The sequence below is a fragment of the Prunus dulcis genome, chromosome 5 (assembly GCF_902201215.1).
Source record: "Prunus dulcis chromosome 5, ALMONDv2, whole genome shotgun sequence".
NCBI lineage: Eukaryota > Viridiplantae > Streptophyta > Magnoliopsida > Rosales > Rosaceae > Prunus > Prunus dulcis.
In genome coordinates, this window is record NC_047654.1 from 12,940,101 (window position 1) to 13,075,848 (window position 135,748).

The 135,748-nt window shown below is 37.0% G+C and overlaps 24 protein-coding genes and 2 non-coding genes across 35 annotated transcripts in view; 15 read left to right on the forward strand and 11 right to left on the reverse strand.

The window, feature by feature from the left end:
* Positions 1 to 5,542: 5,542 nt before the first annotated feature.
* Positions 5,543 to 7,485, forward strand: LOC117627690 (UDP-arabinopyranose mutase 1-like). Its single transcript, XM_034359891.1, has 4 exons — positions 5,543 to 5,863; positions 6,014 to 6,264; positions 6,396 to 6,564; positions 6,818 to 7,485. Exons 1-4 carry the CDS (start codon positions 5,555 to 5,557, stop codon positions 7,169 to 7,171), a joined length of 1,083 nt encoding a protein of 360 aa, XP_034215782.1. The 5' UTR covers positions 5,543 to 5,554; the 3' UTR covers positions 7,172 to 7,485.
* An 80-nt stretch (positions 7,486 to 7,565) lies between these two features.
* On the forward strand, positions 7,566 to 9,267 carry LOC117627689 (probable WRKY transcription factor 43). Its single transcript, XM_034359890.1, has 2 exons — positions 7,566 to 8,025; positions 8,799 to 9,267. The coding sequence occupies exons 1-2, from the start codon at positions 7,691 to 7,693 to the stop codon at positions 8,974 to 8,976; spliced, it is 513 nt and encodes a 170-aa protein (XP_034215781.1). The 5' UTR covers positions 7,566 to 7,690; the 3' UTR covers positions 8,977 to 9,267.
* Positions 9,052 to 10,555, reverse strand: LOC117627688. Its single transcript, XM_034359889.1, has one exon. The coding sequence runs from the start codon at positions 10,276 to 10,278 to the stop codon at positions 9,484 to 9,486; it is 795 nt and encodes a 264-aa protein (XP_034215780.1). The 5' UTR covers positions 10,279 to 10,555; the 3' UTR covers positions 9,052 to 9,483.
* Positions 10,556 to 11,155: 600 nt separating this feature from the next.
* LOC117629195 (SUMO-activating enzyme subunit 1B-1-like) lies at positions 11,156 to 14,591 on the reverse strand. Of its 2 annotated transcripts, none has more exons than XM_034361704.1 (11): positions 14,474 to 14,591; positions 14,293 to 14,388; positions 14,098 to 14,149; positions 13,795 to 13,990; positions 13,488 to 13,567; positions 13,277 to 13,393; positions 12,955 to 13,005; positions 12,505 to 12,571; positions 11,913 to 12,016; positions 11,708 to 11,812; positions 11,156 to 11,579 (listed from the first exon to the last, which is right to left on the reverse strand). In XM_034361704.1, exons 2-11 carry the CDS (start codon positions 14,373 to 14,375, stop codon positions 11,472 to 11,474), a joined length of 963 nt encoding a protein of 320 aa, XP_034217595.1. In that variant the 5' UTR covers positions 14,376 to 14,388; positions 14,474 to 14,591; the 3' UTR covers positions 11,156 to 11,471. The 2 variants fall into 2 exon arrangements, with proteins under 2 accessions (XP_034217595.1, XP_034217594.1); XM_034361703.1 differs by having other exon boundaries at positions 14,293 to 14,395.
* A 4,310-nt stretch (positions 14,592 to 18,901) lies between these two features.
* On the forward strand, positions 18,902 to 22,495 carry LOC117628455 (squamosa promoter-binding-like protein 13A). The gene is made up of 4 exons (XM_034360913.1): positions 18,902 to 19,244; positions 19,792 to 20,315; positions 20,967 to 21,100; positions 21,659 to 22,495. The coding sequence occupies exons 2-4, from the start codon at positions 19,897 to 19,899 to the stop codon at positions 22,321 to 22,323; spliced, it is 1,218 nt and encodes a 405-aa protein (XP_034216804.1). The 5' UTR covers positions 18,902 to 19,244; positions 19,792 to 19,896; the 3' UTR covers positions 22,324 to 22,495.
* A 1,940-nt stretch (positions 22,496 to 24,435) lies between these two features.
* LOC117628523 (F-box/LRR-repeat protein At5g63520-like) lies at positions 24,436 to 27,387 on the forward strand. Its single transcript, XM_034361002.1, has 10 exons — positions 24,436 to 24,705; positions 24,781 to 24,888; positions 24,985 to 25,077; positions 25,153 to 25,281; positions 25,397 to 25,498; positions 25,607 to 25,646; positions 25,781 to 25,933; positions 26,131 to 26,312; positions 26,470 to 26,576; positions 26,698 to 27,387. Exons 1-10 carry the CDS (start codon positions 24,481 to 24,483, stop codon positions 27,131 to 27,133), a joined length of 1,575 nt encoding a protein of 524 aa, XP_034216893.1. The 5' UTR covers positions 24,436 to 24,480; the 3' UTR covers positions 27,134 to 27,387.
* A 718-nt stretch (positions 27,388 to 28,105) lies between these two features.
* Positions 28,106 to 32,196, forward strand: LOC117628390 (F-box/LRR-repeat protein At5g63520). Its single transcript, XM_034360823.1, has 10 exons — positions 28,106 to 28,495; positions 28,609 to 28,716; positions 28,826 to 28,918; positions 29,022 to 29,165; positions 29,352 to 29,453; positions 29,580 to 29,619; positions 29,938 to 30,093; positions 30,861 to 31,042; positions 31,266 to 31,384; positions 31,581 to 32,196. The coding sequence occupies exons 1-10, from the start codon at positions 28,250 to 28,252 to the stop codon at positions 32,008 to 32,010; spliced, it is 1,620 nt and encodes a 539-aa protein (XP_034216714.1). The 5' UTR covers positions 28,106 to 28,249; the 3' UTR covers positions 32,011 to 32,196.
* Positions 32,197 to 35,641: 3,445 nt separating this feature from the next.
* On the reverse strand, positions 35,642 to 39,067 carry LOC117627318 (gamma carbonic anhydrase-like 2, mitochondrial). Its single transcript, XM_034359345.1, has 2 exons — positions 38,610 to 39,067; positions 35,642 to 36,289 (listed from the first exon to the last, which is right to left on the reverse strand). The coding sequence occupies exons 1-2, from the start codon at positions 38,980 to 38,982 to the stop codon at positions 35,913 to 35,915; spliced, it is 750 nt and encodes a 249-aa protein (XP_034215236.1). The 5' UTR covers positions 38,983 to 39,067; the 3' UTR covers positions 35,642 to 35,912.
* Positions 39,068 to 39,892: 825 nt separating this feature from the next.
* On the reverse strand, positions 39,893 to 41,584 carry LOC117627319 (agamous-like MADS-box protein AGL19). The gene is made up of 8 exons (XM_034359346.1): positions 41,319 to 41,584; positions 41,113 to 41,200; positions 40,731 to 40,795; positions 40,521 to 40,620; positions 40,344 to 40,385; positions 40,206 to 40,247; positions 40,023 to 40,102; positions 39,893 to 39,912 (listed from the first exon to the last, which is right to left on the reverse strand). The coding sequence occupies exons 1-8, from the start codon at positions 41,498 to 41,500 to the stop codon at positions 39,903 to 39,905; spliced, it is 609 nt and encodes a 202-aa protein (XP_034215237.1). The 5' UTR covers positions 41,501 to 41,584; the 3' UTR covers positions 39,893 to 39,902.
* Positions 41,585 to 45,152: 3,568 nt separating this feature from the next.
* LOC117628164 lies at positions 45,153 to 45,672 on the reverse strand. The gene has a single exon (XM_034360547.1). The coding sequence runs from the start codon at positions 45,488 to 45,490 to the stop codon at positions 45,281 to 45,283; it is 210 nt and encodes a 69-aa protein (XP_034216438.1). The 5' UTR covers positions 45,491 to 45,672; the 3' UTR covers positions 45,153 to 45,280.
* An 8,093-nt stretch (positions 45,673 to 53,765) lies between these two features.
* On the forward strand, positions 53,766 to 58,538 carry LOC117628368 (CBS domain-containing protein CBSCBSPB1-like). Its single transcript, XM_034360798.1, has 15 exons — positions 53,766 to 54,142; positions 54,394 to 54,562; positions 54,896 to 55,064; positions 55,206 to 55,338; positions 55,431 to 55,601; positions 55,765 to 55,843; positions 55,933 to 56,046; positions 56,125 to 56,191; positions 56,392 to 56,497; positions 56,578 to 56,636; positions 57,053 to 57,162; positions 57,273 to 57,406; positions 57,611 to 57,696; positions 57,789 to 57,878; positions 58,012 to 58,538. The coding sequence occupies exons 2-15, from the start codon at positions 54,426 to 54,428 to the stop codon at positions 58,192 to 58,194; spliced, it is 1,638 nt and encodes a 545-aa protein (XP_034216689.1). The 5' UTR covers positions 53,766 to 54,142; positions 54,394 to 54,425; the 3' UTR covers positions 58,195 to 58,538.
* Positions 58,539 to 59,787: 1,249 nt separating this feature from the next.
* On the forward strand, positions 59,788 to 62,676 carry LOC117628543 (non-specific phospholipase C6). Its single transcript, XM_034361021.1, has 3 exons — positions 59,788 to 61,253; positions 61,621 to 61,797; positions 62,065 to 62,676. Exons 1-3 carry the CDS (start codon positions 60,143 to 60,145, stop codon positions 62,361 to 62,363), a joined length of 1,587 nt encoding a protein of 528 aa, XP_034216912.1. The 5' UTR covers positions 59,788 to 60,142; the 3' UTR covers positions 62,364 to 62,676.
* A 9,117-nt stretch (positions 62,677 to 71,793) lies between these two features.
* Positions 71,794 to 71,875, reverse strand: TRNAS-UGA. The gene has a single exon. It is a non-coding gene; the product is annotated as a tRNA-Ser (tRNA).
* Positions 71,876 to 71,998: 123 nt separating this feature from the next.
* On the forward strand, positions 71,999 to 73,850 carry LOC117627929 (thylakoid lumenal 17.9 kDa protein, chloroplastic). The gene is made up of 4 exons (XM_034360248.1): positions 71,999 to 72,386; positions 72,689 to 72,803; positions 73,023 to 73,092; positions 73,314 to 73,850. Exons 1-4 carry the CDS (start codon positions 72,112 to 72,114, stop codon positions 73,535 to 73,537), a joined length of 684 nt encoding a protein of 227 aa, XP_034216139.1. The 5' UTR covers positions 71,999 to 72,111; the 3' UTR covers positions 73,538 to 73,850.
* A 1,770-nt stretch (positions 73,851 to 75,620) lies between these two features.
* On the forward strand, positions 75,621 to 78,683 carry LOC117627529 (protein NUCLEAR FUSION DEFECTIVE 4-like). The gene is made up of 3 exons (XM_034359650.1): positions 75,621 to 76,096; positions 76,714 to 77,645; positions 77,757 to 78,683. Exons 1-3 carry the CDS (start codon positions 75,761 to 75,763, stop codon positions 78,250 to 78,252), a joined length of 1,764 nt encoding a protein of 587 aa, XP_034215541.1. The 5' UTR covers positions 75,621 to 75,760; the 3' UTR covers positions 78,253 to 78,683.
* A 212-nt stretch (positions 78,684 to 78,895) lies between these two features.
* On the reverse strand, positions 78,896 to 80,876 carry LOC117627530. Its single transcript, XM_034359652.1, has 4 exons — positions 80,832 to 80,876; positions 79,613 to 80,582; positions 79,411 to 79,506; positions 78,896 to 79,285 (listed from the first exon to the last, which is right to left on the reverse strand). The coding sequence occupies exons 2-4, from the start codon at positions 79,945 to 79,947 to the stop codon at positions 79,264 to 79,266; spliced, it is 453 nt and encodes a 150-aa protein (XP_034215543.1). The 5' UTR covers positions 79,948 to 80,582; positions 80,832 to 80,876; the 3' UTR covers positions 78,896 to 79,263.
* A 10,188-nt stretch (positions 80,877 to 91,064) lies between these two features.
* On the forward strand, positions 91,065 to 95,380 carry LOC117629414. The gene is made up of 2 exons (XM_034361998.1): positions 91,065 to 91,222; positions 92,127 to 95,380. Exon 2 carries the CDS (start codon positions 92,293 to 92,295, stop codon positions 94,774 to 94,776), a length of 2,484 nt encoding a protein of 827 aa, XP_034217889.1. The 5' UTR covers positions 91,065 to 91,222; positions 92,127 to 92,292; the 3' UTR covers positions 94,777 to 95,380.
* Positions 95,381 to 97,262: 1,882 nt separating this feature from the next.
* Positions 97,263 to 99,924, forward strand: LOC117628559 (nuclear transcription factor Y subunit C-1). 2 transcript variants are annotated; one of them, XM_034361042.1, is made up of 2 exons: positions 97,263 to 98,267; positions 99,656 to 99,924. In XM_034361042.1, the coding sequence occupies exon 1, from the start codon at positions 97,550 to 97,552 to the stop codon at positions 98,264 to 98,266; it is 717 nt and encodes a 238-aa protein (XP_034216933.1). In that variant the 5' UTR covers positions 97,263 to 97,549; the 3' UTR covers position 98,267; positions 99,656 to 99,924. The 2 variants fall into 2 exon arrangements, with proteins under 2 accessions (XP_034216933.1, XP_034216932.1); XM_034361041.1 differs by having other exon boundaries at positions 97,263 to 98,262.
* An 892-nt stretch (positions 99,925 to 100,816) lies between these two features.
* Positions 100,817 to 106,900, forward strand: LOC117628033 (protein transport protein Sec61 subunit gamma-1-like). 4 transcript variants are annotated; one of them, XR_004585882.1, is made up of 5 exons: positions 100,817 to 100,844; positions 105,861 to 105,984; positions 106,105 to 106,220; positions 106,506 to 106,577; positions 106,685 to 106,900. XR_004585882.1 is itself a non-coding variant. In XM_034360384.1 (4 exons), exons 2-3 carry the CDS (start codon positions 105,891 to 105,893, stop codon positions 106,218 to 106,220), a joined length of 210 nt encoding a protein of 69 aa, XP_034216275.1. In that variant the 5' UTR covers positions 100,817 to 100,844; positions 105,861 to 105,890; the 3' UTR covers positions 106,679 to 106,900. The 4 variants fall into 4 exon arrangements, 3 of the variants coding, with proteins under 3 accessions (XP_034216275.1, XP_034216273.1, XP_034216274.1); XM_034360384.1 differs by lacking the exon at positions 106,506 to 106,577 and having other exon boundaries at positions 106,679 to 106,900; XM_034360382.1 differs by lacking the exon at positions 106,506 to 106,577 and having other exon boundaries at positions 100,823 to 100,844.
* A 485-nt stretch (positions 106,901 to 107,385) lies between these two features.
* Positions 107,386 to 109,136, forward strand: LOC117628007 (glucuronoxylan 4-O-methyltransferase 1). The gene has a single exon (XM_034360349.1). It carries the CDS (start codon positions 107,697 to 107,699, stop codon positions 108,714 to 108,716), a length of 1,020 nt encoding a protein of 339 aa, XP_034216240.1. The 5' UTR covers positions 107,386 to 107,696; the 3' UTR covers positions 108,717 to 109,136.
* Positions 109,137 to 109,262: 126 nt separating this feature from the next.
* Positions 109,263 to 112,298, reverse strand: LOC117628006 (TITAN-like protein). Of its 4 annotated transcripts, none has more exons than XM_034360346.1 (7): positions 111,755 to 112,298; positions 111,443 to 111,566; positions 110,888 to 111,206; positions 110,684 to 110,760; positions 110,517 to 110,571; positions 109,862 to 110,289; positions 109,263 to 109,572 (listed from the first exon to the last, which is right to left on the reverse strand). In XM_034360346.1, the coding sequence occupies exons 1-7, from the start codon at positions 112,021 to 112,023 to the stop codon at positions 109,552 to 109,554; spliced, it is 1,293 nt and encodes a 430-aa protein (XP_034216237.1). In that variant the 5' UTR covers positions 112,024 to 112,298; the 3' UTR covers positions 109,263 to 109,551. The 4 variants fall into 4 exon arrangements, with proteins under 4 accessions (XP_034216237.1, XP_034216235.1, XP_034216238.1 ...); XM_034360344.1 differs by having other exon boundaries at positions 111,443 to 111,569; positions 111,755 to 112,297; XM_034360347.1 differs by having other exon boundaries at positions 110,921 to 111,206; positions 111,443 to 111,569; positions 111,755 to 112,296.
* Positions 112,299 to 115,831: 3,533 nt separating this feature from the next.
* On the reverse strand, positions 115,832 to 116,626 carry LOC117628446 (protein indeterminate-domain 14). The gene has a single exon (XM_034360905.1). It carries the CDS (start codon positions 116,544 to 116,546, stop codon positions 116,001 to 116,003), a length of 546 nt encoding a protein of 181 aa, XP_034216796.1. The 5' UTR covers positions 116,547 to 116,626; the 3' UTR covers positions 115,832 to 116,000.
* Positions 116,627 to 117,940: 1,314 nt separating this feature from the next.
* Positions 117,941 to 118,021, reverse strand: TRNAL-AAG. The gene has a single exon. It is a non-coding gene; the product is annotated as a tRNA-Leu (tRNA).
* Positions 118,022 to 119,380: 1,359 nt separating this feature from the next.
* On the forward strand, positions 119,381 to 122,208 carry LOC117628261 (deoxycytidylate deaminase). 2 transcript variants are annotated; one of them, XM_034360678.1, is made up of 10 exons: positions 119,381 to 119,667; positions 119,854 to 119,929; positions 120,100 to 120,139; positions 120,318 to 120,376; positions 120,475 to 120,512; positions 120,774 to 120,837; positions 121,152 to 121,205; positions 121,492 to 121,593; positions 121,787 to 121,824; positions 121,936 to 122,208. In XM_034360678.1, exons 1-10 carry the CDS (start codon positions 119,480 to 119,482, stop codon positions 121,958 to 121,960), a joined length of 684 nt encoding a protein of 227 aa, XP_034216569.1. In that variant the 5' UTR covers positions 119,381 to 119,479; the 3' UTR covers positions 121,961 to 122,208. The 2 variants fall into 2 exon arrangements, with proteins under 2 accessions (XP_034216569.1, XP_034216570.1); XM_034360679.1 differs by lacking the exon at positions 121,787 to 121,824.
* Positions 122,209 to 124,561: 2,353 nt separating this feature from the next.
* LOC117626884 (F-box protein At1g67340) lies at positions 124,562 to 126,356 on the reverse strand. The gene is made up of 3 exons (XM_034358673.1): positions 126,018 to 126,356; positions 125,754 to 125,916; positions 124,562 to 125,663 (listed from the first exon to the last, which is right to left on the reverse strand). The coding sequence occupies exons 1-3, from the start codon at positions 126,179 to 126,181 to the stop codon at positions 124,950 to 124,952; spliced, it is 1,041 nt and encodes a 346-aa protein (XP_034214564.1). The 5' UTR covers positions 126,182 to 126,356; the 3' UTR covers positions 124,562 to 124,949.
* An 8,607-nt stretch (positions 126,357 to 134,963) lies between these two features.
* Positions 134,964 to 135,748, forward strand: part of LOC117628824 (ubiquitin-like modifier-activating enzyme 5) — a 4,441-nt gene continuing 3,656 nt past the window's right edge. Inside the window, exon 1 of the mRNA XM_034361356.1 lies at positions 134,964 to 135,272. Coding sequence (XP_034217247.1) covers positions 135,183 to 135,272 — 90 coding nt within the window. The 5' untranslated portion in view covers positions 134,964 to 135,182. The remainder of the gene's footprint in view (positions 135,273 to 135,748) is intronic.

Genomic DNA, 135,748 nt, shown 5'->3' on the forward strand with positions numbered 1-135,748 from the left:
AATACTACTACAAAGCCATTAATAATGAAGATCAATAGACTCTTAAATATAAGAAGAAAAATACACAATCATATAAACATATTTATGCACAAATTAGAATAACATATGCAGAGAAATATAACAGGTTGCCCCTTGCCCCCCCGCACCTTATGTCTTATTTGATGCATTTTTATCAAACAACTTGCACCTTAATTACATAAAAAAATTGGCACCTTCATAGATAAATAATATAATTGAGTGAGAGAGCAAGTGTCTTTCACTGGATCTTTAATAGGTCTGCCAGTGAAGGCTCCTAATTCAAACACTTGGCTCATTCTTCAAAGGCTCCAGTACTAGATTTTGAATATACATGTTAATTGTGAGTCAGACGATTGGTTGTTTCTGACATATTTTCTTAATTTTATTTATGTAAATAAATAAATTATTAATTCCTGTAAAGGAAGAATTGCAAAATTACAGCATTGTAATGATTTCACCTTGTTGTCCTCATCTAGGATACAAATGGAAATATGATTTGTACAACACTTGAGAGCAGTGACCCACTTGGCAATGCATGGTAGGCTACTAAATTTCTCACCCTCTACCTCTTAAATTTGCTCTTTATAACTTACCTGTGAATTTCCAGAGTTAGGAAAATAAAAAACGCAAAAACTTTGAAAACCCATAAGTGCTGTCTGTACGTATCCATTGGACTGTTGAGATATGCAGCATTTCCATTGCCAACCAAGTTCTAGGCTTTACCATGTGCTTTCAATAGGCGATCACAATTCTAATCATGTCAAGAATGATCCAAACCACATGGTATAATAGGTTTATTTTATGTGACACTCATTTATCATTCAAGGGTCAAAGATTGTGTTTGCATGTTTGGGGGAATCGGATTTAAGGAATTCTAAATCCATTTTCTTGTAAAATGTTTATGAAAATTGCCGTTTTATGTTGTTAAATTGTGAATTTGTATAACACGTTTGAATAAAAGTTGGTATAATTAAGAACATCTCAAACAATCTCTTGAAAATTAAATTAAACTTTTTAAATTGTGGTTTGTTGATAATAAATTCAGTTACTTATCATTAACTTGATGTTGCAGTTTTGATGATTGAATTTGAGAAGATTATTCAAGAAAAATTTGATAATGTTGCTCATTTATTTTCGCATTTCAAAATTGTTGAAGATACGTTGTAGATGCTCTAATATTAAAACCTCCTCCTCATTAATTATTGGAAGCAAGAGATAAGGGTTTCACTTAAAAGCAAGGTCAAGAGGTGTCCTACACACATGATATATTGGCCCACCTATAGAAAACGTGGCACCCTATGAACCCAAGAGCTTGGATCGAACCAATGCATGGCCGATCATGCAGAACTCGAGGCTTAAAAAGCAAACCTCTCTTCAATTAGCTAAGGCGTCTTCAGCATGAGTAAACCACCGACCTAAAAATTCATTATAAAAAGAAAATCCAAAACCCTACCATGTTTGTTTTGGTAGGTCGACTTGATTCTTTTTGTTTATGTATGCATGTATAGCTTTTGCTATAGTTTGTTGAGAAATAGTTGAATAGGGATTTCGAACTTAATTTCGATGTGACAGATGCAAATGAGAGTGAAAGTTGTGGAAAGATAGAGCCAACTAGCTCCCTCTCAAGTTCTAAACGAGGAAATTTAAATTGAAAACTGAACAATTTACAACTCATAGATTGTTACGAAATTAACTTGATTTTATATCATCATTATAGAATGCTACAATATTACGGCAATAAAAAGGTATAACATTTGTTGTATACTCAATCGATTTGTCAAAAAAGATTGCTTATTTAATGCTTGCTTTCAAAATTTTGTCAAAAGTAAAAAAAATAAAATTCAACCTGAAGAAAGGGACTGCATTTCTCGAAACAGATGTTTAATTGTCATAATGAATCTTTTAATTAATAAATATATATATAATATGACAAGTTAGCTAGCTAAGTATCAAATATGTTGCCTTCAATATGACAAGGAAGGGTCCCAAACCTGACTAAGCAGCATTAAGCCCTTGTGGGAAGGGAAAAAAGTCGGTTGCTAATCTAGAAATTAGTCAGACGAAACACATCACTAAACAATTTTTTTTTAGTATAATCAGTTTTGAATTGAGAATAATTAAAATGCGAGAGTCCAAAATTTAGACGAATATATGTTTAAAAACTTATTGGATTAGCGGAAATAGTTTCCAAATTGTGACTTTGTGACTGATAATCAAATAACATAACTAGGGGACGATCCAACATTTCAAAAGGTAGGCAATAATGTTGACTTGGAAGCCACAAAATGAGGATGATGATGGGATATGCCGATCGATATGGGAATCATTTGGTGGTCATCATATTTACAAGATAAGGATTTTTATGTGTAATTTAGTGCAAATGTGACATGACTCTGATTTGATATTGGATACTTTAGTGCCTGCACAATGTGAATGCGGCTAGCTAGCTAATTTCTTTTTTGAGCTCTAACATTGGAGGAAAATATGTTTCTAGTAAAAATCTCAATGATTTTGTGGAAAGTCATTTTTGAACATATATATATTTCAAGTGGACATTTGGATGTTATTATTATGCGATAATAATGTGCGAATATTTAGATGAGAGAATGACCGTATATATGAGCACATACATATACATATTTCTTCATTATAATATTTGTATATCATTCATGCAATCGTGATAAACAAACAGCAAAAAACCCTCCAATTGTATCTAAAGAAGATCAAGTCACCTAATTAACACATACATATATGGGTATGACTTGTGTCACAATGGGTGGCCATAATTCCATGCTTTTTTGGATGAGGTACATATAGACAGAGGGCCCATATTCCCCATACATATATCCACCGCAAAATCTCCATACCTATACCAGGGCTGGCATGCATCAACGTATATATATTCACAAAAATATGAGCAATCATTTTTTCGATTCATGTAATAATTTTACTCGAGGAACATCTTTATATGATTTATTTGTCATTGTATTTTAATGATTCAAACCTGTGCTCGTCTCAAAGTTATTATTTATAAATCATATCTAAAATAGCAATCAAATTGGAAAACATTTAACCATTGATTTGGAGATAACCATCGTAGTGCTCTTTTCCTTTTCAAATCACAATTAAAATGTATACGAAGGGCAGAGAGAGAGGGCCTACTCCTCTATCCAATACAGAAAACCACGTTACCATGTTCCCGTTGAAACGGGATTGTTTTCCCACGTGAGCTTGCCTCAAATAACCACAGCATACGTCTTCGGCTGAAGGGCCTGCTACTTTCTCGCAAACAAATTCAAGTATTTTTCCAATAGTTATTCTTGTTTGTTCTTCCATCTGAATGCCACGTGGGAATGACATGTCCCAAGCCTTGTTATCTCTTAGACACGTAGAAACAAAAGTAATCAATGTTCACCAAAATAATTCCACCTCACCAGAAAAACTTTCGGGCATCGGATGATAGCATGCATGCATGTGCTTCTTAGTTCTTGAATCCTGACCCAATATTATTATTACAAATTGACCCCCAAGAAATGGCACTGACCCACAATTCAACGACTCGTCGTTCTCATGAACAATACAAGTCCAGATCTAGCTAGAACCATCAGCTTGAAGTTGTTTTGGTGCCTTCTTCGATTATCTAAATTTGTAATAATATGCCCTCATATATTTATTAAATTTCCATCGTCATTTGTAAATTATACGTTTATCTGTCACATACGAATTTGTTAACAGAATACTTTATATTACATTAGCATAGGATTTATTCAAATCATATTAGTTATACTGTATATGTCACTTGCCAATGCAAGGGTTACGTACCACAGTTGTTGTGGCCCTCCTTCTTCTGCTTGACGCCTAGGATCGAAATCCCAAAATTATCTTTACTCCCATTGTAACCAATATATATATATATATATATATATATATATATATATATATATATTCGTAAACAGAAAAAACGTAACCTAAAATAGTAGGATTTTGATAATTCCATGCATGAATTTAGAGGGTCCACTTAACATGCACCCATCCATTGTTGTACTAAAGCTTTTTTGAGGCCCATAAAGCACAAACTGCTTTTGATTATTCAGAGAGGAAAGGGAATCAGATGTGTGACCCCTTCACGGTTCATCAATGCATTTTAATTGTCAGCAAATCCTTGGGAATATATAACAAACGTAAGATGAAAAAATATAATTTCTTAGCCTAGGATTTCTCTTGCCCTGAAAACTTATTAATCACCCTATTGATTTTTGCCTCGTTTATGTGATTTTATGTATGGGGTTTGATCCGAGGAGTTTTTTTTTCGGGGTTCTCATTTTGTTGATTCTTTTTAACAAGATGACAAATACACTGACTTACTCAACAGATCTAATCTTTATTTGCTTCAATTTTGTTATTGAATTTGACTCACATACAATACAAGTCACAAAATGTTTCTAAGCATCATACAACAGCTTTAGTTGTTCTTGCCTTCAGGTCTGTCCAGTCTTGATGGAGCCCACTATTGGTTTGGACTGAATTTAATTGTTGGAGAGTGTTTTTTGAGCAAGGAGGCCTTTTGCCCCGGCAAATCCAACCGGTGGAAATGTTCTTATTGCATTTCCAACTCATTGTATGGTCTCACAATGGGGGTTGCAAACTTTAATTTCTTGCTAGCTATGTGTTTGGGCCTTTGGCCTCCAACAAAAGAATAATGAGATGGAACAAACAACTGACTTTTAGGTGTTTTGATGTGCTTCACTGAAATAACTTACCCGCATGTGAATCTCAATAGGTTTTCTATTTACATATACACATATACACTTCAAATCTCAATCTTTCTTTTAATTTGCCTACATATGTGTATCTCAAGGAACTTCATCTGTTGAAATTAAGGAGGGGGTGCACTTTCCTTCTCTAACACAAAAAATAAATTAAAATTTGGGCATTTGTAATTCAAACCTGCCTTTTCTTTTGTTTATTAGTCTTTACTTAACCTCAAGTGAAGCAAACTTCACATTCTCCACACAATTATAAAACTAATGGGACTTCATTTATAGATCTTCATTTTACTGATATAGTACATATACTTCGAATCGAACTGAGAGAGATAGAGTCAAGTATGGTTTTTGCTTATCACACCCAAATTAATTAGCAGATCCCCTTAATCTTAGTATCTTCTCCAATACCCGATTGTCACGTGTCAGCTCGAAACGTTAACCCTATCAGTTATAAGTTCTTGTAACTTACTTATGTACACTTGTGCTGTCACGGAAAAATATATGTTCTCAAAAGAACCCAAATCGTGGAACAGCTAGCACAATTCTAAAACGCTCCTACCTCTGCAGCTAGTTGCAGAGTTTAATGTAACCTTCACTCATTTCATTCACCTTTTCCTCGTTACACACATAAATTAATACCAACCAAACCTTACGCTCCTCATACCTCTCCCCTCTTCCTCTCTCCCCAACTATATATAAATTCCCCTCCATAAATAAAGTTCCAATCTATCAATCTCTCTCTCTCTCTTTTTCTCTCAAGCTCTCTAAAGATGGCTCAATTGCGTGATCTGAAAGATGAGCTTGACATTGTGATCCCAACAATCAGGAACCTTGATTTCTTGGAGATGTGGAGGCCTTTCTTTCAGCCCTACCACCTCATCATTGTCCAAGATGGTGACCCCTCCAACACCATTGGGGTCCCTGAGGGCTTTGACTACGAGCTCTACAACCGCAACGATGTGAACAGGATCCTAGGTCCCAAGGCCAGCTGCATATCTTTCAAAGACTCTGCATGCCGCTGCTTCGGTTTCTTGGTCTCCAAGAAGAAGTACATCTTCACCATCGATGACGATTGCTTTGTAAGTCTTTCGTGCTTTATGTTTCAGTTCACACGTCAATAAATAATGTGTCAGTATACATGTAACTAACATACATTACGTGATTCTAGCGAGTGCTCTATGTTGATGTATTGCATAAACGTTTTTTTTTTTGGTTGAGAAAAATTAAAGGTGGCGAAGGAGCCTAGTGGGAAAGAGATAAATGCTTTGGAACAACACATCAGGAACCTGTTGACACCATCAACTCCATTGTTCTTCAACACACTCTATGACCCGTTTGCGAACGGGTCGGACTTTGTTCGCGGGTACCCATTTAGCTTAAGAGAAGGTCTGCCCACTGCTATTTCTCACGGGCTTTGGCTCAATATCCCTGACTATGATGCCCTAACTCAGCTAGTCAAGCCTCGTGAGCGCAACACCAGGTTACAAATTTACAAGAATAACCCATGATCTTCTATATATCTATGCCTTGAAAAACTTCCATGCTTTTTCTTATTTTTCATTTTGGGTGTGCTTAAAATAATTTCGGATTGAGATTTTTTAGCTCATGTAGGTATGTGGATGCTGTGATGACAGTCCCCAAAGGAACCCTTTTCCCAATGTGTGGGATGAACTTAGCTTTTGACAGGGAGCTGATAGGCCCAGCCATGTATTTTGGGCTCATGGGTGATGGCCAACCCATTGGCAGATACGATGATATGTGGGCTGGCTGGTGTGCCAAGGTAATTTTCCATGTCTTTTATTTTTACGATAATGCTAGGATACCAAACTTGCGCACCAACTATTTGAGTTTTAAAATGATCTGGCGCTTTATAAGTCAATATTTTATGCATTTTTAATAAAGAAGCTAGGTAATATGGTTCAATGGACAAGGATGCTAGGTTATTAAATTGGACGGATTATATTAGTTAATGATTTAAATCTACATGAGATGAGATGAGACCTTGGATAATGACATATTTTTTGTTTTTTCAGGTGATATGTGACCATTTGTTGCTAGGGGTGAAGACAGGGCTGCCATACATATGGCACAGCAAGGCAAGTAACCCATTTGTGAATTTGAAGAAAGAGTACAAGGGCATATACTGGCAGGAAGATATCATTCCATTTTTCCAATCAATCGCGCTCCGAGAAGAGTGTACAAGTGTCCAAGATTGCTACATTGAGCTTGCCAACAAGGTCAAGGAAAGGCTTGGCCCTATTGATCCTTACTTTGAGAAGCTTGGGGATGCCATGGTTACTTGGATTGAAGCCTGGAATGAGCTCAACCCACCACCACCAGCACAAACTGCAACTGTGGCTCATCCAAATGTTGCCATGAAAAACTAAGGCCATGAGCCCTCCTCTAAATTTAAAGCCAATTTGGCCCTTGCATATGTAATATGTTATAATTTTCTCTTTCTTCTGTTCTCTTAAGTATTTATGGATTTTTATCTTTCTGTATTATTAATTGAACTTAAATTCTATCTACAATACAAGGTCGCTATACATAAGATGACTCTAGGTTGAGGGTGAGTGAGGTGTTTGATGAACAGAAACAGAATATTCATTTTCCTTGGTCATTTTGACAAAGAGTAAAAGATAATTATTGTATGTGACAGTAACGTCCTCAATTTCGTATACGTGCCGACACGAGTTTTCTTTACAGGTAGGATCTTCTCATTTGGAGCAGCCGCTGTCAAATTTTTCTTCGTAGCTAGTGAAATTGGACGTTTGGCCACTACAGCCGCCCACATTTTTCTACATGTTTCACATTTTCACAAGATTCATGAGCCGCCTTCATTGGTCCCTCGCAATAAATACGTGTGGTACACTTCTTAGTCATAATTCATATCCCTCATATTAGAGATGGAGCACAACCAAATACTTTTCCTGGCTTTACCAAAATCATCAGATTCAGCCTCTCCTAATCTTTCATCAAACCCATCAAATATTTCTCAAGTGTTTCCTCGTTTTCACTTTGACAGCGCAGGCCTAATGAAGAAAGAAGCAAAAATTTATCAGCATTGTGGAACCTCTTATGGTTCAGTGGACAAGATGAAACCCGGCAAGAAAGAAGGTGGCAAAGAGACCAAGAAGCACAAATATGCATTTCAAACAAGGAGCCAGGTTGATATACTTGATGATGGGTACCGATGGCGAAAATACGGGCAAAAAACAGTTAAAAACAGTAAATTTCCTAGGTTAGTTCTGCTGGCTCTCATCAAATAGTTTTCTTGTGAATTTGTGGTATTGATCTTTGATCTAATTTGGGTATGTTTGAACATCTTATCACAATAATCACATAGACTAAACCACCATTATATCTATCTTTATATGCATGCCTTTGATAGAAAGCAAAAGGGTTCACTTATCAACTACTTAAATCCTGGAAAAAGAACAGCAACCACCCACTTGATAGAAGATCTTCATTGACTAGTAAACAATAGATATAGAAAAGCTCTTTGATCTGTCACCTGGAAGTTAGCATGATACTCCTTTGATCTGTCTATATTGAACTTTGTCAAATTTCTGGCTTGTTTGTCGAATCTATCACCTATAGCTACCTTTTACAGTTCTGATTTATTTTGCAATGAATCTTCTGTGAAACACACAATGAACCAAGAGAGAAAAACCCAATAAAGACCAAGAAGTTTTGGATTCTTGTGATGAAGTTATGATATATTGGTTCTCAGTTCAAGTGCTAAGAATGGGGATCAAAATTGGAAGTTTTCTATTTCTAAATCAAACACTGTTAGAAAACTACCAGCAATTTATTATTAGATTTGTAAAGTTTATACCTAAGATAGTCCTATAAAAAAATGCACTAAAACACTTGATTGCTCAAACCTGCTCTGTAACTTCATCTTTGTCTAGTTCCATGCTTCACATAATGCTTGAAATTTCCTTCTGTTTCTGCAATGCCTTAGTCATCTTGCTCGTTCTAGTAAATTGGTTTTTCAACTATTTGATGCAGAAGCTACTATAGGTGCACGCATCAAGGGTGCATTGTCAAAAAGCAAGTCCAACGCCTTTCGAAAGATGAAGAGATTGTTGTGACGACATATGAAGGAATCCATTCACATCCCACTGATGAAACTTCCGCAGAAAACTTTGACCAGATACTGAGACATTTACAAACATATAATGCCTAATAAAGCAGGCAATATTGCCACCATGTCACATAGGGTTGGAGGGTCTTCAAAGGCAAATGGTTTTTGATGCTATGCTGTGCAAATTTGCTTGATATGCAAAATACAAGTCATGCTATCAGGCAACGATCTGCTAATCAAAATGGAAAGACAAATCTTATACGCTTGTCTTACATGCATCCTCTTTTGAACAGTTTCTAGAAAATTTTCTTTCCTCCTTGCTTTCATGTTTCTACATAAGCTTTTTATTACTATTATAAGATAAATCTGCTGAGTCACTGCTTTGGAAAACTACCATTTTCTTGATTGTGAATATGAGTAAATATCTCTACACATACATAGATAGATAACACTCCAACCACCACTAAAGGGCTCTCTGTTCTTCAAAAAGATTATCAAATCTTCACTCATAAAATTGAGAAGGAAAAAAAAAAAAGATTGGTTCATCAAGCTCCATGGAGAAGAGGATGAAGCAAAAAAGCAATACCTAACCAAGATGAATGAGGCATATCATGTTGGGACTAGAACCACCTCATCTACATTTGGATATCCAGCAAAACCTCTGATAAAGAAAATTGCAAATCCAAGTAAAGTAATGGCAAGCCAAGGCATGATCATAGCCATGCACCTTCTTCCATTACCACCTTCATTTTTGTTAGCAACCCTTTTCTCTTCCACACTAACCAATTTTATTCTTGCCTCTATCTCCACCTCTCTCTCCACATCCTCATCAGACAAAGAAGAAGATGAAGAAGTTTTAGAACAACCCTGAAAGCAAACTGCAATCTCTTTGCTCTTACCAGAGCCATCATCATCATCACCATCAGAATCATCAAAAGACACTGATCTCACCTCACTCTCTTGCGCCAAACCATTCCCACCGCACCATATCCCTTCTGTTCCTCCAAAACACATCTCTGTTTCACATTCCTCTGCCTCAAAAAGCCTCCTTCCCTTCAACTTACCACTCTCAATGGCTGCCCTTCTCTCTCTCCTAATCTCCTCCACCACCAAATCATTGGTCCTCACTCGCCATTCTCCTTGGGAAGGTGACAGTCCATGTTGAAGTGAAGACATGAGGTGCCTTGGAGAAGTGTCAAGGAGCTGATCAAGATTTTTCACCATGGTGAAACTTGATGAGTTGGTTGAATGCCTCCTCTTGCCGCTTGGGTTAGACTGTTTGTATGAATCCCAGTCTTGCTGCAAGTTCATGAACTGCTTCTGCAGTTTGGTCACACTTTCTTTTTCTTCTTCTACTTGGTGAGTTTTCATGGTAGGGCGCTCTTTTCCCTTTTGGGTTTTCATGGTAGGGTCCCTGTGAAATTGTGATTTGCTTGTTTTTTGAATCTTTTTTATTGAATTTGAATGAAGGGTAATCTGTATCAGATAATTTGGTGGGTTAATTTTGATTTTCGAAGACAGTCAAAATGACTTCCACTTGGATAAGAAAGAACTACCCACGTTCTCATCATCATTTCTGTGGATTTTGATCCTTGGTGTAATTGGGATGAAGTAGGAGACTGTCCTATGATTCTTTGTATTAGGAAGAATTAATCCGGGCCATTGAATCACTAATCAGATTTTATAGTAGCAAATTAGATAATTATGACCTTTGTTATGCTGCCCTACTGGTTTCTTTTTCTGTTCTTAGGATCCGATTTCTTTCTATTTTCTGTTTCTTTTTCTCTTTTTTGTTTTTACTTACTTTACTGATTAATCTAAAAAAGAGAGAATCCTTTTTACTGTAGAATTATAGTGCTTTTTCCTTACCATTTTAAAAACATTTTCTTTATTTCCTCCAATTTGGGGAAATTCATCACAATCTCACACTAAGAACTGTTTTTTATTATTTTAAAAAAACTACAACTAAAATTTGTCCATGATCGTCATCATTTTTTTTTCCTTCTAATAATCATGATCCTTAAAAAATCATGTCCCAGATACTGAGAGAACCAATAATTACTATTATGTTCATTGAATTTAGGGCTGCAGTTCAGAGTCTATGCAGCTATAGTGGTATTGTACTTTCCATCCCCTTTCCTTCTTGGACTTTATCAGACAAAATTGATTGCTTCCCCACCACCACCCATGACCTGATGACCACAAACAACACTTTTCCCCCCAGAAAGATATACGGCTACGCTCCCATCGAGTTTCGTGCACCAACCAATATGATGTCATATTTCGATTTAAACAAATGAATAAAAAGTTCAGGTTTTAGCCATGGTTTTGATTGAACTTGTTTAACACATGACCATCCACTGGATGTTACAAATTATGATTCATTTAACAACACTGCAAAAGCTCAAGAAGCACAAAAGGAGAGGTAGAATTTTTTGAAGCTACACTACAAGCAAAGATTAGTACCCATGAAAAGGGGTCAACTCTCTTAAAAATCTATCACCAACAACCTGAAATCCCTATACGGCAGTTAGGACATCTCCTACTTTCCTAGCCCTTCGATCTATTTAAGTTTCCCTCTGCAAGACTGCTCAGCTTCAAGGCTTCCCTGATACGTCCTCTATTATGCCCTTTCCATCCATAGCGTCGAAGAAGAAGAAATTCTTGAGGGGGTCTCCTTTGCCTGATATTGCCTTAATGACCTCCTGAGAAGTTTAATACCAAAACATTACGAAAATGTCAATATGTGGTAACTAGCACTTTTCACTAGAATTTTATTTTGACATATAAACATTTCTTTATCTATAATAAAGCAAATGGATAGGTAGCGCACCTGTCCGAGAATCCCCCCAATGATGGGACAAACTGGAGGAAATTCTCTTGTATCAGTCACCAGTCTTTCGAGGAGGACATTTGGGATATGAGATTCGTTCAATGACTGCAATTTTGTTACAATAGCAAGCTTAAGAAGATGCAGAACACAAAAACAGTAACGAGTTTCAAGTACACAAACAATAACAAGTTTTAAGCAGGCATACCTGTGCCTCACAGAGCTCCTTTTTCAACTTCACAACAGCAGGAAGATCTGCAATTGATAATTCTCCAGGTTTACGTTGCTCAACTTCTTCAAACCTTTCTATTACTGCAAGAAAGTGGGGATAATCTTGATAAATTTATTTTAACAATAAATGGATGGTAACCAATTCATACGATTTATACGATTTAAGGTTATAAATAGATGGTAACAATCAATTCATTCTAGGTGTAGTAGAATTGCAGCATGACTATTAGACTAGAAAGAAAGCATCAATATGCATTCTGGTGTTATGAAAATGATATGTACATCCTCATCCCTTTGGTGAAAGCATTAGTCTTCTCTTCGAGTTCCAATTTAATCCTCTTCTTCTTTACTAGTTTGGTAATTGTAACTCTTTTTTTTTTAAATGGCAATAGTTCATCACTTCTCATACAGCAAAGTATAGCTTTGACACTTTCCTGGGAAGTACTCTCGTATCTCCTTTAGTAAAGGCATTAGCTTTCTCGTCTTCTTCTTTAATCTATTGCTAAATTTCTTTTTAACAACTTCTTTAAAAAACAAATTAAAATAACAATGACAATAGTTCACCACACCTCGCATAGCAAAGTATAGTTTTGAGAATTTCCTGGGAAGTGCTTTCCAAGGTACTGAAATTGATTCCTGTAATGTAAGATGCATAACACACTCCATCATTAGTAAGTTAAACGTAAATGTGATCCATTACAACACAATTTTATATATAAAAAAATTTATAACTATATGAGAAAAAAAAACAAAACAAAAAATAAATTCCATACGAGACCTCAGTCCAAAAGAAAAGACAGATGGTAGCCCTAAATGCTTGTTGTATGAAGAATGGTTTACCATATGAAAATATAATCTTGTGGTCTTAATTTGATCAAGAAGGTCTTATATTTAATTGTCACCCAGAAAAAAGCATAAACAAGCATCAGCAATTGGAAAAAGGTCTTGGGAAGGTTAGCATGAGAATATTCTGAAACTTAATACATCCTAAGGAAGAACAATGACAGACCAAGTCATACCTCAAAACTTGGATAATGTAGTTCGCATTCGATTGTTTCCTCCCGTTTTTGCTGTTAAGAAAAACAAGAAAATCATTCATGCTCCTGTCATTACAGCATTTTTGCTGAAGATGCTTAAAGGCTATACTTCTCAACGTACGTGCAATCTAAAATTTCATAACCAGTCTAGTGTATGTGCAAACCAATAGCACTTCACTGAAAACCTTCTTACAGTTCTGGCAATGACGGTCATTAGTGCATCAGCCATAAAATGAACAAAGAAACTGGTCAACTACAAACAATGATATTAGAAAGAGTGTACGAAATCAAATAAGATCTTCACCTTCGAGTATTTGTGGTGTTGCAGATCAACAAATATTTCACCACAAGAGTCTCTACAGTCAACTGTATAAAATGCCACACGCTTCGATAACTTTCGGCATTTTTCATTTATCAATTTCTGCAAAATAATGAGAAAGGAAATGGAACTCATCAAAAATGGATGTTTTAAAAGGTTAAAATTAAACATCAAAGAGGAAGGGTATGCACGGTACTTTAGTTGTGAAGGAGCAACAACTGACAACGACGACATCAAACTTACTGTAGAACTCTGCTCCGAAGCTTGACAAATCACCTGTGAGATCAAAATGAGGTATATTCTTAGTTTCTTTCTCTTCTCACTTAACTTGGACCAGAAATTACAAATCATTGTTTAACTAGCCTGTCTTTAGTGCCATAAAATATTATAACCATCAACACCAGATTTGATATAGAAACTATGCAACTCAAAAATGATGTTAAACTTAATAGTAAAAATGGTGAACCAATAATATTGGAAATTAGTAGCACTAGAGGCCAGACCTTTTTCTACAGAAACACGAACCATCGGATTGAAATCTTTCAGAGAATCGCGACAAAGTTCAGTTAGAGTTTTCCCGGCACACACATTTTCATCAGAAGGTATCAGAAAGTTGGCAGAAAGCGCTTCCTCGGTCACAGCCCGATTATCAACCAGTGTCAAACTACCAACTCCGGCTAGTACAATATTCTTGCAAAACTACCCAAAGAAAAAGTGCAACAAGCATGAACATGAATGCACCTTAAGAACCTAACACATGCTATCACCACCGATAAAAAAGAAGGTAGATAAAGGTGTTGAATTACCTCAGCAATAGTTCCAGTAATTCCACAGACTAGTATATGAGCTTTGCTCAGTCTAAAGCAAATAAAAAACAATTTTTTTAGCTCAAAACTAAAAACAAAACAAACAACAAAATTAATTCATGAAATATATGTTTTATAAAAATGCTCACTTTATATCCTGTGTGTTTAACTTTATAGTCACATATATGTACGTACCTTCTCTGGGCACCAGCGCCCCAAACCCTAATTTGGCGATCGTAAAGAGCAGTCTCCTGCTCAGTCAACTCCTCGCCGTCCATTCCTAACCGCAACCTGAAACCTTTGAAAATAAAAAAATTCAAATTTCAAACTCGAAAAGTTTGGGTGTACTGAAAAACCCTAAAAAACAGTTACTTACACAATTGGTGGGGAAGGTGGAGCAAGAAAAACCCTAGATGAGCTGAGAATTTGAATTACTGAGAAAACAGACGGACAGAGACACAGGGGCTCAGCAGTAAAATCTCCGGAATTGTTTGATTTTCGAGGCAATATTCGGAGTTTTTTCATTTTATTTAGACCCAACCTGGATTGGGCCTTAAAATTCGGTCACAGATTGGGCCTCATTTCATACTCTGTCTCCAATTGGGATGTATATGTTTCCCAAATATTTGGGTTCATATAAAATTACCTATAAAAAATAGGACTGAAATGCAAAAAGGTCAATCAAACTGGACCCGCCTAATTGTTGGAAACTAACTGTCCATGTCCAATTTGCACATACTGTTTGCTGAGGCCCAAATAACTGACTCTTTTAACCAGACCAGTGTATGGTCACATCCATTTTATTGCGCCTTTTGTTTTGTTATAATTGGTCAGCATCATCAAGTTGCTAAGAAAAATGCTAGAGCGTGCACGACTGTTGCTTGTACAACTCATACTCTGATATGTTTTCGTTTTAAATTTATTAAACTATCAAATATAATCTTATGACGGATCATTTTGGGTGCTTATGCAACTTGACAGTGGCTCAAAGGTGCGTTGACGTTCCTTGTGGTGTTTGGAGATTGCTGAGTGGCAGTGCCCTTCATCTTGGCGCTTTCGAACTCTTTGTTGTGTTTGATGTGAGATCTTGTTTGCATTCGATATTGTGAGGTTTTAAAATTTTGTTAATTTTGATTGATTTTTAGTGAATCGGATGTGAATTTTATATATTCAAATAATTACGTATATTTTATACTTTGAATGAACTCGTAACATATATTTTCGAACACATCTAATCTATGGTGATAGGTGAATAGGTGAGGAGTTGGATCTTATCGAATGTGTAGAAAAATCAAACTGAAACTGCTGTCCACGTAATGAATAAAAGTACTCACATTCACATGCTTCCTCCATAATGCACAACAGTGCTTTTTAGTCCCACTTACTCCTGCAGCAAATTTTTCAGATGAATCAATAATTTCACCATCGCTGGGTAAAATTATTAAATTTTGGGGTCAGTGAATTTGCACCTGCAAAATAATTAATGAGTTGCTTTTGATTTACTGAATTATTGGACAATAATTGTTGGGTTCTTGGCATATAGTTATTCCGGAGCAACTCATCATCTGAGTAAATTATAATTATAGATACATAATTTGATTATGACTCTGGAACAACTGATCATCCAAGACTATAATAAATCCACAATTACACAACATTACACACAATAGAGTGTCATTTATCGGTGGTGCACATTGCTCTAGTCATAGGATCAAAGTTCGATTCGTCTTTTTTTTTTCTTTTCTTTTTTTTTTTTTTTAAATGTAATTGAAAGCGAGTGATTCAACGTATCACACATAAGTTGACACAATATATTTGCATAATACAACAAGAAAAATCGCTATTACCATCACCATTACCACAAACTTAATTTGGAATTGCCCTCTTAAGTGAAGTCATTGTCAAAGTAAGGTAGCTATGACTATGGACGTGACTCCATCATTGAACAATCATCCATCATTATAATTGCAAAAGAATATGACGCGTGAATGGTATGAAGAACAAATAAACAAGAAAAACGATTGCAATCAACATTACATTAGCAACATACGGAAAAAAAAGAATAAGATTGTTTTTTTTTTGGGTAACCATAGAAAATGGGATTATCTTCAATCAAATACTAATCTACAAATCAATATAATTAAATTAGTATAAAATCCAAGTACAAATTAGAATATGTATGAGTCAAAATATTAGTATAAATGTGTCAATCGCGTTCATGTGGAGATGAATGTACTTTGAGACGTAGGGAGGCTGACGACGAAAGAATTGATGGTGCGATGGTGCCGACAAGTGAAAACAACACATTAGGATCTTGGGTTTTTTATAAATTTTATTTATTTAAATTTTATCAAAATTGGATTTCAGGGGATGGAGGAAGAGGTGGACAGGTCGACACGTGGCAAATAATTAAACCTTTTCTTCCACTGTGGGAAAACCTTTCCCCCTACAGACAGAGTTTGGTCCCACTGACATTCGCAATTACAGCTGCCACACTGACTTTTGGGTTGTTGCAGATTTAAAGGACTTGTCTAATGTCTCTCGTTTCTGTAGCATGACTCTTTTACCCTTCAATTATTACTCATATTACTACTCTTACTCATGAGAACGTTACGGACATGAAAAATAAACGAATCGATAATGATCAATACTCATTCAACGTAGAGTTTAATTTCCCAATCCTACATACACGTCAGCCATTCCTTTTAATTAAAAAAAACTTGTCTTTTCATAAACTAATATATCCCTTTCAAATATATTTGATATTTTTTTTCCCTTCATATAAGCGATATTGAGTGTGGGAAAAATTAAACTTAAAACTTCTGATGTATGAATAAATGCTCGTAACAACTTGAATTACAAGCTGCTTGTTATTGCCATTCTTATTTACTATGTGAAACATTCTTAATTAATATATAAATAATTTGTGGGTGGATACAATTTTATGGTGATGAATTATGCCAACAAGCCTAAACCACTATTTTTTATGCGAAAAAGAAAGTTACAAAGCAAAGCCTCTTTTACACGCATGTTCAAAGAGGTCAAACAGTGTCACTATTGTATTCTAAACAAGCGTAAACTACTTGTTTACCTTTTTTTTTCTTCAAGGTTTTATAAAAGTGATTTTGTTCCTCAAATCTTCAAGAATAATAGTCATTAGCGCATCTCTTCAAACCTACCTTCAACGTGTTTTCCACTCTACCAAAATATCATTTACGAATTTTCTTTTCTTTTTTCTATATAATTTGAGCTAAAGTTCAAAATCGATAACTTATTGCATACAAACCTTCTTATATTTCATTTCATAATGTTATAAGAGATTTCAAATTCAAATATTTCCCTTCTCCCATTGTGTAAAAGAAATTTTTATATAAATATTGCCCAGCGAAAAAAAAAAATACATAGATACTCGGTATGCTACATATAATGTAAATGTAATGACAACTTCTTTTTCTTTTTGAGAAAAAAGAAATACATAATTTAGATTAATAGAAATGCAGAAATAGGAGTTTGAAGGTGTTCGGTGTCTGACAGCGCCAACCTTCCCCTTCCTTTTTCTTCCTTGTAAGTTGTATGGGCCTTCAACAAATCATTACATGCACGGCTCACGCGCTCTGCTCCCAAACACTCCGAAGACCAACAAAATTCCAACTAAGTTTTTTGGTTATCACATGGATCATGGACCACAACCACAAGTCTATAAAACCATGGACTATGGTTTATGGTTTACGGTTTATGATCCATAAATAATTCCATATGAAAGCAGACTCTAATCTAAATTTACAAACTTTTACTTTTATTAATTAGTATAGGTATTTCAATGGTATTTGTGCGTGTGCATTTTCCTCCCTCCCGTTGAAAAAAAAATAAACTCAACCTATGTAAAATAAATCACTTTTAACGGTTTTTCTAATTGAAAATCACACGAAGAGGATCATGATTCACACAAAGATTGTGGAACTTACCCAAGTCTCAAAAACTCAAAATCAAAGTGATATTCTTAGCACAACATGACTCTTATGCCACTAGCAAAGGGGAGAGAAAACCCAATTCATAAAATTGGTAAAGACTTAATTTCCAACTAAGAAAGCAACAAAATTCAATTATTTGTGTGAGACATGATATCATTGATATGGCACATGCAAATGGAACAAAATTGTAAGTAATATTTTGACATTGGCTTATGGCTAATGGAGAGAGAGAGAGAGAGAGAGAGAGAGAGAGAGAGAGAGTAGTAATCTAGTCAATCAGATTGACCTCGGCCACTTGAAAAACATAATGCAGGTTTTGCTCCTAGATGGTATCTTCATCTTCTCTCTTCACCTTCTAACATGGAACCCCCTTCCTTTATTGCCCCTTCCTTTATGGTTAAGAAGGCAAGCAATTATTAATCCAAGCTATTAGGGGCCCCATTGATTAACAAGCCTAGAGACAGACAGCCCAGCAAAAGGCCTGTACTAATAATTCTCAAATTTCAATTCAATTGAAAGCAAGCTTGGAATTTTACAGTTTTGGGCTCCAAGATGAGGAGGAAGGCTCACTCTCTCTATGAGGAGAGTGGGAGAGTGGGGGATACAACACAAAGGGTTTGAAGTAAAAGGAACCCAAATGAAGGACATGCCATGAAATGTGAAACACAATGCCACATGGTTTGTCCTGAGCATCCATCCTTGTACTTCTTTTTCTTGGTTTGTAAAAGTCTGAAAGCTACAAACAAGCTGTCACTATTTTCCCTTCTCTCCTCCTCCTACTTACGCATTTCAAACAAACCCTAAAATGGACAAAAAGAAATTTTTAAATAAAGGGGAAGTGAACTTGGCCCCCTTCATTTGCAGTTTCTTCCTTTTCTATAAGCATCTCTCTCTCACTTCACTAATAATATCTATATGCTCCTTCATTTACATTATCCACTCTCTCTCTCTCTCTCACTCTCTCTCTCTATGGGCAGCAGATATCTCCAATGGCATTTTGCTGACTGGTACAATAAGTGATCCTTCACCTCTTAAACCTACAACACCCAACTAATAATTTTTTTAGCTTTAGCTTTTTATTTTATTTCCTTGACTACCCACTTTATTGGTTATTAATGGAATCCATGTCAGTGAATAAATGGCTGGAAAACCATTCTTCTTCTGCACCACTTATCTGTAAGAATTCTCTCACCTCTTCTTCTCTTTCTCTCTCTTGTTTGTTTGTGTTTATTTATTTGTTTAATGGTCTAAAATAGTAATGTTTTTCATCTTATAGCTTCCCAATTTCTTGGAGAAACACTGCTTAGATATCATTAATTTATTAGAAAGAACAAAAGTCTGACTTTCTAGTTTGGGTTTCTATCTTCTATTTTGAGAAAACAAAGATTGCAATTCCCAGAGTTGCATTTCTTGCTTTGCTACTTGATATTTTCTTAGTTAAGTAGTTAATTTTGTTTAAGCTCCCGCATATAAATTGGTTGGGATTCTTGTATAATTTTTTGTTCAATTTGGGTTTCTGATACAGTATTTAAATTGGCATATTGCTGTTGTGTCTGATAGAATAGATTAACCCTTTTGGAATTTGAGAGTGCACAAGCTGCTTAGAGAAATTTGTTTCATCATTAAACCTCTGTTTATTTGGATTTCTGATGAAGTTATTTGGTGTTTTCATTCTTTAATAATGTTTATTGTGATGAACTTTTGAAATGCATTCTTATTGAAGGTGATACGATTACAAATAGCAAGAGAGAAGCTTAATTGAGGGGGGTTGGAGGAGGGGGCCAGGGAGGAGAAGTAGAAGAAACAAGCTTTAGAAGTAAGAGTTTTTATGGACTGGAACTTGAAAGCACCTTCTTGGGATTTGACTGAACTAGAACAAGAAACTTTTTCCAACTTAGGCACAGTTGATGGGTCTAGTAGCTTTGGAGATCATAGGACCATCAAAGGCAACTTTTCTGTTGATTTGAAGCTTGGTCAGTTGGGTGATTCAGGTAACAATGAGTTGGTGGATATGTTGAAGGAGGCTGGGGGTCCGAAAACTACATCATCGCCTTCTGGACCATCAAAGAGGTCAAGAGCAGCTTACAGTGGATCTCAGACAGTCTCATGCCTTGTTGATGGCTGCAATTCAGACCTTAGTGTTTGTAGAGATTACCATAGGCGCCATAAAGTCTGTGAGCTCCACTCTAAGACTCCTCAGGTCACAATTAACGGCCAAAAGCAACGATTCTGCCAGCAGTGCAGCAGGTATAAGATTTTACAGCAAGTGTTTCATGTAAGAGTAACATTGGTTGTTTTTTATTTCACTTGAATTTTGCTTTAGAATGTGGAGCACCTTAGTTATTGCAATGTTCTTGATCAAGTATTTCCCTATTTTGATTTTGCATTTTAATTTTACTTACACAGCGATTATCCCAAAATATTGTCAACAGAAGTTGGTAGGTCAATTTCATCTCTCCATGCATTCTGCTGCCTTTGTGAAGCATCTGCACTGAATTGTAACTTTGATATGTATTTTGGATTTAGAAAGCGATCTTATTAAATATGAGAGAAAGTCTTAGCTGGGTTGATTATACAGGAATTAGAATGTCTTACAGAAGGATGTTCATCTTTGTGATCCTTCTCTAAGGAGGTAGTGTACCACAATTCCAGAAGCCCTCTTAGATGTCCTCGTGTCTCTGCAAATGGAATATGAGTTAACTTTCAAGTCTATCCGATATTTTGTTTATATTTTAGTAGACTTGCAAATGTGAACGAACAAGACTTCAACTGATATCGATTAGTTTCTTATATTCAAGATGATATCTATATATGTTAGTTTCAGATGAGTTATTCCTTCTGTTCTGAGCCATGATCCTGGAAAGACCAAGTTTCTCAAACTTCAGTCTTTTTATGTAGGTTCCATTCGCTGGAGGAATTTGATGAAGGAAAGAGAAGCTGCAGGAAGCGTCTTGATGGACACAATCGTAGACGAAGGAAGCCCCAACCAGAACCCTTGTCACGTCCAGGAAGTTTTTTGTCCAGTTACCAAGGTTAGCTGCAACCTTGTTTGTGGTGCACTTAATCTAAATCTTCGAAGCAGGCATGTGCATGCACTTGTGCACAGGCACAGACAGATATGACTCATTCTTGCATCCGTACATAGAACTTTAGAAGTAATAGTATAGTATCTTCTGGAACTTTTTATTTGAACATATCCACTCAGCTGAGTGCTTCATCAACTATGTGTGGTCAATTTCCGCACTTGATGACCTAGTGGCCACTAAAGCAAATTCTGGTGGCCTATCCTTATAGCCTGGTATTTGACTTCAATAAGATCCTTCTCTTTAAATTTCTTTTATGGTTCTTCCCAAGTATTAATCTTATTGTCAAGTGCTGCCTGCCTTTAGATGTCATTTGAACTGCAAATTTTTCTGCTTTTACTAACTGATCATAGATTAGAACAAACTTACATGAACTAAATTCTCAAGCAGACTGATGGGATTTCTTGAATTTGATGTCAACTTACAATCAAGCATATACTTATGCCTTTTCTTTTAAATAAAGCAGTTTGGATTTCTGGAATTAAATTAGATTTTCACTTCTTGCAGGTACACAATTGCTACCATTCTCCAGTTCACTTGTGTACCCCTCCACCACTGTTGTGAACCCAACCTGGGCTGGAGTTGTCAAAGCTGAGGCCGATACCGGTCTTCATAACCAGCATCTCCAACTGCCATTGATAGATAAACAAAACATGTTTCTTGGGTCCTCAACCAGCACCAGCAGCACCTACAAGGGAGGAAAGCAATTCTCACTTTTCCAAGGCTCCCCACTCCACAACCAAACATCTCATCATGGAGCATCTGTCTGCCAGCCCCTTCTGAATACCATTTCATTCTCAGAAACTGGTGGTGGGGCAAAGAGCAAAATGTTTTGTGACAGGCTAACAACTCAAATCCACGATTCGGATTGTGCTCTCTCTCTTCTGTCATCACCACAGACACAGCAGACATCTGAAATAGGTTTGAGACACATGGTGCACCAGCCTAATTCAATATCTCTGATGCAACAACGATTAGGCCCCGGAGGCCTTCATGGGAACAACAGTATAGAGCCCATGGATTCAGTTCTGGTCTCCAATGGAAGTGAAGCAAATGTTCATTGCCCCGGAATGTTTCACCTAGGCTCTGATGGGTCCCTGGGGAACAATCAACAACATCAACATCAACATCAACATCAAGCCCCTCAAACACTTCCCTTCCATTGGCAGTAGCAAAATGCAGGTTTCCTATACTGCTGCATAATTCATTTAGAACCTCTTTGTATGATTTTGCAGGGCCTTCTAGCCATCCTGTAAACTAAAGGATACTATTTACATACTCTCCCAACTATGATTAATTATATTTGGCTCCTCATGAATCATGATGGATAACCATTTTGGTCAACTCTCTATTTGCTTTTTCCATTCACCACATAGGAGTTTGACTCTTCGCTCCTTAGTTTCTCATGAAATTGTACTATGGTCAAAGAATATCAGTCAATTAATTACCAGTCTGACCTGCAAAAGAACTGTGGATGTGTTTGACCATATGGGCTATGGGGAAGCAAAAGCTGGCTTGCTCTGTACTCACATAAGTGCCAATTAGTTTTTTAAGGGCTCTGCCAATTCCTGAGGGCATATTGAGTCTCTGCAAATTAAAATTTAAAATTCCCAGAAATAATATGTAGATGCAAAACTTCATAGCGAATCACCAAAATATGAAAATTCATAGGGTTCAGGAGCGAAACCGCAAAATATAAAATATTCATGAGTGAAACCTTAAGATTTAAAAGCAACTCAAAAACACGAGATACGATTTAATCAGGTTATTCAAACATAGTCAAAGAAGACTCGAGACGAGATATGGTAATAAATAGCATAAAAGATATAAAAATACTTGGGTATCATCCTCACACAGTCACATGGTATTACTAATCTACGTGTTATCATATAAGTAGACAACATAAATGATATGTTGCAAACCCAAGGTATAGTACAAACAAATACACATGTTATAAAATAGGTAGCTCGGCTTGGACAGTATTGGTGTTGAGTCCAAGCCAATCCTTTTGAGTTCCACCCCTCTGGTTAGGACTTGTAAGATACAATATGTGGGATTGTTGTTTAATTTAATAAGTCCAGTCCCAACATTTATAAGTTAACCAAGCAGTGCCTAATACTTTTGTCATAGCTGCGCCGCTATACTATGTGTTTAAAAATTTTAAAAACGGGTGTAGCCTAGCGACTATACGATTTATATATATTAAAAAAGACCCGTCTAGCGCCTATCCGCCACGTGCCAAAACAGTAAAACCGAACGGCTATACTATTTTTAAAAAAAATTAGAAAAATGAGTATAGCCTCGGCTATACTATTTTTAAAAAAACCGAATGGCATGAGTGTATTGGTAATACCGTACATTGATATAGGCCCACATATACGTACGGATGAGATTGAAAGTATATTGCATGCTTAAACTCTCCTTTCGTAGCTAAGCAACATAAGGGAACTCTTCCAATTCGATACCTACTATGCATCCATTCTTACATTAATGTCGAAAAGGACAAAAGATTTTAAAACAACTCGAAAAACACCAGATACGATTTAATTAGGTTGTTGCAATAGAATCAGTGAAGACGAGATGCGGTAATAAATAACATTAAAGATATAAAAATATTTGCGTGTGACTGTTACTGTCACATTATGTTGCTCAATTACGTATTATAATATAAATAGACGGCATGAATTATATGTCATTAACCTAGAGTATGATATTAAAAAAAGCAAATACATGTTTATAAGATTAGTGGATTGGTAAAAATAAGTAGTGGTATGACCATCACACCAAAAAATATCTCCGGTAAAAAGAAAAGCATTACAGACGCCTCATACAAGTGTGAGCAATCTAAACCGTACATTGATATATAACCCACATAAACGTACGACTGAAATTAACAGTACATCGCACCTGCGAATTTTCTTTTCGTAGCATAGCCTAGCACCAAAAAAGTAGTAAATTGAGAGAATTCAATTCCAATTTAATACTTTGGATTTCATAGTGAACTCCAGATGTAGTCAACTGTTTGATTGGATTGGATTTTCTCTGGCAGAGTAGACAAATGAAAATTTATGATTTTGCATGTAAAACAGCGTCCTTTTCTGCTACCTAACTCAGGAAGGTTCAAAAAAATAGATATAAAAAACGTTCAGAATTATAAATGCAATCATAGAATTTCTATAAAAAAAACAAAAAAAAAACCCAGGAAGGTTCAAAAAAACAGATATAAAAAGGAGCTCCCACTTACACCATCACAACAGAGCAGAGCTACTCAGAGCATTGTTACGTTCTGTTCTCATAACAAAGCAGAAGGAGGCGACGAGAAGACGACAATGGCTGCAAAACCAGACATGGTTGCAGAAGTGGAAATGGCTGATGCAAAAGGAGTGTTTTCTCCGGCACACGACGACGTTTCAGTGAGCATTCTGGCGAGACCACCCGCCGTTTCTTTCGCATCATCAGCTGCCTGTGTTGGCAAAACGTGGAACCAAAGCTGCAACAAAATTCTTTCTCGTCCCCGGTTCTCTTCAGCTTTATCTTTCAATCCGGACCTGCATGTAAGTCTTAAATAACTCTGTTTGCTTAACTCTGGATTTTGTTTCATGTATGGTTCTTTTCTTCTTTTTTTGAAGGCTGCCTTAGATGAGGTTCTTGCTGACGCTTTCTCTAAGGCGCTTCGACCGGACTTCATTATCGCATACATCGGCATAAATTTTAGCTTGGAAGAAACTCACCACCTTGTAAATGATCATTCTACCTCTGCTTAAATTTTTTTTTGTTATCTTTTGTTGTTGTTTTTTTTCTTTTTCTTTTTGAGAGTGGTTGTTCTGCCGCAGATCACTGAGAAGGTAGGCCCTGGAATTCCGGTTATAACCAATAAGGCCAAGGGACTAATTGGCACTGATGTCCAAACTGATAAGCTCAGAGAGGTCTGTTCTTTCATTTCATGGAATTGTTTGAGTTAATAAAAAGATCATGTTGACTAAATAGAATATTTTGTGCAGGTGATTTGGGGATCGACTGATGGTGATTCTGAGTGGAATGAGAACAATTCGAACAGAGGGATTGTTTTGTCTGTCGGATACATGCCCGGTTTGAAAGTCGATGTCATCCCACTCTTAAGGCCAAAGAATGTAAAGCTTTTGCTGCCTTTGCAATGCTATTAAGCTTTTAATTAGTGTTTCTCTTTTTATTACCATTTGTTGGTGTGAAGGAAAATTGCATGACTTGGAGATTCTTGCTAATCAGGAACAACAATTGACTATGGATGACCACTTTCTGATGGAAATTATGGATTTCACCTGCGCTGCTTCAGGTTCTTTATCCCCATCTTGTATCATAATGTTTGGGGTAAGTTGGTCTTCCTCATCTGATCTTTTCTTTTGTTGGTTAAACATTCACAACAAGGCAGTTTCTTTTATTTCTTCTAATTGGGTTACTTCATGGTTGCTCATCTAGGATAAAAATGAGGATATGAATCCCATTCTTACCATCCTTGGTGAGTACTTTTTTCCTAAAATGAGTTGATAAGTATATATTACTTATTAGCCTGATTTTCTAAGCTCATAGATTTTTATGTTTCCACAAACTTGTTTATGGATCTTATGGCTGATAACTTTCTGTATCTTGCAGATCAGGTCATGCCTGATGAGACAGCCATTGTTGGTGATGCAAGTGCCGCCTTTCTGTGCACTCAAATGGATGAAGCCGAAAATTATAATAAGGATGCGTTCTCTTTCGCCGCTGCTGCTCTCGTTTTCGCGAGGGATCAATACAAGCCTGAAGGTATTTCCCTATGCAGAACTGTCCTATATTCTGCAACAAATTATGTCTGAACATAATCATTATTCATAGTTTACCCTTTTTTGGTACTCTATTGCTTATTTCTGTCATTCATGTGCTTCCCATTTTCTTGTTTCAAAGTTCTGTTTTTAATAACTCATCAACTTTGTGTCTTTCCTGGTTTTGAATTTAATGAGCAGACATAGGGGAGACTGAGTTTCATGTCACAGTGTCGAGCGGTATAATACCATTTGGTCCTTATTTCAAGACGGTTTCAGTTCTGGAGAAGCATTGTCTTTGTTCATGGGTTTCTGCCATAATGCTAGGATTCGAAAGTGTCATTATCGATTGCTACGATGTTTTAATGGAACTGAAAAGCCAGGTGTGTCACTATAAATTCGTAATTGACTCACGAATAACATAGATATGATCGAATATTATATTGTCAGACCGTCAATTCACAAATTAGAGTAAGAATCCCCCAAATTAGGGTTGAAATAGATTTAACTTCGTTATAAGAAAAATCTGTTGTGATGTAGATCAAAAAGCCTGATATGTACATTGGGGTCACACAAAGAAGAAACTACTCCATTTTGGAAAAACCACCAAGCTCCATAAGATCCTTGTCCTTCCATGAAGTTAAGGAGTAAGTCACAAACCCTTTTTCTACTTCTGTTTGCCTGAATTTCTTGTAGAAATATTCATATCAATTGAAAAACAAAAAGGGACTAATTAGTGTTGGTTTTTATGGTTTGAACTTTGAACAGTGGAGAGGGAGACTTCATCCTTGTTGATGGCATTGGTATCAAACCTGGTGATATCTTCTTCTTCTACCATGCAGATGCTGAAAATGCCTTGATCACCATTGATCAAGCCCGTCGCAAACTTAAAACTTTGCGTGAAGATTATGAGAAAAACGGGCGAGAAGTGTTTGGAGGCTTCATCTTCTCCTGTGAAAATCGCGGTGTGTCATTTTTCAAGAGTCCTGGAGTTGATAGCAAGCCATTTGCTATGAACTTTCCTGGAGTTCCAGTAGCTGGTATGTTTGGCAATGGTGGGGAGATTGGACGTGGTGCTTTGCTTGGTGTTAAGAAAAATCTACGACTAAATGGTCCTCGCAGCTGTGTCCATGCCTACAGCTCTGTTTACTTGGCCATGTCATATGTTCCTCCTCCTGAGGCTCCAATGATCATAGATGAGTAGATGTTGCTCAATTTTTCTCCATGTGGATTAAATAAAGTTGGAGAATGGAAATAAAAGAGCTTCTAGATCTAGGGTTTCTTTTTTTCATCTTCTTTTGTTGTTGTGGGTTTTGGTAGGGATGTTGGCAGAAAGTTGGTGTTCTGTCTTGCCATCTCTTCCAATTGCGTTTATCATTTATGTAATAGTACTAGGTCTAGGCCAGGCAACTCCATTGTAGCTTCTACAGTTGTTCAAACTTGATCATGTGGAGGAAGTTAAATGAGAAGTGCTGGTACTATTAAGTATGTATCCAAATGAAAATTGATAATGGTAGTATCCTATGTGCATATGAAGCCCTTATCATCACCAAGTGTTTCCAGATAAAGCATTTGGAGGTTCTTCGTGAAGAAGTACATGTTAGCTGCTTCTTTGAAAAAATACTTTTTCAAATCATAGACACGGATGTGTGTTTAATTAACATATAAATTAATCTCAAAATACATCTCTCTCAAACATAAGTTGGTTTAGGCAGGTTTACAAAAGCTCAAAATCAAACTACATACGGTAATTTTTAAACCGTTTGACTTTTTTAAATTAAAACCAAACTAAATCGATAATTATGATTTCATCAGTTCCACCGGATGCCCACCCCTAAACATAGCCTTTCAAAAATGAACTAACATGTCCTTGTTAGACATGAGGATACTTGACTATTAACTCAAAAGTAATGCTTGATGGACATCATTTTTAAATCTAAATCAATTGAGCTTTCCCTCACTAGCCTTTGCTTTATAATGTGAGAGAGTTGAGATATAAATTTAGTCTAGTAATTGACACATCACTTGTTACATAACTTGCTTGACTAAAATGTGTTCCAAATTTTCCTGTGATTACTTGTGTATATTTTTATATGCTTAGAAAAAAAAAAGTATTTATTTTATTTTATAATCTTATGTAGTATTTTTCCTGTTTTTATTTATACAATGAGAATATTTTACCAGTAGTTTGTTCGATTGTTCCAACTAAAGGAAGAAAGAAGAGCAGATACAAACACGATAGCTCAAACCATCCAAAGCTTGAAACTTGGAATTGCTTGAGACTTGAGACTCTGAAAGTCGGCATCTTTACAGAACAAAGATGGACGAGGCATCGTCGTCGTCCTCGACGATCAGAAACAAAAACGACATGAAACGGCCCCAAACGACGGCGGCAGGGTTGTTATCGCCGATAAACGACGACCTTCTCCACAACATCCTCTCGCGCCTGCCCGCCTTATCCTTCGCATCGGCGGCGTGCGTTAGCAAATCCTGGAACCAAATCTGCAGTCGAATCCTCTCTCGCCCAAAACTCGCCTCTGCCCTCTCTCTCCACCCCTCGCCTAAGGTTTAGCCCCCTGTTTGGTTTCCGAGAAAATCACGAGCACCCACATTTTATCACACATTTTCTCTGCGTATATATGTATGTCAAGCTTTATTTTTGTGTCTTGGAATTGATAGGCTGCTGTGAAAGAGGTTATCGAGAAGGTTCTAGCTGAGCCGATACGACCTCATTTCGTTGTAGCTAATATTGGCAGTGGGTTTCGCTTGTATGACATTTTCAGGCTTGTATGTGTTCTTGATCCTATGAACCTTAATTAACTTCATTATATATACACATATTTAATTTAAAAAATCAAATTATGGATTTTTCTTGTGTTACTGTTTAATATTGTAGATATCAAGAAAATTGGGGTCCAGCGTTCCGTTTATCATTTCTACTTCAAGCGGAATTATTGGAAGAGATGCTCTTACCCATGAAGTCAAAGAGGTTTCATAGATAGTTGTGTTTTTTGGGGTTCGCCTAGTTTTTGTTCATTACTTTGCAGCAAGTTTAACTCTTTACTAATTTTGGGTAAAATTTGGTTAATTAGGTTAAGTGGGGAGATGTTTGTGGTGATGGAAGTGATGAAGATTGCTCTATACCAGCAAAGGATGTGAACTACGGCATCCTTTTGACTGTTGGCTTTGTGCCGGGATTGAAAGTTGATGCTATCCCACTATTAAGATCAACAAAGGTGCCAAATTCTACAATGAACCTGAAATGCTGATTTTTTTGAAAGTTCTACAGTGATGAATTTCAGATGTGGAAACTTGGGACATATAGTTTTGGTTGTTATTATCATTTGTGGGAATTTGTAGAATCTTTCAAGCTCTTTCTGCAGTAATGGATTTGTTGACACAAACGTTTACAATGACATCAGGAACCTCGAGAGGTCTTGCTTGATAAATTCATCAAGGATATTAAAGATTACACAGCCTCTGTTTCAGGTTGCACCTTCCCTGTTGCAATTATGATGTTTGGAGTGAGTTTCTGCCCTCATACTTGATTGCCTATTTGTTCTTTTTTTCCTTGTTTTTTCCCTTTGTTAAAAATCAGCTGCAGTTTTCCATCGTTGCATTGCTAATATTTGACATGATTGATGGTACAGGATGGGCTTATTAACATGAAACCAATAATTGATGCATTGGGTGAGTATCCTGACTGTGTAATCATATTATGTTTTTATATCTTCTTTAATTAGACTGTCTTTATGAGGAAAAACATAAAAGTAGTTTTATGCTTATAATTGAAAGCTTGAACTGCTAAAAAAGAAATGGGGTTAGAAGAGGAATATGAAAAAGAAAAGAAAAAAAGCACTTGGTTTCATGGCTAGGGAAAACAAGGAATGATTTGTTTAGCTTTTGAAAGATGAGGGAGACAAGCTGATACTTTCAAATTTTTGTGTGTTGCAAGATCTTACTGGATCAGCTTTTGTTGATTATATCTTAATATCTCATTTATTGCAGATTATTCTATGCCTATGGAAACGGTGATTGTGGGTGATGAGAGAGGTCGCTTTTTATATAGAAGTGGGAACGAGTCTAGAAATGTCTGTGGGAGTGCAAAATACTTTTCAGATGCTGTTGCTCTTATATTTGCCAGGGACAAAGACAAGCCATCTGGTAATGATTTAATTTCGTTATTTATACATTACTGTGATCCTCATGTTGTTTCCAGTGTAGTTTCCTGTTCACATAGCTAACTTGCATGCCTTGACAAAATTTGAAGAAAAAAAATAAAAGATATATATCATTTCTTGATAGATTGCTACTTAGCCTTCCAAAATCTGAAGCCACTTCAGGTTGCTGTATATTTTGCAAAACCCCCTTTGCCAATTTAAAACACATCCAGATGTATTCAATTCTGAAGCATATTACTTATGCTTTTCATGTTTAATGCTTTCATACTTTAACAAAATGGGGTTTTGGTTACGATCACAGTTTGTTTTCAAATTTTGGAACAGTGACTTTTCAAAATTGCATAACTTCACAATTGACTTTAATCTGGTTTCGATATTTGAGATGCATGCTAATCTCAACTTTTGATAAATAAAGGTTTCCTTTTTTTTTTTTAATGCATTGCTTTTTCCAAATTGTTCTTATTTTTATGGGTAAGTGTTTGCTTTTTCTTTTTTTGAACTTTCCAGATTGTATCTCACATGCCTCATTATGTGCTGATAAGGTTTCATAGATGCTTGCTTCTGAACTTTCCCAGTGACTTAGTTGTTTTCTTCTTCCTGCTTTCATGTGGAAACCTTGGCCCACCCCGTTGCAGTTACTCTAGTAATCGTGTAGTATATCTATGATTGCTCTCTTATTCTGTAAAGTTATTATATCAAACTGCCCAATGTGTTTCATTATCACTTATCTGGTCTGGTATAAATGAGAAGGTATCGGAGATATTCAATTCCAAATTGCATTGTCAAAAGGAGTGTCAACAGTAGGTTCCAGGCACAAGGCTGTTTCTGTTAAAGAGAACCACTGTGAGCATTCTACTTGGCTAACTGCTAGAAGAGAAGGACACCCAGAGACTCTTGATGGTCAACAACTTCTTAATGACATCAACGACGAGGTAAAAGAACACATTTAAAATTTCCAAGTGGGGCATGTTAAAAATCTGCAGAAAGTGCCAGTTGACTTTGAAGTATTGTTTTACGTTGGATTAGTGAATCCAAAAAATATTACAAGTGAATTTATTTAACAAATATAGTAAATGTAAAACCTATTTTATATAAGTATCATACATTCTTACAGTTACAAGTACTTTTCTTGTTTTTGAAATGTTTATGTGACAGTTAGAAGATTATGCTGATTCTTCTGATCTATACATTGGGGTTATAAAACGAAGAAATATCTCCATGGGATCAGAGAAGCCAAGAATGATTACGTCCTTGGAATTCCATGGAGTTGTAGGGTAATATTCAGAACTTTTCATCTTTAACTGGCTTGTATTGTCTTTTGCAACTTTTGATCTTGGGCTCGGAATGGATTTCCTGCACAGTTCCGCATGGATAGTATACCAACTCTCTTTTGAATTTCTATTATATTGATTTAAAACTTTTTTTGATAAATCTATTGATTTAAGTATTAACACGAGGCCTTTTCCACAGAGGAGATGATGAGTACCTTTATGTCAGTGGTGTTGGCATTAAAACTGCCGATTACTTCCATTTCTATCGTTCTGACCCCGAATCTGCATTATCTTCATGCAACAATGTCTCCTTAAGCCTTAAAAAGTTGAAGTCAGATGAAGATTCAAAACATCGTCGTCATATAAGCGAAGTATTTGGGGGTTTTATGTTCGCTTGTTGTGGCCGTGGTGAGTCATTCTTCGGACGCGTCAATGTTGATGGATCTCCCTTCGTGGAGAACTTCCCTGGGGTTCCACTGGCAGGAATATTTTGCGGGGGAGAAATTGGACGTGGCCCTTCAAGGTTGACTGGGGAAGCACATAAAGATAGTGATGCTCGTTGCAATATGCATGTTTACAGCACCATTTATCTTGTACTATCATATACTCCATTACCATTGGAGCATTAGATGTTTGACGATCGCTCAACTGTAATTTGGTTGCTTATACTTGACTCATTTTCCTTATTTTTCTTTATTTCTTTTAACCTTTACTTTAGTTGAACGCAACTATTTATACACTTTGGTTGCATTGTTGATAATCAATGAACTATTTGTATGACCCCGAAATTAATTTGCATTGGGTGTTTTCTTTTCTGTTTAGCACATTTTCATGCGATATATATACCATGTCATATATGCAAAGTTTATTTTTCAAGCGGATCACTATTTTTTTGGGTGTGTGCAATTTTTGGCCTAATGAATCAACTCAAAAACTTTTCTCACTTTTTTGGTATTAATAGAATAGATTCATGCTTGGCCAATACTAGAAAAGTCTAACATCATCACTAAATTGGTCTTTTCCTTTATTGGTGACCTATAAAGGGAACTTTAGGGTTATTGATGGGTAACCTCAGAATGGGTACGCGCATACACCCATTTTACATCCTTAGCTAAACAATGTGTTTGGAAAAACGCTCACCCTACCAGTAGACTAATCTGTATTTGACTTAAACATGCACACCTTTGATCCAATGATTACATCTCTTGAACTATTGTTATTGTATTCCTCTTTAATATACACTAGATTCATAAATTATAATCGTTTGATGTTTGCATCCACGGGGATAGGATGTTTGCAATTCTATAACATACTGATTTTGTAATAATTATAATAATCTTATGGCTGATGATCTCTTGAGGTTCCTGAGAAATGTCAACGAGGATTTTTTTTAAGCAGTCTGGTTGACTATGTTGATGAGGTTGTCATGTATTGGGTTTTTAGGTACGATTCATTTACATTTCCGATGGTAGACTGGGAATGTGTTTCTTGCATAAATATAGTGATACTCATTGCACTCTGCATGAAGGATGTAGGTTTCGCTTGGCGATCACTCAATTGTAATTTGGTTGCTTATACTTAACTCATTATCCTTATTTCTCACATCCAACATCCAAGAAGTAGGTATCCTCCAGGAAAGATCAAAGAGAAGGAGAAGGGAATCGGCTAGCTCCTATTGAAAAAGTCCTACCCCTTCGGCTTGGTCAGCTTCTTCCTTAGATGCTTTTGTGGTGTGGAGTCTATTTTGAACCTTTACTTTAGTTGAACATAACTGTTTATACACTTTGTTGCACAATTGGTGATCAACGAACATTTTGTAGTACATTTTCATGCTATATACATATATAGATATACTATAAATATATGCGAATACCAGGTATAATACACGGTACATGATTTAGCTGCCAAGAACATAATGCACTAAATATTTGCAATTGCAAGAACTTTAGTTTGCTTCCAAACAAGTGGATGCAACCATGCAATTTGCAAACATGTCTAAATAAATACAAAAATATAGTAATTTCTATTACTAAAATAATAAATTAGATGGAATCATATCTGAATGCAGGGTTCTATTTTAGGCATGTTAACATAAGATGAGATGTATATATGAGGATGTATGTGTATACGTACATGTGTGTAGGATCGTGTATAAGACAGTTATCAGTATACAACAAAATTTGCAATAAATTAGAGCCCAAAAAGGCAAAAAGAAGAAGAAGAAGAAACTAGTTAGCAAGAAATGGGATGAAGTGACAAGGCAACTGTGATATTGGCACGGCTCAATCAAATCAAAGGACCCAATACTTGGGAGATTTGATTTGATTGAGCCATTCCAACATCCCACATTTTTTCAGCTAAACAAGAAGAAAACTGATAAGGCAGGAGGAAGGAAATCATAAATTTGATCACCTCCATCCATTGCTTTATATCACTCTATCAAAAACCTTCCTCTTCTTCTTCTTCTTCTTCATATGGTTTCCTCTTATACATATGGATGGCGAGTCAACGATGCATAGAAGAAAAAAAATGAACCAAAAAAAGAGGTGATGGATGTGGAGAAGCCATTGAACTAGAAGGTGCAAATGGGGAGACGGATATATAAAAGAAATGAAAGAAGAGTGGAATTTATAAAGATGGGTTGCAAACAAATAGAAGCAGACAACGGTTGGGACGTCAAAATCTTTGTTTCATTTGGGAGAAGGGATTATATTTAATAAATTTTTCCCTTTGGTCTTCCACAAATGATTAGTGGTCTATGACATTGTCACAGTGAATGCACAAGAAAGATGCCTTAGTTGCAATTCCTTGTAATTTCCAATTGTAGTGGTCATTACACAAACCTTTGCCATAATAGTTTTTTTTTTTTTTTTTTTTTTTTTTTTTTGGGGGGGTTTTGTTTTGGTGTATTGGTGTTGTCACCCCCCATATTTTAGAGGGTTGAATCTTTCAAATTATTGTATTTTCAATCATACACAGGTAGATTGAACTGGCAAAACCATGAAATTAAAAGTAGCCAATATTCTATGGAATTCATTGCCGTCCAATTTAGAAGTTGCCAAATGAATGCTTAGGAGACTAGTTCATATGGTGATGATGGTGATCAAGTGAAGAACTTTTGAAGGTCTTATTTGGGTTGTTGACAACTAGATGAATGTATTTAGCAAGAAAATACAACATCTAATCTAGTGTGAATAAATTATGTTAGAATAAATTTATGTAATAATGCATGGTAATGGTGTGCTCATTACCTCCACTAAAAACAAGATAAACAAACGTATGCATATTAGACAACCCATGAAGCCAAACACTGAATGACTAAAACCTAATTTTATCTTATCCCATTTTTCTTCATGATTAAGTGAAATGAATATAGAAGCCCACTGGAAACGAAACCAGACTTGACCCCAGCCTCCACAAGAAGAAACAAGCAATAGCTCCACCGTTTGCCCTTTGAAGATTTACAAATTTATTGTTTTTTATTTGTTATTTATAAGATTTTCAATCTATTGACTGCCCAAGAGCCACATTGCCCACTTCAATTCACCAATCTGAAACTAAAGCATGTTGCTCTTGGCATTACTTTCAAGGATATGGAATCAAATCCTGCTTTCACCCAAGTGAGGGGCTATGAGTCATTTGGGATCTTAAATTTGGGATTTATTTTATTTTGGGTGTAATTAGCATAAAATCAAACAAAAAACGTCAAAACAAATTATAGCCGGCATCTGACTGACCAATAGGGAAAGAGGGAATTAACAGTCGGCAGCCGACAATTAGTGCTCTGGATTTCTGCAACCAACCAAAGAGAAAGGAAGTGATTAAGTAAATGCAAATAAAAAGTTGGATGAACTCTTTGTATTGTATGTTTGGGAGTGCTTGTGGAATGACTTAAAGCTATTGCTGACAACAAAAAACGTTTTAGCATAAACAAGAAACACTTGGATTTTTAACGAAAATATCGACTTTCTTCTAATAGAAGTGTTTCCAACAAAAGCAATTATGATCGAAAGTGCATCCTATACAAAAAGTTCTCAAACAGACCTTATAAGATTAATCATATAATAGTGCAATGATTTCCATAAAAAGTCGCCAAAGCTGGTGCTGTGCAATGCTAGACCAACCAGAAAGGAAATGAAGAGGAAGTGGTGAAGGTGGCTGGAATATTCCTCACCAAACCTAAGAATCTACAATCCAAGTCCATGCAGAGAAAATCTTATAACTTTTTTTTGGTGCCATGTGGGTATCACAAAGCTTAGGAAAACAGCAATGGTTTCTCATCTTTATATATAACATAAAACCTGCCAGTCACAACCACAGGCATTGAGCTTTAACAAATGATCAGAATTTCCTGATAAGTGCCGGCCCGGAACTACCATAGGACAGCCGATTGTCAATTGATATTTGAAAACAATTTGATCGAAATACAAGGTAGACAACCAAAAAAGAAAGCTCTGTCTCGGAGCTGCTTATTTCCTTACAAGGAAAGCCTCCAACTAAACAATACACAGAAACATGACAAAGCAACTGATCAAATAGAAATCCCCAAAGACTTCTTGAACTTTTCAACCTCCAAGTATACTGTGGAGTAAGGGAGGAATTCTTGGAAATATTCTTTGCTTAAATCATTTATTGCGACAGCAAGTTTGGGGATTTCCAAGGTCTCTTCATGCGTCAGGGTTCGGACAAACCTTGCTGGGTTTCCAGCCCAAAGTTCACCAGTTGGAATTCTTCTCCCTGGGGGAACGACAGATCCAGCTTCAAGGATAGCATGGGTCTCCACCAAGGAACCTTCCATGAGAATCGAATGCTGCCCAATAATGCATTCTGGCTCAATTGTACAGGACCGTAACAGACTGTATGCACCAATAGTCACAAACCTCTCAATGGATGTCTCTGCTGGAAGTCCTGAGATAAGGAAAGGGGCCACGTATTGTAAAACTCAGAAAAAATCCCACCATATCTACAAGCAGCGATTGCTCACTTGCATATTTTAGACATTTTCATTTAGAAACTTGCTAGTTGCTATGCATGTCAAGACAAAACATCAACAACTAATAACAATGGAATATAAAGGAGTCGCTATCACGTTCTAGGATGGACTAACAAGCCATGTATTTTTAAGTTTCATCAAGTCTTCTTATTAGAAATATTGATATATGCTCCTTTTACGAAGCCAATGAAGAAGACGGATCAGATGATCATATTCATAACAAGTTGATGAAATTAAGGTTGGTCTCTAGGTAGGACCAGGAAAAATGTAGAGGTCTACCTGTGGAAAATCAGTCTAAAGCAGATACCCAAGGGAGAAAACTAATTAAGGAAAAAAATCTCCAGGGTTATATGCCAAATATTAGAACTTGAAGGAGATTTCAAACTCTTGAATGAAGTGAACCTAAACCTAATTATAAGCTTGCCAGTTCAAAAAGTATAAAGCAAGAGATGTTACATGTATAACAGGTTCAGAAAAGGCCACTTCCACTCACCTGTTTTAAAACATTATATAAATCCAACTAGTCAACATTACAACTTTCTCACTTATCATATAAAATATAATTTTCTCCACAAATGCTACTGAACTCATCCTCCAATATTTATTGGAACCTGCTGTTCCTCAAAGCAGATAATTTCTAATCATATAGTGCCTGACACCCATGCCTAGCATATCAGTCTGCCCACAAATTTGAGCAATGGAAAATGGACAAAGGATAGCCTAAGAGACCCCATATTGGAATGGAAAATTCAAATGGCAGAGGCAATTGCACACTACCTCCCCAACTTTGTTTTAAAAAACTCTTCTATTTCTTTATGCTCAAACCACACAAAAAATAGCCATCACATTACTTCCAAAAAACAGTTGATTTCTCCCCACCAACAAAAGCACAATGATTCTCAAAGAACAATGAAATGTATGAAGCCAGAATCACCCACAACGACTTTGCTTCCCATAAACAACATGTGTCATAGGCGCAATTAAGAAAAAGATGGTCAATACTCTTGGAAACCTTTTCACACATAAACCAATGGGGTGACACAGAGAATTAGGTCCTATCCTTTGAATAATATCCCAAGTCCTACCATGAGCAATAATCCAAGTACAAACTTTCACCATGCAAGGCACTCCTTCCCAGAAGGATTAAAACTGGGAAAGGATAACTCATCAATCACTACTCAACAATGGTTGCATGGAAATAGACCTGAGGATTCAATTTCCCAATCTTCTATCCAATCCAAAAGATTGTAAAGAAAGAGACATTTATATCAATGAGAGACTAAAGAAGAAATCTCCCTAACTTCCAAACCATTCAAATTCTACAAAAACAAAAATTCCACCTCCTTGGAAAAAAAAGACACAGCAGACACATTGGCAGCTTAGGAAACATTCCACACAAAGGAGAGTCTCCAATCCATTTATCCTTCCAATCTAACTCTTTCCAAATCCCCATGAATTGAAGATGAGGAAAGAAGGAAATAATGAAATGGTGAAATGTCTTTACAATGACATCAACTCGAACCTATGGCCACAATTTTAGAACCCCACTATTGACATATATTTTTTCTTTTGAAGGATATGCCAAAGGGCTTCCCCCTTCCCCTTCTCTCTCCGCCACCACTTAACTAAAAGAGCAAGATTTATGATTTCAAATTGTCCACCCCACCTCCTATGACCTATTTTGCATTATACAACTTCCTACCCAAACAGACGATGCCTTTTTTCCTTCTCCAAAGCCCTCCCACACCCAAAAAAAAAAAAATTCACTAGTTTCTGTTTCTCCATCCTCTAAGTCATTGCTCAAATCCAAAAAGGAGATAAATATAAAATCACCAAGCCGCTCAAAGCTGACTGAGTGTAAGTCTAACCTTTAGATAAGTCCACTACTTTCCACCATACCCATCTTTTCTCCCTCACCGGAGCCCAAAAATTAATAGCTCGGGGACTACAGTACACCTAGTGGAAGACCCAAATTTACGACAAGATTCCAGTATTAACTTATCAATTTCAAGTTTTTTTTTTTTCCCACATTTTCAGCTAATCAGCCTCATCAGCCCAACCCATACACAGCAACTATACTCAGTGTAGCAATCCAAAACTACATTCAGGTGTTAACTCGTTTCAAATCGAACAATTAACAGAACCTCAACCAAATTCACTATCTAAATAACAAATTATGAAATTAATAGAAGGAAAAACAAAAACCGACGAAAACTAGGAAATTGGGGAACCTACCTGTAGGGGAAGACCAAGCAGCGTGAAGGACACAGCGTTCCTGAACATTGGAGCAGAAGCCGACGGTGATCTTATTGAGATCACCGCGTAGGACCGACCCAGGCCAAACGGAGGCTCCGTCGTTTACCGTGACCTGTCCGGCCAAGACCACGTTGGGTGCCACGTAGGCGTCGACGGCGATCTTCGGCAGCCACTGGCCTAGCGGGATTATCTTTCTCTGACCTCGGTAGTCCCATTTGACCCGATCCGGCGAGGGTGTTATGTCCGCGGCTTTTGATGCTTCGGCGGCGAAGGTGCGGTGGAGTGAGGTAGGCTGGGCTGAGCTGGAGAAGGAGGTTAGGGCTTTTCTGGAGATGCGAGCTAAGGCCGCCATTGGAGAGAAGCAGAGAGAGAGAGAGAGAGAGAGAGAGTGGAAGCTGGAAATGGAGGAGAGTGAGGTGGGAGAGTCGTTTGGTTTGGATGTGGGCCGGAGATTGTAATGCGTATAAATTGGGCTGAAGCCGGATAACTATTGTTTAGCCCAAAATCCCAACTATCATTGACGCAGTTGATGTATAAGTTCATAGTGTTTTTATTTATACCACATTTACTTATTATATTGCATCATTTGTACTTCTTTGATAGATTAACGGCATAATTAATCCAGCTAACATGCATATATGGATTCCGCCAATTGATAAAGGGAGTGTGCTCCCTCCTTGCACCCGAGTTCGATCACAAGTATTTTAGACTATTGTCTTGTCAAACAAAAAACAAAAAAAAAAAAAAAAAAAAACTCAAATGAGTGAGAATTAATTATAGTCTTTTCTATTGTTCTCGTAATTTTGTGTGTACAAGTTCTTGGCATGTGTATGTATGGATGTTATCGAAGTTCTTTGTAATTTAATAAGAAGTTTTTTGTTTCCTTGTTTTTATATATATTTTCTTTTCATTTGGGTAATTAGTTGATCAGGATCAGTATTTGTACCATATATCTTTTGGGTTCTTTCTGCACTACTTGTGCTTAGTACCTAACATAGACTTAATTTCTTTTGATAAAATGGTTCTTAACAATCTGCTTGAGGAATTTTACATAAAATTATAACAATACATCATATACCATGGCGTCCGCACGGTAATAAGACATCTGGATAAAAAAAGAACTGCATATACCAAACTCCACACACGAGAAAAATAAAAAGAAAAGAAAAATTAGACACCCAAGCTGTAGGTACAAATAGGAAAATAGCTGAAGGCACTATTACGGCCTTTACAAATCAAGTAGTTGGTGCGAGAGACGAGATATCTTGAATATCAAAATTCACTGTCACACACCAGAATATAATTAGTAATTAAAATATGATCAAACCATTAACTTATTGAGATAATAAATAAGAAATTGTCACATCAGTTTATAACATCAACAATGAGTACCTTGGAAAGAATTGCATGTATGCATTTGGTCCCAAAATGCTCGAGCTTGCGTGATCAGCATAATGATGAAGCTCATGGAACTTACGTCAATTCACAAGACAAATCAGTTTGCGTGTTAAACTGAAATATCCAAACTATATACATATTTATATTATTTCAAAGTAATTTGTAAAAGCAACTCACTCTTTTTTGCAGACGACTGTTTTCTTCTTGCATTGCTTTATGCTGCATTTCATATACAGATATGGAAAATTAATTATGTACGTCCAAAGTACTAATCCATTTAGTATTTAGCTAGGATTAATTCTTAATTATAATTACCTTTCTTTTCAGCGAGCTGATGTTCTCAGAAATGACCCGTCCCTGCGAATTAATCACAAGTCACAGTCAAATTAATCTTTCTAATTGTACTCAACTTTTGATGATGATCATTAACTTATGACTTGAACAAATTAAACCAGAAGTTGGTGTGATTAATTAGTTAATCCTTAAACATACTATTTGAGAGCGGATGCGTTCAACCCCAGTTTTCAACTGCCGCTCGAGCTGTTTTAGCTCTTGCATGCCTAGCATATCAAGCTCTTCCCCAGCCAAGTTCCTGCGTACAAGTCATACATAATTCCATTTTAATGATAATTAAGGTTAAATTACTAAAACAACCATAATTAACACACGGCAAATTGATTTTTAGTGGGTGTAAAAACCTACTTCAGCCTCATTTCCGAGTTGGCTATTGATCTCCTTAGCTCTTCATTTTCATTATTCCTCCTAAACTGTGAACCAGACAGACAGAGATTATATTAATTATAACTAAATCATACATAACATAAGATGATTACAATTAGCTCACCTTCATGGGACACTAATTAATTAAAAAAATTAAGAAAAATAAGTTGTGTCCCGTGAAAATAGGACCCAGTGTTCTTATTTTGGTTTTTAATTTAAATTGTTTTAATATGAAAAAAGTTAATTTACTATATTATCCTTATTTAATGGAAAATGCTTAATACATTCATTAACTATGATTTATTTTTTTAGTATTTTGAATGTTTTAAAATTCTCTACCTTTTTGCTTTATATATAACCGTACCTCCATGGTTCTGGCCCGTCTGAAGCTTGAGTTGTTTGATTCAGGCAGACCCACTTGATTTCTATACATGGCAATGGTCCTGTTTATGCTGCACCACAGATCAATAATCCTGGTTTTACTGCTAGTTGTTTATAATTAAACATGCACCGAAGTTCATTAAGCGGTAATTAAACGTGATGTATTAATTAAAGATGGGGAAGACGAACTCATGGCTTGCAAATTGGTAGATCTTGCCAGAGGGAGACAAGATGATGATTGCAACTTCAGCATCACATAAGACGGAGAGCTCAAAAGCCTTCTTCAGGAGCCCATTTCGTCGTTTCGAGAAGGTCACCTGCCTGCTTGTTGGGTTTTCTATTCTCTTCAGCTCCACTTTCCCCCTCCCCATTTTACTATATCACACTTCAAATCTTATCACCCTTTCATACCATATCAATATATATATATATATATATAGAGAGAGAGAGAGAGAGAGAGAGAGAGAGAGAGAGAGAGAGAGAGAGAGATATGTTTAAGTAGAAGAATAAGCTATAGATGATTCTATTTACAAGGTTGGTTAGTTTAATTTGCTTTGACACGACGCCACTACTCAAATTCCCCTTTGCAATCATCCCTCCTCTTCCATTATTATTTGTTTTTACTATGACCCCCTACCCTATTCATTCACTTTTAGTTACGTGAATTTTCAGCATGTTTCTGATTAAACCTAACCTAGCTAGCTAGTAGTTTGTGGGGTTTAAAACCGTGGTGCAAAGATTCCAACTCCAAACCTCTAACAAAGTGAAGACTAAATGACATTAGACCAAATGATAATTGACACAAATCTCGGATTCTTGAGTTACGATATTATTAATTACTTACACTCATGTATCCTAAAAGTTCACACAAGTTGAGCACTTAGAGCATCTCCAACTGATATATCAAATTGCCACATGGACATGAAATGTCAAAAATTAAAGGTTAAAGTTGCTCTAATCGATTAGTCAAATCCTACATAAATTTGAAGGCTGGAAAAGATATGTCAAAAATAACATATCAAAAAGTTTGATGTCAAATATTATTTTAATATTTTATTAGTTATGGACCCCACTATCATGTACTATGTTTAAAAAATTTATGCATCATATGGGCCATATTTGCTTTTAAAATATAATAAAATAATATGATATTTGGTATTTCATGTGGAGTTAAATTTTTTTCAAAGTGTCAAATTACCACATAAACCATCAAATTCAAATTTAACATTTTGCATTTGACATCTCTATTGGAGATACTATTAAAAAAACTATCTTGTTTGAATTAGCATATTATTCCAATATTTGTTGACAATATTGGTATTGAGTCCCATCTCCCACAAAGGCGGAATATTCTACATAAAGAAACCCATCTATACAAGTGAGTTTGAGTGTGGTGTGCATTTAATATTATATATAGGGATAATTAATTAACACATCAATTATCACATGTAATATGTTAATTAAAAGGGATATATGAACTTAGTCTAGTTAATTAAAATAAATGTATTCCTTATTCTGTAACCGAGTTCGAACACCCTTTCATATAATTTAAAATAGGACATCTTTTGTATAAATTATGTCAACTAAAGAAGTGACATATCTTTACGCAAGAGATGCCATCTGAATAGCAAATATGAAACATGCATTTGCATATATGCCATTTCAGTTATACTCCAATATAAATTGCATGTTGCGATAAAGATCAATCAGCAGTTGACACGTAAAACTTAGAACTCAAAAAAGAGGAGAAGGGATGGGATGTACATGGGTTGCAAAATCAAACCCATCAAAGGCTTTTTGAATAATTAAAAGAGAAAAATATGTTGGAAAGGTCAAAAGAAAAGAAGTTTTTGTTGGGATTTACAAGAAAATGTGGTGAGTGACAAACAAAGCGTCAAATCATGGCTTATCTTGAAGGGGTTTCATGGAGACATGTTAAGTCGAGATTGGAGCTATATGCCTCAATGGTGGTCACCTCACCATGATGTTGATGGATTCAAACCTAGGACATTACCACTTACACTGTGAGAATCTTCGAGCTAAAATATTGTATAAGAGCATCTTTAAGAGAATCTTTAAATTTTATTTCAATTCTAGTTAAAATAGCTAACCACATAAAAAAGTTGGTTTCTCCAGTAATACTCTTTATTTTAGCTAACTTCAAATATTTTATTATTTTAAATTTATTAAAAAATTAAAAGAAAGAATCCAAAAGTTAATTTTCTCTAGACCCCACCGAACCTTTTTGTTTTCTATTCTCTCTCTCTCTCTCTCTCTCTCTCTCTCTCTCTCTCTCTCTCTCTCTCTCTTGCACAGCTTTCAGTTGGCGAGCCTGAATTTCTCTCTACCCATCACTACATGGAGCGATCCAAAATAGCGAAAACTAAAATAGCGAGAGAGGTAGCGAGGCTGCTGGAGGGTAGTTTTTCCTTCTTTTTTGCTAAAATGGCTAGGGATAAGGGAGTAGCGATGCAGTTGGAGATGCTCTAAGTTCTCTCTTCTCTTGTAAATGTATGAAAATTCGATATTCTTTGAGACACTTGAAACACACAAAAGGGGGATTTTAAATAGCTTTCAAATATAACGTTTTGGTATCTTATACGCAAATATTCTAAAACAATAGCAATTTAATCTTAAATTTTAAGACGTTCGTGGTGGTTAGTAGAAATTAACTTCTTTCAGTTCAGGAAAAATTAGTCCACTTCACCTTAGAAGTTCCTTAAATAATAAAAAGTAAATTATAGCACACCCTTAGAACAATTTTTTACTCCATCCTTACTCATACGTACGCGAGTCCACACTTTGATGAAAAGAAAAGCAAAAACAAAAACAAAAAAAACAAAAAAGCAATAGGCTCTCACAGTAGTAGTCCATTATTGTATACGAGTTTCACATCGTATCTGAATGGAAAATACTTCGCTCCTTACATGTTAGCTTACAATGAGTTTTTATATATAAATCATAATTATTTGACACGTACACGAAAATTTAGGTTACAAGCAAGATTCTATGTGAATTATGCTTGATTCATACGAGTTTTTCTAGATACGTATCCACTCATACTTGTTCAAAGTTAGTTGCAGGGGCTCCTAAATGTAATTAGACTCCAACTAGACTTGAACCAAAAGCGAAAACATTTGCAACTGCTCATGTGAATATCAATCACTTTTCTCTTAAATTACTCATCTAGGATTGGTTACAACACATGATGTGATTTAAGAGAAAAATGGCAACAAGTTTCCCACATTTTCCTTTCTATGTCTCCTCTTCAGCAAACCAGCAATCAAATCTAAAAACTTTATAATTAAATCGAACATGGTGTTACATCTTTAAAAGTATACGCATTTTTATTGATTGGGCTAAGCTCAAACTTGAAACACGTGTTCGTCAAGATTTGATAACTTTCTTCTGAGTGATGGGGGGGGTCGGGTATCGTGAGCAATGACATGTGGGTCTACATTATCATCACCTAGCCCAATTACTCCACTTTCTTAGGCTCTTCATTTTCTATTTCCTTGTATTGTTCATTAAAAGCTCTTTTCTTTAAAAGTTGGCAGTTTAGTTCAGTTGGACAAGACAATGTACTCGCCTCTTTACTCGAATTTGATTTTCCTGTTGAAATTATCGCTTGTTTTAATAAAACTTTAGGGTTGCATTTACTTATATTATTTATTTTTATGCAAATGATACAGGTGACCCAAATTCTTTCTGGCAAACAGCAATAATTTCCAGCCCATCAAAAAGCCCAAAGGCACGACCTAAATTCATAGAATGTAGGCAATAATTTCCACATCAAAGAGGGAATTATGCCAAATTATGACAATAGGTGAACTTCATAGCCATCCATTTCATTGAATTGATTGAGGCATCCATTTCATTAGATGTGGGTAATCCCCCCCTAGTAAACACCTAATTAGGAATCCATTAAAATTCAGGAGCTGCTAAACCATTAAAACTAGCATCAAAATCCCAATACTGCTGCTCCTGCTAGGTTTAAACCAAAGGAAATTCTACAAAGCTTCATGATTTAAATTAAAAGCAATACCAAATTTTGCAATAGATTTATAATACACAAAGTAATTAAACAAGATAAGAAATTAAATGTCAGGTGAAAGCAAACTCTAAACCCAACTGAAATACAATATAATTAATCAGCCAGCATAGATGTGAACACCGATGGCAATGAGGAAGATGGTGATGAGGCCAAAGTAGATGACGGCATGAACCACAATAGAAGCGCCACTGGTCTGCATGTTCCCAAACTCCACCACCCTCCCCTTTCCGGGTATCTGAAACAAAAGCCCCGGTGTCAATACCACAAACAGCACCACTGCGATCACCACAGGACCCCAATCTGCCATTTTTCTCTGCAAACACTAAACTAGATGAAAACCAAGAAGAAGAAAATACTAGATGGGTTTCGAAGAAGAAGAAGATCTGACAAGGGCAAGTGGGGTTGTGGAAATTTGAAGAGATTTGAGGTTGGGAACATAAATGAATGGACAGGTGCCTCGGTATCATGTGTTTTTCTCGTGACAAGAGGGCGAGCGCAACCGTGCAGAGGCTAATGCGTGTCAGGATCTTGTTTATTTGGTTTTGACGGCTGTGATCTTCTTGGATAGGATGATGAGGTTGGAAATTTCATATTTCCTTTTCAGTGTTTCGGCTTTTGGGTTTGTTTCGAATTGGGTCTTCAGGCCCAAGCATAAGCCGTGTCGGTATGGATTACAAGATAGGCCGAAAAAAAAAAATTAAAATCGGCTATAGCCGCGCGGCTATACTATTTACAAAAGAGGACAGCCCAGCAATTAAAAGTCCACGTGTCAAAATAGTATAGCCGGGCGGCTATTCTCTTTTTAAGAAACATTAATGAAAGCCAGTATAGCCGACCGGCTATACTATTTTGATGAAAAATAAATAACCGGGTATAGCCCGGCGACTATAGTATTTTAAAACAAAGTAGGACAAAATCTAGTAAATTTTTTTGGAAAAAAAATAAGAAAAAGCAAGTATAGCCGATTGGCTATACAGTTTTAAAAACATTTTTAAAATGGAGTATAGCCGGCCGGCTATACTATTTATGAAAAAATGAAAGAGTTCTCGGCCAGCGATCAGGAGCCTACGTGTCAAAATATTTATAGCCGTGCGGCAATACTCGTTTTTAAATTTTTTTAAATAAAAATAGTACAGCAGCCTTGCTGTACCTTTTTGACACGTGGCTCATAGGCTATGGGCGTGCGGCTATACTATTTACTAAAGAATAAAACAGAGTATTAAAAAGAATTTTTAAAGTGGGTATAGCCGTGCGGCTATACTATTTTTAATATTTTAAAAAAAGGAAACCCCACCTATTTGTCGCTACGTGTCAACACAGTTTTATTTTTTAAATAAATTAAAAACACGGATTACAGCCGTACGGCTGTACTATTTTTTTTAAATTAAAAAAATGACAACCTTCTTTCTCTAATGCGCCACGTGTCACAAAACAAGTACAGCCGCCCGGCTATAATTTTTGAATACATTGTGTTTAAAAAGGGCTATTCCATTTAATACAGAAATTAATAAAATAAAAAAGGACCCTCCTAGTTGCATTAGTTTGTCCCTTTTAAATTTTACTTTGCTAGTTTCAACATATCCAAAGTAGATATTAATCTTCCACTATATGATATTTTAATGTAATTTTTATAACATATGTTATTCTTATTCAATAATATGTGAGAATTATTTGTATAATACGTGAATTTTATGCGTCTCACCGAAAATTTTGAAAACAATACGTGTATAAAATATTACAAATACATACGTACAAGTACAACCCAACTATTGTATATTTGCTTTTTAAAAAACGTGGGACGTGTATAGAACACGAATGCAACATTGAAAAATACGCACATATGTACATATATATATATATATGTGTGTGTGTGTGTGTGTATATGTAAAAGACTATAGCCGCTCATCTATACTATTTATTAAAGACAAATTAAAAATAAATAAATAAAAGTACAACCGCCCCGCTATATTATTTTAAAAAGAAATTAGACAAAAATCGAGTATAGCCGCATGGTATACTATTTACTAAAGAATAAAACAGAGCAGTTAAAAAGAATTTTAAAAAATGTTGTACTATTAAAAATAAAAAATCGAAAAGGACCCTCCTAGTTGCATTAGTTTGTACCTTATAAATATTAATTTGCTAGTTTCAACATATCCAAAGTAGATATTAATCTTCCACTATATGATATTTTAATATAATTTTTATAACATATGTTATTCTTATTCAATAACATGTGAGAATTATTTGTATAATACGTGAATTTTGTGTGTCTTACTGAAAATGTTGTAAAAATTATGTGTATAAAACATTATAAATACGTACGTACATGTACAATACGACTATTGTATGTTTCCTTTTCAAAAAACGTGAGACGTGTATAGAACACGAATGTATTATTAAAAAATACGTATGTACATTTATGTGTGTATATATATATATATATTTATATTATTATCACTATATAAACTTTTTAACCCAATATAATTAATAAAATCCCCTTTTACATTTGTAGGTAGTTATATGACGAATGTGCCAATAGTATAGCCGGGCGGCTATACTCGCTTTTCCTAATTTTTTTTTATAAAAATAGTACAGCTGCGATTTTTAAAATTTTCAAAATTGTAAAATTAGTTTCCTTTACTTTTGTTCCATTGCCCAACTTCTTTAATTTGTTATATGTAATTAATTAATATCTTACCCTCTTTGAATTACTTTAATTAGTAATTATGTTTTAACTACTATTTCATACCCAAAAAAAATTTAAAGAAAAAGTGCACAAAATAATTAAATTCTATTTGTGTAGTGTTTTGTGAAATCGTTTGGGTGTCTTAATTCAATTTCTCCATGGCCCAAGAGCCCTATGCATTACTATTAGGCTATTATTCGAGTAACTATTGTCCCTTTTTCATTTTATTACTTTTCCAAAATTATTATCCGTATAAAGATCTTGGTACTTTCGCGTTTAATAATGTATTATACTCGTCCGCACGTATTTCTCATGTCTAATACAAGTATTCTTCAATAAAAATTTCAATAAGGGACACAAAATTCACTTATTATATTCATATTCTCACATATTATTGAATAAAAATAATATATGTATTTTTTTAAAGAGTATAGCCGCACGGCTATATTCAGTTTTTCCTTAATTTTTTATTAAAAATAGTACAACCGTGCGGCTCTACTTGTTTGACACGTGGCGCACAGGCGCTTGGGCCGGCTACACTGGATTCTTTTTAATTTTTTTAATTAAAACAAAAAAAAAAGTATAGCCGGGCGGCTATACACGCTTTTCCTAATTTTTTTTAAAAATTAGTACAGCCGCGCGGCTCGACCTATTTGACACGTAGTGCCTAAGCGCTGGGCTGATCCCTTTTTATATTATAAATAGCATAGTCGTGCGGCTATACGTTTTAAAATAAAATTTTATTCCTGGATTTTTAAAATTTTCAGAATTGTAAAATTAGTTTCCTTTACTTTTTGTTCCATTGCCCAACTTCTTTAATTTGTTATATGTAATTAAGTAATATCTTACCCTCTTTCAATTACTTTAATTAGTAATTATATTTTAACTACTATTTCATACCCAAAAAAGATTTGAAGAAAAAGTGCACAAAATAATTAAATTCTATTTGTGTAGTGTTTTGTGAAATCATTTGGGTGCCTTAATTCAATTTCTCCATGGCCCAAGAGCACTATCCGTTACTATTAGGCCATTACTTGAGTAACTATTGTCCCTTTTTGATTTTATTACTTTTCCAAAATTATTATATGTATAAAGATCTGGGTACTTTCGCGTTTAATAATGTATTATACACGTCTCCACATATTTCTCATGTTTAATACAAGTATTCTTTTACAAAAATTTCAATAAGGCACACAAAATTCACTTATTATATTCATATTCTCACATATTATTGAAAAAAAATAATATATGTATTTTTTTAAAAGAGTATAGCCGCACGGCTATATTCAGTTTTCCTTATTTTTTTTATATTAAAAACAGTACAGCCTTGCGGCTCTACTTGTTTGACACGTGGCGCACAGGCGCTGGGGCCGTCTACACTGGATTCTTTTTAAAAAATTTTATTAAAAAAAAATAGTATAGCCGCGCGGCTCTACTCTTTTGACACGTGGTGCCTATGCGTTGTGCTGATCCTTTTTTATATTACAAAGTATAGCCGTGCAGCTATACTTTTTAAAATAAAATTTTAGTCCCGGATTTTTAAAATTTTCAGAATTGTAAAATTAGTTTCCTTTACTTTTTGTTCCATTGCACAACTTCTTTAATTTGTTATATGTAATTAAGTAATATCTTACCCTCTTTGAATTACTTTAATTAGTAATTATGTTTCAACTACTATTTCTTACCCAAAAAAAATTTAAAGAAAAAGTGCACAAAATAATTAAATTCTATTTGTGTAGTGTTTTGTGAAATCGTTTGCGTGTCTTAATTAAATTTTTCCATGGCCCAAGAGCCATATCCGTTACTATTAGGCCATTACTCGAGTAACTATTGTCCCTTTTTGATTTTGGAAAAAATAATGTTTGACACGTGGCGCTGAAGAGAGAGGGTTTTCTCTTTTTTAGAAAAATAGTACAGCCGCATGGCTTTACTCCGTGTTTTAAATTTTTTTAAAAATGGACCTTGTGTTGACATGTGTCGTACGGCTATACTCATTTTTTAAAATTCTTTTTAACTGCTCTGTTTTATTCTTTAGTAAATAGTATAGCCGTGCGGCTATAATTTCTTTTAAAAATAGTATAGTCGGGCTGTTTTACTGTTTTTTTTTAAAAAAAAAATTTGTCTTTAATAAATAGTATAGATGAGCGACTATAGTCTTTTACATATATATATATATATATATATATCTATCTATACGTGCGTATGTATTTTTCAATAATACATTCGTGTTCTATACACGTCCCACGTTTTTTAAAAAGCAAACATACAATAGTCGTGTTGTGCTTGTAATGTTTTATGCACGTATTGTTTTCAAAATTTTCGGTAAGACGGATACAATTCGCGTATTATACAAATAATTCTCACATATTATTGAATAAGAATAACATATGTTATATAAATTACATTAAAATATCATATAGTGTAAGATTCATATCTACTTTGGATATGTTGAAACTAGCAAAGTAAAATTTATAAGGGACAAACTAATGCAACTAGGAGGGTCCTTTTTTATTTTATTAATTTTTGTATTAAATGGAATAGCCCCTTTTAAACACAATGTATTTAAAAAGTATAGCCGCGCGGATATACTACGAATTTTTTTATTAAAAACAGTATAGCCGGGCGGCTATACTTTTGTTGTGACACGTGGCGCATTAGAGAAGAAGGTCGTCCTTTTTTTAATTTTTTTAAAAAATAGTACAGCCGGACGGCTGTACTCCGTGTTTTTAATTTATTTAAAAATAAAATTGTGTTGACACGTGGCAACAAATAGGTGGGGTTTCCTTTTTTTAATATTCAAAATAGTATAGCCGCACGGCTATACTCATTGCTCTGTTTTATTCTTCAGTAAATAGTGCGGCTATACTCATTGCTCTGTTTTATTCTTTAGTAAATAGTATAGCCGTGCGGCTATACTCTATTTTGGTCTAATTTCTTTAAAAAAGAGTATGGCCGGGCGGCTGTACTTATTTTGTGACACGTGGCGCATTAGAGAAAGAAGGTCTTCCCTTTTTTTATTTTTAAAAAATAGTACAGCCGCACGGCTGTACTTTGTGTTTTAAATTTATTTTAAAAATAAAACTGTTTTGACACGTGGCGACAAATAGGTGGGGTTTCCTTTTTTTAATATTAAAAATAGTATAGCCGCACGGCTATACGCATTTTTTACGATTCTTTTTAACTACCCTGTTTTATTCTTTAGTAAATAGTACAGCCGCGCGGCTATACGATTTTAAATAAACATTAATAAAATGACTTTTTTTATTAAAAAAGTAGAAAACACCTGGTATAGCCGCCCGGCTATACGATTTATATATATTAAAAAATAACTGCCTATGCCTAGGGGCACGTGTCAAAATGTAAAGCCATGCGGCGATACTATTTTTACAAAAATTAGGGGAAATGAGTATAGCTGCGCAGCTAGACGATTTCTAATCAAATTACGAAAATGCCAAAAAAATGAGTGTATTTTTCGGAAAAGGCTTACACAACCTTTTGAAGTAAAGAAAGGGTATATTTTTCGGAAAAGAGAACCTATTAACGTAAAGAGGTAATTTTTGGGTTAGCTCTTTTAATTAATTGATTTTTGTGTTGTTACTTTTTCCCTAATTTTCCACAAATGCCAAAACTGTGGTAGTTTATGCACTTTCAAACCAAATGATCTCAATTACACAAATGTTCACAGTTATCCAACACATTTTCTTATTCTTACGGCTCCTCTCTCCTTTTCTGCTTTTAATCCTCTGAATCTCTGTCAAGGACTCTAGCTAGTTCCAATAGAGAGGTAATTTTTCAATTTTTTTTTTTTTTATATTTGTGTTTATTAATTTGTTATATTGATTCAGAAAAAGTACCAATCTAGTCGGAAATTTATCAACAAAAATACAATAAGAAAAATGTAAAATAATTTTTCAGTAATCATATGATGTTAATACAAGAACAATTAGAACCCACTTCATGGGGTCACTGAAAAAAAAAAAAAAAAAATCCATTTCATGTGGTATGGTAGAGGGACCAATACGAACAAAAACCCCAAAAAACATATGACACAAAAATAACGAAGAAGAAAATTATACAGAAAATTACAAAAATCTTATCCAAACTGCTAGGTGCTAAGTTTGATCAGCCAGTGTGGATGTGGATGCCAAAAGCCAATATCAGGATGGTGAAAATGACAAAGAAAATGAGTGTGTGGACAAGAATGGCCTTGCCATTTGTGGTGAAGCTCCCAAACTCAACATGGCGGGTGTTTCCTGGTATTTGAAACAGAAGACCAGGAGACAGCAGTATGAACAACATCAACCCAAGTAGAACGGGTGCCCAGTCCACCATTTTCTTCTCTGCTTTCTTTCTATAATTGATAAATTGTTGTAATTCAACAATGAACAATCCAACCCACAAGCCACAAACAGTTTTATACAACACATTCGAAAGAAAAAAGTGGATTCTTAGGAACTATTTTAGCTCAAAGAATGCTTGCTTTAAAGTGTTGTGTAAGCCTTTAGCTCTCTTTTCTTCTGGCCCCAATATTTTTTATTAATTTTTTTTCATGGTTTGATTTGATTTCAGGTCCAACATGAAAGGTTGCAGCATATAGTGTACGTAGCATCCAAACTCCAAAGCCTCCAAGGTAAATGCGCATCTGCTGTTTCCTTTATATATTTCAGGGTTGCATAACAAATTCAATACTGCTACTTCTGGAGGGGAACATGTAGATTCTAAAGCATACTAGGGCAAAATTCTCACGCAATATGCCTATTTTTCTTTTCTCTAAAGAAATGCATCCATTGATGCCTTACATAAACCTTACTACTAGAATTTAGCATCTTGATAATCATATCATATTATGCTAGGAAATCCGAAGTATTTAACGCAAAGTTTACATTTTCCATGCCTTGAAAAGTCTTTTTTTAAATTAATGGAGATGAAGGAATTCGAACTTGAAAATTTGAGAAGTATGAACTAAGAGCTATAAATAATATAAAAAGTTATACTATAGCTTAGTTGGTTGAGGTATTTCACTTCCACCTATGTGGGCAGAGTTCGAAACCCCTAGACACCGAATGAATAATTGTGTGTAAACCTCCATCACCGAATCGCTTGTACTAAAAAAAACTTACACTATTTGAGACATTCTATTAAAAAATCAGTAAAAACGTCATATTAATGTTAGAGTTATTTGCTACAATGAGTTGTCTTATAAGAGTAATCCAACTGTCCTAAAAGAGAAAAATATATATTTTTGGATTGTAAGGAATACGACAGATAACATAATAAAAACTATTATTTTTAAAACACAAATAAAATTTACACTACAAAATAAGTAAGCTAGTTACTAAAACCTGGAATTTATAATATTATCATAAAATTAATACAATTTATGTGTCCTCGTACAAGATTTAGAGACTTTACTGGGGTTTGCTTGACTTTTTCCGTAGATATACCACCACAATTAAAAACTATAAAAGGGCCGAAAAACTAACACCAACCTTATTTTTCCCTCAAAATTTTGACCCTTAGATAGTTTTTAATTATTGAAAAAATGATTTCTTGAATTGATGCAAGTGAAACCAAAATTTTGATTAGATTAGATAAATTGTTACATTATGGTTTTTGAGCATGCGGGAGTTGACTATGTTAGTATATGATTTGAACTTTGAAGGGTGACAACATTGTAAGCCAAACATAGGTATATATATTTTGGCATTTTCCAGGACCTCCCCTAATTTCATATGAAATGACCAGACTGTACCCATACTAGAGATGCCAGAGAGATAAGACAAGGCTAAAACCGTAAGTTTGCAATTTATTTCTGACCTTAATTAGAATCTTACAGCATAAAATATTTGGGAGGCCTCAAAAAAGCGCCAGTAAATTTGGAGGTAATTTGAAAACTTCTGTTAGAAAAACCTTGACGTGCACGGTTTTGATTGGCCCACTATCTCATTGTCCCATTTTTTAGGGTATTTCTCTCTCTGAGTCTCATTCACTCTCGCCGGTCGGTGTATTTTCCCGGAAAATTCCGATTTTCTGACCAGATTCCCGACCGCAAGTGTTTCATTTTGCCGGAGAGTTTTCAAACCCTTCAATCTTGACCGCCTCCAATCCCATCCAATTCCAATCCAATCCAATTTCTTGTAGCTCCATTTCCCGGGCCATGGCCAATGGCTAAGCTGTGATTTCTTGTTGAGGTTTTCTGATTTCCGATTCTGAAGCCGTCTTTCTTTTCTGTTTATTGAGGAGAAAAAGAAGGGCTGCATAAGAAGTCCGGTGAGTTTCTGTCTCCGTTTGGTTTCCGTCTCCGTTTGGTTTCCGAGAAAAATAATACGTTGAATGCGATATTTTCCTTATTTCTTTATTTCGAAAGCTCGTAAACGATGAGCCTCAGAATCAATTGTGCAGGAACTTCTATTTCTATTTTGGGCAGGCCTTCAATTTGGAAATGAAGTTCGTCAAATATTTTCATATTCTGAACAATAATTATTTAGATTTTATAATGCGATAATGATTTTTTGCTGCAGGATAATAAATTGGTGTTTGATTAAAGGCGACGATGGCTAGTCAAGGCGGTTCTTCTAGAAGAAGTCTGTCATTGACGAACACATCGTTGCAGGACAAGAAGAAATCCTCTGACGTTAGTAACGGAGGCCCTGAATCAGCCCGTAAATCTTTTTCGGCTTCTCGTTCCATGTGCGTATTCAAATTTTTTCATGTCAAATTTTCATTGAAATGAATGTTTTCTGTAAATAATTGAGCTTTTGTTGAATGTGAATTGCGTGAAGAAGAAACCCACCCATGATTGTGTTTTTGACTGATTTTGTGATAATTTTCATTTTGTTTGTGTTATAGTCGCGTTTGTGTTATTGTAAAGCAGTAAAACAGTAAAATATGTAGTGGTTGTAGGACATAGAAGTTGGGTATTGAGAATGAATCAGTTTTTGTTGGAAAAAGGCTTGCTCAATTTAAAGTTTGTGCATTGGAATCTTAGTAACAAAAATCTCTTCTCTGCTTGCATTGGGGCAGCGGGCTAACTGGAGAGCGTACGGTAAAACGCCTGAGGCTATCAAAGGCTCTGACAGTACCTGAAAATACCAGTATTCAAGAAGCGTGTCGTCGAATGGCTGCTCGTAGAGTTGATGCTTTGTTGTTAACTGACTCTAATGCATTGCTCTGTGGAATACTTACGGACAAGGTATGACTTTAAATTCAGTGTGACATTTGCCAAGAAAATGCCGTTCACAGAAAAACTTCAAAAAGCACTTGTTTGGTATGTTTTGATGGATTTTGTTGGCGTACTGTTTTCTGATGTATCTATTTGTTTCTGTGGTCGCAGGATATAGCAACAAGAGTAATTTCTCGTGAGCTTAATCTCGAGGATACGCTTGTTTCTAAAGTTATGACAAGGAACCCGATATTTGTTCTTTCTGACACTCTCGCTGTTGAAGCCCTTCAAAAAATGGTGCAAGGTTAGTAATAAATTAGAGGCAAATTTGCTTCTTGACATACTTTCTGTTAGTGGCTTGCTCTTGCTATATGTTGCTGATTTCTGCATTTACAGGAAAATTCAGACATTTGCCTGTTGTTGAGAATGGAGAGGTCATTGCTTTACTTGATATAGCAAAGTGCTTATATGATGCTATTGCTCGAATGGAAAGGGCAGCTGAAAAGGGAAAGGCTATTGCTGCTGCTGTGGAAGGTGTTGAAAAACATTGGGGCACATCTACTTCTGGTTAGTAGACATTTATTCTTTTCTTTTAAATTTTTTTATATCATATTCTTTAATATTTTTGCAGCTTTTAGGAATAACTTCCTTCTGTAGATTTATGTAATGGAGAGTAGTCAGTTTCCTCATAAACCAAAGATTAACTTTATGCTTTTTATTTGAGATTCAGGTTCCAATACATTCGTTGAGACACTTCGGGAGCGGTTGTTTAGGCCATCCTTGTCTACAATTATTCCGGAAAGTTCAAAGTAGGTAATATTTTTAGGTCTGTTATTTTATGTGGCCAGATGCTGAAGATATTACAAGTTTTCATTTAACAGATAGATATGTCTTTCAGGGTTTTAACAGTTTCACCAACAGATACTGTTTTGATGACAACAAAGAAGATGCAGGAGATGCGAGTAAGCTCTGCTGTTGTGACAGTTGATAACAAGCCACGAGGAATTCTTACGTGAGTTTCTTTAAGTAAAAAAAATTGCACTTTACCTTTGTTCTCAATAATGTTATTTGTGCTTTTGATTCTTGTCAGTTCCAAAGATATCTTGATGCGGGTAATAGCACAAAATCTTTCTCCGAAGGCCACTCTTGTAGAGAAGGTACATGTCTCTATCCGTTTGGAAATTTTGGTCTTTGGACCATCCTGAGGAAAACTGTTAATCAATCCTTCTGTCCTTGTCTTATCTGGCCAGAAGTTGTAATATCCGCTGATTCCAAGGAACACTTCATTTTATGCTTATGTAGGTGAAGGAATATAAATTATTCACATATCTCAGCTTTCTTTTGAACTGATTATTAGGTCATGACTCAAAATCCAGAATGTGCCACAGTTGATACACCAATTGTTGATGCGCTGCATACAATGCATGACGGAAAATTTTTGCACCTTCCTGTAGTAGACAGAGGTAAAATCATGATATAGTAATTATTTTTTTAAGTAACAGAAGATTTTTAGTTTCTGATGATTATGGATGACCGTATACAGATGGAACTGTTGTTGCTGTTGTTGATGTAATTCATATCACTCATGCTGCTGTAGCTACTGTAAGTCGTGTCTTTACCTACCGTGAATTATTGTGATTTACGTCAATCTTGCATTAATCTTTCTAGGATAACAGGAATATATCCACTTTTTCATGCTTTCAGCATTACTTGATGAACCAATCTGTAGTTCTTACATATATGCATGGAATAAGGGTTTAAAATAATGTATGTGTCACGAAACATCATTCTCATTTTGCTGTCCTTACTTGACTTGTTTACTAATGACATGATTTTCACAATTCTGAACTATCCTAGTGGGGAGAACTTAGGCTTCACTTTCTTTGGCTGTTTTGGATCCTTGGCGTCTAGAACAAACATATCATCTCTGCAGTTCTCTTTTCTTTGGCTGTTTAATACTTTCCCACCCCCCCTGGGGCAAAGAAGAAATTGCAAACATAATTTTCTTTGCTAACCAGGTCGGAAATACTGCTGGAGTCAGCAATGAGGCCGCAAACTCTTTGATGCAAAAGTTTTGGGATTCTGCCATGGCCTTAGGTCCACATGAGGAAGATGAGGATTCTCGAAGGTTATATATTTATCTGTTTATATTCAGATGTTATCGAAATTAAAATGAAGGTTCAATTTTATTTATTTATAATGTTTATATGTATTTATGCATCTTTATTCTCATCTCAGTGAAGGGTCATTGAAGTTGGCTTCTGACGGAGCAGAGACAGGGAGATCGCTTCCCTTTCCATCGTCAAATTTTCCTAATACGTTTGCTTTCAAACTTCAAGATAAGAGGGGTCGAATGCATAGATTTACTTGCAGTATGCTTCTTGTTCCAGTTGCCTATCAAATTACTGTGTGTATTTATATTTGTGTGTGTATTGAAACAAACAACGTTTTTTAGGCTTTTAATTCAGATTTCCTGGTTGAGCCACCTAATCTAGGATATATTTCACGTTCAACAAGAACAATTTGGCTAACATTAGCTCTTGACTGGGGTTTCTCTGTTATGGCTTTCTCTTCAGATATTCAGAGTTTGACAGATCTTATAACCTCCATTGTTCAGAGAATGGGAGATGACATTGACCGCAACAACCTTCCTCAAATTTTGGTATTTCTAAGATAGCAATTTACATGTTTTTGGAGTCTGACTCTAGAGTTCTATCTTCCTAATCTTCTTTTAATTGGTGGAAAATTGTGTAGTATGAAGACGAAGACCGTGATAAAGTTATTTTGGCATCAGATAATGATCTTGTAGCAGCTGTGGAACATGCAAAACAAGTTGGTTGGAAGGTATGACTATCTGTATGGTGTTGCTTTGTGCTTAGAGAAGAAAAAATATAGTGAAGTATGCAACTGAATTAGGTCTTAGTTTCTGTTATCGATTTTCCTGTGAAGTCTGACGTAAAAGTGATCAACTCTGCAGGGTTTGAGACTGCATTTGGATTATTCAGGAACACGCGGTCGCCGAAGGGGTTCAGCAGGAGGAAGTATGGATTATGCTTATGCAGATTCTGCATGGTCATCAGCATACAGTACCGTTGCAGCTGGGGCTGCTCTTGTTGCCGGATTAGGCGTTTTAGCGTACTTGAAGAGATCCGGCAACTGATACTATTTCTGTTTGAAGAAGCCTAGAGCGATTTTCCAAGAGCTCAATGGAATTGGCTGGGAGGGCATAACTTGTGCTTCATACGTCCTTTTATAGAAACTATACCACATACACAAGTGAAATTCAATTCTTCGTTTTCTAATTATTGCTGAATTACATGCTTGATTGTTTCTCTGATGCGTACTCACGCAACTTCATGAACTTGTGTAAAAATTAAACGCTGCCACCTGAAATGTACAAGTTCTTGAATTCGGAGGATTTGGATTGATTTTGTCGTATCGAACAAGTGGTATGTTATGTTGTTAGTGTCAAAACATTGATGGTTGACGGTGTGTTCATACAAATTCCATTTGATCTATAATCGTGATTGACATTGTGATAACATAATATTTCATATTTCATAGTGCTTTTAAGTTTTGAATATTTTTCAACACAAAATTGAAAACTCAACTTGTTCTACGTAAATTTTGTATTTCAAAGTGGACATGAACTCAAAATAAGTTACACAGCCAATGCCGTTCTTCTTTTTTATGTCTTATCTTCCATCACAGTAGTGGGACTGTGAGAGAAGCAAAAAAAAAAAGTAGTGGGACTGAGAGAGCAGCAAAAGTGGCTTAGTGGATGATAACCACAAAAGGTCCTCAACTAGCAGACACATGGTGTCAATCTGGGCCGTCCGTCTTGGCTCTGCATTCTTTATTTTCTTTGGCGGCTCTTGGGCCCACCTCGCCCAAAATCCTCTAATTTTTGTAACTTTTTTGGTTTTTAATGGTGGAAAATTTTGACTTAATATATGCTTCTTTTTGTTTGGTTAATAATTCATCGAAATCTTTATATTTCTCTTTATGTGGACCCCTTTAAAACATGGCCATCGTTATAATGATCGATCCCCATGAATTTGCAAATTTTTAAAAGGATAGCTTGAAGTCACACATTCACATGGCAATGTACATATTATATGATATATTGCCTATTGCCTGCACCCTCCAAAGTGAGAAAAGAAAAAGAGAATAAAAAGAGCCCTATTGTATTTGACATCGAATCTCACATCAAGTTTATATTGCAAGATATGTGGCATGATTCGCATTATCAGAATAATTTAGCCTATTTTTGGCATTGGCATCACCAACTTTTGTTTAGTGGAAATGGCATCTCCAACATCGCCTACAGATTGTTCTCTCAAATTCTTCAGAACTGCTATTTTCAGTGGTATTTGTAAATTTAATTTTCAAACGGATCGGATCGGAATATGAAAATTTGTAACTTACGTAGATTTTGATATTTAGTGACGTAATTTAATTTGCTTGCTGTTGACAGTTAAATTTATCTCAAATTAATTGATAGCAAAAAATGATCAAATTAAGAAACCACCAATGAAAAACCAGAAGAAGAAGAAAGGGCACAGGATATTCTCAAATATTTCAGTCAAACCCTTTGACATTCTTCGCTTCTTATTCTGCTATTCACACTAGCTGTTATACGTACAGTGAGTGGGTGGTTCCTTGCCATCATGCAATCACTTCTTCAAGGTTAACAGAATTTGCGAAAGAGATGGATTTTGGAAAACCATATTTCCATGTTTAACACCAATTATATATAAACAGAGAGTAATTATCACATTCAACTTTCCTTTTGTTGCCTTTTGCTTTTTTCTTTTTTTCTTTCCAAAAGCAACAGAGCATCACCAAGGGCCTATTGCACCAGTACAAAACCAGAAGCTTCTTCTCTCATCCATTCTTGCTCTTGTACTCTGTACCCAAAAATCCATTACCTTGCATCTCTATCTCACTCTGTCTCTTTAAATAAAAATATCTAGCATAGATGCAGTAATTATTTATTCAGATTCTCTTCCACATACTCATTGTTTCCTTCATTAGCCGGACAGACTCATTTGGCTAAGGAACCTCTTTCTCTCTCTGTGTGTCTTTCTCTGTTAGCAAACAAAGACATGGGAGGTTCAAAGACCAGACCTTTACTATGGCCACCTTCATTTTCCTCCATTTTCTTGCTGTTTCTCACTCTGTCATGGACTTCCCAACCGACCCATTTGTGTTTAGCCCAGCAGCAGCAGCAACCCATCAAAACCATTGTGGTTTTGGTCATGGAAAACAGGTCCTTTGATCATATGCTTGGGTGGATGAAGAAAGCCATTAATCCAGCAATCAATGGTGTCACAGGCAAAGAATGCTGCCCCGTTTCAACCAAAAATGCAGACCCAAAATCCATTTGCTTCTCAGACGATGCTGAGTTTGTGGATCCGGATCCGGGTCACTCATTTGAAGCAGTGGAGCAACAGGTATTTGGGTCTAGTTCCCTTCCTTCAATGACTGGTTTTGTAGAGCAAGCATTATCAATGTCCCCAAATCTCTCTGAGACAGTCATGAAAGGCTTTAGGCCTGAATCTGTGCCTGTTTATGCGGCTTTAGTGCGTGAATTTGCTGTATTTGATAGGTGGTTTTCTTCAATTCCTGGCCCAACACAACCCAATAGGCTTTTTGTGTATTCTGCAACTTCTCATGGCTCAACAAGCCATGTTAAGAAGCAATTGGCTTCAGGGTATCCACAAAAAACCATATTTGATTCGGTTCACGAGAATGACATGAACTTTGGTGTTTACTTTCAAAACATACCCACCACTATGTTCTATAGAAATATGAGGAAATTGAAGTACATTTCTAAGTTTCATCAGTATGATTTGAAGTTTAAGAAAGATGCCAGGAAGGGGAAGCTCCCAAGTTTAACTGTGATTGAGCCGGCCTATTTTGATCTAAAGGGAATGCCTGCAAATGATGATCACCCTTCTCATGATGTTGCCAATGGGCAAAAACTAATTAAGGAGGTCTATGAGACACTGAGAGCAAGTCCTCAGTGGAATGAGACCCTTTTGGTCATCACCTATGATGAACATGGTGGATTTTTTGATCATGTCAAGACTCCTTATGTTAATGTTCCTAACCCAGATGGGAACAGTGGCCCTGCTCCATATTTCTTCAAGTTTGATCGGCTTGGGGTTCGTGTACCGACAATTATGGTCTCTCCATGGATTAAGAAAGGGACTGGTAAGCTCAAATTCTCATTATTTGGCCTGTCTTAGCTGTAATTTTAGATGTTAGCCTTCAATAATTGATGTGATATTGGTCCACTTACCTGTTCTACCGGAGCTGTCTGGAATCTTTTGATTTCTTTCTGTCTCTGAGTGTACAAATTAAATTGGATTAGTTGGTTGAATTTCTTGATTCAAAATGTTGTGCATATTGTGTCTGTGGATCAAGTAGAAGTAGAATTTGGTGGGTGGGTTATTGTATTGGGGTCAACCCATATTGCTACATCTGCATATTGTTGAGCATCTGAAATGTGTAAAGTAGAATCAATCAAGGGTTTTCTGTTTCACTTCTTTATTGCACTGATGTTTATTTGGTTTTGCAGTAATGAGTGGTCCACAAGGACCTACACCAAACTCTGAGTTTGAGCATTCTTCAATCCCTGCCACCATAAAGAAGATGTTCAACCTCTCCTCTAACTTCTTAACTCACAGAGATGCATGGGCCGGCACATTTGAGCAGGTTGTTGGGCAATTGACTTCTCCCAGGACTGACTGCCCAGGTATCTATCTATCTAGAATCTGAATTAATCAAATTTATGCAGTGTTCATGACAAAAATTATTTAGAGATCCATTAGAAAGTAACAGGGTTAAAAGAGAATTGATTAGAAACATGAAAAGTTGTTCCCTTTAAGTAGAACAAAAGAAAAAACAAGTAAAAATGAAGATACATTTGTCACTGTGGAGCCCATGCATCATCTTTATTTTCCAACTTATTGAGGTTGTCAATGGAAGAAAGCTGAACCTGTCTCCTACTGAATTCTTGTAGAGACCTTGCCAGATGTGGTGCCTTTGAGGAGCACAGAGGCGAAAGAAGATGCCGGTTTATCCGAGTTTCAGGGCGAGGTAGTCCAATTAGCCGGTGTACTTAATGGTGACCACTTCTTGAGCAGCTTCCCTGATGAAATGAGCAAGAAGATGAGTGTGAAGCAAGCTCACGGGTACGTAAAAGGTGCTGTTTCAAGGTTCATTAGAGCAAGCAAAGAGGCCATCAAATTGGGAGCAGACCAGTCAGCAATTGTAGATATGAGATCCTCCCTCACAACAAGGTCCTCGGTTAAAAATTAATTCATCCTCCTTGGATCACTCTTCTATACATACATCAGTGTTTGTGCTCATGTTAGGAGATTGTTATAATGATTGTGTTCGATTGCTTGTTTTTCTTTGCATCTTTATGAACCGTTGTCTATACTTTTCTACATCACTTGAAACAAGTGTCTTTCTTTCTTAATAGAAAATTTAGAGGTCGTCATGGGCTCAAACCTCTTTGGGCACCCTTCACGTTCGCTTGTGTAATTGTAAAATATGTAGTTGCGTTACCCTTCGAACATTTTACTTTCAGAAGAATCAAGGCAGTCAACAAGTTCAAATTTAATGCTCTCGGCATTGCTTTCAAGGATCCTGCTTTGACCAAGTGAGGAGCTGAGTCTTCACCTCATTTGGGTTTTGTTTTTTGGGTGTATTTAGCATTAAATCAAACAAAAAACAAACTTCACCAGTTAGAAACTCAGTCTAAAGCAGAAACCGACAAATGAAGAAAAAAGATGCTCCAAGGTTATATGGTAAATGTTACAACTTGAAGGAATTCCAAATTCTTGATGAAGAAATGAAGTAAACTACTTACACCCAAGTATAAGCCATGTTACATGAATAACAGGTTCAGAAAAGGCCACCTCCAGATACACAAACCCACCCGTTTTCCACCACAAAATTCTTACTTATCATATAGAAATAGAATTAAAGTTTCTCCACAAACGCTACTGAACTCGTCCTTCAATATTTATCGGAACCTGCTGCTGTTCCTCACAAAGAAGAGAATTTCTACATCATGGAGACACCCAAGCATTGTTCTGACTTCTGAATCATGGAGAGAAGGAGCAAGAGAAAACCAAGCATGCCTCAGATACAATCAGATTACATAAGAGACAACAGCCGCTCATTATCAAATATGAAACCAGAGTTAATTTAGTACTTGACGAAGCAAAAAACCAAATATTAATTGCATATGTAAGTAGGGTAGGAAACAGAGATGGCCAACAAGAACTAACAAAATACTAACAAATGAGAATGAGAAGATTCCATCTACTCGATGAAATTAGTTAGGATATCAGCAACATGCATGTTGCTTGAACAGTGCTCTAACTCAATTACTTCATTTTTGACAAGATCTCGAAGGAAATGGAATCTAACATCAATGTGCTTGCTCCTCCCATGCATTACTGGATTTTTGGATAGCTTAATGGCAGAGCTATTATCAAAGAAAATCACAGTAGGCTTTTCTTGTTTAAAGCACAGTTCTACGAGCAACCTTCTTAGCCAAACAATTTGACATGCACTTGAAGTTGCAACTACGCCGTCTGGTTTGTACACGTTATGAACATGGATATGAAATCCCTACCCTATGGACAGCCAGCTAGTAGAAGCTGCTTACTATTTCTTTCAAGCAAGAATCTTTGAATAATTAAACATGCATGCATGCAGCAACTAGAGACAACTTTTAAGCAAAATTTGAAAAAGAAAAACATCAACAATTTTACAGAGAAAATGAAATCCACTAACCCATGCACTGACCTCGGGTTACGATTAACGGCCTTATGCACCGTGGGTTGTAGTGAGTGAATCTGCTCCAACATTAATTTCATCAAATCGACCAGTTGGCCTATCTACGATATATTGCCTAGCTTGCCCAGATATTTCTCCATCTTCGTTCTGTTGTGCAATTCGCGCAGATATTTCCTGATCAAACATATATTGCCTGGGGTCTCCTGTAGGTGTGAAGTCATCCCAGGAGAGTCTTGAACATCTTGACCCGAGGTGAGCTGAGCGGCGGCGGCAGAAGGTTGAGATGTAGCAGAAGGGCCTTTGCTATTCTTATTACTAAATATATATAAAATAAATTTTGATAAGAAATATGTTTGAATTTGAAATATATTTAAAAATAAGAAGAAATGAATATTTGTTTTTTTATATAAAGGGAATCAGATAATCGCCATGCAATCTTCCGGTTTGGAAGTTTATTTTAACTTTCTAATTTAACATATTTGTTTTATTAATTAATAAGCACGAGTGTTTCTTGGTATTTTTAAAGTTTCACCAAACAAGAGCCGTCTTCTAGCCCCTCGCTCTCGCTCAGACATAACCAGCGAACTCTCTTCTTCAATCCTCATCTCTCTCTCTCTCTCTCTCTCTCTCTCTCTCTCTCTCTCTCTCTCTTTTTCTAGCCCGCCTAGCGACCGCCTAACAACTGCCTAGACTGCCTAGCCCGCCTAGCCTCCGCCCAGCCCCCTCCTAGCGACCGCCTAGACTGCCTAGCCCTCCTAGCCTCCGCCTAGCCCCCGCCTAGCCCGCCTAGGCCATTTATTCAGTAATCTTCTTCAATCCTCATCTCTCTCTCTCTCTCTCTCTCTCACATAGCACCATCATCATCTCGTCCCTGACCTTGGAGATTCCAAAATGGCTTTTTTTTTTCAAGACCGCCTAACAACCGCCTAGACCGCCTAGCCCGCCTAGCCTCCGCCTAGCCCGCCTAGCCCCCGCCTAGCCCGCCTAGGCCATTTATTCAGTAATCTTCTTCAATCCTCATCTCTCTCTCTCTCTCTCTCTCATAGCACCATCATCATCTCGTCCCTGACCTTGGAGATTCCAAAATGGCTTTTTTTTTTCTAGACCACCTAACAACCGCCTAGACCGCCTAACCCGCCTAGCCTCCGACTAGCCTCTGCCTAGCCTCCGACTAGCCTCCGCCTAGCCCGCCTAGCGCCTGCCTAGGCAATTTATTCAGTAATATTAACAATATGAGTGACAGGGTGTTCAAGGATTTAACTTTTAAAGAAGATTTCCGAACAACAACAGATAACCCAGAGAAGTTTCAACACATACTTATCCTCTCGGGAACCACCCATTGCCTTCCCAATTCCACTAACTGCAGAACTATTCCACCTTCTGGTTTTGGGTTTTGGTATCGCAACTTTGATTAAGAACATACCGAGATGAATCGAAGTGCTGTTTCAGTTTTTCAGTTTCTCAGTTTCTCTGAGTTTGAGCATTCTTCAATCGCTGCCACCATGAAGAAGATGTTCGACCTCTCCTCCAACTTCTTAACTCTCAGAGATGCATGGGCCGGCACATTTGAGCATGTTGTTGGGCAATTGACTTCTCCCAGGACTGACTGCCCAGGTATCTATCTATCTAGACTCCGAATTAATCAAATTTATGCAGTGTTGATGACAAAAATTATTTAGATCTATTAGAAAGTAACAGGGTTAGAAGAGAATTGATTAGAAACATGAAAAGTTGATCCCTTTAAATAGAACAAAAGAAGAAAAAAAAGAAAAATGAAGATACATTTGTCACTGTGGAGCCCCATGCATCATCTTTATTTCCCCACTTGTAGCTCAATGGATATATCATATATTGAGGTTGTCAATGGAAGAAAGCTGAACCTGTCTCCTACGGAATTCTTGTAGAGACCTTGCCAGATGTGGTGCCTTTGAGGAGCACAGAGGCGAATGAAGATGCCGGTTTATCCGAGTTTCAGGGCGAGGTAGTCCAATTAGCCGGTGTACTTAATGGTGACCACTTCTTGAGCAGCTTCCCTGATGAAATGAGCAAGAAGATGAGTGTGAAGCAAGCTCACGGGTACGTAAAAGGTGCTGTTTCAAGGTTCATTAGAGCAAGCAAAGAGGCCATCAAATTGGGAGCAGACCAGTCAGCAATTGTAGATATGACATCTTCCCTCATAACAAGGTCCTCGATTAAAAATTAATTCATCCTCCTTGGGTCTCTCTTCTATACATACATCAGTGTTTGTGCTCATGTCCCATATAAAACGTTAGGAAATTGTTATAATGATTGTGTTCGATTGCTTGTTTTTCTATGCATCTCTATGCACCGTTGTCTATATTTGAACATTTTACTTTCAGAAGAATCAACAGAGTCATCAAGTTCAAATTTAAATGCTCTTGGCATTGCTTTCAAGGATCCTGCTTTGACCAAAGTGAGGGGCTGAGTCTTCACCTCATTTGGGTTTTGTTTTTTGGGTGTATTTAGCATTAAATCAAACAAAAAACAAACTTCACCAGTTAGAAACTCAGCCTAAAGCAGAAACCCACTAATGAAGAAAAAAGATCCAAGGTTATATGGTAACTGTTACAACTTGAAGGAATTCCAAATTCTTGATGAAGAAATGAAGTATACTACATACACCCAGCAGGGCCGGTCTTGAGATTTTGAAGGTCATGTGCAAACCTTAAATTAGGGCCTCACATAAGCTCACACAAACTTACACCATTATGTAATGCCATACAATAAATGTTTTTTTTCTTCAAGTGATCAAAGTACCCATACTCCCAAGGACAAAATTGAAATTTCACAAAAGAATTAAATTGGATTATTTCAGTTTGTGATCAGGTATTTATTATTTCAGTTTGTGGTTGTGAAAGTAATTGGGATATTGAATGTTGGTGTTGACATCGGACAAGTCTTTAACACAAGCAGGTTTTGAAGTCGAGTCCTGAATAGAAGTTGAGGCCCTACAAACCAACACAACTAGAAACGTCTTTGTGTCAACAATTTGCTCACTCTGTATATATATAACATTTGTTATACATATAGAGTGCTGCTATTTCCACCCACCTGTCTTATTTTCTCACCCACTATGTAAATTTGAATTATTAAAATCCTACTTTTCCACCCACCATTATTCCTAAAATACCCTTGGCAGTACTGGTGGCTTCACGACCGCGACACCACCACCGCAACAACATACAACCAACAAGACTGCAATGGATTTTTAATTGAAGTGATGTTATATGGAATAAGGACCCGTATGTGGGTTAATCAGACTAAAAAATCTTTAAAATGGAATAAAATTAAAGGAAAATTTGGCCTCTATTATCAACACCTATCAACCCTGACACAATATTAAACGTGGAGTTATGAATTTGATTTGAATTTTTTTTAAAAAAAACTTTTCAAATGATTGGGATGGGTAGATCAATGCTCGCTGAATTTGTTGAGGTCAGGAAGATGAAAAGAATATGGAGAGTAAAAGAAAAAATTTATTTTCTTTTTAAAATTTGTTTTATTTTTAGGGTTTTAGAAGTCATTTTACATAGGAAATTTTTTAAAATAAGGTGGGTGGAAAAATATGAGGTGGGTGGAAATAGCAGCACTCTACATATATTATACACATGAAAAAAAATTGGGGCCCCTAAAAAATTAGGGGCCCTGTGCAGTGGCACCACTTGCATACCCTCAGAGCCACCCCACCCAGGTTCAGAAAAAGGCCACCTCCAGATACACAAACCCACCCGTTTTCCACCACAACATTCTTACTTATCATATAGAATTAAAGTTTCTCCACAAACGCTACTGAACTCGTCCTTCAATATTTATCGGAACCTGCTGCTGTTCCTCACAAAGCAGAGAATTTCTACATCATGGAGACACCCAAGCATTGTTCTGAATCATGGAGAGAAAGAGCATGAGAAAACTAAGCATGCCTCAGATACAGCAGATTACATAAGAGACCACAACCGCCCATTATCAACACGAAACCAGAGTTAATTTAGGACTTGATGAAGAAAAAACCAACTATTAATTGCGTATGTAACAGAGATGGGAAAGAAGAACTAACAAAATACCAACAACTGATAATTACAAGGCACAAATGAGAGAGAGAAGATTCCTTTCTTAATTTTAAAAATAAATAGTATGGCCGAACGGCTATACGTTTGAAATGCAATATATTAAAAGAGTCCGTACTTATCTTGAAACGCGGCTATACCCTATTTATTATTATTATTATTTTATTATTTTTTTAAAAAAACAGTATAGCCGCCCGGCCTTACCTTGTATTTTTTGTTTTAATTTTTAAAAAATAAATAGGGAATTAAAGCCTTGTTATTCCCCTAAGTAAAATTAGACACACCCAAATGGCCGATGAATAACAGGTTCAGGAAAGGCCACTTCCAGATAAACACCCACCTGTTTTCCAACTAATCAACATCACAACTTTCTTACTTGTCATATAAAATTAAATTTTCTTCACAGACGCTACTGAACTCACAATGCAGAGAATTTCTATATTATGGAGACATCCTTTGTTCTAAATCATGGAGAGAAAGACTAAGAGACCACAAACCACCCGTTAACAACATGAAACCAGAGCCAATTTAGGACTTGATGAAGCAAAAACCATCTGGAAACTTCCAAATGCATGTATAAATTAACATGAAGTTGTTTGCAAAAGATCCCATCTATATATTCAGTGACATAATACAATATGAGGCTATCCAAAGCTTTTGAATTTTCATATTTCACATTCCTTTTACAACAACGAGGTGCCAGTTCGCCCAAAATAGACTCTTTCACGATGCCTGGCAGCTAATCTTCCATCTTCCTCTCGGATTTTAATTCTTTCTGCAAAACTCAATTATAGTACAAGAAATTAGACTCAAAGTCCAATAAATAAATAAAACTTAATAGTCATGAACAAAATTGAGTCTCTTGCTTCATGATCATTAAATAAACAAAAAGATTTCATGTAAACACATTTTTTTCACCTTTGCCATTGTCGTACGTTTCACTATAGAAAAACTCTCATCCATAATGGTTTCTTCTTGTTTTGGCTGATTCACACGCTCTTATCTTCTATAGGTTCATAATCCCCACAATCACTGAATCATAATAATGAGAAACCTTGTTACATACAAAATGTAACAGAACAAATTAATAATGTTATTGATGAAAACACAATAAGAAACATGTAGGAAACTTACGGCATGAAGCAGAAAACAAGATCAAAATATTCAATGCACTCTACATCCACAGAATGAATAGTTGAATTTATAGTCTTGATCATATCTCTTTCTCCTTCTCCAACAACAATTTGAAATGTAGTGATACAAAGATATTGAGCCGTGTCAAAGCAATGACCAGTCTTGACATGGAAAAAGTCATGGTTCCCCAAATGAACCAAATACTCACTCTTCATTTTAAATGGCAATGGTAGACACACAATCTCTAGGTCTTGCAATATAAACAATTGGCTCAAGGAATATCCAATATTACCATGGTCACCTTTGTCCATCCTAAAGGAGAATGCTATAAACTCATTCCCTTGTATGGAATAGATAGTCTTGTCTACAACCACGGCCCTCCCTTGAAAAGGAGCATAATCAACAGAAGTGTCAACTTCCACCTGCCTCCATTGGTTTCTACTAATGTGAAAAGCAAGGACATCAAAATTCTTTTCTCTCGGGCCATAGAATGAAAACAAAATAACTCCATAACAAACGGCGTAACCAGTTATAATCTTATAATTATAAAATGGATCATATCTCTCGAAGGAGAGGTACGGAAATGGTTTGCGGGACGATGGGATTGCAAGACAATACAGCTTGTCATACGCAGATACAACAATCGGTGTTGATTTATTATAGGCCCGAGGAGGAAAAGATGAACATCTTGACATAGTCTTCGTGTCAATTATATATCCACCGCTCCGTGCAAGGACGTATAATTTGGAGCAGTTGAAAATATGTGCAGCCTTCATGCCAATAACGTCATACTTCTCACCTCACAGAACCTGTCAACAAGTCCAATTACTGGGGGTTCATGAGTGACTCCTCCTCCGTGTTTGAATTTCACTCCATAGATTGCATTACTTCGTTCTTCAATCCCAAAATAAGACGTCATTAAATATACAGATCTAATAGCCCCCTGATTTACTGTCATTGATGCATGCTCCGAATCGATGGGCAAGCTGGACAGAGAAGAGAGATGTATACAACAAGTCAAGTTAAGCTTTTCAAACACCTACCAAACTAGCTAAAGATAATTAATGAATGAAGCAAAGGTGAAAGCAGCCAGCTAGTAGAAGCTGCTTACTTTTTATTTCAAGCAAGAATCTTTGAATAAGTAAACATGCATGCAGCAACTAGAGAAAACTGAAGCAAAATTTGAAAAAGAAAAACATCAACAATTTTACAGAGAAAAGAAGATGAAATCCAGTAAGCCAAGCACTGACCTTGGGTAAGGATTAACGGCCTTATGCACCGTGGGTTGTAGTGAGAGAATCTGCTCCAACATTGATTTCGTCAAATCAACCAGTTGGGCTAGAGATTTCTCCATCTTGGATATGTTGCCCAGTTTGCCCTGAGATTTATCTATCTCCGTTCTGTCGTACAGTTCGCGCATATATTTCTTGATCAAATATATATTGCAGCGGGCCTCACTTTGGCGTGAATCCACCAACATCCAGGCATAGTCCTGAACATCTTGACCGGAGGTGAGCAGAGCGGCGGCGGCAGAAGGTTGAGATGTATTCCGATCATCCCCCATTATTCCGGATGATAGGGCCCTTGCTATGATTAAAATGCTAAATTGAGGCACAAGGGAATTTAGGGTTTCTGCAGAAGGGAGTTTAGTTTAGGGTTTGGGTATGATATGAAAGTTTCGAACTCTTGGAAAAAAATTCCAATTTATAAAAAAAAAAAAACTCCTGGAAAATTCTAGTTCTAGAGGCTGCTATCTTATTCCGCACGCATTATATATGTTGTTATGCTAGCCCGTGCAGAATAACTTCGATTTTTTAATTTATTTTAAACTAGCCCCTCATCCCTGTGCCAATTGGATTCTTTTTTTATTTTATTTTAAAATTTTAGAATTAAAAAAGATAATGGGTAGTTGTATTCCACAAAAATAGAACCTATTATCTGATTTATTTTAAATTTTAAAAATTTTTAATATAAAAGGTGTGAAATTACCATTTATCCTCATTTAATTAATAATTTCAATTATTAATGTTTGCATTAACTAGAAAATGCCCTTGGTTAATCCAAACATTAATTCAAAAATTAAGAATTGAAAATTTTAATTAAATGAGGATAATATGGTAAATTCACACCTTTTCATATTAAAAAAATAAAAAATAAAAAATAAAAAAAAATAAATATAATAGGTCTTATTTTTATACCCATTATTATTTTTAATTCTAAAATAAAATAAAATATTTATTAAAAAAAACCAATTGGCACACACGTGAGGGTTTGTGCGTGTCAATGAGCTAGTATTAATTAATAAACATGGGCATTTCTTGGTATTTTTAAAGTTTTCACCAAACTCTGCCTCGAACTTTATATATATATATATATATATAGATGAAAAGGTAAAAGCATAAAAAGAGCGAAAATGGCGAAAAAAAAGGAAAGAAACCTAGATTAGGGTTCCTAGATAAAAATAAGTAAAACATGGAAGAGTAATTGTGTGAATTTTATGTATAGTACACCAACAATAGATGAAAACTGAATCTTGATGTCATGTTTTGGGTTCTGTTGTATTCTTTGGTTGGTTTAGAAAATTATAGTGAAAATAGGAGATGTTCATGCTGCAGTTTTGGACTTGGCGAAACCTTTTTTCTTCGTGCGTTTTCTTGGCTTCCAAACAAACAGATATTTGGAAGAAAATAATAATAATAAGCAAAAAAAATTAAATTCGTCGACATCAGGGTTCGAACCTGCGCGGGCGAAGCCCAACAGATTTCAAGTCTGTCTCCTTAACCACTCGGACATATCGACTTCTTGTTTGCAGAGGTTATCTAAAAACTATTTAACCGTTACGGAAACAAAACGACGTCAAGCTTTTCATATTGACATACATATTAACAGCGCGAACGACAATTTGCATATGTGGTGGTCATTTGCACGACTAAACGGCAATGTTCTGATGAATTTGCAGGCTAAAACACTGCGTTTAGAGAGAGAGAGAGAGAGAGAGTGAAGCAGAGTGAGAGGATAACAAGAGCTTAACCAACATGAGTTTGATGGTTGGTCATCTTCTACCTCCAACTTCCAAACACTCATTCACTAAAACCTCTCATTGCCTTCAAAACCCAAAAGCTAGTTTGCAAAGTTCAGCCCCAAAGCCCACAATCTTACCCAGTCTACTCTCTTTGGCTCTCTCTGTAACACTCAGCTCACCTTTTCCTGCTTTAGCAGTCCCTTCTCTCAACTCCCAGTCCAATTTAGTCCCTCCCCCCACCACTCCATTCTCTCAATCCAAGAATTTACAGACTGGGCTGGAAAATGGGTACACTTTCTTCAACTCACTGTTTCTTTAACTGGGTTTTCTCCTTTTGCTACATACAAAGTGTCAAAATTAGAATTCTTCAAGGAGTTTTGGATTAAATTAGTTAATGGGTTTGTACTGAATCCAATTCTCTTTAATGGGTTCTTTCTATTTTTGCTAATTTACATCCATGTTGTGTTGAAAAGAATGTATTTGTTGGAAGGCATGGAGAAATTAGAGGTTTTTTCTTTCTCTGCCTTGTGCAATGTGCTTTGCTCTGTTTGCTCAGTATGACCTGTGTGTGTGTCCCGTTCAATTTGCAGAAAAATCAGACCTTGCCCATCGATAAATCCAGGCTGTGTGTCAACAAATCCAAGGTCATCATCGTTTGCATTTCCATTGACGATTCCTGCAAATTCTTCAGACAATGCAATTCAGGTTTAGAGAGAATCAATGCATCCACTCTCATGAACAATTTGAATTGAACTTTTACTTTTCTCATGATCCGAGACTTGCTTGGTTATGAACTTTCTGCATTCACTTGTTTGCATCTTGAGTAAACTAGTTTCAATCTTCTTCTTTTTTTGTCCTAATGTAGTTTTAAGCTTTACAAAATGCTGTAAGTCACTTTCTTTTTATTTTAATGAAATTATGCAGAGGTTGAAAGAAGCAATCTTGGAAACTCAAAAGAATGCAAAAATTCAAATCTTGCAAGATACCCCTGATGGTAAGTAGATTGATTGAACACATGCATAACAAATTGAAATCTGGCCCATGAACTTGATCTCAAGTAGTAAAACAGAATGTTGCCAAGATGCTTATTAATTTAAGTGAAGAGGAACTTGGTCGTCAAGCCTTTTTCCATTGGGCTAGACCCTGTTGGCGAATCATTAATTAAATTTAAACCAAATTTTAGTGAGACATTACTGATAATGAAAACAATCCCAGGAGGCCAATATCTACAAGCTGAGTTTGATGGAGGGTTTGGCCGAGATGTGCTGGAGTTTCTGGTGAAAGGAGACTTGGTTTCTTACAGGTGCATGGCCACAAAAGTAACCTACTTGTACCCTTTCACTACTGCTTTAGGGAATTCAAAGGGACAAGAAGAAAGGATGAAGAAAATCACTGACCAGTTGGGTTGGTATGCTCCAAGTTTCGAAGCCATGGACTAAAAGTTTTTTCTTCATCTGCTCATCTCTGAAATGAAAGAACGAAGTCGATAATATTCACAAGAAATTTGTTGATTTGTGAATAATTTGTTCATGCTTCTTGTTTTCTGAATCTTATGATCAGCTTGTTTCTTAAGTACCAGATAAATTACATGTGACATAGAAGGGAAGGCTCTTTTGAAAGTTAAAAGCATTTGGGAAAACTGGTTTTGTATTCAGACGACCACGTATGATCTCTTCTATGTGTCTATAATGGTTGATGTGTGACAGCTCAACAAATCAGGTCATATTTTATACAAGCTCAACAACTTATGTAGGTAGGTGTGTTGCATCTGCTTCCTGCGTGTTGAAATTGAACTGTTCTTCTTTTCAATTTGTCGGCTATACATGTTACGTGTTGATCAAACGAAACTAAAACCATTTTAGGAGAAATTTAGGAGTGAGATATTAATTAAGTGTACTTTTACAAACTAGTCGATTGTTACTTGGCATTTTCACTCATGTTCACTTTTTTTAATCACGTTTCAACATTTTGTTTTATACAAATGATAACGTTGGAGGTAATTCGAACACATAATATCTCGGAAGCAAAAGTAACTAATCTTAACCACTTGAGCTACAAAATCTCTTCCTATCACGTTATATTTACGTAACATCAATTAAACAAAATCGAATATTCCTATTTCCAGATCTATTTGTGATGAGCTATTCTCTCGACTTGGCATTAGTATAAAAAATAATAGATTGATTAAGAAGTGTGACAAATTCGATCCATATTGACAATTAATATGGTTGCGTGTTATGCGTGGCAATAAATAAAAGAAAACGAAGGTTAAAGCACCACATGCTGCCAGTTGTAAATTGCATTGTCTTTGTTCTCTTTCCTTCAATGTCTATCAGTCGTGTATATCATAAAAACCGAGGGGGAACTCTATAGTGATGGATCATCTTACCCTACAATCCCTATTACAAGACTTCGAATCTTTGCCTGGATTCAATCCCCTGAAAAGACGGACAACCGACGGTCTTTTTTTTTGATTAGAAACTGTTTCTCTTTCATTTTTCTGTTTGGTTTAAGTTGTTGAATTTGGATTTTTTATGTCACTCTCTGGTCCCCACTGCATGCCCTCTTAAATTGGACAATTTCTTTACTTGCCTTTTGTTTAATATCATTTTTAATACGAGTGATAGTTTAAATTAATTTAAACTAATCTAATTTAAAAAGAGAAAAACTCAAATTTGAGTGTAAGACGGCGCATTGTATTGGCTAGTGAGTAAAACTTACATGTAACATATTTTATATACATTTATTTTTATTTCTCTTATCACAAGATGAGTCACATAATGAAAGAAATATATAAAAAATATATAAAACATAAAATATGTAAATAAAAAAATTCCTAATCAATTAACCTAACTCACGTGTCTTGTTCTTTACATCATATTATTCATTGTTGTATGACTCACGGTTGTAAAACCAAAAATGCAAATCCCAGAAGAGGCCAAATGATAAGCAGGCAAAGATAAGTCAGATGGACTTTTTGTGTGGACACAAGTTTGATAGATTTGAGATGTAAACATCATTATGGTACGTTTCTAAAAAGAATATAAATACGTGAAAATAATATTTTATATACAAGTGTGTGTGTCTCTCTCTACATTTGAATAAAAGAAATCTGGAAATCAGCTGCCGAGGTCAACAATAACGATGATGGTCTTCGTAAAGTAGTGGCTGAAAAACAATTACGCCTCCTATGATTGACTTCCCAAAAACTTTAAAATAATTTATAACATCAGGGTCACACTCACAAACCACTGTTCTTAATTTTGTTGGCATGCAAAAGACCTGAACCTAAATTAAGAAACTTCAGAAATTGAAACTCTTCAAACATTTTTGTCTTGAGCAGTCAAAAACTTTTAACCCCATTGACATATCAGTTGATTTTTCTTTGTTTTACATCTTTTCATTCTACATATTATATAATGGTAGTTATATTGACCGTTGGTGAGACTGGGATTAATTTACCGCCATGTTGATCGAAAATATCACACAGCTGGATATTTATATGTACGTCAGGCGTAGACAGACAAAAAACCAGTCATTCAAAACCAAGTTTCAAAGTGATCATTAGAGATCTCAATTTCCAATCAAATAGTGTGATGCAGTAGACTTTGCTGTCTTTGATCATCATCATCACCAGCCACTAATTTCATCAAAACACGAAGATGGTTCACTTTCATGGGAAATTGAAGTCTTTCTTCAACAGCAGATGGCTTGTGTTTGTGTGTGCAATGTGGATTCAGTCATTTGCAGGAATTGGGTACTTGTTTGGGAGCATATCTCCAGTGATCAAGAGCACCATGGGGTACAACCAGAGGCAGGTGGCCATTCTTGGTGTGGCCAAGGACTGGGGTGACGCTGTTGGGTTTGTGGCAGGAAGCTTGTCTGAGGTTTTGCCCACTTGGGGGCTTCTGTCCATTGGGGCAGCTCTCAATTTTCTTGGCTATGGCTTGCTTTGGCTTATAGTCTCTCAAAGATTGCCTGCTTTTCCTTTGTGGGTGGTGAGTTCAAACTTCAATCAAGTCTCATCTGATCATCAAGTCTTCTTTTGGATCTGGTACACAGATAGATTGCTCTCTCTCTCTCTCTTTCTCTGTCAGGACTTGAATTCCATTGTTATAACTTATATATATATATATATATATCCTTTGGAATCCCTATCTAAATTCACAATAGTAGGACAAATTAGATATATCTTTAGTTCATATATACATAGTCAATATCACATATACATGCCTTTTCCCCATACCGCAAACCAAATATTCTGTCCAGATTTTGTTCAATAACCTTTTGGTTATTGGTTGAAATATCAGATTTGGAAATGATAGAAGCGTTGACAAATTTGAAATTTCCTGTTGGAAAGGAAAGAGGAGCTATAAGGTGCTGAATTCTTAGTATATTTTTCAAATGGAAAAGGGTTGCCATTGTCTTTCTTAATATTGTTTTTCTTGACAGAACAGTCATACACATTCTATTGATATCCAAGCTGAATTGGGACATGTGAAAATTTGACTGAAATCTCTTCTTTTTGTTCATTGCTATTTCAACAGAGTTCAGAAATTCTTCTACATTTCTTTGTGAGCAGAATTGTTAATGAAGTTTGTTTTTTTATGTGCAGCTTTGCATCTGTATATTTGTGGGAACAAACGGAGAGACCTTCTTCAACACAGCAGCATTGATTTCATGTGTGCAGAACTTTCCCAAAAGCCGGGGTCCTGTTGTGGGGATCCTAAAAGGATATGCTGGGTTGAGTGGTGCAATCATTACTCAGATTTATGCAATGATCAATTCCCCAAATGAATCATCATTGCTTTTCATGATTGCAGTTGGCCCATCTATGGTTGTCATTGCTCTGATGTTCATTGTTAGGCCTGTGGGAGGTCACAGACAAGTCAGGCCAGCTGATAATTCAAGTTTCCTATTTACTTATAGTGTTTGCCTTGTCCTGGCAGCTTATTTATTGGGAGTTTTGATTCTTGAGGATGTGCTTAACTTGAGTCAATCTTTGATCACATTGTTTGCAGCCATTTTGATAATTCTCATATTACTTCCAATCATAATCCCTATCATATTAGTTTTCTTCTCCGAACCAACACCTTCGGCGCAGGAGAGCCTTCTCCTTGAGGCTCAGAGAGAAGAAGATGGCAAATCTGAGCAGGACAAAACTGAGGTGATTCTTAGTGAGGTGGAAGATGAGAAGAGTCCAGAAGTAGATTCACTTCCAGCATCAGAGAGACAAAAACGAATTGCTCAGCTGCAGGCTAAACTGTTCCAAGCAGCTGCAGATGGAGCAGTGAGGGTCAAGAGGAGAAAAGGCCCTCGTAGAGGAGAGGATTTCACATTAATGCAGGCATTGATAAAGGCAGATTTCTGGCTTATATTTGTTTCCCTTTTACTGGCTGCCGGATCTGGTTTGACAATTATTGATAATTTGGGTCAGATAACTCAGTCACTTGGGTATACCGATTCAAGTATATATGTCTCCATGATCAGCATTTGGAACTTTCTTGGACGTGTTGGTGGCGGCTACTTCTCTGAGATTATAGTAAGGTGAAACCAGATATAACTTAAAATCATAAACTCCAGTATTTTGTCTCTCTAAAATATTAGCACATGAAGGTTTACCAGTTCTAATGTTCAATATGTTTGTTATTTTACCAGAGACTTCGCCTATCCTAGACCAGTGGCTATGGCTGTAGTTCAGGTCATCATGGCAATCGGGCTCTTCTACTATGCTTTGGGGTTGCCAGGGCAAATATATGTGACAACTGTGTTGGTAGGGCTAGGGTATGGTGCTCACTGGGCAGTTTTGCCAGCTGCAGCTTCAGAGCTATTTGGCTTGAAAAGTTTTGGGGCCCTATATAATTTTCTTACAATGGCAAATCCTGCTGGTTCTCTTATCTTCTCAGAAGTGATTGCTAGTGGTATATACGACCACTACGCGAAGGAACAAGCTGCACTCAGACACCGAGACTCGGCCTCAATGCTTATAAAACCCCTCAGAGATGATGACTCACTCAGTTGTGTTGGCACTGTATGCTATTCCATTACTTGTGGAATACTCTCAGGACTTTGCATTGTTGCAGCTGCATTGAGTTTAATTGTTGTTTACCGGACTAGGAGGGTTTATACGCAACTCTATGGATCGCGCGGTTGAGCTGTGAAAGCAAAGGGGAAGTGGATATCTACTGTCAGCAGAATGAGTCTGAAAGGTCTTTCATCTCTATGATATATGACCGGAGTCTTTCTGAGGGTAAGAGAGGAGGCAAACATTTCTGCTGCACCTATATTATCACAAAAGTGAGAACCAGCCATCTAGTACATCTAAATTATTATGCCAGTTTATTATAAATCCAATCCTCTGTAGGCATTCTTCTGTAAAAATGAAACGAAATTCTTTACAGGGTCTTGGCATGGCCCTGTAGTTTTCCCAAATTTCTTTTTCCTATTACAACAGAAGAGCAATGCCAAAGATCTGCACGATTTACCATCCGACGGATTACTTTATGCCAATACATCAGGTTTTTTATTCATGCTTTGTGCTTAGAAATTGCATTTCAATGAGAAATGAGTAATGTTTCAACTCCTTGATATATAGATGTAAACAATACAGCTGCATAAATTGAATCAACCTGAACAGCTTGAAAAACTGAAATTCTGAAAGAGCAGCCAAGATATTTCCAAAGACAAGAATGCAAAAGCACTTGGTGTATAATTCTTATCAAAATGGAGGAACGTAATGGTAAATAAGCCTTCATCCTAAGAACAGAGGAAGTGCACTAGAATGTGATATGGGATTCTGTGATCGAAATCAGACAATATCATGTTATAATTCAGCATCTGTAATAACATTGTCCATATCATTAACATATGACTTAAATACTAGACAATTTTAAAAAAAAAACTTTGTTTGTAGTTGAAATTTACAAACGGAAAGACAGCCGCAGCAACGCTGCTGAACTCATCCTTCAATGTTTATCGGAACCTGCTGTTCCTAAAAAAGCAGCAAATGTCTATACCATGGAGACACCCTTTGTTGTAAATCATGGAGAGAAAGACTAGAGAAGCAAGCATGCCTTAGCTACAACAGATTACATACAACAATGACTCTCTCACGATGCCTGGCTCTTCCTATTCCTGACAGAAAACAATTCCGGCTCCCTGGCAGCTATTCCACGCCCAGCTTCTTTCTGCAAAAGCCAATTATATTACAAGAAATTAGACTCAAAGGCCAATAAAAACATAGACACGAAAAAAAAAATTGAGTTTCTTGATTCATAATCATTAAATAAACAAAAACATTTCATTTAAACACATTTCTTTCTCCTTTGCCATTCTCCTATGGTTCACCATAGAAAAACTCTCATCCAGACTGGTTTCTTCTTCTTTAGGTTCATAATCCTCGCACCCACTGAGTCATAATAATGAGAAACCTTGTTACACACAAAACATAACAGAACTCCAATGCACAAATTAATGTTATTGATGAAAACACAAGAAATGTGAAGGAAACTTACGAAATGAAGCATGAAACAAGATTGAACCATTCACCGCACTGTATATCCACAGAACGAACAGTAGAATGTATGGTCTTCATCTTAAGACTTGCTGCTTCTTCAACAACAATTCGAAACGTGGTGATACAAATATATTGAACCGAGAGAAGTGTACGGCTAGTCTTGACATAGAAAAACTCATTGTTCCCCAAATCAACCAAATAGTCTGTCTTATACTCCTCGCTATATGGCAATGGTGGTAGTGCAATCTCCAGACCTTCCAATACAAACAGTTGGCTTAGGAAATATACAATACTACCGTCATCACCTTTGTACATCTTAAAGCCGAATGCCATAAACTCCTCCCCATGTACGGAATAGATTTTCTCGCCTACAACCACGGCCCTCCCTTGGAAAGGAGCACAATAAACAGAAATGTCAACTTCCACTGGCTTCCCTACTTATGTGAAATGCAACGACATCGAAATTCTTTCCTCTCGAGGCACACAATGAAAACAAGATAACCCCATAACAAACAGCATAACCAGTTATTGTCATCTCGGTCCCATAATAATTATAAAATGGATTAGAAGGCATTATCTCCCAGAGTTTGTTATCGGGATCATATCTATCAAAGGAAGCCTCTGGAATTGCTGGTAACTCCCATGGACATGCAAGACAATAGAGTTTGCCATATGCAGAAAAAACCATTGGTGATTGTTTATCTTTTATTGGACGAGGAAAAGATGAGCATCTGGACATAGTCTTCGTGTCAATAATAAATCCACAATCCCGTGCAAGGACGTATAAATTGGAGCGGATCCGTGCAGCGACCAAGCCAACAACCTGACTCTTCTCACGCTCACAAAACCTGTCAACACGCCCAACTACTGGGGCTCTGTATTTGAATTTCACTTCATAGATTGCATTACTTTCTTCTTGAATCCCAAAATAAGACACAAATAAATATACAGATGCAGCTTCCGTCAAGCTGGACAGAGAAGAGAGATATATACAACAAGTCAAGTTAAGCTTTTTAAACACCCACCTAACTAGCTAGAGAGAATTAATGAATGAAGCAAAGGTCAAAGCAGCTAGCTAGTAGAAGCTGCTTACTATTTCAAGCAAGAATCTTTGAATAATTAAACATGTATGCAGCAACTAGAGAAAACTTGAGAAAGCAAAACATGCACAATTTTACAGAGAAAAGAAGATGAAATCCACTAAACCATGCACTGACCTTGGGTAAGGATTATCTGCCTGTTGGATTTGCACCGACATTGAACGCTTCAAATCGACCAGTTGCATTTGCTGGGCGGAAAGCACGGCTAGATATTTATTCATCTCCTATCTCCATCTCCGTTCTCTCGCACAGTTTGTGCATAGATTTCTCGACCTCCTGTACGTAGTGCAGGACCCATCGTCGGTTGAAGTGAACGTTTCGAGGAAAGGGGAGAAGTTAACACATCGATACAAGGGGTGATAGTAGGGGAGCAAATCGGCGGAGGCAGAAGGTTGAGAGGTATTCGAATCCCCAATTATACCTGATCCGTTGCTATCAAAATTCTAAATTGAGCCACAAGGGAAATTAGGGTTTGGGGATGAGGATGCTCGCGGCAGAAGGGAGATTGGTTTAGGGTTTGGGTATGATATCAAAGTTTCGAATGGAATGAAGGAAAGAAAGGGTAGAAATCAGAGAGTGTTAGGGAAAGGTTTCACTCAATATTCAAATCCAAATGTTAAAAGAACTGGGTAATTATAGCAAACTAAAGCTTAGAGACAAATGGATAAAACTAGATAACTTAGGAAACGAACAAATAAATTTAAAAAACTAATCAATTTAGGGCTTATGCGCATCCTGCATCATTGAATGATAGGGCCTTTGCTTGCTATTAAAATGCAAACTTGAGGCACAAGGAATTTAGGGTTTGGGAATGGGGATGCCAAAGCAGAAGGGAGTTTGGTTCCGGGTTTGTTTATGATATGAGTTTTTTTTTTTTTTTTTTTCTCTCTCTCTCTCTCTCTAACATATTGGCACATGAAGGTTTACCAGTTGGAGAACAATCATAATATAACCAAATAACATAATAAAATAACACACAAATATATTCTATATAAATAATAATAAAAGAAAATACTGATTTGGATAGGTTATAGAGTCATGCAGAGTTGAAGTGCCCTGTAGACTTATCTATCCGCTTGTAGAGATCTTATACCTCTTCATCTAACAGTTGTAATAAGTGTTCAAACATATTCGAATTTCAGATAATGATATTATCTAAAAACGAATTTCTCAGTAGGCCCATAACCTATTGAAGGGTTTTAAAGTGTTGGTGCTTATATAAACCATGAAAGAAAACTACTGCCTTTCAATGTGGGACTATGTGAAAGTGTATTTTCCTATATGAACTCTAACAACCAATCCTAATGTTCAATGAGTTTGTTATGTTACTAGAGACTTCGCCTATCCTAGACCAGTGGCTATGGCTGTAGTTCAGGTCATCATGGCAATTGGGCTCTTCTACTATGCTGTGGGGTTGCCAGGGCAAATATATGTGACAATTGTGTTGATAGGGCTAGGGTAATTTTGCCAGCTGCAGCTTCAGAGCTATTTGGCTTGAAAATTTTTGGGGCCTGTATAATTTTCTTACAATGGCAAATCCTGCTGGTTCTCTTATCTTCTTAGAAGTGATTGCTAGTGGTATATACGACCACTACGCGAATGAACAAGCTGCACTCAGACACCATGACTCTGCTTCAATGCTTATAAAACCCCTCAAAGATGATGACTCACTCAGTTGCGTCGGCACTGTATGCTATTCCCATTACTTGCGAAATACTCCCAGGACTTTGCATTGCTGCAGCTGCATTGAGTTTAATTGTTGTTTACCGGACTAGGAGGGTGTTTGTGCAAATAATCTCACGGGAGAATATTCGCTTCTGGATCCTTCAACCTTCGATCTTCCTTCTCTCTCTTCCTCGATTCCTGTAAAAAAGATTGGAGTAAGTAGACCACACCCGGGGGGTGTTGGCCAAAGGCCCTCCGATGCCTAAGTTAGTTTGAGTGTTTGTAGGAAAACAATAGCTAAGCAAAGGGTACGGAGTTGTATGTAGGGTGTAAACCGGGTGTCCGGAGCCGTGTGTGGTGGCCGGAGCCGTGTGGAGAAAATATGGAGAGTGGAGAGGGAGAGAGAGCTTCGGGTATTTTTCTCGGGTATAAGGAGTAGGTTTTTTATGTACCTTGAATGATGAATGAGGTTGTCTATTTATAGGAGCCTCGGGGCTAGGGTTTCGTAGGAATCGAGTTGGGCATGATAATATCTGAATTAAATATATATTATCTCTTAAGAAGATAATATCTGATTTAAATGGTATTATCTTCTCTTTATTAGGATAATATCTTAATTAATGATATTATCTCTTTAAATAAAGATAATATCATATTAATTCAGATATTTATCCCAATTAATTAATTAGCCAGATAAACTGGTTTAATTAATTAATTTAAGAGATAATCTTCTTTTCCACGTGATGTGCCCTGATTGGAGACGAAAATATATGCTCCCACAAATGCCCATCAGCTTCTGCATGGCGTTTGTGTGGCATGTAGGAGATGAAATTATTTTTTTTGGACTCTCCAACTGTGTTTGGGCTTTCTTCTGTGAGTTGGACTCCTTTTGCAGATCGGATTCCCAATTGGTGTAGGCTTCTGACTGTTGTTGGAGTTAGATTCCCAGTAGGAATGAGCTTGCAATTCCTTCTTGACCCGAGTTGTCCAACTTGTATAAATACAAGGCTTCTCTTCACTATGTGTCACATCGTAAACTTAACTTCTCTACTTTCTAGCTTGAGAAAAATCTTGGAGAATTTGTACTGCTTGTTGAAGAGAGGAGTTGTTGTGCATCCCTAGATAAGTCGAGCACGTATATATTTTCTTTGTCTTCCCTTTTTCGCGGCGAGGACCAGCTGGGTGGGACTAGGCTAGTTGACGTTATGACTAGCGGCAGAAGACAGTTGGAGCGGCGGTGGCCGTTGGTTGCTACTGAGTGAGTATTGGAAAAAAGTTGATAGTTTGCCCCCTGCCCAAGGTGTTGAGAAATGGAAGCAGAATGGTCCAGTCTCTGATGATCTGCCGGCTGGGTAGAAGGAGTGTCCTGCCGGACCCCCCCAAAGAAGGAAGGCTGATGTCAAGTCTTCAATAAATGAAGCTGCGACTTCGCGGGCGAAGGATGTGTCACCGTTAAGGAAGAAGCATAGGATCCCTTCTGTTGAGAAGAGTCAACTAGGAGCTGTTCCCCCGTCGTCAGCTAGGGTTAAACATCTCGTTGGTGCAGATAGCAAGCAGATTGGCGATATGTGCTATATTCGGGATGTTCCACTTAAGCCTCCTACAGACAAGTTTGGAGACCATGATCTGCTCTGTAAAGTAGTCTGTGAGCGATCTAGTTCACCTGCTGTGATGCAATGAGATGCAGATATTCTTCTTCGAAGTTCGGTAGTCAGCACCAGTTAAAGGATGGAGGTCGAACTGGGAGGTCTTCTCATCTACCCAACCATCATGATCCAGTAATTGAGTCACGAGTAGCCAAGCGTGGAGTAGATTCAGCGTCGTTGGCTCATTTGGAGGTGAGGATGGTAGCAGCCAAGAAGACGAGAGAGTTATCTGCCCGGTCGAGGGCTCTTCTGCAACGTCAGCGACTAATCCTAAGGTGGACAAAGTCCACCCCTGCAAGGGATGCAGGCATGCCTGATCTGCTCAAGACGAACTTTCTATCAAGTCCATCCACTTGTGCTGAGCTGCTTCAAAAAAGAGGTGATGAAAGATGTCGCGAATCAGGCAGGTGGAGTTGCTGAGAGCGTGGCTGATCAGGCGGATGTGGAAGAGACTGCAGATCAAGGATCTCCTGCTGGCGTCTCGGAGTAGATGAAGACTCGTTTACTTTTTTTCAGCTTTTGTAATCTGCTCTCTGTTTAGAATAATTGGTCTTGTTTGACCATCTTCTTTTAGTTAAACTTGGCCGGTTGATCACTTTGCTATGGAAATTTCAGTTGTTCTTTTTTTTAATAACTTCAATTAGCATAATGTCTTGTGAATTTCTTGAGTGTTTCTAAGTTGTGGCATGTTTAGCCTACGTCTGGAGACGTGTTGATGAGAGTGGCTCGTTTGGCCTACGTCCGGAGACGTGTCGATGAGTGTGACCCGTTTGGCCTACGTTCGGGGACGTGTCGATGATAGTGGCATGTTTGACCTACATCCGGAGACGTGTCGATGATAGTGGCTTGTTTGGCCTACGTCCGGAGACGTGTCAATGTGTATGACCCGTTTGGCCTACGTCCGGAACGTGCCAATGATAGTGGCCTGTTTGGCCAACGTCCGGAGACGTGTCGATGTGTATGACCCGTTAGGCCTACGTCCGGAGACGTGTCGATGATAATGGCCCGTTTGGCCTACGTCCAAAAATGTGTCGATGATAGTGGCCCGTTTGGCCTACATCTAAAGACGTGTCGATGAGTGTGGCCCGTTTGGCCTACGTCCGGAGACGTGTCGATGAGTGTGACCCGTTTGGCCTACGTCCGGGGACGTGTCGATGATAGTGGCATGTTTGACCTACATCTAGAGACGTGTCGATGATAGTGGCCTGTTTTGCCTACGTCCGGAGACGTGTCGATGTGTATGACCCGTTTAGCCTACATCCGGAGACGTGTCGATCATAGTGGCCCGTTTGACCTACATCCGGAGACGTGTCGATATGAGTGGCCTGTTTGACCTACATCCAGAGACGTGTCGATGATAGTGGCCTGTTTGGCCTACGTCCGGAGACGTGTCGATGTGTATGACCCGTTTGGCCTACGTCCGGAACGTGCCGATGATAGTGGCCTGTTTGGCCTACGTCCGGAGACGTGTCGATGTGTATGACCCGTTAGGCCTACGTCCGGAGACGTGTAAATGATAATGGCCCGTTTGGCCTACGTCCAAAAATGTGTCGATGATAGTGGCCCGTTTGGCCTACATCTAAAGACGTGTCAATGAGTGTGGCCCGTTTGGCCTACGTCCGGAGACGTGTCGATGAGTGTGGCTCGTTTAGCCTACATTCGGAGACGTGTCGATGAGTGTGGCCCGTTTGGCCTACGTCCGGAGACATGTCGATAAGTGTGGCCATTTTGGCCTACGTCAGGAGATGTGTCGATTGCTTTTGTGAACACTCCATTGGAAAGAAAAGCTTGAACTTTTATTGATGTCTGTGTGACTACATTGCTTTATTGAACAAAAAGATGAGCTTGCATGAGGAACATCAAAAGTAACTTGTCTTGAATGGAGGTGAGGGAGGCTTAGGTGCCTGCTTAGAGCCCAGCTGATAGGTGAAGAGTTTGATGGACAGTCCCCCTGGAGGTGATGGGCATTCTATTGCCTTGGAACTTCCTTCCATTGAAAGATGATGAAAGGTTTGTCTTCCATAACTTGGTAGCTAGTGACGGCCTGGAAGACGAAAGTCGCCTGCTTGATCTTTCTCTTCTACCCCCTGGTGGTCAGCCCGGGCTCTTGGAGTAAGCTAGAATCGTGTTGAACCATATGACTTTTTTCGTGGAGGCTCATTGTTAGTTGCGTCACAATCCTTGATTTGATGGATAGCCCTCCTTGAGATGAATTCCATGCAATGGCTGTCTCTGACTAGATCTTCTAGGTGCCTTTTCCAGGCGAAGCAGTCGTTTGTGTAATGACCGTACCCTTCATGGAATCTGCAGTATCTACTGGTATCCTTCTTGGTTAGGTTTCCCTTTAAAGGTGATGGTTTCTTCAACCAAGGCATGTCATTTACTTGTGCTAGGATCTGGTGTATCGGGATAGTGAACTTGGTGTAGCTCTCTGTTGCTGGAGCACCTTCCTGAGGCTGTGATCTGCGCTTGCCGTTCTCTTTGCTTGCCTGCTTAGCTGCTTGATCAGCCTTCTTCGCGGCAATCTGGTCGTCGTCCCATAGTGCGTAGCGCTCTGCTGTAGCAAAGACTTCTATCAATGTTTGGCGAGAGAGATGGTCAGCTCGCGATACAGCTCACATTCAATTGGCAACCCCCTCTTGAAGGCGGAGGATGCAATTTGGTCATCACATCCTACAATGTTTGCCCTCTCTGCTTTGAACCTCTTGATGTAGTCTCGGAGGGATTCATCGGACTTCTTTTGCACGTTGAACAGATGGTCAGGGTTCTTCTTGATCGTCCGATAAGAAGTGTACTCTTTGGTGAAGACATAAGCAAGCTCCATGAAGCTGCTGATCGACCCGGATGGCAGGGTGTGGAACCAGTCCTGAGCTGCTCCTCTTAAAGTCATTGCAAAGACCTTGCACATTAGCGCATCTTCAGTTTTGTGTAGGATCATAAGGCTCTTGAAAATCTTCAGATGGCTTTCGGGATCGGAATCCCCTTTGAAGCATGTAAAAGAGGGCGTTGAGAATCGTTTCGGAGGAGCAGCCTGCTCAATTTTGACGGTGAAAGGTGAGGAGTTTGCTCGGTCTACCTCAATGCGTAGTGCATCTTCGAAATTTCCGCCAATCTTTAAGTCTCGAAGTCGGTTATTCACAAGCTTCTCAACGTCTTCTGCACGCATGGCTAGTCGGTCACGTTGATGATCTTCGCGATTTAGACGATGCTGATTTACTTCCTCATTGGTTTGCGAGGGTCGACCTTCTCGGTTGCGCTGTCTAGGCGGAGTGTTGGTGGACTGCGCTTGTGAGGGATTTCCAGTAGTTTGGCGACGAGAATTAGTTCTTCGAGAGCGAGTAGCAGAGCGCCTTTCTTCACGATCCTCATTGTGATGATTGTCGAGTTGACCTCCCTGGGGGCCTATCCTTTCGCGAATGTTTCTCTGCGAGCGAGCAGCAGAGCGCCTTTCTTCTCGATCCTCGTCTTGATGGCCATCAAGTTGACCTCCCTGGGAGCCTAGCCCTTCATGAACGTCTTCCTGCTGGCCCAGGCGAGCGTGGATGTCAGGTCTTGGGCCTAGCCCGTCGCGCACGTTGGTCCTTAAATTCAATCTGGAAGGAAAACTTCGTCTGCTCTGAGTGTGGCTTGCGGATGCTTGCGACATGTCCGTGAGCTGATCTCGTTGTTGCGCATTTCCTTGTCCGTTTACTCCTGCTCGACCTGCTTGGTTCCCGTCGAACTGCCTATCGGCCCGTTTGTGTGTCCTTCTCTCTTCGCCCTGTTGTCCAAGGCCAAGGTTTTGAGCCAAGTTTATTTGGTTGAGGAGCTGCCTCATCAAATTGCTTTGGTCGTCCATTCTCTGAGTTAGCTGGTCAACTCTCAGATTAAGGTCTACTTGACTTCGTGGATCGGGAGGAGAGAAATGTGTGGAGCCCAATTGCACACGGGCTAGGGTTTCATTGGATGTGTACGTGGGAGCATGCGTCGAGCATGGAGGTAATGGAGGGAGTGGTTGAAGTTGCTCCAAGATTGGGCCAAAGTCGGCGATGGTGCTATGAAGGTGGCTAGGTCCGGCCACAGGGCTTTGAGATGGTACGGCGGCGGCGGAGGCCGGTGCGGTGGTCCTCGCTGCTAGTCCGGCAGGTGGCACAGTGGTTTCAGTCACACGGGGTGGCTGCTGAGGGTTCATGGTGGCGAGAGGTGGTGGGGCCGCCATGTCGATCGTGGGATCGTGGGAGGAGTAGCTTTGGGCCGTCACGGATTGAGCCATAGCGGCGGTTTTGCTCCTCGTGCGCTTGCTTCCAACCATGGTTGTTTGGAAGGCTTCGGTGGATTGGAAAATAGGAGGAACGGATTCCTTGAGCACGCGTTGAGTATAACTCGTGCTCTCAATGAAAGCACCAAATGTTTGTGCAAATAATCTCACGGGAGAATATTCGCTTCTGGATCCTTCAACCTTCGATCTTCCTTCTCTCTCTTCCTCGATTCCTGTAAAAAAGATTGGAGTAAATAGACCACACCCGGGGGGGTGTTGGCCAAAGGCCCTCCGATGCCTAAGTTAGTTCGAGTGTTTGTAGGAAAACAATAGCTAAGCAAAGGGTACGGAGTTGTATGTAGGGTGTAAACCGGGTGGCCGGAGCCGTGTGTGGTGGCCGGAGCCGTGTGGAGAAAATATGGAGAGTGGAGAGGGAGAGAGAGCTTCGGGTATTTTTCTCGGGTATAAGGAGTAGGTTTAGATGTACCTTGAATGATGAATGAGGTTGTCTATTTATAGGAGCCTCGGGGCTAGGGTTTCGTAGGAATCGAGTTGGGCCTGATAATATCTGAATTAAATATATATTATCTCTTAAGAAGATAATATCTGAATTAAATTATATTATCTCTTAAAAAGATAATATCTGATTTAAATGATATTATCTTCTCTTTATTAGGATAATATCTTAATTAATGATATTATCTCTTTAAATAAAGATAATATCATATTAATTAAGATATTTATCCCAAATAATTAATTAGCCAGATAAACTGGTATAATTAATTATTTAAAGAGATAATCTTCTTTTCCACGTGGCGTGCCCTGATTGGAGACGAAAATATATGCTCCCACAGAGGGTTTATACGCAACTCTATGGATCGCGCGGTTGAGCTGTGAAAGCAAAGGGCAAGTGGATATCTCCAGTCAGCAGAATGAGTCTGAAAGGTTTTTCATCTCTATGATATATGGCAGGAGTCTTTCTGAGGGTAAAAGAGTCTGAGGCAAACATTTCTGCTGCACCTATTATCACAAAAGTTGCAAACCAGCCATCTAAATTATTATGCCAGTGTATTATAAATCCAATCCCTCTGTAGGCATTCTTCTCTGAACATGAAATGAAATTCTTTTCTTGGCATGGCCCTGTAGTTTTCCCAAATTTCTTTTTCCTATTCATAGGTTTTTTTATTCATGCTATGTAAACAATACAGGTGCAGAAATTGAATGAATCTATTGTCTACAAATCCTTTTTGACTGCTTTGATGTTTACCCTTAACTTCTTTTAAGAGTTTCATTTTTGTCCAACCAAAGAAAAAGCTGTTATTACATCAACATGAACAGCTTGAGCTTGAAAAAGCTGAAATTCTGAAAGAGCAGCGAAGACATTTCCAAGACAAGAATGCAAAAGCACTTTGTGTACAATTCAGAATTCTTATCAAAACGGAGGAACAAACATAATGGTAACTAAGCCTTCATCATAAGAACAGAGGAAGTGCACTAGAATGTGAAATGGAATTCTGTGATCGACATCAGATAATAATATCATGTTATTCAGCATCTGTAATAACATTGTCCATATTATTAACTTGTCACTTAAATCCCAGTCAATTTAAAAAAACTTTAGTTTGTATTTGTAATTCAAAATTACAAAATGAAAGACAATTTCTCTCTTTCACACACACACCAAATCCATATTTTAGACTTCACGTCCTTCTCGTCGTATTGATATGATTGATTCTCCTCTCGTACCTTCGAAGTTCTCTTAAAAACAATAGTTATTACTTTACACACATACAAAAACAAGAAACCAATGTAATCATTATCTGTGATTACCTCATTTGGGTTGGTCTAATAAGGCAATTAGTTAACACTCCTACATATCTTTGACAAGTTCTGTTGGTTCCACTTGACCATGAATGGGATTTTCTTGGTCAAATGAAATGTCTTAGAATTTGGAAAGAATCTAAATACATGCATATCTAGTCAGGACCTGGGGTGGTATGCATCAGATTTTGGTAGTATAATTCTCCTTACTTGTAATGGTGCTGTTGCTGTTGCCAAAAATGAATAAAATAAAATAAAATTACAAGGAATGTAATATCCATCCATATTTTCAAAAAGAAACCTTACTATGACTTCAACAATAAAGTTAAATTGAAAAGGAAAGAGCTAGTCAGTTATTATTTCTTTTTTAATCAATGGGGAGAAATGATTCGAATTTAGACATCTTTCAATAGTGGAAAGAAATATCACTAATTAAGAACTTACTGGTAACTTTTTATCGTATTTACAAACTTACGTGAGATGCTAAAGTGTTGTGTCACTAGATGAGACTCATTTGTTATTCATTTAGTATTTGTACAGTTGTGTGTAACTTCATTAACTTTTACAAGCATTTACTCTTTTAAAAAATATTAAAATTTTAATTGAATATATCCGTCTTATCTATCGACTAATGTACTTTAAGAGCTTATTTTAGAACAGATACACCATGCAATTTTTGAAACTATTAGAATGTGACCAAAAGGAACATTGTGAAATAAAATACCTAACAAAATAAAATAAATTGAGGTAAAAATATGGCAAACCAAAAATTAAATGTTGGTATTATCTAATCAAAATTTCCATGTTTAGGGAAAAGTAATTATGGATGGAAATGTAGCAACCCTGTAAAGCAGAATAAAATTCACCATGGTTAGGGTTTTAACCATAGGCCAAAAAATGGTTAGGTGTCATGATTAACAAATATATATATATATGTGTGTGTGGATATATAAATATTATATTGTCATGCAAACTCTCCTCTGGAATTGAAAGAAATTCACCGAAAAAGAAAAGAAAAAAAGAAAAAAACCCCCGGAAATTGAGATTGTTTAAGTTTTGATCAGGGCAATCGGGGCAAACATAAGAATTTTGTTGGGAATTCGTCAATGGCGTCTCTGCGATACGAATATTTGAAATGGGTAAATTTCATACCTCTTTTATATATCTATTTCCTTATGGTTTTCACTGTGCCCTGTATGGAATATTATTTTCCTTGTCGTTGCTTCCGTTAGATTTTCAGTAATGCTATAGACTTTCTAGGGTTTTAACCAAAGCTACTGAAATTGGGCAGGTTGAATGTGTAATTTGAACTATTATTGGTAGCTAATTCTGATTGTTTGCATGCTCTATGAGATTGTGGGTTTGTCTATTCTATCATATTTTAGTCAATTTAAGAACTGTATATATGTTTTTGTTCTTAATTCTCCAAATTTGGAGAATTGGTTTTTCTGTTTTGGATTGTTTATTTATTTGAAGTGTATGATAACTGAGATTCTACTTCTAAGAGAATTGTCCTCTGATTTCTGAGAAACCGTGAGGAAGGAGAAGTTGGAATTCAACAATATCCTTACACCCTGCGATCTGTTCTTAGTTTTGCCAGCATTTTTCAGGAACAAAACTGGCATTGTTTTTTTTTTCCTTCTTTTTTCAAAACTAGCTATTGTTGATTGTATCATGGTCTGTGTGATTAGTGTATGAATGTGAAATGTGGCTGGCATTGCAATCAGGTTACCCTCAATGTAGTTTTGTATATCCATCCAGTGCTTATTTTGGAAGTTGAGTGCTTTAACTTGTTAAATTTCAAGGATTCTTGATTTCCCGCGTATTTCGGTTGATCGTTGAATTAGTATTCTAGATTCGAAGGCGTTAAAGATTCTGTAACTGATGTTTCGGAGGAAGTATTCATTAGCTCTTTTTTTCTATGTTTGTAGTTGTGTCTTTGATTAATCATGGCCATATTGCTCAACTAATCCTCGCCATCTTTATTTAATATCTTAAATAAATTGGTTTCCTTATTGTGGTTTTTCTGTTTTCCGGTTGCAGCTTCCACAATCGAAAGTATCTTCTTAATGATGCGCGAAAATATCGGGTGTTAGATAAGAAGTAATACCTGGATTGACTCTTGTCCATAACGTGGCGGCCTATCGTTAAAAAGAAGTAAAAAAGGAAATAACGTGGACAGATACAGAGAGTTGCCAACATTGTGAAAATGGAATGTAATAAAGACGAGGCCCTTAAGGCGAAAGAGGTTGCTGAGTTGAAGGCTGGACAGATTGATTTCCCTGGGGCTAAAAGGTTTGCTTTAAAGGCCCAAAACTTGTATCCGGAGCTTGATGGTATTTCTCAATTTTTAGCCACTCTTGATGTCTACATCTCTGCTGAGAAGAGAGCAAATGGGGAGATTGATTGGTACAAGGTCCTCGGTGTGGAACCTTTGGCTGATGAGGACACAATCCGAAAACAATACAGGAAACTGGCTCTCATTCTTCACCCAGATAAAAATAAATCTGTAGGCGCAGATGGTGCTTTCAAAATTGTAAAAGAAGCCTGGAGTTTGTTGTCGAATAAAGCCCAGAGAATTCTTTATGACCAGAAGCTGAACTTCAATTATATGCAAGATAGAGCTCCAGATGGGAATTCATCCGTGGCAACTAATCAGAATGGTTTCCATAATTTCTCCAACTATAATCATTTAAATGCAAGGATGAGGAGTGCTACTCATACCAAGCCTTTTCGAACTCCTTATCCACAAAAACCCACATTTTGGACTGTGTGTAATAGTTGTAAGATGCATTTTGAGTATCTTAGAGCTTTTCTCAATCACAACCTTTATTGTCACAACTGCCATCGGCGCTTTTTAGCGTATGAGACACCACCCCCACCTATAAATGAAAATGGTTCATCCACTTCATGGAATTCCTACATTCAGCAACAGAATTCTAGTCTGCGCAACAAGACCAAGAATTCATATGCTCCAGGAAGGACACAGACTGCAACCACAAATGTGAAATTAGAAGGCATTTCCGGTGTTGACACTTCAAAGAAAACTTTTCAGGCAGGTATATTCGTCAAGTCAAATGTTGAAAGTGTGCAGTTACCAGCTTCCAGTGCTGGTCAAGCTGCAGGTGACGTTCAGCCCGCATTTGGGAAATTGAAGAGAGGGCATGAAGAGGCATTTCCACACAAGGAGGCCCATAATAGGAAAAATCTTGCTTTTAAGAAAGCAGATGCTGCCTTAGCTACTGGGTTTCCCGGTGTTGTTTCCAGTTCTGTGCCCAACAAAGACAGGACTAAAAAGAAAAGGCATCTGAACAGGCAAGAGATGGCAACTCAAGTAGGAGTGGAAACTGGAGGAGTTGCTATTAAAAGTGTATTTGGACCTAACAAGGGTATTGCTGTTACGGAAAGGTCTGATGTAGCCGGAAAGTATAGAATTAATTGCACAAGGGAGCTATCACAGCAACAAATGAGAAGTATGTTGATGGAAGTGGCTAAGAAAGAAATTCACAAGAAGCTTAATGTATGGAATGAGGCTGCTACACCAAAGACTTCATTTATACCAAAAACTGCAGATATTAACGAGGTGAAGAAGAAGGAAAAGGAAGAAGCTGCTCTGCATGGTGTAGAAACTGACGTGACAGGATGTAGGGTATTTATGGATGCCAAGAATGTAACGCATGGCAAAAGGCCTTCCCTTGCCAATTCTGGTGTTGACTCTGATGTGGAGGAACATAATACAGTGTCAATGACTGTTCCGGATCCTGATTTTCATGATTTTGACAAGGATCGCACAGAGAAATCATTTGGTAGCAATCAGGTTTGGGCTGTGTACGATGAAGATGATGGCATGCCTCGTTATTATGCTATGGTTCACAGTGTGATATCTTTGAAACCATTCAGACTTCGGATTAGTTGGCTTAATTCCAAAAGCAATAGCGAACTTGCTCCACTAAATTGGATTGCTTGTGGTTTTCCTAAGACTAGCGGGGAACTCCGAATAGGGAAGCATGAAGTCTATAGGCATCTTCCTTCTTTCTCACACAAGGTTAGGTGGACAAAAGGCACAAGAGGAGCAGTTCGCATATATCCAGCAAAGGGAGATGTCTGGGCTTTATATAGGAACTGGTCCCCTGATTGGAATGAACATACCCCAGATGAAGTGATACACAAATATGACATGGTGCAAGTGCGTGAAGATTACAATGAGGAGCGAGGTGTGAGCATTGTCCCGCTGGATAAAGTAGCTGGTTTTAAAACAGTGTTCCGCCAACATTTGCATCGAAGTAAAACCTGGACAATTCCAAGAGAAGAAATGTTTCGCTTCTCTCACCAGGTCCCTTCTGTCTTGCTCACTGGTCATGAAGGTCCTAATGCTCCCAAGGACTGCTTGGAGCTTGATCCTGCTGCTACTCCTTTGGAACTGCTTCAGGTGAAATCAGAAGCATATAAGGATGAAATGGAGGAGATAGCTGAAACATGTAATGGAGAAGATCCACTGGGATGGTTGAAAAGCACCAAGGAAGAGGCACTGGTGGAGAATGGAAAAATAACAATAGAAACAGGTTTGGTAGATGATCCTGAGAAAAAAGATGTGGCAGACATGATGAAGAGGGAAGAGGAATCCCGAGGAGCAAAGTTGCTAGTATATAGTCGGAGACGTTTCAGGAAAGGAAAAATGGAGGCTGCTAAGTGATTGCAGCTTTAGTGGACTTGTCGTAAATAGAAGGAATCAACGTTTTCTTTTGTTTTATGTCATTTACTCTGTGGCACTGGAAGTAGCAAAGATCGTTTGAGAAGAAGGAGGCTTGCAATCTCGTCCACCTGTTGAATTGAAAGTCCATCCTCTTTTCCTGCATCTTTTTTGCCAATTAGGCAGGGCAGTTATCATGAGTCACAAGACTGAGGTACAGCAGTTTTTGTTCACTTTTGTTTGTGTCGATGGATCCACAGTTTTGTTCAAAGGCATGCAATGCCCTTGAGACCAGTTTCAGCTGTATTTGTGACATGAGCCACAGTTTAGGAGGTTTTTGTTTTCAAAGTTTTAATACCCCAGGAAGGGCTAATCTTTTGCAGCTGGTCAAATTTGCAGACCTAGGAGCTGCTTGACTTTTTTTGTTATACCTCATAATGCTTTACAGGGTTCGGTATCTGTTATATCAAAAAGATAATGAAAATTGAATGACAGTTTCAACTTTGATAATCTGTCTACTACGCCGATACTTGTTATTTCCTTATCATGCTTACTCTTCGTTGTCATTGCCGTGTTAAGGCCATTATTTTTTTTTTATCATACTCTTGATCTTCAGTCAATGTTTTAGTTTACATATACAATCTGCCATGTATCAAAAGTAAAGCATTCCACACCCACTATAGGGGGATTTTATATTCCTTAATTGTGTTTTTTTATCTTGTGTATTTTACCTGTACTGTCCATAGGTAAACAATGGTAAAAACTGAATTTCAGAGTTTTCCATGTTAAATAATCCATGGTTCCGAAGGAGAAAAACTTTCCTAGCACGGCTACGTTGTAACCTTTCTCTCTATCTCGATCATTAGCCAGTCAAATGAGGGGTGGGATAGAGCAAAATATTTTCTTGCTCTTCACTCAACCAGTCAAATGAGTGAGATAGAGAAACAAGTACATTGCTGCTGTGACACCAATTTTCTATCCCTGGCTGGCATGAAGCAGTAGGGATGTTCTCATTCTTATTATATTATATATGGAGGGACCTTCTCATTTTTGTTATATTATAATAAGCAGCATTGTTTAATATATTCTATAAAGTAAGGGACAAGCTTTACATCTTGCTAAAAACAGGGGTTGTCTGAAAGTCATCTTGGAGACAGATTGCAAGGTGTTAATAGATGGCATTACTGGAAATCATGGTAACAACTCCTGGACTATCCTCCCTCTTATTGACGAAATACATGCTGTGGTTTCGAACTTCGAAGAGGTGACTTGGTCATGGTTGCCTAGGAGTGCAAATCGTGCTGCTCATGCAGCGGCGTCGATAGGTAACAGAGCTATGGAACTGCAAAGTTGGGTCGACAGACCACCATTGTCTCTTGTTGGGGTGTAAACTTCGGATGGTTTGCCTTGTCCACCTCATGTTGCATCTGCTGTCTAGTTTTATTTCCTTTTAGTAGCTAGTTTGATGGGTAGGGACTGTTGCTCTAGGCTCCGGTGGAATCTAGCTATGTCTGACCCTGCTTTTGTTAGTTTTGTTCTTGTGTTCTGTTGGCTCATCATGGCTTTAGCCTTCTGTCTATTCCCTGTTTTGGGGTTTTATGAATACAACATGAACTTCAGACCAAAAAAAGAAAAAGGAAAAAGTAAGGGACAATAGGCGTCAGTCAAGTCAACTACATTTGGGTATAGGCTTAAAGCCTATAATTCCAAGGGTAAGTGAGTGGCTTAGGTGCCATCAAGTGAAAAATGTGTCTGCTTTAGTTCATTGACTTATAGATCTATTTTTTAATAGACGACACTCATAATTGTGCAGGTTCTATTTTGATTCCTGATTGCCTCAGACTGTAATTGGTGCAATGCAATGTAGATTTTGGTTAAAGAAAGGGATTTAACTTTGACAAATGTAGAATTTGAATTTCCACTCACACCAATGAAATGGAAGTATGAAACTTACAAAATATATACATTTTGGTTGTTTCTTTCTCTCATTAATAATACTCTTATGAACGGACGCGACGTGTTTAAAATTATATGAGATTTACAAAATATCTGTATTTTGGTTTTTTCTTTCTCTCATGAATATGGTACTCTTATAAACGATTGCGACGTGTTCATTTCCACACGAATATTAGGGAAACTCTCATGCATGGAAGATCTCGTAGAAGTAATGCAACGCCTATGCGAACGACATTCGTATTGCATTCCTTCGTCACACACAAATATTTATTTAATTTTTATAATGTGAGAGGCACTTCACATAATCATGTACTTTTGAAGATAATTAAAGGAAAATGCAAGCCATTTACTTTATATTTTCCTCCTTCATTCATATAATTCGTCTTGCTTTTTAATTATACTCATTCCATATATGTGTACCGCGTAACATCCTAATAGCAACTTATTTTAATAATTTTCAGGTAACCTATAATTATATTGGTTAACCTATTCTCTTATATCAAGGTGGTGCAAGCCTATTCGAAGACAAAAAAAGCCCCAATAAAAAAGAATCTGCAAGGCTGTATTGTATCACATCCCTGTCTTCCTGTCTTTCTCTCTCTCACTCTCTCTCTATCTCGCGATCCCCTCATATCCATCTCCAACCCTTGAAATCCCACCACAAAAATCCCTGAAAATCAAATCTCAACACATCCCTCTGATCAAATCAAACCCCCTTCCTTCCCCCTCACCCCAAAAACCAAAACCAAAACTCACAAACACCCATTTGGCTATTCTTCCTCATCAGCCCACCCATCAAAAGCTCAAGCCACACCCACCAATGGACACCAACCCCAACACCACCACCACCACCACCACCACCCCCAACCCCACCCAGCAACAACAGCAAGCTCAATCCTCCTACCCACCAACCCAATCTTCAGTCCCTGCCCCTCCATTTCATCATCTCCTCCAGCAGCAGCAGCAGCAGCTGCAGATGTTCTGGACCTACCAGCGCCACGACATTGAACAAGTCAACGACTTTAAGAACCACCAGCTCCCATTGGCTCGCATCAAGAAGATCATGAAGGCGGATGAGGACGTCCGCATGATATCGGCCGAGGCCCCCGTTCTCTTCGCCAAGGCCTGCGAGCTCTTCATCCTCGAGCTCACAATCCGCTCTTGGCTCCACGCCGAGGAGAACAAGCGACGTACTTTGCAGAAAAACGACATTGCCGCCGCGATTACCAGGACCGATATATTCGATTTCTTGGTGGATATTGTGCCCCGAGACGAGATCAAGGACGAGGCGGTGGGGCTCGGGGGGATGGTGGGAGCCACGGCAAGTGGTGTGCCGTACTACTATCCGCCGATGGGTCAGCCGGCTGGTGGGCCCGGGGGGATGATGATTGGGAGGCCGGCGGTGGACCCCGCTGCAGTTTATGGAGTGCAGCCGCCGTCTCAGGCGTGGCAGTCGGTGTGGCAGACAGCGGCGGATGATGGGTCGTATGGGAGTGGTGGCAGCAATGGACAGGGCAACCTTGACGGTCAAAGGTAATGTATGTGTCTATCAAAATGTGTGTTCTTTATGGTATGATTTGATTATTCTTGATGCGGGTATTGCTGGTTTATTTAATTGAGATTTCCGTGAGTTTAGTTATTGGGTTTGTGGCAATTTGATGCTTCTCTGATAAATTACCTTCTTGTAGGTGGTTTTTTGTTCTTATTAGGCTGATTAGGTAAAATGTGGACCTTCATTTGTGATATTTGAATCCAATGGTTTCTTTCTCAAATAGTGCTAATGGAATTCGTTTCAAGGAGCTAAAGTTTTTAGCTTTTGGGTGCATAAATGTTGTTCATTCCCAAGGAGGCATTTTGGCTTTTGAATCTGTAAACTTGAAATATTTCTGTTTCTCTTGCACCTGCTTGTGAGTTTTCATTGTTTATAGTGTGGGCCGCCTCGATGCTTCCTGCACTAAAGGAAAATGGAAATCCTAGATGCATGCAAAAATCTGGATATTAATTTCAGGGGCAATTTCATTAGGGTAAAAGGAAGCCACTTTTGTTTATTAGGTTATTCAAATTGATCAACGTGAAACTTGACTCAGCCTTTTGCATCCAACTCTTACAAGCCAAGTGTATTACTGTGCTTTTATGGAATTCAATCGCATGGTGGTTTATACGTATGCTTGTCTGGGGAAGAGAAGATCAAGGTGATTCCACTTGGTCTTCACATAACGCAAGAAAATTGGTTTAATTGATTTTAGGGCTGTGATTTATAGTTTTCGTGGGAGAATGCACCAAGAGATTTCATGGTTGTGACTTGAAACTGCTTGTGTTTAACACGATCAGTTGCTGGTAGCATGGACCTGTTTGTATTGTTAGTAGAAATTGATTCCCATGAGAGCCATGAAGTTTTCTTTTGTTCTCTGCATCCCCTCTAGGTGAAGAGGGTTTTTGGATTTTCTTGTTGTGGCACGTGGCACGTGGCACATATTTATAATACTCTTTTTTGTAGAATTCATTTCATGTTTTCTTTTTATCAATCACTTAGAGGAGCACTTTGCAGGGCAAACAATTGAAATTAAACGGTTTTGTGTTTCCATGATGAATTAACTTTATCTTCCAAATGGGGTGCTCTTTTGTTGTTGTTGATGTATTTAAAGTAAGTATGCATTAAAATGCTTGTATTTCGATGCGATGGTTAAAAATGCTAGTTCAATTGCGACAAGCTTAATTTTGGCAACTGTTCTGGGATTTTGTTGTGAAATTTCCTTAGCTGTATTAGAAGTATGATGCTGCAAAGGGAATTTAGTTCCTTGGGTGCTTTAGTAAAGGTGACCTTACTAATTGAATCTATATTATTGAACTTTTAGTAGTATGCCTAAGTTGTAACTCCAAATGGTTACTAATTCCAACTTGTTTTTTTCTCAATTTTTCTATGTAGTTAAAGAGATTAATTTGCTGATGACATGCCGCGTGGCGCGAAGGAAAGATATTGAGCTTTGCAGATGATTTTTGATTGCTTGAATTAATTTTTTTTTTTTTTTCCTTATGAGGATGACTTAGACCTGTTAAGACAATTGATCAAGAGCAGTTGGAAAATCACTGCTGTGTTTAATATTGAATGTGCAGTCTTTATAATTTAGGTCCTTGTGTTGCTAACTGGAATGATTGCGGTCATTTCATATTAATCAAACCTGGTAGTTTTTAGTATGTTTTGTGATTTCTTTTCCCTCTTCTTTCTTTTTGGTTGCTTATGGAACTTCTGAATGTTGGTACTCTTAATCGTCACCAATGACCAAACCCTCTCTGATAAACATGGATTTTGAGTCACTAGTGTCACCAAGTTTTAGAAAACCAAGGCCTTAAACTATATAATACACGTGGGAATATTAGTTCTTTATTTTCACAGCCAGCCATCTATCTAAATATAATAATTTGTTATCTTTTCTACACAATTTTAATATTTCTTTTGGAATTGTTTAAAACTCTGAAAATATGATGAAATACTTTTGCTTTATTAGAATGGAAGGGAATCAAAATCTTGATTTGGCTTAATCCGAATTCAATTTTCCACTCACTCTTACCATTAGCATTAGTGCTACTCTGCTCTATCATTCCATTGACATCCGGGCAAATAATTTTTAAAATCAAAATTTTTTGTAAGATAAAACGGAAATAAATTCATAAAAATACACATACAAATGACAAAATGGGTTTTTCTTTGGCCAGAAAATAAATAAAAGGTTTAACGGACTTGTTTTTTATAGTCACCCGAACATAAATAAATAAATACCAATTGGGTGTTAATTGGATTGTTCCACAACTTTGGTATTCTTCCAAGTGGTCTTGTGTCTGTGAGTTTTCCCTCTCCCTTCCTAAAGCCATCTCCAACCCAACAAGCCAAAGTAAAAAAATCCTAAATTTTAGCCCAATTCATCTCCTAACCCAAAAAAATAGGGAAATAGCTCTAAATGCCACCCTTTTTATAATTTTTTCTGAAAATACCACCTCTCTCCAATTTTTTTGCAACTATCACCTATAAATATATATTTATTGTCAACTTATTCCACACATATCACTTTTCTCTGAAATTAAGTTCTCTCTCTCTCTCTCTCTCTCTCTCTCTCTCTACGCATCTTCTCACGAAGAAGAAGATCAAGAACAACCTACAGAACCCACAGCTTTGCCCTCAAAACCCAGTTCTTCCTCTTCCTCTCTGTTTTCTTCTCTACCCAAACCAAACCCCAATTTCGTCTCTCTTCGAATCACTTCTGCAACCTAAACAAACTCAAACAAAACCATATTTTCTGAATATGACAGCATGTGTTGGCATTAGGTGGCCATTGTTTGAGCATTTTGGTCCAATTTTGGGGGGTTTTGAAGTCTGGGTTTACATGCCCTCTTCAAGAACAGCTTCTCCAGAAAATGAATTGTTGGGAATATGTAAGTTTTGATGTTAAATTGAACTAACTACGCATCTTCTCACGAAGAAGAAGATCAAAAACAACCTACAAAACTGACAGCTTTGCCCTCAAAACTTAGTTCTTCCTCTTCCTCTTTGTTTTCTTTTCTACCCAAATCCAAACCCCAATTTCGTCTCTCTTCGAATCCCTTTTGCAACCTAAACAAACCCAAAAACCATCTTTTCTGAATATGACAGCATGTGTTGGCATTAGGTGGCCATTGTTTGAGCATTTTGGTCCAATTTTGGGGGGTTTTGAAGTCTGGGTTTACATGCCCTCTTCAAGAACAGCAATCGTATTGTGATTTTATTGCGGTTGTATTGTAGTCATATTGCTTTTGTATTGCTATGGTATGGCTGTATTGATTTTTTTTGGTGTTTTATTGATATGTTACTGTAATTTAATAGGAATATATGTTGATATCATTTTTCTTTATCTGCTTGTGATTTGAGTAGGAGTTGAGATTATTCTTGGCTGAAGTATTATTTACGATCTCTCTCTTTCTCTCTCTTGCTCTTCTTTGTGTATTTTTCTCAACATTTATGTGTTAATTTAATGTCTGGCATTGTTTTGGAACCATAATCATTGTCAATCTCATTGTTTCTTTAAAAGATTGCTGTGAAATTGTTACTTCATTTTCTTCTTTCCTTTGTTTTAAGATATTTTTGTTTGGAGAAAAAGAACTCTGTTTTTGTAATCTAAAAGACTAGGTACTCATGGTGAGTGTTTTCTGATCAACAAGATCCAGACTTTATGTATGTCAATTTACTACTTTTGCACTTAAACTTTGGCTGTCTAAAATTTGAAAAGTCTTGTATGCCAGCAGTGTATCTATGTCACACATCTTGGGTAAGAGGTATTCTTCAATTGTGATAGTTTGCTATGTTGTACGTATTCAAACTGCCTCAAAATGTTTTCATTGGTGTCTTGAGTTCAATACCAACAAAAGTTTTTAAATGACAAGAAATTATGAAAAGCTTATACATAACAGACATATAGTTGAACATAGCTAGAGTGTATATTTAGAAGATGTCATTGTGCTTCAAATTAGCAAATTTGTGGGGTGAAAACACAATGGTTGACATGTCATTCTGCATTTGATAAAAATAATTGATGACTTTGTATGGAAGTATACTCATTAAATATCTTAGATTCTATCAATGAATGAAATATTTGCCTTCGAGAGCTTCATGTTTTTCGGTTTGTTTATCTTATATTCTATAAATGAATGAAATATTTTGGTAGATTGGAGAGACTAGTCAGCTAGTGAATTTTGGATCATGACTTTTGAAGGGGGACTAGGCTTGAGCAGCTGCAAGAGTAAAAGGGATGATGCTTCATGTAAATTCAACAATTAAATAGGAGATTTTTGTTTTCAATTTGTTAATTCTTGAGATACTTGGTCATTTTTTAAGATTATGTGAAATAAAAAACTTGTATTGAATATTATTGTATAGGAGACCATGTAATTATTTTGATACCATTAAATGAAATTTTAATTCAATTTACTTGAAAACTTTGGGATCTTGAGCAAGATACGGCAGTCACGTATACGACAGTTTTGAAACATAAAAGACGATAATGTAAGAATGGTTAATTTTGACGATATCCATAGTTGCTTCCACTCCATTATAATGTCATGTAGATTATAAAGTGGCAATATACATGCAATACAAAAGCAATATGAAAGCAATAAACAATCAATAAAGGGGCAATAGACAACCAATGCAAAAGCAATAAAATGACAATAAACAAGTACCGTATGGATGTCTTTGTACTCTCTTTCCCATATTATATATTGTTCTAATTGTTGAACTATTACAATATTCAGTTGCTACATATAATAAATAGTACATAAAAAATAATGACCATGTATGAAAATTTCATATCATTATAATAATGACCTCAAAAATAATATCAAGTACATTACACAAATATTAGAAACATACGGCTCCACAAGAAGAATACATGATATCTTATGTCCTTACTAATTCTTGGGGCCTAATAACAAGTATAATCAATGATGTGTACAGTTTGCTGCAAGTTTGCTTAGCATTTTCATAATAGAAGCTTTGCTTTTCTCTTCAGAAGGCATCTCAAAGAACTCCTTGTCTACACATTACATTATGGACAAAATGGTCTCCAATGCCAGTGTATGACTTGCACATCAGTGTCTGCACAAACCAGCTAAAACACATTGTGTAATTGTTAACCTCAAATTTGTTCTTCACAGGGAAACGAGTTGGGTGTGGCTTTTCCCTTGTGCAATTTGAAAAGAAAAAGAGAGAGAAACATAAATTGTCAAGACAAAACTGCAGCAAATTATAATTTGGTCAAGCACTCACCATCGAGAAACAATATGCTTCAATGAATAAATAACATATTAATTTTCAACCAACACTACTGCACAACTCATCTCAGAAACATGATTGAGATTTGACAAACATACAGGTAGAAGATCCAATCCATTAAAACACTCACATGCAAAAAATGAACCTAAATTATAAGCCAATTCAATCTACAAAAACCCAACTTGTTGAGCACCAGTCAACAAGTTTTATAGGCAAATTGAAATCAAGTAGAAATTACTTCAGCAGTAACACCTTCATTTTTTCAACCAAAGATGCCAGCTTCCTTTCAATATCAACAAGAACATTCAATTAGTCCCAAGATGTGGGACATAGATACCTAGTCTTTTAGATTACAAAAACATAGTTCTTTTTCTCCAAACAAAAATATCTTAAAACAAAGGAAAGAAGAAAATGAAGTAACAATTTCACAGCAATCTTTTAAAGAAACAATGAGATTGACAATGATTATGGTTCCAAAACAATGCCAGACATTAAATTAACACATAAATGTTGAGAAAAATACAAAGAGCTGAGAGAGAGAGAAAGAGAGAGATCGTAAATAATACTTCAGCCAAGAATAATCTCAACTCCTACTCAAATCACAAGCAGATAAAGAAAAATGATATCAACATATATTCCTATTAAATTACAGTAACATATCAATAAAACACCAAAAAAAATCAATATAACAGCAATACCATAGCAATACAAAAGCAATACGACTACAATACAACCGCAATAAAATCATAATACGATTGCTGTTCTTGAAGAGGGCATGTAACCCAGACTTCAAAACCCCTCAAAATTGGACCAAAATGCTCAAACAATGGCCACCTAATGCCAACACATGTTGTCATATTCAGAAAAGATGGTTTTTGGGTTTGTTTAGGTTGCAAAAGGGATTCGAAGAGAGACGAAATTGGGGTTTGGATTTGGGTAGAAAAGAAAACAAAGAGGAAGAGGAAGAACTAAGTTTTGAGGGCAAAGCTGTCAGTTTTGTAGGTTGTTTTTGATCTTCTTCTTCGTGAGAAGATGCGTAGTTAGTTCAATTTAACATCAAAACTTACATATTCCCAACAATTCATTTTCTGGAGAAGCTGTTCTTGAAGAGGGCATGTAAACCCAGACTTCAAAACCCCCCAAAATTGGACCAAAATGCTCAAACAATGGCCACCTAATGCCAACACATGCTGTCATATTCAGAAAATATGGTTTTGTTTGGGTTTGTTTAGGTTGCAGAAGTGATTCGAAGAGAGACGAAATTGGGGTTTGGATTTGGGTAGACAAGAAAACAGAGAGGAAGATGAAGAACTGGGTTTTGAGGGCAAACCTGTGGGTTCTGTAGGTTGTTCTTGATCTTCTTCTTCGTGAGAAGATGCGTAGTTAGCTAGATTGAAGGGGAGAGAGAGAGAGAGAGAGAGAGAGAGAGAACTTAATTTCAAAGAAAAGTTATATGTGTGGAATAAGTTGACAATAAATATATATTTATAGGTGATATTTGCAAAAAAAAAATTGGGGAGACGTGGTATTTTCAGAAGAAAATTTTTTTTATAAAAAGGGTGGCATTTAGAGCTATTTCCCAAAAAAATAAGGCACTAAATTTGGAAAAACCCAAAAGTGGGGCGGAATACCAGTCCAGCTATTGCCTGTACATGAATTTATTTTTTTGTGAAGCCCACTGAGCCATGACGCAGCCCACATGCAAGGAAGGCTCGCAACTACTGTGTTGCAGATGCTATCACACCAAGTGTTGGAAGCTGATGATGTTGTCGTTGGACCAACGGCACAATTCAAACAACTCTTTTTTTAATTCCAACGGTAACCTAAATCAACTATTCATATTAAATCCAAGCTATTTTAACGCTTAAAAAAAAGCGGCTGAGCTTTAAATCCAACCCCAAAACTCACTCTAAACTTATAAACCCATTTCTTATATTTCAATTTTTTTAGCTCAAATTATTCAAAAAATTAAATTATAAAGTTATTTAAAAAGATTAAATGAAGAAAAGTTATCCATAAAATAAAAAAAAAAATTAGACTTAAACCATTCTTAAACAATGTAATAAAGTTACGGACTTAAATTTTGAGTCTGTAGAGTTGGAGAAAAAAAGGGTTTAAATCGGACAAAATCAAATAGTTACTTTTTGAAGAAGAAAAATTTATTATGACCAAATGGGTTGGAGGATGCCTAAACGTTGACAAAAATAAATAAATTCCTCTGTTTAGTTTTTTTTCTTCTTTTGGTCTGAAAAATCCGCCTGTTAGTTAGAAGTCCTAACGCGCCGAACTACTCCTTTCCTTTCTCATACACTTCTCTTCTCTCTCTCTCTCGCTCTGTTTCTCAATTTGGTCTTCAGAGAAAATGGAAGCCATAGACTCAGTCGTCGATCCTCTCAGAGTGTTCGCGAAGGAAAGCACTCGACTGGTGAAGAGGTGCCACAAGCCTGATCGCAAAGGTAACCAATTAAGAATCTACATATAACATTCGGATCTGTGTTTTCTGGATCAAATTTTAACAAAAATTGGGGATTTTAATTCTCTAATTTATGTGTACTTGATGGTTGATTTCGGTGCAGAGTTCACGAAGGTGGCGATCCGTACAGCCATCGGGTTCGTAGCAATGGGATTCGTTGGGTTTTTCGTGAAGCTGGTCTTCATCCCCATTAACAACATCATCGTCGGCTCTGTTTAGGTATTCATTCAATTACATCTCAATTTCCGTCTGTTCAATGCAATTAAGTTTAAATTTAGTGGCTTTAATTTGCATGCTTGTGGTTTGGTTGAGAATTTAGCTGAGTTTACTTTGTTGATATTGCTGTATAAGATCTAGAAGTTGGATACGAAAACCAGAACAGCCTACTCAGATATTATAAATCTAATCACACTTGTTATCCCATTAACTTCAATTTTTTTTTCTTTTCTTAGTTACATGTTTAGTGGGTTTATTGATTTGTGTAATTTTGCTGATTGTCACTAGATGGAGAAATGATAGAGTTGTGGTACTAGACCACTACGTCTATAGAGTGTTACTGTACCATTGCGTCAGCCGGTGATACTCCCACTCCATTAAATGATGGGTTTTTTTAAGACAGATTTTCTAGATTAATATGGTGTAATTTGGGACTGATTTATTTTATTTGTCCAATCGAGTTTCAGGTCATGCTTAAGGTTCTGAGTTGACTAGATCAAGGAGGCAGGCAGCAACTTGTACTCAAAGAGAAAGCAATAGTATTTTAGTTTACTTCTCATTTGGTTGGGCTCTTCTTTGCCTTAGTTCTGTAAATTATGATGCTTCTTTTTGCCTGAACATATGTAAAACTGTGATACATCGACTTGTTTAGTTTTCCATAATTGAGACCTCATTCCCTCATCCATGTGCCGCTTTTAACCAAAGTTTTCTTCTTTTGAAATAACATTCAACAATATAACCCCAAAACGAGGCAACCCCGTTCCCCGACCGACCTCTTTTCTAGGTTTCCGACCGGGGTTTAATGTTCGAACTTGATGGGCTGGGTCAAGAACACCAAATTTGATCCCCTTGAGCTTCATTTTTGTGACTACTTTTCCAAATTGAGGGGCACATTTGATTCATTGGATGTTTCCTATATCTTATGGGGAGTTTAATTATATAATATTGTTCCCTAAAGAAAAATTGCTGCCCCAAAAGGATTGTAAAACAGCAAATCATTTGGCATGAAAAAACCTTATACATCAATGTCTACTAGCCATCAAAACCAGCAATCAAACGGGGAATATTATATAACTAACAAAAAAGGTCATATGATTGAAGCTTGAAAGTGGCCCAGCAACCGCACATTAGCTAACCTTCTTCAACTTCACTCATAACTACCAAACAATCCAACAGTGAAAGTTTAGTTTATTTTTTTATTTTAAAAATATAATTTTCTTTATAAAGTTGTAAAGAAATTATTGGAACACCAACCCTTCATTGTTGTTACTCTTTTTCTTAGGTAAGCAAATAGCAGATCGATCTCGGAATGCAATATTTCATTAGGTAACAAACAAACACGTGGATATAAGAAAAGCAACGCTTGGAACAAAAGCAAAGCCTTCCTTCTTCCTCACTCAAGAAGGTACAACCAAGTAGACTTTCAGCATAACAGCTTCCATCATCAAGAGCCCCACCGCATCTCCCTACAATGAGGATATGATAGTGGCTGGCTGTGGAGGTCCTGAAAGCAAAGAGAAACACCAAAAAATGCCCCCAGAAGTGCCTCATTGTCACTCTCCTGTAACTCCTCAAGTTCGATTCTCTTCCCTGGTGTCACTTAAGGCACAACTAGATCAACCTTATCAGCACAAGCACTGCAGAGGATCTAAAAACATGAACTTTAGCAGAAAGAAACTCATCCCTTTCCTTGTTTTGATCCTTTCAATCATTTCTGTACTCAGACTTCTTAGAATTGCAATAACAACTTCATCTTCTTCCCCTCCATTTCCTGCCTCAACTGCCTTGCCTCCTACTGCTCTTGGAGATGCATGTTCTCCTCTCTCCACATGCTCTAAGTTTCCATCAGAAAAAAACGTGTCTGCCAATGTCACCGGCCTCAGGGAAAAGGAATACCGCCTTCTGTCAAATCTCATTTGGCAGAAAGCTCCCTGCAACCTCCTCATTTTCGGGATTGATCCCCAGTATGTATCTCTCTCATCAATCAATGCAGGTGGCACCACCATCTTTCTAGAGGACGATCACAACAAGATAAGCACACTGAAGACTAATTCCAACACCACCAGAGTCTACCAGGTGGACTACCAGATACCTGCAAAAGAGGCTTACAAACTGCTCAAGCATGCAAGGGAAAACCCAGATTGTGCACCTAGCTCAAAACTCCAACTATCCAAATGTCAACTTGCATTGAAAAACTTACCACAAGAAGTTTATGAGCTTAAATGGGATGTGGTGGTGGTGGACGGACCAAGCGGCAGTACACCAGATGAACCGGGGAGGATGGCAGCAATCTATACTGCTAGTATGATGGCAAGAAATGGGAATATTACAGATGTGGTAGTGCATGATGTAGATCGAATGATTGAGAAGTGGTTTTCCTGGGAGTTTCTGTGTGATGAGAACTTGGTTTCTTCGAAAGGGAGATTATGGAACTTTAGGATCACAGGCCAATCAAACTCTACAAATTTTTGCCCTGCCAAAACCATTACGATAGAGTAATATAATAGCTTCTATTGTTACTATTATTTTTATTTTTCCCCCATGAGGCGTAAGTAGAAAGAACAAGCTCCTTTCATTATTGATATTTTCAATAGAGCAATGGTAAAAGTAGGAAAACCGGATGCCATACAGTTCTTCCTGAACCAGCTCAACATGGCAGACAGAAAAAACAGTTATTTCAAATTGTGAGATTGCAGCCATAAAAATAGAGTAGGAGCTCTTTTTCTTTCTCCTGGGGTACAGAGTCCTTGTAAAAAAGATTCCCATCACTTCTTCCTCTTTATTTTCTCTGTAAATAAGAATCATTATTTGCGGGCGAATATCCAGTGCCTACCAATGTCAATTCTTTTTTCTTTTTTCTTTTTCTTTTTCTTTTTTGGTCGAAATGTCTCAATTCTATTAATGGGGTCCTAGTCATAGCTGACATAGTTTTTGCAGTTAAAGAAATTCCTGACTACTGACACAGTGTTTCAACATGAAATAATTATTGATGGATCTAACCATTGATGTCACCAAAGGAAGATCTCATTTGCCACATGCATAAGATATGATGATAAAGTTTCAAGTTGAATATATTTGATGGAGAAAAATTCAAGTTGAATACATTTGAGTGCCATGATCATTTGAACTTACAACTCTATTTTGTACACCAGCCTAAAAACTGATCATCCAATTTTGGGCAGAGTTTCACATGTTTGCTTCCTGGCTTCCTTAAAAGTTCCAGCTCAATTTGATCTCTACTTCAAACTCAAGGGAGCTGAAGATATATACAGTGGTTCTCCCAACATGTCTGTCATCAGAGCTATCATCAACTTGCATAACCATCATGGCACAATCATTCACTCTCATTTGTTCGCTGCATGAAGAGGGACACAATTAAAAATGCCTAAGCCTTCGTAATTCTTGAAATGTGTCTGCATAAGTTTTATGGATTTTATTTACAAAAACAATAAAATGAAAGCTCACATCAGTTTGCTGCATGTCTAGTGAAATTCAAATGGGACTGCCATAGCATCCGTGTATTGAGAACCATGCATGTTGTATCACAACATTAAATAAAGATATTTTTCCATCTATCATAACTAGCTTTAAAAATCTTGAAATCTACAACAAACTGACATAGTAAGAGGGAACATGAAACTCACCATCCGTTTGCTGACGTAAGGCTGTATCTTAATTGGCATCTCAAATTCACTTTCAACCTTAGGTAATTTTTGTTTCTCCAACTCAAATTCTTTTCTGGACTCTTTTCGGCTACCAGATTGCCACACTCTACCAAAATTAGGGAGCCAATTAGCATCACAGTCACTCTTGACAATCTCCCCTCTTTTCTCCATCTCCATCTCCCTCTTTCTTCTTTCTGCCCAAGCTGCTCCCACTCGTTTTGGGTTCAATTTCTTGGACTTCCCCGACTTATTTGACAGAGAGATACGGGTACCTGAAGCTGGTTTCGGTGGAACAGTAAACTGAATTTCTTCATCTGCTTCAAGCCAAGGAGGAGGTGCCCCAGAATGCACATTTCCACTAGCCTCTTTAGAACACGTGGAAGTTATTTGTGTGAGATTCTGAAAACCTGGAGAAAAGAACCTTAAATGAGGATGCACAGCTATAATAAATAAATCATAACTCTATCAACCTCCTGCGCTAAGCCATTGAGTCGAGACAGATGTATATAAATGTTTCTGTAATTCCTAAGAACAGATGGCTCACTTCTCAAATGATGTATACATTTGGCATCAGTATGATCAGCTTAATAGGAGCATGGAGAATCAGAACATCAAAAAAATCAAAGGTTAATACCCGGAGAACTGCTCAGTCCTTTTGTCATTCTTTCATGCTGATACACCTCGCTCATCTACACCAAACGAATTACACATTTGGAATTTTCCAATGTTACAAACAACCATATAAGTACAACCACAAGAAAACGGATGCTTTTGGTGAAGAGTGTATATGACCAAACTTACCCTTTCATTACTGAAATAACCATCAGCTGAGCACTTTCTACCATTAGAAATAAAAGAATGTTGGGTACTGCTGCTAACTGATTCATGATGTAAGCAGACAGCAGAAATCATAAAACTAGCATAAGCCTTTTAACTACAGGGGAGAAACTTCTATGAAATACAAACCAAAGGGATACAAATATCATATAAACAGAACATGCATACCGGTTAAACCTTTTGAATTTATGGAATATATACCAGAACATGTTTCCCCATGTAAAGAAGAGGTAGCCACGTCTTGAGGAAAGCAGCCAACATTTGTAACTTGAGGGGGTCCTGAATGGGATACCTGATGCTCATTTGTATGATATAGTAAAGGCATAACACCATTTGAAAAACTTGAATTACTATTATTTTCAAAAGTATCTATAATTCCATATTTCAGTTCATTATGGATATCATTTGAAGGTCCAAACGTTGGTCCTCGAGATTTTTCCCCGCAGGGCACAGCTTCATTCTTCAATGATTTGCACTTCTTCTCCCACTGCAGCCACAAAGGGATAATAACCATACGTTAATGACTCAACTCTAAAAACTGACTTGAATTTCTGTTTACTCTCTTCTTTGGAACTACAAGATTCATTATTCTACCATCTTTCTTCAACAAATCACATGAAAACACAAATCCACAGAATTCTACAATCTTTCTGTTTACTCCCACTGCCTCATATGACATAAACGATTAATGAAACTGAAAGCATATATACTATATAAACATACCATAGCAAGGTCATCTTCCGATATTCTAAATGTATCAAGTCGATCCATTCCTCCACCATATTTCCACAAAAAATGCTTCAAATTCTTCAGATGTTCAGCACTTGCAAGGTGATTAATTGCATTACTACTGATAATCAAGAACACCAATAAAGTGTAAGGCCAATGTCATATATATCACAATGCACGATTTTGTAGCTCTAAATTATATAAATTGCACAGCAATTCTCCACATGTTCCATTATTTTCCTCTGTTTTCTCAGCAAACAAACAGAAGTTGAAAAGCTAATTCAAGCATGGCGATAGAAATCTTACCAAGCGAAGGAGCTATCTAGCTCGTCAATGTCGGTGTCGCAGAAGAAGCACCACAGGCGATTGCGAGAGGCGAGTTCGGGGCGGAGAGGGGTAGGGTTTTTGAGAAAGAAGCGGACGTCGGAGAGCTTGTCCTGGAACCGAGAGAGGAAGGTAGAGAGGGACTTGGTATGGCCCGGTATGTACTTGTGGCTCGGGCCTTGGTTGTGATTCAGCTTGCAAACCACGCAGTACTCAAATTCATACCTCTTCTTCTTATTCTTCTCCGGCATCTTTCGATTGGTTTTGTTTTAGGGTTAGGGTACCTGTGATCGTCCCTCCTCCACTGTCGTATGGACACAGCTTCTCTCTCTCCCTCTATTTGTTTGGAATTTGGAGGCAAACGTATAACAGCCGCTACACCTGCTTTTGCGTTTTCTCTTTTTGTTCCAAACGATCTCAGCAAATCCTGCTACAGTGAAGCCGTGATAGAAAACGCTATCTGGAAACGGGTCCGTAATTTGTTCCTCTTTTTTTTGTCCAGCTGTTTAAAGGCTTAACTGTGACTTCGCTTATCGATCCCAAAAAAAAAAAAAAAAAAAAATTCACTAAAAAAAGCTTGAAGCTTATACGATAAATGAGACTTCTTAAATCTTCATCTTGAAATAACAAAAGGCACTAACATATTATCTACACATTATCAACAATATCGATGCACGTCGGTACTTTGTTACAAAGAATTCCTGTTCAGATTAATGCCAAACTTTTAAAGCTCAAGAGCTGTGACACACTTTGCAGTAGAATATTAACCAAGTGCATCGATTGGTCTGCGCAACTTCAAGTAAAATTTCCAGCTTATTGCTGTAAAACACATTGTCCCATCAAATTGCTTTTGACTGCATCCTTCTGTTACTGCCTGGTGAGAAAATTTTCAGATTTCTGTGGTAGGGTATATAAACAGTCCAGTTCAGATGCTATGGTTTGTGATTCACATTTCCACATGGTGTGACTGGAACCCCACCATCACCACATGATCATCTCAAAACTTTCCCCACCTACAAAAGTTAGCTGCCTTTTTTCTTGATTGGTCTCTGGAGATGACTTGACTGAACAATCTTGTTGAATTCAATGTATATTTCTCTCTTGTTAACCTATTGTTTTTGGAAAACTCACACTCACAGATTTCTCTCTGTATATTTATGCCACAAATCCTAGAAGCCAACTGAAATGAAATGGAAATGCTGCATGTGACTATGAACTCCACCCTATCTTGTCTCCTCTTAGTTGCAAATAGTGTACCTCCAAACCACACACTGCCAAATCTTTTGCAAACTCTCAGTTGAACAAATGATGGTTGGTTCTGAATTTCATTTTGATTCACTTCTGCACATCATAAATATATATATAAAAAAGGTCAATTCTGTGCACCATAATATACTGCACGATCTGTGTAACTCAGTATAAAAATTATCACATGTACAAATGTGAAGTCCATTTTGTTCTGATAAGTGCCCTATTTGCTCATCTGTAGGAAATCGGTAAAAGATTTCTTTGTCATAAACAAGAAACTCTTACTCGATGACGCGCGCGTATAATAAGCGATTGACAATCGTTGATGTACGTTACGTCTCTTTCGAACTCTACACTAATTATATAAAAAATTTCGTGTCGTGTCATGTCATGGGTGTGGTGGCTACAAAATCCTCCATAGAACAGTAATGGGATAAGAGTAAGTTTGTTTTAGGGTTGTGATTGAACATATCATACTGCACAGAAATAAGAGAGGGCATCAAGAGACCATCATATGTGGACAATATGAAAAGACAAATGTTAAGGTTATGTCATAATGGCCAGTTTGATGGTTCAACAAGAATCATGCCCTACATCTTTTATCCTTGTTCTTGAAATTTCTCAAAGAATTGATGGCCTTCGTATTTGGTAGTATTTGGTATTTCCTTGATGGTACTGCAGATAAGAGATCCAAGACCAGGCATCACCCATAATGTAGGTGGTCATTTGTCAGGGCACCTCAAAATAATATCATCAAAAATGTTTAACTATTTCATGATGTATTAAATCAATTAGGCTCCACCATGGCCAGTGTAGGCATTTCTTTTTTGTTAACTTATGCCCTGAAGATGAGAGCCATGAACTTCCATCATTGGTATCCAACTTTGCAGCACAGAGCATCTCATGATAACAACTGTTGGGTTCCTATACGACAAGTACATTCAATTCTTTAATTAGTATCTTTCTTTGCATTTTGATCTTTTTAACAAGAGTAAATATAGAAACCACCAAAGGAAATTTTTTTTTTTTTTTTTTTTAAGGGATGATAATGAAACCACTAGCACTAGGACATGCTCATACCCACAAAAGAAAAGACTGTTTTAGGTTCTTCAATGCAAACAGAACTTTATCCCAGAGGAATCTTTTTTTCTTCTTTTTTATTTCCTTCAAAGGACAAACAGTGAACAAGTGAAAGGAAAAAAATCTTACTTGTAACCGGGATATTACTGTTTTGCTATTCCTAGTCAATAACATAATGACATGTGAAAAGTTATCCGACGTTGTATGAGAGTTTCTCTCAGTGAAAGTGTAGGGTAGTGATGGTATAATTGTCTTTGTGAAATTATGTCTGGATATAGAGATAGGGGAGCTTAAGCAATAAACCCAAATGGTTAAGAAGTGCAAAAGCGTTGTGTTCTGTCAGATCCTAGATCAGATTCTTCACTTAAGAAGATTCTGAAAACCAAATAAAGGATCAGGCTTGAAATAATTAGCCAAATCTAGATTACCCCTTTTTTTCTTCCCATGCCTTCCTTGCACTTTTCAGAACCACCAAATTTTGAGACTTTGTGATTCTTTGTGCCCACTAAAATGTGTCTAGCTAGCTCTTGCTCTCTCACCTCATCAAGAATCAAAAGCCAGTGCATTATTGTAGGCACCTGTTGATATATAAATATATTTATATTTATATTTATACGTGTCTTTGACTGATTAAATTGTATTTGTTGAAGTTGCAGACAGATGAAGCTGAGCTTTTGGTGTTGAAGAAGCTTTTGGTGAGAGAGGTCATGATCTTCCTATCCAAAAATTGTTTCTTTTTGTGTTGGATCGGAGACAAGGGTAGTGGGTGTTTGGCTTCATGAACAAAAGTTAAGAAGTTGAAAACAAGTGGATGTCCAGCTACAATGTCTTGTTGCTGGTGAAATTGGTTGCCTTTTTGTTCTGATTCATTTGCCTTTCTATATCGACATCAAGGTTCTGAACTTGACCCTTTTTACGTCAGATTTCATTTGACCATGCCATAACCCCAAAGCTGTCTTCACTTGGGTTTTCTATAGAGGTTAAGAAATTTGTAATCTTTGCGCACTTAGCCTAAATCCAGGACTTGGATACACTATGTATTTTCTACTACCTCTCCATGCTTCCTTCCTTACTTACAATATCATCCGCACGGTAATAACAGACGTCCGCATAGGCGAAGAACTGTATGTATAGTGCTCTTTGTTTAATAATTATTTATCATAAAGTCCTGAGTTGTAACTTGTACTCTCAATGTGTCATATATTATTCTACCAAAACCCAAAACCCAACACGCTAACTTCTTGTTGTATATGCTCAGAAACTGCTACTAAGTCCATGACTGAATATGCTCAGAAATAATCACAGAGCTAGCATACTTTTTCTTTGCTCTGAATTCCATGCAATCTTGCCCAATCTTGAATCATAATGGCTCAGTGAAATGCAATTAGCTTAAAATTCTAATTTGTGTTCCTGAACATATGATTAATTGATTATTATCAGTAAGTCAACACACCAGAAGATTTGTTGCCAAGCCAACTGAAAGATATATTAGACCATCACAAGCATGATTTGATTCTGATGATCAATCTGGGATTTTTGGGGCCTCGTGTTTATAACCTGCAAGTTGTCTACGCAAAATACAAAATTGAGATTCAAGCTTGACAGAGTTGGAAGACAAACAGAAACATGCATAAGCTAAATTTAGCGGCAGCATATGTATTCTTTTGGTTTGAGTCTCTCAGATAAACCAAGCAGAAGCTCATTACATATTCATATCACACAGATCACAAATTAAGTTCAAATCTCATGCCACACATTTTATTATATCCATCAAATATATTTCATTATTTTCATTGTGTTTTTGATGGAGGAAGAATCCCATCAGCAATCCAATACTCAGGTATGAGGAATGAAATACACAAAAATCTTGTTCGAATCCGCGAACCAAACGGACCCTTTTTCAAGGCCTAAACCTTTGTCTGCAAGATTGGCAAGTGATCTCCATGCACGTAGAGTCCATCTGAAGCGTTGCCTTCTCCTTCATTCTCTCAGCTTTCTCCACTTCTTCTCTAGCCCTCTCCCACATGTGCCTTGCACGTGTGAACTCTGACTGAGCCAATTCCATCTCTCTCCTTGTCAGCTCCCTCACTCTCTCTGCATAGGCCTTTTCCATTGCAGCCAATCTGATTTGCTCAGCTGCTTGCCATTTCAAGGCCTCCACACAACCAGCTGTCTTGGGCTTCAAGACATCAAAATCACAGACTGGTTTTGACACAACACAATGATCTGAGGAAGAAGCTGCCCTTATTGGCCTCACACTGATTGACAGTTGCAGGTCAAGGGAATTAGGCCCTTCCAATAATGCATCCTGCACCGCTGCCTTCGATGACCGGTGATACCTTATCGATGAATCCGACGGTCGAGATGTCCTCTGTGATGAAGAAGAGGTCATCAGGTGAGGAGAAGGAAGCAGCTGCAACTCCTTTTGATCATCTCCTCCTTCCATTGGATTTTTTTTTTCTTTTTTAAAGGAAGCAATAAAAGGTTTGATGAGTACAGAGGAAGTGACTAAGGTGGTGTGCTGACTGAGGCAATAGCTTGTGTGAGATGCCAAAAACTTTGTGGCTACATATATACAACTCAAACATGCCCAAATTACCATTGTACCCTTGCATAGTGCTAATTCTAAGATAAATTGGAATAATTCGGGGATTATTTAAAGGGTCAATGAAACTAAGAAAGGTAATCTAGAAAATCAAAAAAACCAATCTAGGGAGAAGTTGAAGGAATTGACCAATCAAGGAAAATAACCAAAATAACAAATAATGCATGATGATTGACATTAGAGATAATTGAGGACATATGATTCTTGAATATTTTCTATGTTATAAAACAAATTTTGACTATAATTTATTTGTCGTATCAATTCATACTATACTAGATTCTGATTGACAATCTAATAACATAACATATCAATATATGGTAAGTCGGCGTTATTCTAAACCATGACTTAATGCAAAAGGACTTGCCTCCTCCTTTAAGGGTAAGGGTATTTTGGTAAAATCAGATTGGAAGATTTCAACACTGTCCGTTTAAAGGAGAGCCAAAGGCTGGGAAAAATAACGGATCACGTTATTGGGCTATGAGTGGCCTTTTTTGTGTTCATGTGGACTCTTTTTCTCCTTTTCTCATAATTAAATTTCTTTGACTTGTTCTTTTTTTGGGAGATGAGGATGAAAGGGTGCGTAATAATTACAGTCGCACGTGCGCTGGGGGTTTCTTTTGCTTATGTTGTGGGCGGTTTTTTTTTAAATAAAAATTTTGGGCATGGATTTTAGCTTTATGGTAGGCCTAAGGTTGTCGGCCCTCTTGTACGAAAAAGCGACCCACTTTTCTTATCTCAGCAGCAGCTCACGCCTTCAGGCAGATTGGCACGTGGGAGGGGCACACATACACCCAAGTGAAAGTGTGGGGCTGACCATGATTGGCTCTCTGACCCTGCCACTTGGACCGTCCGATCACTGGTCCCATCAACGCTCACCTTTCTTCATCTAACATCATGTGATTGATTGGGAGGTTCATCAGATAATCTTGGGCTTGTAGTTGAGCAAACAAAACTTGCTCCCCGCTGCTATCTATTCTACTATTGGATTTTTCTATTTGTTCTTTCATGTAATAGTTGGATTGGCTCACGCCGTGATCTCAAGTGGTCCTGAATTCAAGCGTACATGATATTCATGTTTGTGAATTTTCTCCTCCACTTTCTGACAAAAATATATATATATAATAAAACTTTGTTATATTATTTTTTGGTTTTATTTTGAGTTTTTCATAGTGTGTGTATTTTTATCATTTTCTTATTGTCAAGAAAAAATAATTGCAAAAAAAAAGTAAAATGAATGTTGAGAGTGGGATTTGAACCCACGCCCTTTCGGACCAGAACCTTAATCTGGCGCCTTAGACCAACTCGGCCATCTCAACTTGATTGCTCTAATCTGCAAAACTTGTCTACTTATCATAAAATATTAACGGTACCATTTGCCTACTATTATACCAAAGCTATTTAAAGCACGTCAACATACCGTTTGAAGGAGACAAAAGGATGATCACAAACGTTTGCTACCAAAAAAATTCTTCCAATAAGTAAAAGGAAAAAATGAACAAATATTTCAATGGCGGAGCCACAAATTGCATAAGTTGACACATAAAAAATGACAACACAATTTTTTTAAAAATAGGAACAAGTGGATACAAAGTTCAATCTACCAATTTAATTGAGTTTTACCTATTGAATTTGGCAATTGAAAACCAATTTAAGTGAATCGATTTCTGTGTTTTCGTGGATAAAAATCAGCTAAAATAAACTAATTAAATCTTTATTTTTCTAAAAAATTTGGGTGCATTGATACTTCATGTGGAAGAGTATTCTCCCAAATAATGCTTGCTGGTAAGTAAACATTTTTTTGCTTACGCATGTAAATCGGATCAAGGACATCATAGTCCCACCAAGGAAAGGCCCCAAAAACATAGGTTGTTGGTATCTCTTTGTCTCTAAGATGCTGCCATAAAAATTGTGTGGAAAGATTTTACTTTAAAGGAAAAAGTTGTAGGTTTTTGGGTGGGCAAGGTGCATGTGAAAGTTCGGGAATTGGGGAAGGCTTTAAGGGTGTGTGTGCGCCCCTAATCTATATTATCAGCTTTTTGGATCTGCCCAAATAAACCCACCTCATTTGAGGTAGTGATGGAGGTCACTCAACTTTAGGACAATGATTTATTTATCATGGTCTCCAACTAAGACCTTCATCAATTTTCTTCTTTTGGTTTCCTCCTCCTCACCTCTTTCATGTATATCAACCATAAAGTTGTCCCAGGGGAGATAATGGCGATTTAAAGTCCTCCTTTGGAGGACCTACAGTTGAACAAGTCACAAGTAACAACGATTGGTAGTCTCTCGAACTCGAATGCACACACACACAATCGGTTTACACTATAATTGAGATGTTAAAAGTATTTATCCTTGTGATTTTTACTAAGATTAGTTGTATGTGCACACACGAACGACAGTCAAAATTCATCCGAGCACATTGCACCATTCTTACTACTGTATCCGAGATCTCTAATCGAATCCCTCTTCTCCAAATATCGAAAATTTTCAGGTCACTTTTGCACCTTCCTTATTGAAGAATTTCTGTTATATGGGCTGATAGATTGGGCTTAGGTTTAGCCCACCAAAAAGAAAGGACCATTGGATTGGGCTTTTTTTCTAAACAAAACTTCCTTTCTCCAAAAAATTAATAATAATAATAAAAAACACACACAAACTTACCAACTCTCCATCCCATTTTCCCGCTATTTCTTCTACCACCTTAGCTCGAAGCTGGAAATTTTATCGGGAAAGTGACAGTGCAGTGCCCCCAAAGCTTCTCCCTATTCAGCTCAATGAACTCTCGCGAGCTCGGTCTGGTCTCCACGGCCACTGTTTTCGGGGCCTTGGCCTCTGCGCTCGCTTGCCGCTTCTTACTTTCAAACCCTAAAAAGCAGTCTACCAAGCTTGATTCGTCTGAAAACGGCCCCGTCCCCAGGAAATACTCTTCTCAGAGCCCATTTGACCCCTCAAAACGCAAAGGGTTAGTGTAAAAAATGCCAATTTTTTATAAAGCCCTTTCATTTTGCTTAGATTGTTCTATTTCAGTACCAGGTACACTAGCAATTAGTGACCACATTGTACAAAAATGCTTACTCTTCAGTTATACTGTTACCCTAATATTGGTTTTGTTTCATTTTTGGATGTTATTTTTTGGTTTTGATTGCAGATATTTGTCATGGGATGATTATTTCATGGCAATTGCATTTTTATCAGCTGAAAGATCCAAAGATCCTAACAGGCAGGTCATATTCTCTGCTCTTTTTTGGTATGTGTGTTGATTGAATTTGTAAGTAAATGAGGATCATAAGATAATTGTTGTGAGTAACAACAATGACAGGTGTATTGAAGTGCCTTAATTTGTGTCTGATAAGAACTTGGTGCGTTAGAACTGACATTGATTGGCGGTGTATAGGTTGGAGCATGCTTGGTGAGTGAAAATGGGGTAATTCTAGGTGAGGATAAGATTATTTGAAAGGAATTCTACATGGAATTGTTAATTACTTCACATTGTAACGTTCAGAGGTCATATGGTTCTTATTTTGTGGTTTACATTGTCTATGATTTTTATGATCATTGAATTTTTCCACATTTAGCTCTCTTTGACTTCCAGGGTAATTTCTCTTTCTTCAGGAATTGGGTATAATGGGTTCCCAAGAGGTTGTTCGGATGACAAGCTTCCTTGGGCAAAGGTTTGTAAATGCTATTTGATAAAAATTTGAAGGGAAAAAATGTGATTATTGGATCATACGGTAAGCATTAATTAGTGAATCTTTCTTTTCTTATTCAGAAATCCAGAACTGGGGATCCTTTGGAGACAAAGTATCCGTAAGCTTTTGTGCTTTCTTAAATTCCATTCCTGATTTGTGGTCTGCTGTTTATCGTAAGAATTAAATCTGAAATTATGTTGAAGTTGACATTTAATGTCTGTCTTCTTTCTAGTGCTCTAATCAAATTGATTCTTTCCACAGCCATCACATCATATCCTATGATTGTGCTTCATTGATTTACTGATTTATCCTTTTGCCGATTTATAGAATTCTATCAGGAACTCTGGTTGTTGCTTATAATCTTTCTAACCTTTTGCAGTTATGTTTGTCATGCTGAAGTCAATGCTATCCTAAACACCAACCATGCTTCTCCTGCTGGACAGGTTTGTTACACTTCCAAAGTCTCATTTACTATGAATGTATTATGTCAATCTGCTGGCCCAGTTAAACCATACCTACCCAAGGCCTAGTAGTGTTGTGTGAATTCGACTAAATTGTTGTGCTTGACCAACTTGACCAAAGACCATCACGGGGCACTTGGGCTTGAGATGTTTTGAAGCATCTGATATAAACTCAAGTTCTAAGATGGAATCTCAAGTTTTAAATAATTGTTGGCAATTTTTCCTGGTTATTTTGTTAAATTTTCCCGCTGTGACTGAAAGTACTGAAGGAATGTTTATTCTCTATTTCTTTGCAGAGGCTTTATGTGACCATGTTCCCCTGCAACGAGTGTGCCAAAATAATCATTCAGGTTTGTTACTATGTGTTCTTGTGGTTATATTTGACAGTATATAGGAGTATGGCATGCCCTTGCTTGTGTCATTTCCACCTCCTGCCTGCACGTCCCTCCCTAGTCCCTCCCCAACCCACTGAAAGTAATAGAAATATCCAAAAAATTTGCTCGTTAGTAATGAACTTGTAAAGAGATTGTAATCCATTTTTTGTTATTGCTTTTAAACTACATTTTGTGTATTCAGTCAGGCACGTTGCCATTTTCTAACCTGGTATTTTTTCTTCTTACACCTTCTTTCTTGCAGTCAGGAGTCTCTGAAGTTATATATTTTGTGGAAAAGCAGTTAAATAATCCAGATGTTGCCTACATTGCTTCTCACAAACTACTTTCATTGGCTGGTGTGAAAGTATGTATCGTTCATTTGTTGAACTGTTCTCTCATCTCCCAAATTCAATTGATTTTGCTTAAGCTTTCCTGAAGCCTCAAGAATTAACCATTAGGCTTGTAATCTATTGAGCTTCACATTTTCTTGTTTAGATGAGCAGTCCCTAATAGCTTTGCTAATGCATTACTTTTACAATGCTAATATGCATATGCAGGTGTGTTTGTCCATGTACACATGCTGTGTGAAAAATTGGTATCCAATTGAGTGAACCTGCAAAGAATTACTTGAACTTTCTCTTTTACACTATACTATACAAGAGCGCGAGACCTTAACAGATATCTGTATTTTCCGTCTTATTTGCAGGTCAGGAAACATCAACCACACATGAACCAAATTTTGATCAATTTTGAGGAGCCCTAGAGTTTGATTCTTATTTTATACGAAGCCTGATTCATCGTTTGTATCGTCTGTTACCATAAACTGATCAAACCGAGTTTGTTGCTCTTAACAACTTTCCCCTGGTTGTGTATGCATCTAGCATTAGGCTGTTGTCTCTTGAGTCATGTAATATTTCCCCCTTGTAAACTCTGGTCTGATTGCTGTAAGCACTAAATTATGAATGTTTGACTGTTGGCATGGAAGAGAATATACCGCATTCTATGAATTCGCACGACACCAAGAAACCCTATTGTTATCTTGTGATAGGAGTAATTGTCAACATCTGATTTAGTCATTGTTGCCATGTGCAATTTGTACACCCATACACGATACAATGAGACTCATTTTCAAATGGTATTTGTAATTTCTTACAATTCTACTAGAAAATATTGCACTCCACCCGTCTGAAAAAAAATATATATGTTTGAATAAAAGTGGGAGATTTACAAAATTATTATAATAACTATGCATTTCAATTGCCTTAACATAAAAGGTTTGACGATACCAATTTTTCTCTTTGGTTTGGTTCATGATGATGAAATTGAATTGAAGAGTCTTCGAAGACTTCTCTTGCCCACGATGAAAGTGAAATTGAAAGGAATTAGCAGTTCCGTATTGTATAGCTTTCAACCGTATCAACCCGCAGAGGCATACACAATACGTGCAGTATACTGCCTCCTACGTCCAAAACCAAACATATAAACTGAAATGAGAAGTACTACAAGTCTTCGACCCGACCCGCGATGCCATATTATTTGCTAAATGCTCGTGAGTGATTTCTGACTTTGCCTGTAAATGTCTCTCTTTCAATAAAATCAACATACATCAACAGTTAGAAATTAGTCCGTCTTTACACGACTAAATGTAGCATTTAATCACCTCCTTCTTTGCTGAGGATGTTGGTTTCTTTGGCTTTGGGAAGTGTTTTCCCGGGTATGTTCTTGGATTCTTGGTGTTTTGGTGGTTTCATTTTTGAAGGAGTTAATGAGTCTTTGATGGTCGGTTTATGTAGTGCTAGGGATTTTTAGATTTGTAGTTTTTGTATTTGTTTTGGTGTGCTTGTAGTTCTTTCACTCATTATTAGTCATGGTGGCGATGTCTTGGTCTTCATGGAGGCAAAGGCAACGGTACTTTGCCGTTTGGTAGTGTTTCTATTTTTGGTTGTCTCTGACTTTATGCCAATTTTAGACTTTGATTTTATGTCAGTTTTGAGCTCTGACTTTATTCATGTTTGAGTTTATTTCTAATGGGTTTACTATAGTATTTGTTTGGATTCAATTTTATAAGTTTCACTATCATGTAATTGACATTGCCTTTCTATTAATGAAACTTGATTCCAACCAAAAAAAAAAAAAAAAAATTTAGCATTTAATCTTAAGATGTAATGATATACGGTGGCAACTATTTATTCCATTAACCAAAAAGGGAAAAACGCAAAAGAAAAGAAGAGAAGATGATGGGAAATGCACAAGTGGGCAAACAGACCCATCGCCATAGCTTTCTGCAGTACCAAGAGAGGGAGAATCAATTTATTCCTTAATTAAATGCATTATTGCGACTTGCGACTTAATAACCATCCGCCATCACTAAAACTTGTCACACCAACAATTATTATTGCCACTGTCTATATAGAGTATAGACTTATGGTACCCACAAGACCACGAATTATTGGATTTGGAGTTCCGACACAAACGTCCTGTTTGGTTTACTAAATGAATTTGAGGAAAAATTACTTTTCATGTCATTTTTCAAATGATAGGAAATGGAAGATTCATTTCCCACGTTTGGGAATGTTGGAAAAGTAACCAGGAGATATTACCTTTTTTTTTTTTTTTTTCCATGTTTGTTTTGAGTATGAATGGAAAATAAAGTTGGTATAATTTTTCAATTATATCTATATTAAGTCAAATAAAAAAGAATATATTTAATGATATATTGTAATTCTAAATTGTTAATGGGGACAAAATGTACATTTAATGTTGACTCATTTTTTTAAACTTTCTCATGATAAGCGAAAATAAAATCCAAATTTGGAGGAAGGCTTCATTTTCCCCTTACTTTCTCATGTACTATGCAACGATTTCCTATAATTGGACTTACCAAACATGGAAAATCAATTTATTTCCCGTCCCCAAATCTCCTTTTCTATGAACCAAACAGAGCCTAAACTCATTTGCACCGTCAAAAACTCATTTGCACCGTCAAAAACGAGAGAGAGAGAGAGAGAGCAACGATTTCCTATAATTGGACTTACCAAACATGGAAAATCAATTTATTTCCCGTCCCCAAATCTCCTTTTCTATGAACTAAACAGAGCCTAAACTCATTTGCACCGTAAAAAACTCATTTGCACCGTAAAAAACGAGAGAGAGAGAGAGAGAGAGAGAGAGAGAGAGAGAGAGAGAGAGCGCACATTTTCAAGTTTAAAGCACAAGATTATTAGCGCACATTTTCAAGTTTAAAGCACAAGATTATTATCATTATTATATATACAAAGATCATATTTCTTATACCCTATGCACGTATTGATTCCCCCTGACCAAGAAGACAATTAAGGCTAATACTAATCTTATTAGGTATAATTCTTTAAGATTGCAAACAAAAAATAATATAAATTAGACAAACAAACACAAATTACAGGTGCGATCCCTGTTTTTGGCATGTTTAATACCAACCTTCCAAGTCATGCATGCATGATTTGGGTTTGAAATTTGTAAATACGAATTTGCCCCACCCCCAACCTACTTTACATTATAACAAAAGGCCCCAACATAAATATTAATTCATATATAAAGGCAAATATTGCCCCTTCTGTTCTCTATATCGTACATCTGTAATTTGCCAAAAGAAAAAAGAGGAAAACCAAGCGCACCCAAATTAATTAAATTTCTCTCTTTTTTCTTGTCCTTTTTTATATTATTAATAATTAATATTCATTATCAAACGGCCACATTCTCACCATCTCCACCCTCCACCAGTCCCCCTAACTCACCATCAACACCCAGCCACCGTTCGATCGGCTTACACTTGACTTTGTGCCTCAGCTTCCAATCAAGCGCTTGACACCCACGTGAGCAATAATTCACCGTACCACAAACCGAGCACCTCCTAAACTCGTGCGGCCTCGTCTCGGGCCTCCCGCACCCCACGTGCGAGCACAGTCTCATCCCTTGTCCCGAAATTGCCCGACCCGACCCGAACCACTCTTTCAAAAACCGGTTCGCCGGGTGGAGCTCCGGGGCCGGAACATTACAACCGAAGTCACTCAGCAGCGGGCAGCTGACCAGCCCCGTGAGGCACGCGTACAAGTGCTGGTAGTGGTGGGACCGCCACGTGGCGGAGCGTAAAACAGACGCGAGCTCCCGGGCGTTGGCCTGGACTAGCAAGCGGCGTCCCTCGGCGACGTTTTGCTTGACTCCGTAACCGTCCTGGAGGCAATGGCCAAGTTCTCGAAGCGCGTCTACGTGGCCGAGCGAGGCGGCTCGAGCGCAAAGAGCTACGCCGGCTCGCAGGTCCTTCTCCTTCTTGGATCCCCCGCTGCCGTTGAACTGAACCACGGCGAGCGAGTACAGCGCCGGCGCATGAGATCTCATCGCGGCTTTCGCCATGAGTGAAGCTCCACTCCCTCGGTTTTGCAAACTGTAAAATCGGATCTGTAGCAACAAAAACGTTAATTTATTTTCCAAAAACTTTAAAAAAATCAGAGGAAATTAAATAAATTGAAATTAGTTCAAGAGACTGACCATCCCGAGAGTGTAGCAAGCTTCGATGTTACCGGCGCTCACGCACTGTTTGAGAAAACGGTGAGCCGAATCGGACCAGTTCTGGGCTCTGATAGCAAATGCTTTGGGACCGGCTTTGGATAATACCACAGAGTGAAGCCCCAAGCGATTCAATCTTTTACACCTATTTTTTTTTTCCAAAAATATAAATAAAAAATTAACTACAATACCAAAAGTCATGGAAGAACCACCACAAGGAGCGGAGGTAACAAAAGAAGTGCTTACGTGATGAGGATGTTGATGAGATCGGACGGTGAAGAGGCGGAGGAGCTGAGCTTGCAGAGGATGAAGACGACGAGATCGTCCGGTAAGCCATCGAAGAAATCTGACTTGGAAGTGGTTCTTCGCGAGCTTCTGAGCTTTTTTCTGGGCAGCGTCATCATCGTCATGTGTAGCTTGCCTTATCTTCTTCTTCTTCGTCAGATTCTTCTCATATTCCAAGCTCTGTGTGAGCCTCTGTGTGTGCGTTGTGGTTTGTTTCGAAATTTCTCGGGTCGGGTATGGGAGAGAGTCTGCAAATCGTTCTGGCTGTTTCTCTTTATCAGCGTCGTGATAAAAGACGAAACCAAGGCCCTCGGGATGAACTTATATACAAGGGGAATGAGGGAGACCAAAAGACAATCCATTGTGTGGAGCCCACTAGATTGATGAAGAAAATTAGTTAATTCAGTAAAATAAAATTAATTAATTTTTAATCTGACTAGAAAGAAAATTAGTTTTGATTCATTTTAGTGGGAAATAAATTGGATGCTCTGATTTTAGCGGGTTTTGCGGTCCAGGCTTTGGTGAGAGACCAAACGCCTGGTCAAAAGACTCATCGTGGACACTGAGCTAGCTAGGCAAGCAGGAGCAGGCCCAGTACACTGTGTAGTTCAGCCGAATTGATAAAGTTTTGTTTTTCTTTTCTCAAGCAATATTTTTTATATTAAACCTGAATTTGTTTTAATTCTCATTGGTGTTATTGGACAATTTTAAATTTGAACTCCCATCTCTTTGTGAAAAATTATCATGAGTTTCAATTAAAAGGTTATAAATTAGTTTGTGTAAATCTAACTTTAATGTGTGATAAGACAATGTTGAAGCGTATATCTTTTTATACAAGTAATATTGAGAGGGAGGTTTTTTTCCCACACATTGACAATGTGTCGTGGAGGTTTAAATCTGAAAGGACTGGTCTACAAGTCAAAGTTATTTTCTACTGGACTATATTAGCGTCGAAGCATTTGAAAAATACTAATTTTTGAAATTGTTTTTTACTCATGATGCGTTACATGTTTTCTTGTCAAATGTCATAATCATATACATGAATTTAAAGAAACTTCAAAAAATTCTACGATTTATTTCATTATAACTTGTGTAAGTATGAAATGAGCTCATGATTTGCACATGGGTTACATTTTCTCGTAATTCATATTTCCTGCTAAGATTCAAGAAGCAAATTTACTCATGTAATCAAACTATGAACGACTCAAATCAAAAGCTAATGTTGAAAAATAGTTAGGTTTGCCTAACTATTTTAATGACACGTCATGTGATTTAAATTGGATTTTTAGTTTTGGTGGTTACAGCATTTTCCTTATTTTCCTTATTTTTGGAATTGTGCATGGTTAGACTCAAACTACGAGGATGGTCAAAACGCACAAAATTTATAGATGAACCATTTTAGATTTTTAGTCAAGAAGATGAAGTGCCATTTCACACTTGGAGCATGGATAACGCTGGTTTTACAACTATCTTGTATCAAATAACCTAGAAGCTTCTGAGCACTGTAAATAATTTGAATATGTTTAAGCTGGCAGAAAAATCCATTGACTAGCAGATTATTAGTTTCAGGTTCGAGTCCTTATAATATTTTAGTTGTGTAAAAAATTCTCATCTCTTGTAGTTTAGACTATTTCGTACTAAATAATAAATAAAAAATACTTATACACCAACCCACTAAGCTAATCCTTAACCACTATTATCTTCATGTTTAAGACACATAAACAGAAACAATATATCACAAGATATCGACATATACAAAATCGTTCTTTATCCATGATTTGTGGACCAAAACACAAAAACTCTAGCCCCCTTTCTCCCAAAAAACACTCTTAGAACCTTTTTCACTTTGAGGGGGGAGGAAGCCATTGTTCTTCCCCCCTCTCCCCTCTTCTCTTCCTCTCTTCCTCACATCTTCCCTCATTTTCAGAGACAAAGGGTTATCCCTATTTGTCTTAGTTTTGTTATGATTTTCATCCAATCATTAAAGGCGGCTGCGGCTCAACGTCGGATCTTCACCTGCATTTCGGCGTCGGATCTCCATCACCATCTTTTTTGCAATTTCTTTATGTTTGGAATAAGTTGCAGAGACTCTTTGGGTTCTCTGTGTAGTTTTCACCTCTCCTCATCTCTCCTTTGTGAGAGTTTTTCATCTCTCCTTTGTGAGAGCTTTTCATCTCTCCTTTGTGAGAGTTTTATTTGTATTGTTATAGCTTGGTTTTTTCAAGCTTTATCTTTTTTTTATTATTCTAAGTTTGAAATCTTAGTTGGGATGCCTATGCCAGAGTTTCTTCGATCTTGCCTGATCGTTAGTGGAGACATACCTGATTTTCTTAATTTTGATATTAGACCGCTCCGTTATTGTAATGGCCCTTTTGTGGCTAGTTTGTATTGGTCTTTTGTGGCTAGTGGCTTTTTTAGCTGAATTATGAATGCAATCATAGAATTTCTCAACAACAAAAAAAAAAAAAAAAAAAAGAACACATGAACAGAATTAAGCATGATTTGGTAACTATTGGTACCAAAGTTATAATACTATGTACCCTTTCTCTTTTCTTTTCTTTTTTCCTCTCAAAAGGAGAGAGAGTGCAAGGATCGATAATCAAATTCTTAGCGTGAGTGTTATAAGTCTCAATTATTACTACTTTTTCTTAAAAAAGTACAAGTTGATAACATATGTTCTAACTAAAAAGTCTTTTTTTTATTTAAAGCGTGTTACTTAAGGAGATAACAGTAATTTAGACTTTAAACCCCATGAATGAAGGGGAGAAGAGAAAAAATGCAAAATATTATGTCGGTAAATCCCCGGGATCAATCGCATGAAAAACATGGTTCTTAATATGTCACTTTTAATTTATTTTTAGGCCGTCTCAATGAGTGATGGAAAAGCCAAACCTTCTTCCTAGTCTTATGGAGCTGGAATTTCATCACGTTCTTCAACTTAATCTCTATCATAAAATTGGGTAAGACATTACAATTTTCATGTAAGTATTGTGTATATATATATATATATATATATATATATATTTTTTTTTTTTTGGTGTTTGCAAATTTTATGTATAGTCGTCACAATTATATGATGCCTCCTTTACCCATCTATTCAATATTGCATTTTCATAGCATTGCGCATGGTGGTGCAAGTTGAGAGTTGCAAGTTGATGAGCTGTGAGAGTTTTGCAAACCAAGTTAAGATGGACATTTGTGTGTGGGGACACAAATAAAAAATAAAAAAATAATACCAATAATCCCAACTCCTATAATTGGGATATGGAAATATGGATTTGGATAAGGCTTGAAGATGTGGAGTTGGTGGAACACAAATCTTGTCCATTCTACATAGTTTGGTAGAAAATGAGTGATGCATTGCTGCCAAGCCTGCCATATGCCACAAGCATGCACCTTTCAAAAATTAACAATTCCCCCTTTTTTAAAAAAATAAATAATTATCCTTTTGGTGTTCAAATTGAAAAACCATTCCATAGCTCAATGTTTTTTTAGGATATTTTTAATTGAGAGAAGCAATAATATACTAAATTTATACACACTACACGAATGTTATAGAACTTGAACTGAAGACTTTGTTTGAGAAAGTAATCATTCTAAACCACTACATTAATAAATCCTTTGTTTCTTTAGCTCAATCTTAAACTAGACCCAAAGAAGCTAAAACATCAAAATCAAAGGTTGAATAAAAATATCCATGCATGATGTAAAGCATTCGCAATGTGGGTGTTGTGTTGTTTTTGGTCCAAGACAAATAACAATATATATATATATATACTAATTTGGAAAGGGAGGCTAATTTGCATGTTCACACACTTGGCTTTACCGATTGGATCTTTGCCTATTAAGCTAGCAGCAAGCCATCAATTCAAGCTTTTTTAAGGTTAGTGCGACTATGACTTTAGTTGATTACATATGGCTAATGCTAAGGACTTGAAAATAATTTGAACCAGTGAGTCGGCTGTATCTGCATCATTACTGAAGCCTCGTGAACAACTACTTCATCTTTTAGTTACGCTAACTGACAACTTTGTTAATATCAAATTTCATTTGTATTACCGACAAAATTTGCGTCCACATCTTTTATGGGTTTGTGAGCATGATTCATTAATTTAAGGTTATATTTGGTGATTAGGATTGCATTCGAATTAAGATGTATGATTGGTTGGATTGAAAAAGATAAGTATTCTAAACTTATCGCGGCTCTCGGGTCTTTGATTTAAAGTCAATGAATTGAAATAATGGGATTATGAATCTCACCTTATTAGTAGGTTAAGTTATTCTACAAAAGTGCATTTGATTGTGTGGGATATATCCGCATTCATTTTTTAGTAGATTAAGCTAATTCAATTTTGTTACTTATTCTACCCATCGAACGAGGACAAATATTAGTCTATACCTTAAAGAGATGATGAACATGTCGATCTAATCTAACAAATTACAATTGTATTGCAATATGAATTTGTATTATTGAATTTGCTATATATACTATATTTATTAATTCACACATACGAGATTTGCGTTGAAACCCATTTATCGGGTCTCAAATTTATAAGAAAAGAGATCAGCTATACGCATTGTTAAAATGCGACTGTGTGATGCAAATTAATAATTTTATTAATATAAGTTAGAACTAGGGACGAACCTAGCAAGGAACTAACCTGGGCTATAGCCCAGGCGACTTTTCTTGTCTTTCAACTCAAAATTACATTTATTCCACCACTGCTAGCTAGAAGGTTGACTTGCAAATCTTTGCAAAAGATAGAAAGAGTGTAAACATAATAAAATTTTCCCCGATTAGTGTGAAATTAATGTTGGCTGATATTCGAAACTATTTTTTTCTTTTTGAAAACATTGGAAACTGTTCTACATCAATTCTGAGTTGATAAACATGTGATCAACTATTTTTAGATTTTTTGAAAAACCATTCATGTCACTAGCTTTCCTTTTGTTTAGGCTATAGCTAAAAGAATTACTTCCATTTCATTTTGTCATAAGGGTTTCTATGAGAAAATTAGTCAAAGACTTTTATTGTCATGAAATAGAGAAAACTCTGATAAATATTAGTGTTCTTGTTTATATGAATAATATCGATAAGTGAGATTTAATGAATTAATTAGTTGTTGACAAATTGTCTTATATATATATATGTTATTTAATAGGTTATACTTTTATAATGTTGGGTCAATATAAAAAACCTAAGAGATATATAAAAAAATTTCTTTGGAATTTTTTTGTTGTCAATGAAATTCACTCGTATCATTGAGTTTTCTATCTTCTTAATAGATTTGTACGTCAGGTAAATTTAACTCTATTTTAAAATCCTAAAATTGTCCCCGATTAGAATTTAGAGGTCAGCTCAGTTATAACTTATTGTTTTCCCCATACAATTATTAGAAAAATGGTAAACTTTAACTTGCTCATCATCCATGCGGATGCGGTGTAATTATATACGTGGTTGCGTTGCGTGATGCATAAACATCTTATATAATCTTCGTCTTCTGGAGCAAGTTATCTGAATCAGACTTAATACCTCATTTGAGTCTCTAAGCACACACACTAATTATAAGTTATAAATATAAATAATTAACAACGGTACTATGATTAGTATAATATTCATCCTCTCAGCAGCCGAGAAGAACATAATGACAGCCCACGTTTCGAAAGAGACAGACATACCCATAATTCACTTTTTTTTAATAAAAAAATTGGGAGAGGTAATTAGCCATAATAACAAGCAAAGTTGCATCATCAGATCAGGGGGGTTTTTTTCAGATAACTTCCAGTTCATGGTGGTCGGTCAATAGCTCTTGTTTTATATTCACATGATTGTTTTCTTATTTACTTGGATATAGATGAGCAAGTAAATGATGCAAATTTATGCTCAGTCATAGATTTCGCGTATTGACCTCGCAACTTTGGAGGCTGAAAATGACTGATGTAAAGTGCTTCATATCTGAATTAACTTTTGTGGTGTAATACCAAAAGAAAAAAGAAAAAAGTGCTTATGACTTATGAGAGAGAGAGAGAGAGAGAGAGAGAGAGAGAGAGAGAGAGAGAGAGAGAGAGAGAGATACCACCCTCTCAAAAGCAGCTTAGAAGAATGCATGTAGAAGTGATTATAACTCTTTGAGGCGCATAATCACAACAGCAAGTGCTTCTTCTTCTCACATGCATGCTTTTGGAATGAGAAAACTTAAAAAGAGGCAAAAGGGTCAAGACCCAATGAGTGATTTAAAGTTTTTGAACCCAAAATCATATCCTAAACAATGCTCATTGTTGAAGAATTCCCAAATCTAACCAAACAACTTTTAGGGTTTGGTGCAATGTGATAGACATGAATCAACACCCTGTGGCATGTTAGAAACCCATTTATGCTCCACTTTTATGTACCAATAATTTCCTCTACTAAAGAAGAATATATGCGACCCCATGCTCATGAGAGCATTGAGGCTTCATTACTTGATTGGCATTCATTGTTGTAATGATATGCACGGTGCGTTGTTTGCTTCTCTTCTCTTGTCCTAGCATTCCGATGCCAAAAACTTGACTACCACAATTCAGCTTGACACAAAATGTGCGTGATATCGATCAATATAGTGATGCCTAAGGTTGATTTTTAGGCCATCAGAAAATGTGGCTCATATCAATTTGTCTTGTTCCTTTTTGTGCACGCTAAGGTCACATACCAATAAGGACCATGATGTTCTACGCTATAGGTTTTATTATGAGCTTTACTGTTGCTATTGCAGCTATAAGGGTTGCATGCCTGAGAAGTGAGAACAGCTTGCCTGTCTATTTTTCGGTCAAACCCAAAAAGTTCACAATGTAAAAGCCTGTAATTTATACACCATACATGATATGCACAAGCTTGAATCTACAAGTTTGGTGGGGCTTGATAGTGAAGGGAGTTTTGGATCATGCAATTCACCATAATCAAAATAATAAAAGATACATCTTAATCACAAATTGAATAAACGTCTTCATTATTTTTTGCAAGTTTTTTGTCAACAATGGAAGAAAATCGAACCCTTAATTTATAAATCATTCCAACATTAATTGGCCTTCCTTACTCGAGCTACCTAATTTTTGTATGATTTAGATTAGCCCAATCTCATGTACATGTAAAGCATTTTTCTTGATTCAATTCACCAAAGAATATATTCCTACCTCTCCATCTAATTCCTGTGGGCAGAAGTGGTCCAATATTCTAGACAGTGGATAAAATTCAAACGCATTGTAAATATATATATATATATATATATATATATTTATATGCATGATGGGACACCACAATCTTCATGAATTGTTCAAGGCATCATCGTATATAAATCAATCTATATGGAGATCCCTTGCAGATTGAGTTTTAGCCCCAAAAGCAATCTACTAGAATAGTGCAAACCAATGCATTTCCTCCTAGATGCATAAACAATCCAATGACTGCCCTACCTCATACAAACACAAGGAATCAAACAATTATATTTCTCAATAAGTATAGTTTAGGCACGAATCGTTAATTTGATATGACATTAGATTGTAGTACACCGTTCATTTGAATCATTAATATATCAGAAACCGACGAGAAAACATCACCTTATAGCATCCTTATCTTTAACTAATAACATGTGATTAAAATCAAATACATTTCTGAAAACTGAAAAGTGTGTGGAAATGTATTAAGACATTTTAGACCCGCTAACATGGAAATTCAATTATTTTTTTGAGGTCAAAAGCATGATACAACTTACAAGGTTGACAAAAAATGAGTGGTGGCTGGTGCGTGGCGTATCAAACTCTATTTTATTATATTCCGCTCTGAAATTTCGCTCCGAGAAACAATTTTTTTGCTTTCCACATAATATGACAAGGAAGTTGAAATGTTTTCTTTCACCGTGGGCTCCACCTTTTGCATTTATTTATTTATTCACATTTTTAATAGCCCTCACATACTTGTCTATTGGGTTATCAAACCATGCACCAGGCCCCATGAAAATTGGGCCTCAACGCGGCCCAATAAGAAAGAAAGTGAATTTATTCACGCCATCACACACGCATATATTTTTAGGAGATTTACTGTTATATTCAATATATGGGCCAAATTATAAAATACCCTATATAAAATGGACTTTAAAAACATATTCAAAGCTCATTTACAACATAACAAAGAGGTTTTTAACTTCTTATAAATTACAAGACTGTCATCAATTTCTTAAAACGAGCTCAACCCCAAAACCTCATAAAAAACCCAAAATACTCAATAAGGTATCAAAGTAATTTAATTATCAAACTTAAATTCAATAGGACCAGCTATCATTTTTTGCCTTTTTTAAAAATATTTGTTTATAGAAATTCAATGGTGTAGGGGTTATCTATATTATTAATGCTAATATGGGTATATCACTAAATATTTCTATATATATTTTTTCATTCATTAAAGAGAGGGAGTATTATATTTGGTTATCTCAAGATTGTCTCCTATGTAAATTGAATTCATATACACTTAGGAGGGAGGGGGAGAGTTTGACCCAATTTTTCACTGTAGTGCCAGCCCATGTGCGTGACACACTTAGACATAGGTGAGGCCAGTTGGTCAGGGCAGTGAACCCATCTCCTTACACCCAAGTTTGAGCCCTCTTCCCGTAGATTAGATTAATCTAAAGTAATCACTTGTATTAAAATAACCATCATACACTTGGAGTCATTTTAGAGTGAGGACCTTATGTTTGGCCCTTATATGAGACCCTATTTTTTAACTGTTGGATCAGGCTAACCATCATACGCTTAGAGTAATCACTTGTATATTACTCCATGCACTTGTCTATTGTTCTATTCCAAACGATCCTTCAGGCCCAATTTTATTGGGCCTCAACTCCCCATAAAAAAGAAAAGTAGCAAGTTGGTTGTTCGTCCACTCAGAGTCTCAGTGTAGCTCTCTAGGCTCTAGCAATGCGGCAACAGTGAGAGCTGCCTCCAATTTGGCAAAAAAGATCCACAACGGTAAAGTGCTAGTAAACGCTAGCAAGAAAGGAAGCGATTCTAGCGAAGCGAATTTAAGAAGGTTTTTTTCCTCCGTAAATTAATTATCAAAACACAGAGATTCAGCTGCGGCTTCGATCGAGAGGGGCAATGGAGGTGGAACTGAAGGAGATGCTTAACGACCTCGAATCTCTGAAGAGATTGCTAACTGATCCTTCTCATCATGCTCCAATCGATCAGGTATGTCTCAGTTCTGATTTATTTGAGATCTAACAGAGAAATTGAGTTTTAGTATGGAGTTTACTGGCTTTGATCTGACTACTTGATTTGGCCTGAATTGGATCAATTTCGGAATTCTATTTATGGTTGATTATTGAACTGCTATGTTTTAGTATTTTACGATGCCTATTGTGCTACGGAAAATTTTGGCCTAATCCATAAATTGGAATTGGTTTTTATTCATTTAGTAATTTATTGTTTGCATGCTTGTATTTGTTTATTCTTTTGGTGCTTGTGTTTGTTGCCTGAGAAAATTAAGATAAAGAAACTAGGATATTCAATTATATATACTTAGTTTGATGTTTTCTTTATGAAAAATAAGCAAATTATTGTTTGATGTCGGGAAATGAAGTTCGAAGTAGCGGAATACTGATAAGTTTAGTAAAAGCTTTCTAAATTTTTCTTGTAGAACTGACTTTTTTTTTTTTTTTTTTTTC

Excerpts from the sequence above, each read along its gene's own strand:
- LOC117627690 (XM_034359891.1), top strand. The coding sequence starts at position 5,555 with ATGGCTCAATTGCGTGATCTGAAAGATGAGCTTGACATTGTGATCCCA. Across the intron at positions 6,265-6,395 it reads CCTCGTGAGCGCAACACCAG|GTATGTGGATGCTGTGATGA; the intron begins GTTACAAATTTA and ends TAGCTCATGTAG. Across the intron at positions 6,565-6,817 it reads GGGCTGGCTGGTGTGCCAAG|GTGATATGTGACCATTTGTT; the intron begins GTAATTTTCCAT and ends TTGTTTTTTCAG.
- LOC117627689 (XM_034359890.1), top strand. The coding sequence starts at position 7,691 with ATGGAGCACAACCAAATACTTTTCCTGGCTTTACCAAAATCATCAGAT. Across the intron at positions 8,026-8,798 it reads AAAAACAGTAAATTTCCTAG|AAGCTACTATAGGTGCACGC; the intron begins GTTAGTTCTGCT and ends TATTTGATGCAG.
- LOC117627688 (XM_034359889.1), bottom strand. The coding sequence starts at position 10,278 with ATGAAAACCCAAAAGGGAAAAGAGCGCCCTACCATGAAAACTCACCAA.
- LOC117629195 (XM_034361704.1), bottom strand. The coding sequence starts at position 14,375 with ATGGACGGCGAGGAGTTGACTGAGCAGGAGACTGCTCTTTACGATCGC. Across the intron at positions 13,394-13,487 it reads GTTGCTCCTTCACAACTAAA|AAATTGATAAATGAAAAATG; the intron begins GTACCGTGCATA and ends ATTATTTTGCAG. Across the intron at positions 13,006-13,276 it reads AACACCACAAATACTCGAAG|CAAAAACGGGAGGAAACAAT; the intron begins GTGAAGATCTTA and ends TTTTCTTAACAG.
- LOC117628455 (XM_034360913.1), top strand. The coding sequence starts at position 19,897 with ATGGACTGGAACTTGAAAGCACCTTCTTGGGATTTGACTGAACTAGAA. Across the intron at positions 20,316-20,966 it reads TTCTGCCAGCAGTGCAGCAG|GTTCCATTCGCTGGAGGAAT; the intron begins GTATAAGATTTT and ends CTTTTTATGTAG. Across the intron at positions 21,101-21,658 it reads TTTTTTGTCCAGTTACCAAG|GTACACAATTGCTACCATTC; the intron begins GTTAGCTGCAAC and ends CACTTCTTGCAG.
- LOC117628523 (XM_034361002.1), top strand. The coding sequence starts at position 24,481 with ATGGCTGCAAAACCAGACATGGTTGCAGAAGTGGAAATGGCTGATGCA. Across the intron at positions 25,647-25,780 it reads TCCCATTCTTACCATCCTTG|ATCAGGTCATGCCTGATGAG; the intron begins GTGAGTACTTTT and ends TGTATCTTGCAG. Across the intron at positions 26,313-26,469 it reads TAATGGAACTGAAAAGCCAG|ATCAAAAAGCCTGATATGTA; the intron begins GTGTGTCACTAT and ends GTTGTGATGTAG.
- LOC117628390 (XM_034360823.1), top strand. The coding sequence starts at position 28,250 with ATGGACGAGGCATCGTCGTCGTCCTCGACGATCAGAAACAAAAACGAC. Across the intron at positions 29,620-29,937 it reads ACCAATAATTGATGCATTGG|ATTATTCTATGCCTATGGAA; the intron begins GTGAGTATCCTG and ends CATTTATTGCAG. Across the intron at positions 30,094-30,860 it reads GGACAAAGACAAGCCATCTG|GTATCGGAGATATTCAATTC; the intron begins GTAATGATTTAA and ends ATAAATGAGAAG.
- LOC117627318 (XM_034359345.1), bottom strand. The coding sequence starts at position 38,982 with ATGGCGGCCTTAGCTCGCATCTCCAGAAAAGCCCTAACCTCCTTCTCC. Across the intron at positions 36,290-38,609 it reads TGCTTGGTCTTCCCCTACAG|GACTTCCAGCAGAGACATCC; the intron begins GTAGGTTCCCCA and ends TCCTTATCTCAG.
- LOC117627319 (XM_034359346.1), bottom strand. The coding sequence starts at position 41,500 with ATGGGGAGGGGGAAAGTGGAGCTGAAGAGAATAGAAAACCCAACAAGC. Across the intron at positions 41,201-41,318 it reads TACCAATTTGCAAGCCATGA|CATAAACAGGACCATTGCCA; the intron begins GTTCGTCTTCCC and ends TCTGTGGTGCAG. Across the intron at positions 40,248-40,343 it reads TCAGCTCGCTGAAAAGAAAG|CATAAAGCAATGCAAGAAGA; the intron begins GTAATTATAATT and ends TATGAAATGCAG.
- LOC117628164 (XM_034360547.1), bottom strand. The coding sequence starts at position 45,490 with ATGGCAGATTGGGGTCCTGTGGTGATCGCAGTGGTGCTGTTTGTGGTA.
- LOC117628368 (XM_034360798.1), top strand. The coding sequence starts at position 54,426 with ATGGCTAGTCAAGGCGGTTCTTCTAGAAGAAGTCTGTCATTGACGAAC. Across the intron at positions 55,602-55,764 it reads TTGGGGCACATCTACTTCTG|GTTCCAATACATTCGTTGAG; the intron begins GTTAGTAGACAT and ends TTTGAGATTCAG. Across the intron at positions 56,637-57,052 it reads CTCATGCTGCTGTAGCTACT|GTCGGAAATACTGCTGGAGT; the intron begins GTAAGTCGTGTC and ends TTTGCTAACCAG.
- LOC117628543 (XM_034361021.1), top strand. The coding sequence starts at position 60,143 with ATGGGAGGTTCAAAGACCAGACCTTTACTATGGCCACCTTCATTTTCC. Across the intron at positions 61,254-61,620 it reads ATGGATTAAGAAAGGGACTG|TAATGAGTGGTCCACAAGGA; the intron begins GTAAGCTCAAAT and ends TTGGTTTTGCAG. Across the intron at positions 61,798-62,064 it reads TCCCAGGACTGACTGCCCAG|AGACCTTGCCAGATGTGGTG; the intron begins GTATCTATCTAT and ends GAATTCTTGTAG.
- LOC117627929 (XM_034360248.1), top strand. The coding sequence starts at position 72,112 with ATGAGTTTGATGGTTGGTCATCTTCTACCTCCAACTTCCAAACACTCA. Across the intron at positions 72,387-72,688 it reads CAGACTGGGCTGGAAAATGG|AAAAATCAGACCTTGCCCAT; the intron begins GTACACTTTCTT and ends TTCAATTTGCAG. Across the intron at positions 72,804-73,022 it reads CTTCAGACAATGCAATTCAG|AGGTTGAAAGAAGCAATCTT; the intron begins GTTTAGAGAGAA and ends GAAATTATGCAG.
- LOC117627529 (XM_034359650.1), top strand. The coding sequence starts at position 75,761 with ATGGTTCACTTTCATGGGAAATTGAAGTCTTTCTTCAACAGCAGATGG. Across the intron at positions 76,097-76,713 it reads CTGCTTTTCCTTTGTGGGTG|CTTTGCATCTGTATATTTGT; the intron begins GTGAGTTCAAAC and ends TTTTATGTGCAG. Across the intron at positions 77,646-77,756 it reads TTCTCTGAGATTATAGTAAG|AGACTTCGCCTATCCTAGAC; the intron begins GTGAAACCAGAT and ends TTATTTTACCAG.
- LOC117627530 (XM_034359652.1), bottom strand. The coding sequence starts at position 79,947 with ATGGCATTCGGCTTTAAGATGTACAAAGGTGATGACGGTAGTATTGTA. Across the intron at positions 79,507-79,612 it reads CTTGTTTCATGCTTCATTTC|TGGGTGCGAGGATTATGAAC; the intron begins GTAAGTTTCCTT and ends ATTATGACTCAG. Across the intron at positions 79,286-79,410 it reads ATGGCAAAGGAGAAAGAAAT|AAAGAAGCTGGGCGTGGAAT; the intron begins GTGTTTAAATGA and ends TGGCTTTTGCAG.
- LOC117629414 (XM_034361998.1), top strand. The coding sequence starts at position 92,293 with ATGGAATGTAATAAAGACGAGGCCCTTAAGGCGAAAGAGGTTGCTGAG.
- LOC117628559 (XM_034361042.1), top strand. The coding sequence starts at position 97,550 with ATGGACACCAACCCCAACACCACCACCACCACCACCACCACCCCCAAC.
- LOC117628033 (XM_034360384.1), top strand. The coding sequence starts at position 105,891 with ATGGAAGCCATAGACTCAGTCGTCGATCCTCTCAGAGTGTTCGCGAAG. Across the intron at positions 105,985-106,104 it reads CCACAAGCCTGATCGCAAAG|AGTTCACGAAGGTGGCGATC; the intron begins GTAACCAATTAA and ends ATTTCGGTGCAG.
- LOC117628007 (XM_034360349.1), top strand. The coding sequence starts at position 107,697 with ATGATAGTGGCTGGCTGTGGAGGTCCTGAAAGCAAAGAGAAACACCAA.
- LOC117628006 (XM_034360344.1), bottom strand. The coding sequence starts at position 112,023 with ATGCCGGAGAAGAATAAGAAGAAGAGGTATGAATTTGAGTACTGCGTG. Across the intron at positions 110,761-110,887 it reads AAATTCAAAAGGTTTAACCG|TTAGCAGCAGTACCCAACAT; the intron begins GTATGCATGTTC and ends ATCATGAATCAG. Across the intron at positions 109,573-109,861 it reads CTTACGTCAGCAAACGGATG|CGAACAAATGAGAGTGAATG; the intron begins GTGAGTTTCATG and ends CTCTTCATGCAG.
- LOC117628446 (XM_034360905.1), bottom strand. The coding sequence starts at position 116,546 with ATGGAAGGAGGAGATGATCAAAAGGAGTTGCAGCTGCTTCCTTCTCCT.
- LOC117628261 (XM_034360678.1), top strand. The coding sequence starts at position 119,480 with ATGAACTCTCGCGAGCTCGGTCTGGTCTCCACGGCCACTGTTTTCGGG. Across the intron at positions 119,668-119,853 it reads GACCCCTCAAAACGCAAAGG|ATATTTGTCATGGGATGATT; the intron begins GTTAGTGTAAAA and ends TTTTGATTGCAG. Across the intron at positions 121,206-121,491 it reads GTGCCAAAATAATCATTCAG|TCAGGAGTCTCTGAAGTTAT; the intron begins GTTTGTTACTAT and ends TCTTTCTTGCAG.
- LOC117626884 (XM_034358673.1), bottom strand. The coding sequence starts at position 126,181 with ATGACGATGATGACGCTGCCCAGAAAAAAGCTCAGAAGCTCGCGAAGA. Across the intron at positions 125,917-126,017 it reads CTCATCAACATCCTCATCAC|GTGTAAAAGATTGAATCGCT; the intron begins GTAAGCACTTCT and ends AAAAAAAAATAG. Across the intron at positions 125,664-125,753 it reads CTTGCTACACTCTCGGGATG|ATCCGATTTTACAGTTTGCA; the intron begins GTCAGTCTCTTG and ends TTGTTGCTACAG.